Consider the following 107,083-nt stretch of genomic DNA (forward strand, 5'->3'; position numbering starts at 1 on the left):
ATGTCGTAAGAAAACAGGGGAATCCAGTTCAACTTATGTAGCCAGACTGAGGGACACTGTGTTGTTTTCTTTCTTTCTTTTTAGAATCTGTTCAGAGCAGTCTGATGTTGGAGCAGAACATGGATAAAAAACAACAAGCTGTAGTATTTTTAATTTATGTTTTCGCAAATGTCTTAATAAGCAATATGCTGCACAAAGTAGAGTGTGTTTTTAAGCCGGACGAGCTTTCTCTCTGGTGCGGGGGGGAACAGAGAAAGCGGAGGATTGAGTGTGAGGGAGGAAATGGGAGGAGGGAGGGATGACAGGGAGGGGGGTGGGGGGGTATTTAATATGGGGAAAAAGTCTATGTATATTTAAAAGAATAAACTCTGCGACTGGCGAGTGAACGACCTGTCTTTGTTGTGGTTTTTCAATCCTACATTTTACCTACACCTCCCATAATGCATCACCCTCTTCAACATCTTTCCATAGACCTTCTTTGTGCCTGATACACATGAATGTGTTCTAAACTCTACACCCCCAGTTTGCCATGCAGCCCTTCTGTTATTAAAAGTCTCAATTTCTTCAACATGACAAAGCTTCTCCCGTTCCCCAATTAATATTATACGTTTTCACAGGCTAAGTTAATGAGTTAACTAAACTTCACATGTACAATTGATGGAATAACACTTAAAAAGTTAGCATCCTTTTCAAAAGAATATTCAAGTAAAAAATACTTGGCGATTGTATTTCTACCCAAACTTGAGGCAAAGGTGAAACATATTTGATACAAATGTTTATCACTAAAAATATACCCAGGACTCTGATACCACATGGAATATAACACAGAAGAATGGAAGCAGATGCAAACAGAGATAGCTCAATTTCCATTCATGCAGATTGTTTACAAACCAGCATGAGAGGAACCTGTAACCATAAAGTGCTTCCTCCCCCGGCTTCTGCTGCACCACTGAAACTGCTCAGTGGATATGAACAGACTCTGGTTGTTCTGGGCAGTTCTGCAAAATATTACTGTCAAACTGTGAATGTCAAGGATGCCATTGCTGAAAATAGAAACCATCCTCTGTCAATATTACCCATAGTAAAGAAACAGAGGAACTTCTATATATATCTCGACAACAAAACTGCCAGTCATTACTGCTACGTACGATTCGCCATGAGTGTGCCTAATGCAAGATTTACATTTTTGTATTCTGGTCTGATCCTGAAGTTTGACAAAGAGTACACTTACAGTATGTGGTAATTGCGTAGGTTTTTTAATATCCAACAAATATAGTTTTTTTAAGAAACAGTGGTAGACAATATAATTTAAACACAAACTAGTAGAAAATACCTTCAAATACTGTTTTACACAATTTCTACCAGGCTGCTAGTCAACTGATATTTACTGCATATGTTCTTCATATATTTGCGATTTACTTTTAACTGATATATTTTGTTGCTTTTTGTTTGACATGGCAAAAAAACATGGTGCTTTGTGACTGATACACCTGCAGCTTGTCTCTAGAGCTGAGTTCTGTTTCTTTTGTGGCTGTGATATTTTAAAGCCTACAATGCTGCTTATTTGCAGCTAAATGCATTTGGTCCTAACACTGTTTTAACTTTAAGAATAACCAAGATCCAAAGAGGCCAATCTTATCAGGAGAATACAGGTTGAAAATGCATGAACCCACCCTCCTCCCTCATCCACCAACCTACACAGACACACATCATCATGTATTGCACACCAGTGCTACGTCCAAGTTGTGTTTCGGCAGTGGCTCAAAGGACTCAGATGGGTGTGACTAACAACAGTGCAAAGTTTAACCAGATGGGAGGAGGCTGAATAAAACCAGCAGTCCCTGAGTCCTGTGTTTACAGGAGAGCCTGAACAGGAAAAAAGTAGAGAAGAATCCTTTAAATCAGAGAACAGTTTTCATGCTATCTTTCTTTCCTATGTACCTCTGTAGATGTCCCCCCTTTCCTTACACTTCTTCATTAACTGTTATCCATACTACAGCATTTTTGGCAGCATTATCTGAGAGATTGATTTTATTTTCTAGATGTTTGATTTGGAAGAATGTGTAGACATAATAGTCACTAAGGTTATGTGACAATGATACTTACTGCATATCCCCAATGCTGACTATGCCCATTGAATGGTTTTAATTGACATCATTGTCTGACCCCTTGTGGCAGTAGACACTATTGCAGCTCCCCATACAGGCCTGCAGAAGGGAAGAAGGCTGCAATTGTGGCCCATTCAGTACCTGCCAATTTTCAATGAGGCGCAGTCTGTAAAACATTTTTAGACTGATCCTCCTAAGGTATACAATTATACTTTTTTTTGCAACATTGATTTGGGATTGTTCTTTTTTAAACTTTCCATCTTCTGGATCATTAACCCAGTCCTTTTAAAGTTAATAATGGCTCTGCAGTGTCTGTCTCTTCCCCTTTTCCCAGACAGTCCGGTGACTCAGGGCTTGGCTGTTTGATGCTCCTGTCAGATTCAATATTTTTGGCACACATAGATGACGCAAATGTCTGAAGAATAAGCAAGTCATCATCCCTCACTGTGTGTGACTCATTCTTGCTCAAGCAGAAATGTGCTGTTTTGGATCTTTGAGATAAAAAAAATACAAACGTCTGACTTTGACAAGACAATAAAATGGTAATTATGAAAAAAATATGTTTGCAAAACAAAAAACCTTTCTGAAAATATTCTTCTATTACGTAGCTGTTTATATTATATATCACCATTTTAGAAATGTAGATGGAATGCCAGCATTAATTTGGAAATGACTTAATTCACCTTTTCTTCATTATTGTTCTTCTTATTGTTGTTTACACAATGCAGAGACTTTAAGTACCCCTTATGTAAGTGCATGTTCATTTTAATAGTTGGTGTACACAAAACAAAATACAAGCGTATTAAAAGTGGTTCATCTTCAATGAAGTGGTTTTTAAAAAATAAAATGAATTATATTGAAATATTGTAAACATAGAATATGGAAATAAGACATCATTCATGTCATTGTTGGTAGAGCAGACTTATATCATCTATAAATAGTCTCATCGTGGCCGAGCTGATCAGTGCTCATTGGCTGCAGGTCACTGTCTTTAAAAGAAAAGAATCCCTGAGTGTGTGCAGTTCCTCCCTCCTCTCTGCTCTCCTTCTATATGACGTCTTCCAGTGTGTGAGCAGCGCCCTCGATGGCCTGACTCAGGACGGACAGGTGGTAGTGCACTTTGCCCCAGGCGCTGGACTCCACCAATGACTCAGCTTTTGCGTAGGCATCGGCAAGACCGGGGAAGGTTGGCTTTCCGGCACTACTAGAGGCCCAGATAACATGCCTGCATGACATACAGGGTTATAAAGAGTGTTATAAAATACCACAATCATAAAATGATATAGCAAAATTACAAAGAAGCAGGATATCACTGATGTTACCCCTAACATGGCGTCCGGATATGAGTGTAAGGGGAAGTCACAGAGAGGAACAAGGTCAAAATATATTTTAAAAGCTAAGAAACTGAGCTCTGGGAACCCTTGAAAATGCAGTATGTGTAAAAAATGACTCAAGGCAGGCCATTTCAGAATGCTTACAATAATGACGTCATTATATTTAGCTTATTAATTTAACAGATCTATCTAATTGTTGAGACATTTGACTCAAATCCACCAATGTAAACCTCATGGTGGTGCTAGAGGAAAAGAGAACGGCTCAAGAAAAGGCCTGTACGCAATTTCATGTCAATCCCTATTAGAGTTTGGATATTTCAGAATAGGACTGCCCTCAAGCCACGCTGCTAGCTTTATTTCCCTGGGTGACACATCATCTCACCTGAATGCATATTTATCCGGGAAGGCCAGAGGGTCCAAGAAAGCTCGGTCCAGCAGCATGAGCTGGTCATTGATCCTTCTGACCTTCAGTGGTCTGAAGCAGAGAGACAGAGAGAGGTGGCTCATTTAGCAGAGGAGATAATAATATGACGATGTGACAATTATGACGTATGTTTGTGTTCTTACGTTTCATTTGCCAGGTCTGAAGAGCGAATCACCTGGTCCAAATGAGTAGCTGCATTGCGGAAACTGGCCACTGCACGTTTAATTGGTTCTGAAACAAAACACAAATCAGCTATGAAGCCTCCGTCAAAGCTTTCACCCTTCATACTCTTCTGTGAATAAGAGAAAGAGGCGCTGACTCCTGCTGTTGGAGTGTCCCCTGTTGTTTCAAAAGGGCAACCTGAACACAGTTTTTTATATCTTCAGGTTCCTCAGAGCAGTTTAAAAACGCAAATACCAATGAGAAACATTGTCTATCTCAGGTCTTGCAGTTGAAGTAATTCAAGTGATTATTGCAGCTGCCAAACTATAAAAACATCCACATTTGACACAAACTTGTCATGGTGAGATATGAATCCCAGATGAAATTATTTTACCCATACAATATTTATTTTACGGCAATATTCCCCAGCATCACTGAAATCTGTGCTCACCCATGGAGATATGCCTGTTTTGCAGTTGCTGCTCATACAGAGTCACGGCTGTGTTCAGGTAGTCTTCCAGAGTCTCAGCGTAGTCACTGCAGTTTAATGGCAACACCAGGCTGTCAGCCAATCGGATCAGGACGTTTCCTGCTGTCCTGGCAATAGCCTGGTGACTGACGAACCCTGAGAGGGATGAGAGGATTTACACAATAAATAGTTTGGACATCCTTTGAAGTTGTCAAATTGAACAACAGAAGATGGAGACATGGCTGGGAAATGTAAGACTTTTTTGTTAAACGTATATATTTTTTTGAAACATTTACCACAGAATAAAGTATAATCTGCAGGACCATTATAGAAAAATGTGAATACATGAGATCTCATTGCTCACCGGGATCAATGAACTTTGAAGCGTAGTCAAAAGTGTCGTATGCTGTGTGATACGCAGGGTAAATCCGAGCATTTGTTTTACTCTGTACAAAGAAAAATATCAACATGATATACATTACATTACTTGAGTTCAGTCTAATTCTGACTTCTTCTAAAACATTTGAACACCAAAATTATTTATTTTCTTAAAAAAGTGCACCAAGAAAGCAATGTCCAATACATTTAAGATTGAGTTAGTAGGAAGAAGGGAAGACATCCATATTACAGTAAGACATATGCAGCAAGTCTTTCATACCCTGTCATATGTGTATGATATGTCCATGGAAGTGATTCCCAGGTAGTGGACAAAGGCAGCGTAATCACTCCCTGCTCCTGACAGGTATCCCACCCTGTTTAAGGAAGGGAGTGCATGCAAGACTTTAGCTTTCTGTGAAAACACATAGTATCATTTAATTTCAACACGTATATGATGCAAATCAACTCAAGGCACGGATAATAAACTACAGACTGTATGGAAAATATGCATTTTCAATTAACTGATTTGTTAAGGGTCTTTTCAAGGTGTGTTCACATTTATCAATCACTTTGATTCAGGATGTAAACAGTTTTCTAGCCAATCCTATTGTTTCAATTTGAACAAAAACCCATCCACCACAGATTATGGATGAAGTTTCATGTCTAACAACAATGGATAAAAAACCTTGCATGTAGACAAGTCTTCTCCCAGAATACAATGCAAAATCCGGGAAAAGTAAAGAAACTCTATAGTTCATTACTTGGGAATGAGTCCGTGGGTCGGACTTGTCCTGTTGGCATATTGAATCCAGTTGTCATACACAGATGTGGAGTCCAGCCCAGGGGCATCCACCTAGAGAGCAGACAGGCTTTCAGGTGTCACATTCCTGTCGGATTATTGACGAGGGTTTAGCCAAAGGTAAAATGCTGGAGAGAAAGCTTACCTGTTTTGAAGCTTTAAAGATGACGTTCTGTAGTGATGGCATCCCAGAAGCCCTCAGAGTGGCGTTTGCTAAGGAATGGAAGATGAGTGGTTTAGATCAGTATCACTATTAACCTACGCATCAACAACCCACAACACAATTTACAGTACATTACATTACATTTCATTTAGCTGACGCTTTTATCCAAAGCGACTTACAATTACCAATTACAGGGACATTCTCCCTGGAGTAACTGAGGACTAAGTGCCTTACTCAAGGGCACACTAGTGGTGGTGTTCCTGGCGGGATTTGAACTCACAACCTTCCGATCTTCAGCCCACCTCTAGGAGATGTTTTTTATGCATTTAACATTATGTACCACCAAATAATTCATGTCTGTCAACTGGATGGTTTCTAGAACATTCCAAAAAACATCTAAAGGCTGAAAATCAATAATCAACCAAGCAAAATCTTTCATTTCCAATAATTTCGGCTGTCCAGGTTGACCAAGTGAGATTACTCCAAGACAGGGTATCTGGTTTTGACAGGTAATGCAGCAAAAGCTTCTTACCAAAAACAGCTATATCCACATTGATGTACGCAACGGTTCTTTCACTGAGCTTGGTGAAGTATTGCTGGGAAAAAAACAAGACCAAGGTCATATTTGTTACTGTTAGTCAGTTTACAAACAAACAAACAAATCAATGTTATGACAAGTAATGTTGTAATCTACTCAGGAAATGACCAACATTTGCAACAATAAGCTAATGGTCAGTATCAGCAAAACTCCTAAATGTATTGAATTAAGCAACAGAGTGTATGATTGCTTATGAATGCATGAAGAGTGGAGGAATAATTGCATTACCCACCTCTGTGTATTCTGCAGACCCAATAAGGCCAAACTCCTCCGCTCCCCAGCTTCCAAAAATAATGGACCTGCGAGGCCTCCATTTGCCTTTAACAGAGAAAAACAGAGATGAACTCTTTATCAGGCACATTAAACAAAAATAACTAATTCAGCTTCTACTGTCCTCACCCTGCTTGACCATCTTGCCCAGCACTCTGGTTAATTCCAGCATGACGGACGTCCCGCTGCTGGGATCGATGGCACCGTGGACCCAGCTGTCCCTGTGGTTCCCATAGATCACATACCTGTCTGCGGACACAAACACACAAACAGAGCAGAGTGATTCAAGCTGAAAACAGATGGTAGTGAATGGCTGATTATTGACTTGGGTCACCAGTCTCACCTGGCTCCACACTCCCTCTGATGACCCCCATCACATTGGAGGAGTTCTTCAACTCTTCACGGTTGAAGATGTCCAGTTTCACATCACTGGAGAAGAGGGTCAAAGTCAGAAGTATGGAGCGACAAGGAAAGGAGACAAATAGATGTCCCAGTATTAAACTGTTGGTGAGTGCTTTTTGAAATGTTTGATACACTTTTTGTATTTATACTGTTTTATTCCTAATCTATTTAGCTGATTTCATGATTTGTTTTGTCTTGACTCCCTCTGGCACATGTCCTTTGGCCTCATTTTTAGTGTATTCACCTTGTTTTTTTCCTACTTTTTTAAGTTAATTTGTATTACAGTTAATACCTGTTGTTGAAAGCAGATGTCAGTTTGAACCCTGGACCGCCAAAGTTGTAGGTACAGTTGAATGATCCCTGCCATAGAGCTGGAGCTGCTTCTCCGTCCAGCTCACTGAAATAACCCGAAAAACAGATGTAATGTATTATTTTAAATTTTTCATCCATAGACTGCATACATATAAAAAGCCATTGCAAACCAGATTAGCTTGTAGGCATCCTCAAATCCGATTGGTTGAATAGGAATGGGAGGGACCCCTGTGATGTCCTCGACAGGGATTCTGTAGGTTTCATCTAAAAAATAAGTTAAAACAAGTTAAACATTAAAATGAAAAGGATTAAAATGCCCTGGTTTTATCTTTATATAAGCTGTGTGTTGCAAAGGTCCTTCCTCAGATTGCATTGAAGCCAAAGTGCACAGTAGTAAACACACAATAAAAAGACAAGTCACAGGTTACCTTTGGCAGCCAGGTAGGGAGTGAGCAGGTCTCCATAGTGGGTGTTAAAGGAGCCTCTCTCCACACCGGACGGCGGCAGGTACCAGGAGTGAGGATATGTCTCATTGAGGTCTGACATGACACCATCATTGATGTCCAAAGGGTCTGTGTACACAAGAACCCCGATCACTCCGTATGGTGCTCCATTAATGGCCTGGATGAGACACAAATGATATTTTAATTACACAAAAAACGGATTTATACTTTTATTTAAATTATTTTAACAGGCGTTTACAACTAGGCAATGTAGTACATTAAAGGTGGGGTAGGTAATTTTGGAGAAACCAGCTCGAGTGAGCTAGAATTTAAAAATACACAACCGGAAAAAATCTGCCACTTCCTTACAGAGCCCCTCCTCCAACACACACGAACGCGCACATGATAGAGATGGCAAATCCGGATCATTTTACGGACTCAGGGTCTTCTGAGTCAGTCATTGAAGAGATCCGGATCATACGAGTCATTTGAGTCATATGAGTCATATGAGTCAGCATGACCAAGACCGTAGAAATCCTATTGGTGAAACCGAAAAGTTGTTGCATTTCACGAGCATATTATTATTCCATATATTTTGAATATATATATATATATATTTGTATATATATATATATATATATATAATATCTGCATGTATATTTTCTATTTCGACATGTATATTTTATATTTTATATTTTATTTTATTTTTATTTCTATTCTTGTATATTTTGTAGTTTTGTTTTATTGTAAAATGCCTTATGCTGCTGTAACAACAACAATTTCCCAATTTGGGATCAATAAAGTACTATCTATCTATCTATCTATTAAACTGACGTTATATTAACCTCCGCTACACAGTGTATTTTGCTTTAATAAAAAATGTTGATCACAAAAAAAAGGGTTATTTTGCGATTTGGCAAATCTGAGTCTGCTGTTGACTCGTGCATGAGGACGAGTCTGCTGGATCTCTGGATCTGCTGCTATATACGGCTCCGAGTCCGCACGAGTCCGCACTGCTGTGTGTTGCACACACAGTGAGTCAGGATTTGCGAATCCGAGTCTGCTGTGGACTCGTGCATGACGGACGAGTCTGCTGGATCTCTGGATCTGCTGCTATATGGTTACGGCTCCGAGTCCGCACGAGTCTGATCCGCTGTGTGTTGCAGCGAGTCAGGATTTGCGAATCTGCGAATCCGAGTCTGCTGTGTGGACTCGTGCATGACGACGAGTCTGCTGGATCTCTGGATCTGCTGCTATACGGTTACGGCTCAGAGTCCGCACGAGTCTGATCCGCTGTGTGTTGCAGCGAGTCAGGATTTGCGAATCTGCGAATCTGCGAGTCTGCTGTTGGAGCCGTCGGCTCCTCTGAGTCCCCACGAGTCTGCAGGAAGTTTCACTGATCCGCGTCCCCTCCCCTGAGCCAAACGATCACTTCTGGCAGCTATCCTGTGACTGTATACTTGCTAAAGGGTAGGTAGATGGACTTGGGGTACATTGTAATGTGATTTTACATGTTATAAAGAGAGTAGCGAGTGACGCAATTTATAGTTTTAATTTGTACGTCACACCAAGTGTGGGACTCAAGGACTCGGGTTAATGGAGAGGGGAGACTCGTCATGACCAGCTCATTTCTAGGATCCGGGTTAATGATCCGGATGAATCAGGACTCGCCCATCTCTAGCACATGACCAATGAGGGCACGAGATAAGTTTGTGCACAGATGGAAGGCTGACAGGCAGGTAGGCCATCCAGTTATTTTAGCCGGGTCGGCTAAAATGATTGGTCGTGCTTTTTACAGTACTACGGCTTCCACAGATGAATTTTTTTTATGGATTTTTTGTCAAAGCATTTAAGATTAGTGATGGGAATTATGGCTCTTTGAAGGGAGCCGGATCTTATGGCTCCGTTCCTTTCAAAGAGCCGTTCAAAATAGCCGTTCAAAATAGCCGTTTTTTTAAAAGGGGGCGGGGTTACTAGGTTTATCTGCGAAATAATCACCAGGATAATGATTGACTGTATTGCCAGACCTAATGTCAATAATCTGCATTGTAAACATGACACAAGGTGGTGCCATATCCATGTCATTCATGTCAGTGAATGTACTACTTTGAATTTACCCTCTGTATGTGTTAAAGTGGACCTATCATGCTATATTTAAATGATATATTGTAGGGCCATACCTATATAAGGTATATTTATACGTTTCTGTTTTCAAAATACCAAACAGATCATGCATTTTAGGCCCCGGCTCCACGAGGACAAATACGGCAAAACGCATCGGAGTAACGCAAATGCAACCGCAAAAAACCTTCCGTCCCCACGCAATATACACCGGATTGTGTCAAGCTCCACGAGACGGCTCCGTTTACATCCAAACGCTGGAAAAGTTGCAGTACATATGCCGAACCTGTACGTGGCGCTGTAACTTCCTCCACAAAAGCAGCAACTTCCTCCACAAAAGCAGCGAAGAAGAATGGTTGTCATGGCTGCACTTCTGTGTATTCTCCGCGGTGGGGGCCGACAGAACCGGGCAGAGTTTTTCGCCGGTCAGCGTGTGTTAAAGTTTAAATCTTCCGGACAAAATTATAAAAGTGCCGGTCAAAGGTCTTCATTGTTATTTATTGAGCTTTAAAACAAATGAATAACGACGATATAATGATATATAATCATCAAATACACAGAGCCTGTCTCTTTTTCCTCTCTTCTCACAGCGTCAGTGTCTGTCTCATGCAGCAGCTGATCCTGTAATGAGTGACCCGACAGTAAAAATGAACATATTTATAACTAGTTTAGGTAGTTTGAGAGGTAATTAAAATAGCTAAGGGTGATGATCTGACTTGAAGTGTGTGTTTTGCTCCCGCTGCATCACAGCGGCAGGAGCTGCGTGTCTCCGTCCTGTCAGATTAGACTTCACTCGCGTTTATGTCCATATCGAGATAAAGATAAATAATCTGAATTCAAGGAGGAGCTCCTGTAGATGTTGCACAAAGAACTGTAGCATGGTCAGTAGCGACTGGAGCACGATAGCAACCCTGCGGGGGAGAGGCGGGGCTATGAAAACGAATGACCGTATAGGCGACTCCACGGCCCCGTTGGACCCCCCAGAGCGCTCCGTTCCCAGATCCATCCACCTTTGGACCCGTTGTCGTTTGCGGGGTCTGTTTCTACGTTTCCCTTACGGCGTCGTCGAGCTTAGAGGGCTATACGCATGAGAAATATGCGGATTCAACCCGTTTTCGTCCTCGTGGAGCCGGGGCCTTAGCCATGCCTCATTTCGCTCTAGTGCTGTTTGCTGTCTACGGGGCTGATTCTGTGAGCTGCAGCTGACCACGCCCCCCTGCAGGAGAGGGGAGCCGTGCTCTGATCAAGTCAAGAGGGGGAGAAAAAAAGATCTCCGTCCTCCGTGTTTTATTATATTATTATAGGCCTATAGAGTCGTTATTCATTTGTTTTAAAGCTCAATAAATAACAAAGAAGACCTTTGACCGGCACTTTTCTAATTTTGTCCGGAAGATTTAAACTTTAACGGACATCTTGATCGGCGAAAGAAACTGAAACTGAAACTCTGCCGCACGGTCCCCTCGTTCCTTGGAAGAGGCGGAGAGGTGGGTGTTTGTCATCTGCTGGTGGACTAACCGGAGAGAATTACAGTGCTTGCCTCGACGGGGAGGGATTGCATTGAATTAAAGCAGCGGGAGCAAACGCTTGCCTCGGGGCGGGAGAAAAAAAAGCCACAGCGGAGAATAAACAGAAGGGTAACCATGGTAACTATGGGTGGGAAGTCTTCTTCGCTGCTTTTGTGGCAGACTACAGCGCCACTTACAGGCCTGGCATATGTACTACAGCGTCTCCAGCACTTTCGAGCGGCAATGGCCAGCCGTGGCCCAACCCCACATTCCCCTGATAGGTGGAGAGTTGGCCCAATAGCCGTAGCGCCACTTCTGTGACGTCAAATCTGGATCAGTTTTTATCAGATCCGTTGCAGCCCCTTTTTTTAGAGATTTGGGTATGGAGGAAAATAGAGAGGGTTGTGTTTTCTGACACTTGGTGAGTTCCCTGGAACACCGGGGACACATATTCATGTATAAAAGACGTACAAAAGTGCATTTTGCATGATAGGTCCCCTTTAAAGTGGACCTATCATGCTATATTTGAATAATATATTGTAGGGCCATACCTATATAAAACATGTCTGTGAAGTTTTTTTTTCAAAATACCAAACAGATCATGCATTTTAGCCATGCCTCATTTGCTGTATTCCAGCCCTGTTTTTGCAAGGGCTGATTCTGTGGCAAATGAGCTGCAGCTGACCACGCCCCCCTGCAAAGGAGGGGGGCGAGGCACGAGCGTCATGTTACCATGCTGTTACCATGCTGTTACCATGCTGTTACCATGCCACGGCAACCTCTCATTCCCCTGATAGGTGGAGAGTTGCCCATATAGGCGGAGCTCCCTGTTTCTGACGTCAGAACAATTTCAAATCTGTATCAGTCTGTATCAGCTCCGTTGCAGCCCTGTTTTTAGAGATTTGGGTATGGAGGAAAAGAGAGAGGGTTGTGTTCTCTGACACTTGGTGAGTTCCCTGACACACCGGGGACACATATTCATGTATAAAAGATGTACAAAGGTGCATTTTGCATGATAGGTCCCCTTTAAGATATTCATTGCTATCGGGATGTTAAGAGCATTCCATGGAATATAACAAAAAGTGTATCTCGAGCCGGTTTCTCAAACTTACCTACCCTACCTTTAAAGTATCAAAATAGTAGTATAACTATTAGAGAGTGCATGAGTCTTAGTTAGTTTACAAATAAAATACAAATTGTCGGAGGACAAATGTTATATTAATATTATATGTAAAAATGAGTTTTCCCTCGCTAACATAAGAAACTAGCTGTTGAGGAGAACGTTAGTTAAAACCTGGGCGGAAAATCTTACATTGCATACTTTCATGATTTTACACAAAGAATCTGTTGATATTTCATGTTGAGTTATACAGAAATAATGTTGAATCTTGATGACATGATTTTTTAAAGCGTTTTTCAAAATCTATGTTTTAGTTGATTAGTTCTGACAGTGACATTGTTGTAATAAAGTCTGCACTTCTCCAATAAGGAAAGCTATTTTAATTAAATTGGTTGGACTGTAAATGTCCACAACCTCTACTATAATGATAAAAAGTGTCATTAAAAGATAACAAGTACTGACTATATTGATTCATATGAAGAATACAATTTCAGATGCACAGCAATTACGACTTACATTTTGGCAATTCAATTGTTAGATCCCAGGCTCCTCCTAAGTTGTAAATTGCAGTACACTTAAGATATTAAAAAGTATAAATTATAAATGTGACTCAACGCTTATAGCTTGTAACTATCACTTTTCCCAACACAGGGTTTGTCTCCCGTGGACAGATTGTCTCTGCTTATCTCATGAAAGATAATGGAAACAAACACAAACAGTATAATAGGTCACTCACTTTGTCAGCTCTTCCTGCTCCGCCATATCTGGTGATCGCGATGGTTCCTCGAAGGTCAACCGTAGTGTTCAACAGGTGGTAGTCACTGGGTTTCCCCTGGTTGGCGTACACCAGTTTACCCTGTAAACATCAGAACAATTACAAAAAAGCCAATAAAAAACACAGTGATGCAAGAATAGCCCATCTGTTAAGAGTATATAATAATATCTTATACATTTAAACGTATACATATATTAAGATGCGTATTTATTCCTGTATGCTTGTATATCTAACAAAAGCCTTTATTTTATGCTTCTCAATGTCACCTGCCTGATTATGGCTTCTTCTTACCGGGATGGTCGCAGATGAATACGTTTCTTTACTCTTAACAGATGGGCTTTTCTTGCTTTGTTAACTCACTCAACATCATACATACAGATTTAGTTACAAAGACAAATGATGTGAACGTATTCTTGTTGATAAGCCTTCTTTTGTTTTTGCTAATACATACATTACTTAAGGAGGGGAGATCATCATTTGGTGTAAAATTCCATTTACAGAGGAAATTACTTTCCTGACCGTAGGAAGGAAATATATGTGCAGCGCTTTAAACAAAAAGTACTTTACACCACGTCCTAAGGCAACATGGGGAACATATTGGGGACTGTTTGCCTCAGCCCATTAATACATTCATTTTAGGAGGTTTCTGTTTGGGCATAAAAACAATACATCTACAACTTTTTGAATCGTTTAGAGTGTTTGTAAGTGAAACTGTATGTGACATTAGAGGCCTCCATGCAGGGCCTTGGTCAGATGCTGCTGGTGCAAACAAAAGAAACGTTTATAATGAAAAAGCCGCTGGGAATAAAGCATACTGAAGGAGATTTAAGAGATCTGAAGAGAGTCTTTTACCTTCGGGTGTCCAGCAGGGGAGTACGCAGCATATGGCTGAACCACCTCAGGGTCATCTTGGTCAGGGGTATAACTCTTCTCCTTTTCTCTGGCAGCGTACAGCACAGTCTCCGACGGGCTCACTGAAATGAACAGCTCATTGTGAATGGTCTGCTAGTACAGTTAGTTCAAGTCAGCGGGGCAAAGACATCACACAAATGCATTTGTAATGTAGTTTAATGTTGACCTTTTTAGATTGGTTCCAGTTTTCTTTTAAATTTGACTGAGTATGGAATGTAGTACAAACAAAAAAAGTTTTTTTGTTTGAAAGCATGATAGGACAAATAAAAAAAGAGTAATTGAATAATTTTCAGCTGGCTTTTTCATAAATGTTCTTCCCTAGGGTAATTCTGCAGATACACTGTTTATATATTATAAAAAAAAATTTAATCTGGTTTTACGGCAGATTTAACTGCATTGAATCATATGGCACAACTGTAAAGCTGAGTGATTCACTGCATCTCATATATCAACTTGCCATTTGAAGAGTTTCTGTTTACTCAGAGTTATAGAACAGCTACCTGATAATGCATCTTGAACCCTGAATGGAGGGCTGTAGTGTGTCTGTCCCCTCTTTAGTTTAAACATATTTGACAGCCTGTTGACTCACCTACAGTGACCTTGTTTGGGTTCTTGGGGTCGGGGAAGGACAGGTAAACCATGTACTCCTCCCTCCAGGCCTGGTCCAGACCGGTTTCGGGGTCCTGCCATCTCTTTAGCATGAACTGCACCGTCTGCTCGTCTCCGGCTGTGGTGGCCATATGGGGCACTTTGGTCAGCTCCCTGTGGAAGAAGAAGGCGTGAAAGAAGATGTTTTGGATATTCAAATGCCTAAAATATGAAAGGGCTATGAGGTATTTAAAGTTTTTTTTCAGTAAACCACAAAGGGATCAAGTGATCTGTTGTTCTAGAGAAACTTTAATACACCATAGGGAAAAATGCTAAATGAATTCCATGGCTTCATACTAATGTGTATTACTCTTTTCAATGTGAATGACAACAATGGCTTCTTTTTTATTCCCTGTTCTCATCTTGTAATCAGTGGAACGAACAACATCAATAGACAATATTAAACAGTATACCATGATAATAGAACAAAAACTCACCTAAGGTTTTCTTGAATCTGGATGTTGTCCACCTCAGACAAGAACTTCTCAATGAAGCTCTCGTCCACATCCTTGGTCACATCCTTCACCCAGGACGGTGCCGAGTTGCTGCTCTTATTGATACCAAAGTGGCCAATTAGGATCCCGAAGGTCAGTACGGCAGCACTACACACAATCCCAATCAACAGCTGCTTTATCATCCTCTCTGTGGAATGAAGTCTTCAAAGGAAAAGTTCTTCTTGTCTTTGGACCTGAATCCTTTACCAGAGAAGGAGCTCTCTCCAAATGTCAGGAGTGTTGTTGCGTTGCTCAGGAAATCCAGGCTTGTGTAAGAGAAAACCCTCACACCACACTTTCAAATGATCGCTGCAACACCAGTGCAGCTCCAATAAGAAGAGACAGGCTCATTGTAAAGTTTACCCATTAATGTTTGAAGATGGGATGGACTTTATCCATGTGTTACTGTGTGTGTGTGTGTGTGTGTGTGTGTGTGTGTGTGTGTGTGTGTGTGTGTGTGTGTGTGTGTGTGTGTGTGTGTGTGTGTGTGTGTGTGTGTGTGTGTGTGTGTGTGTGTGTGTGTGTGTGTGTGTGTGTGTGTGTGTGTGTGTGTGCAGGGGATTTTATTTGCATCATTTATTTAGTTTGAAATGTTCAATCGTCACCAGTATATTATGATGGGAATTTACAGTGATATCAATATGTATGTAGGTTTCCTGGATACAAAATGTTCTCAGACAGAAGGGTTTCGCCCTGACCATTGTCAGGCAATTATTATATGGATGTTAAGGTTTGTAATTAACATGCTGCGCTTCCCCTTCTGTCTGCCCCCCCACCCAATTTAGGACTGTAATGTGGATTGCCTTCCTTCCTGTGTTTCTCTCTCCCTTACAGTAATCACTGTTTGATGGAGTTTGTCCACATGTGTTTATGAAATTACGAAAAGGATATTGGAGGATGTTGGTTTATCATCAGATGCACTTTACTGATTTCCTACCTGTTGGGTGGGATCCCAAAAGCGCTGCGCAGCTAAATGGGTGATGTATATCAGAATCAGAATACCTTTATTAGTCCCACAGAGGGGAAATTTGCATAGTTACAGCAGGAAAAATACCCACAGACAGCTTAATGTTACACATGTTACATATGTTACATGCATTAAAAAAAAGTACTAAGTTATGATATAATTAAAAATATAATTAAAAATAAATTAAAAAAGTTACATAATTTTCAAAATACACATCCTGTAACAGTTCTTAGGATTTAGCAGCCAGGTATAAATTACACAGTTATTAACGGCATATGTATATTGCACATATTGCACATAGTTGGTTGGTATTTAGCAGCAAAGGGTGATATAGTCTGTGTTGTGGTGTGTGTAGGGGGGGGGGGGGTCTACTAGGGGCTGTGCTGGTTGTATAGTCTGACAAGCAGTTATGACATCAACCTCACTAATTATTCAACATCAGAACTAGTTATATTCTGTGGTTTTCCACAGCGCGCTCTGCGACAGCCTCATGAATCTTCACCTTCTAGAAGGTTCAACATTAACACAGTATTTTGAAGATTTTACGTATTTGCAGTCCATCTGAGGCCCCTTTTAAATAAACAAAGCAAATCTATCCAAATGACAGTAGGCTCAGACTAATACTAGTTACCTATTTAGGATATGTGATCACAGCTGAGGGACAAATCCCTCTCTCCTAACATATTAAAGCTATTGAGTCTCTCCTTCTATTCCAGAATCTTAGTGCACATGACGTTGACCTGGACTGCTGACAGAGCTTTACTGACTTAAACAACTCTCGCACCCACACTGGGTCTGCCATAGACTGATACCAGACCATTTTCACAGTTCAGTCAGACAACTCACCTGTTTCTTAATATGTTTATTAGAAGCAGCATATAGTTTGAGTTTGGCGTCTAGGCTCGGGCCTCATCACTCCACCGATGTAGATAGAACATTGAGTGATGATTAGATAACTCTCCCCCGAGCCTACAGGTGGAAGCTGGGGTGAAGCTGGGGTGGTGGGGGGGCAGGCAAGCAGCAGCAACATGAAACACAACAGCAGGAACATGAACATGACTTGCAGTAGTAGCAAGTGAACACAGCAGTGGCAAACTGAACAATGACTATCATTTATTTCAAGAACTTTTATTTACAGAAACTCAACATTTCTAATCTGTGTGACACAAATATGCACGATTTTTTTAGGCTCCCCCTATTTATCTCAAAGTCGGCCTTCAGGGGAGCTCCCCCCCTCTTTAGGGGAGCCAAGCTCGCCCTGGCTTCCCCCCATTTCGAACACTGGCTATAACTCTTTATTAAATAACACGAGTTTGGTTTAAGCTTGTATATTTGTTATTTTCTTACCAGAAGGTGATTAAGTGTGGAATTTCCACCACATATATGAAGTTAGATTATGATTTAATAAGTGATTTCTGGACATTTTATAAATGCTAAAGTGAGGAATAACAAACGTTTAAATACAGGTTTGAAGCCTTGACATGTTTTAACAAAAATAAATGGATTAGTCTGAATATATCTAATTCAAGATACCCCCTTCTTAGCTTCACACTACTCCGCAAGTTGAACATGATGAAGACTTCACTTCATTTGCATTTCCATTTCCATTTTGTGATTTTTGTCTTAACATAACAAATGAAATAGTGTAACATATACAAATATATAAAAATAAATACAAACATTCAAACTATATTTCACACACAATACAACTCTGTCAGCACATACATAAAAATACTTCAAAACTTTGTCTTGTTTAATTTGTTCAGGCAAATAGCAACAAAAGTGAGTCTTGTCTTGTCAGTGCCTATAAATAATCAACTAAGATCATCTGAGCTGATAACATTGTTCATAGATCTTGTGAGTCTACGGACCTAATAGTACATTTCTTTCTTCCTGTATGCCTATGCCAAATGAACACAATCTTTGTTTTGTCGACATATGACTTCCACTTTATAGCTCAATGTGTAACTGTAAAATAAGAACTTCAAAGAATCAAATGATTTCAGTGTACCTATTCCAGGTTATTTTGGACTGATTTAGAAAACTTCTTGACACTTTAGTCAGAAAATAAAAACATTTTATTCTTTATTTTGAGAATAACATATGTTTATATTCACTTAACTTATATCATATGCCTGCATTTTAGTTGACAATGTTATTATGTAAAAGTTGATCATGCTGTTTATCTCACATTCTTTTTTTTATGTTGAACTGCACACTTATTAAAATATATTTCCTAAAATCCTAAATGTCCAATGTAATTCTCAAATGAACCACTTGTTTCTTCAACACCCATATCCTCTGACTAAAAGAGCCCTTTTTCTCTTCAAACCCTGAAGGGAAATTGTGATGATTTATTCAAAAGCTTAGAACAGGAAATAAAAGATAAGAATAAATGGAGAAGGAAACACAATAATGAATAATGTATCGTTCAGTTAATTAACTCATAAATTATATTTATAAATATATTTATTTTTTAAGAGGAACAACCAGGAATTACCCTCAGTCAAAGCAATGGCACACTCTAGTGGTTAGCTATGTTATTGCAGGCCATACCAACACGGAACTTCCCGTTCACAGTAAATGTTTCCTTCTATTTCTAACTGTAATATCTGCTCGCTCTTGTTTTGACATCCTTTTATGACCTTGTTGAAACTGCTATGTTAATCTATAAAATATGCTGGTAGTCTATTTGCTGAAAACCCGGCCGGAAGTCTATATATTCACACTTCCTGGAGGGCATGAAGCTGCAGACATGAAAACACGTCGTGAAATATAAAATATAATAAAACATCTTATATCTCATCTTCACCCCAGCTGGAGGTCACTAAATGACAGCAACTGTCTTACCTACGTTTCCTGTACTTCCCAGCATGCAACTCTTCCTTCAACACTTTCACTTTCCCTCTTGAATTATAGCCCGAGTGCTAATACTGCGTGCAAAGAAACTACACGGTGAGTTGACGATTATTAACACATTACATAATGATTCATGTGAAGCATGTAAGATAAGGGACTATATTAATGTAACGCCTCAGTTATGGTGGAGTATGACTTACTTACTTTAGGGATTCTTGAAATGAATAGACATTTGTGTGAAATCGAAACTGTTGCACTTCCATCCATCCTGTCACGTTGGTATGATCTTATGTGTTTGCGTAGCAGAAGTATGATTAACTATGTTGCTTTCATTAATGTCTTTTTTTTTAATGAGATAATCTCAAAGTGAAACCTGTGTGATGCAAAATCTCTCAATGTGTAATAAAGTCACCTTTTTGTTCACTAAGATCTGTGTCCACAGGTCTGATGTGTTATTTAAATTAGAAAATGCAAAATAAAGATACAATATCTCTGAACACATTTGTGCATTTGTGTGATATTTTGTTACAGGTGAGGGGATTTCCTGCTGTCATTGTCACCATGTTAGCAGCACCTCTCCTGTTGCTGCTGTTCCTCCCTTTTCCTCCCTCATCAGGAGCACAGCTACCAGATAAAGATCGAATTCAGGTTGACCTCAAAGCACCCCCTTTCCCCTGGGGCAGCATGAGGCTCCCTAAAACCATCTCCCCCATCCACTATGACTTGACCATCCACCCCAATCTGACCACCCTGGACTTCACTGGCGTTGTTCGTATCCAGCTGGACGTGCACGAAGACACCAACGCCATCATTCTCCACTCCAAGCATCTGCATATATCTAATGTATTGCTCTTTGCAACTGAAGGTGTGAAGCCTCTCAAGGTGTCGGAGCATCCTCGTTTCAATCAGCTCGCCCTGGAGTCAGACTCGGTGCTGGCCAAAGGGAGGAGGTATGAAGTTCAGCTGGAGTTCGCTGCCAACTTTTCTGAGAGCTACCATGGTTTCTACAAGAGCAGCTACCGCACCAGCAGTGGGGAAGTCCGGTGAGAGCAGGCTTAACGTATTTTTCTGAGTTTCTTTTGATGTTGCCGTATGTAGCATTTTAACATCACTGTATCAGTAATACATATACATGTTAATGCTTTAAAGTAAGACTATAAATGACCATAAGATTGGTCATTGATAGCCTTTATTAATACAATATTAAACTCTGCTGATGATGCTGTTTTTGGAAACACAAGGGTTGATGGGAAATGTACCTTAATTTTGAGAAACATCTCTACCAACAGTAACAGGTGTGAGACAAAAGCTATCAGTAATTTTAATGATGCCCATTGTGTATTGTAGTTTTACTGGACAAAATCAAATTTGGCAATGATATATTAATTGGTTTGGAAAATGCTAAATATAGAATCTTTAATTATCTTGTTTATATTTGTACAGCATGCCATTTTACAACCATCTATTTTCATTACTAGGGTCATGGCCTCCACGCAGTTTGAAGCCACCTTTGCTCGATTAGCCTTCCCCTGTTTTGATGAGCCCGCCTTCAAAGCCAACTTCACCATACGGATTACACGAGAGCCACGCCACATAGCCATATCCAACATGCCCATGGTACACCTGAAGGGTTGACAAATCTTTGCCTTCACATTTCTGTCAAATGTAATAATGAAACATACTACCCTGGAGAGATGTTTTATTTTTAGGGCTACCAAAAACGGTACTTATTCACCATCACCATACTGTCTGTATTTGACCTCTGCTTTGTTTTCTTTATCTCTATCACAACGCACCTGTGTTTCTTAGGTAAAAACTGATAAGCTGCCAGGCGGTTTGCTTAAGGATCACTTCGACACCACTGTAAAAATGAGCACTTACCTGGTGGCCTACATTGTGTCTGACTTCCTGTCTGTGAGCAAGACCACCCAGCATGGTGTCAAGGTGAGGAGGACTCAGAAACTGTGTATTTAGAATAGTTTGTAATTTCCTTCAAAGACACATTTCAACAGTTTATACAAGATACATTTGTTTGTTTCATATTCAGATGTTTGTAATATTTCTGTTACATTTATACTTATGAGTTTGTTCTTTTCTGTTCTGACCATCAGATTTCAGTCTACGCTGTCCCTGAGAAGATTGACCAGACAGCCTTTGCGCTGGATGCTGCTGTCAAGCTGTTGGACTTCTACGATGACTATTTTGATATTCCTTACCCATTACCCAAACAGGGTCAGTGGAAATGCATTCATTTTATTACCATGTTATTAATAGGGCTACAACTAAAGTTTATTTTCACGATCAACTAATTTGCTGATATTTTCGCGATTTAATTTTTTAGAAAAAACAAAAGAACATTTGTTTTAAAATTGTTGGATTAGCCGGTGACATGAATGTACCATATATGCAGTTGTATTGATGTGTTTGATGTTGTACTCTACAGATCTGGCTGCTATCCCTGACTTCCAGTCGGGTGCGATGGAGAACTGGGGGCTGACCACCTACAGAGAGACGGGTCTCCTCTTTGACCCTGACAAGTCCTCAGCTTCAGACAAACTGGGTATCACCAAGGTCATCGCCCATGAGCTCGCACACCAGGTAAAAAGAAAAACATTGGTGTCACAGTTAATCACGCTGTACAAAGTTGCCTTAATTATGAACATGTGATTAAAGTTGGAAGCTGCTGTCGAGCTAAGAACAAGAATTGCACAGTGGTTACAGTTCTAAACTTAGAGATGCATATGTATGTTAAATGCTGGTCTTGAACATTCTTCTTCGTTTGCAGTGGTTTGGGAACCTGGTGACGATGGAGTGGTGGAACGACCTGTGGCTCAATGAGGGTTTTGCGAAGTTCATGGAGTTTATTTCTCTCAGAGTCACCTACCCAGAGCTGCAAGTGGTGAGAGACAAGCACGTACTTTTACTTTACCTGAAACATGTAAGCAAGGGATCACAGCATAGCAGCTCTCATCCTGTAATATGCCATACAGTACAGTGTCATTTTGTTTATTCATTCTCTATTTCTGTCTTTTCAAGTGAAATTCAAAATGACTTGCATAAAAAAGAAGATGTTAAATGTACTATATATTGGCTGAATAACTCTTGTGTTATCACCTTGTTAGGTGAAACAAGCAGGCGATGAGAGCGGTTTTGATTATTTTGAAGTGGTTAAGGGTGCCTGTAAAACATTTCAACATTTTGTAAAGTCTATCCTGAACTCCTCTTACTCGCTTACCTCATCTCCTCCTTCCGTTCTCATTCCTCTCCCGCCTCTCTCCTTTTCCAGGATGACTTTTTCTTGGGGAAATGTTTTGAGGCCATGGAGGTAGACTCTCTCAGCTCCTCCCACCCAGTCTCCACTCCCGTGGAAAACCCCACGCAGATCCAGGAGATGTTCGACGACGTTTCATACGACAAGGTCAGCTTCATTCTATCAAAGGACCAACCATTTACTGATATACAGTATAATAATTGCATTTATCAGAAAGCCTTACCCAAAAAACAAAAGTAAAAAAGAAACATCAGATTGTTAATTTCCTACATGCCTGTGTTTTCATCTGATTTTAGGGGGCATGTATTCTGAATATGCTGCGAGACTTCCTGACTCCTGAGGCTTTTGAGATTGGCATCATCCGATACCTGAAGCGCTACAGCTACCAAAACACCGTCAACAGCCACCTGTGGGAGAGCCTGACCAATGTGAGCCATGCATTCGAGCCTAAAACGAGTGTTGCTGCCTGTTTTTCAGCTTGACATTTTATCATTAGCCCTCAAGTATTACAGATGTCAGTGTGACACTTGACAATGGCTGTGTTTGGGATTGAAAGCTGAATGTGTCCCCCAGTGTTGTTGTTTGTAAAAGTTGTGTTTGCTCTCCATCAGGTCTGCAACTCAGATGATCTGGACGAAGGCCGGATTAAGCACAAAGAATTCTGCTCTAAGCGTGACGTCCAGTCTGGAGCCACTGTAAGTTTCAATTATTTTAAACCATTTTGAACCAATACTCTGTCTTAGCAAACAGTCCCTAAGAATTATAATACAACAATAACATCTGCAAACAGAATTTAATTGTTTTACAATTTTACCCTGCTACACAAATTCCATATCACATACTAGCGTTATATAATTATCTCATGTAGCTGTATCACAAATCTGTCACTTATAATGATGTTAAATCATTTATTGTGGATCTAAATTTGTGTTTGTGTTTGTGCATACGCAGAAATGGTACTCTGGTGATGAGCTAGATGTCCGGGCCATCATGGACACCTGGACGCTGCAGGAGGGCTTCCCATTGGTCACTGTGGAGGTCAGAGGTCGGGAGGTCAGGCTCAGTCAGGAGCGTTACCTGAAGACAGACGACTACTCTCTCACTGAAGGGTAACAAGTCAAAATAATCCACATTATTCAAGATTATGGCAGATATCAAAAGTGTCAAATATACGTCATTTCAAAAGTCCCTTTTCCTGCATTTAAAATACATTTTAAAGCCACAGTCTCATACTCTACACTACCATCAGATTGTGACAAAGGAAAAACAATGAAATACAGCACGCTGCAAACCGTTATAGCTCGTAAAAATCCAATAATTAATTGATAGGTGTCATTTCTGATGATTATGTAATAGTGTAGCAGTAATTGAAGCATGCAACAGTGATTATTTTGACTAGCTTAACATTAAGTTACAGTAATTGTTACAAGCTATTATTTTTTGGGGTGTATCTTCCCAAGTACAGTAGTTTGATATTTAATTGTTCATTTTATTCATTATCGTGGGTTGGTGTCAGATTTCTTTGGCAGATCCCTCTGACCTACATGACCAGCACCTCCAGCACCGTGCACCGCTTCCTGCTCAAGACAAAGACCGGTGAGTGCATTGCCCAGTGTGAAGAGGCTGATTTTCAGATGAACATTCATAACATCCATTCATAAAACAGTATTACATCTACAAGTCCTCATTGCTCATCTCTACTCCTCCTCCATGCAGATGTCCTGTACCTGCCGGAAGAGGCGGACTGGGTGAAGTTCAACGTGGACATGAGCGGCTACTACATGGTGCACTACGCAGGCGAGGGGTGGAACTCCATCATCAAACTGCTGCACCACAACCACACGGCCCTGAGCAGCAACGACCGCGCCAGCCTCATCCACAACGTCTTCCAGCTGGTCAGGTCTGTTAAAGGTCACCTATTATGCAAAATCCACTTTTTCATGTCTTTTATACATCAACATGTGTCCCCTCTGTGTAAAGAGATTCTGAAAGTTTCAGGAAAAAAGATTCTCTCTTTTTGTCCTGATCCATTTATATAAAAACCTGTCTGAAAATGAGCTGATCAGATTTTGGCCACTTTATGATGTCATCATTTGGCTTGTGTAACCATTAGCCAATAACCAACCAAGGTAACCCCCCCCCCCCCACCTTATCACATGAATCTCCTCCTAGAGCACCATTAGCCGCGTTCACACCGGAGTACTTTTCCCCGTACTTTTCGCGTTTAGTTCCGTTAGTACCCCTTATGTCGCGTTCACACCAAAAAGAGTACTTAGTGCCGGGAACTTTTACCCCCATTTTTAGTGCCTGCTGAGAGATGGTACTATCCTGGGGGGAAAAAGTGCCCCAGTTCTGATTGGCTGGGCGAATTGCAAACCACGCCCCGTAAAACTCTGAAATGTTTTGTAGAGCCGCCATTTTATTATCCTCGCATTAGCATTATTAGCATTAGCATTCACCCAACGCACAAACTCAGAGAGACTAACTTATGGCAACACAAAAGAAAACATGGGAGCGGTGGAGATGAGGAGGTGTCGGCGTTCTGGCGATTTACTCGGAAGGCTTCAGTAGAAGCTGCTGGGAGTCCCAGCAGCTTCTACTGAAGCCAGTCCCCAACTCCGGGGACTTCCGGCCGGGGACTCCGGGTGGCAGTATCTATACATCCATGGGCAGTATACGCCGTGAGGTTGTTTGCGGCCTGCCAGTAAACCCAAAGCAGAAGAAGACGAAGTGACGTCAGCGGCTCATTTGCGTAATCTTCCCTCAGGGAACTTATTCCGGTGTGAACGCGATCTGTACTAAATGCCCTGGGGTAATTAGTGCCGGGGCACTAAGTGCCGGCACTAAGTACGGCAAAGTACTTGGTGTGAACGCGGCTAACCAAATGTCTCTCAGAGGGGCGTGGGGAGTGGCTCCTTATTTTCATCTAAAGTAACAGACAGAGAATCAGCACTTTTGAAACAGGGCTGAAACAGAGGGGATTATGGGATGCCACAATGCATGATCTGTTTGGTATTTCAAAACCAACGCTTCAGAGACTAGTTTTGTATATAACTGAGAACTATAATATATTGATGAAAAGAGTATAATAGGAGACCTTTAAGAGATCGGATAAATATTTTTAACATGCTGTTTATCCTGCATCACACAATTCCTAGCTCACAATTCCCATACAAATATTTTTTTGTGCTAACAGAGGTTGTCATTACTGTAACCTGAAATGTAATGTTTGCTAATATGGACCAAACTGCCGCATGGTGTTGATTTGAAGCCTTCCATGTGTGCTACAGCACGGAGAAGGTGAGGCTGGACACGGCTCTGGAGCTGTCTCTGTACCTGTCCAAGGAGACCGAGATCATGGCTGTGACTCAGGGCTTTGGAGAGCTTGTGCCTCTGTACAAACTGATGGAGAAGAGAGACATGGCTGCTCTGGAGAATCAGATGAAGGTAAGTGAAGGCAGCATTCGAGGCACAAATCAGACGATATAACATTACAAAGAGAAGAGAGTCTTAAAGTTAAAACTACTCTTAATGGAGATTCATGATGTCACACTGCTTGAAATGTTTTTGTGACATTCAAACTTGTCTATGAATGTAATAATCCCACATTTCAATGTTAACACCCACTTAGAGCAAAGTAGTAATGCGAGTGAAAGGCTAAAGATTCTAGCCATGCTGGATGTTGGCATTAGTCGGCCCTTATTGACTTTATCAAGCTTGTGTGTGAGAGAAAACAACTCTGATTGGTTGTTCAGTTCAAGCTTTTCTATGCACAAGAAGATAAACGGATGTCAGGGAAGCAACCAAACAACTACAGTAAAGAGGACACACACATAAGGATTCATTTCTCCTCAATTGAAATCATCTGATTATTCTCTGATATTTTCACAACCCATTGCCATCTGAAATGAAGCCAAGTGGTGAAAGAAAGTGAAAATGGATGGCAAACACTGCTCTGCTTGTCATCATGAATGTATTATAACAATGGCTTGTATATCCAGTCATTCCCCTTTTTGAATGACAACTACTCACTACAACCACCTTCTGGTATATACTGATATGTGCTAGTCAGCCATTCGCTGTAGTGTATTCAGATGCCATTGTTCCGCCCAGACACAGATGCCATAATGGTGACATAAGACAACAGTACGACTCTATATAGCTGCAGGAGGTCAAACATTCCACAAGGAACATATTAACTGCTAGCGCTTCTGTGTAGCAGGAGAAGTTTTCACACTGAGTCATGGTTCTTGCATAAGCTCTATAAAAGTGTTGTACAGTTAAGTGCTGCTTGTGACTGCTCGAAGTTCCTCTCAGGCATTGAACCAGAATACAACACAAGTTTGGGAGTCATACAGTTGAAAAAAATAGTTATTGTTTTGTATTATCATAGTTTACTTTCTAATAAAAAAATACCCAATGATGTTAGTGTTATAACTAACAATTATTTTCAACATTTCTTTGACTGATTGACATGTTCCTATTGCTTGTTTTGTCCAAACCAGTCAACCAAACGGAACCAAACAAAATGTAATTTACAAAGCTGGGGTTATATCTTTGATTCATAGTTGTTTTTAAAACTGCGTGTGTCTCTCAGGACTACATTGTGGATTTGTTCCGGGGGCTGATTGGCCGGCAGGAGTGGACTGACTCTGGATCAGTGTCTCAGCGAGTGCTGAGGAGCTACCTGCTGCTTTTTGGCTCCTACAGGAACTACGCTCCCTGCGTGTCAAAAGCCACTGAGCTCTTTACCAAGTGGAAGGAGTCTGACGGCACCATGAGGTCAGATATTTGTTAAGGATTCTTCTTAAAAGATGCTGCCAGAGCTGAGGCTTTAATATGAAGTATTTCACATTTAAAGTTTGTCATATAATTGTTATTGATCCTTGTCTGTTTTTAGCCTCCCTGTCGACATCACCATGGCGGTGTTTCTGATTGGAGCTCGAACACCAGAGGGGTGGGACTTCCTGTTGGAGAAGTACCGCAGTTCCCTGCAAATGTCTGTAAAGAGCCGCATGAAATCTGCAATGTCCACCAGTCCTCTGCCGGAGAAGCTCAAGTGGTGGGTACATCATATATAAATATCACACTCCTGCCAGCATTAGGTTTCTCGTTCTTCTTACCCTTATTTGTTTTTCCTCAGGATGATGGAGCACAGCCTCTCCAATGTGGTGATGAAGACTCAGGACCTCCCGGACGTGATGGTCTCCGTCAGCAGGAACCCCCGCGGCTACAAAATGGCCTGGGACTTCCTCCGGGCAAACTGGCACATCCTGATCAAGAAGTCAGTCAGCCCCTCATGCATTTTCACTCATCATTTACTTTCATGTCTTAAGTTTTGCAAATTTGTGTGGAATCCAAGTTTGTTAGTCAAAATTGTTTAGCATGTCATGTAGACATTTACACTAAACGTCAATATTGTGGTTGACAGGTGAGAATTTAATTAGAACTGTAGCTCAAAACCATAGAGCCCGAGCATACTTGTTTGTTCAATGAAATGTGTGTATTCTGAACGCTGAACTTTGTCTCTGTTTGCTCCAATATTATAGATTTGAATTGGGATCCAGCACTGTTTCATTCATGGTGACTGGGGTGACTAGCCAGTATTCTACCAGGGAGATGTTAGAGGAGGTAAGGAAGGCTGTGTCCATACTTTTGGTCGAATTGTGTGTCTATATAAAGTGTGGATTGTTGCCTCAAAAACCTTTTTTATTTTAAATGCATTTTATTATTTATTCATGTGAAAAAAAGCATACATTCATCTCCCAGATAGGCCTATGTGCTGCTCTAGGTCTTAATCTTGTATTGAGATAAATGTGGATTATTTAAAGTCAAGTCAAATATATATTCTAAGTCCACTGGCTCTGCTTTCAGGTGAGAAGCTTCTTCGGCTCTCTGGATGAGGAGTCAGGCTCAGAGATGAGATGTATCCGGCAGGCCTACGAGACCATCGAGGATAACATCCGCTGGATGGACAGAAACCTTCCTCTGCTGCAGGCCTGGCTGGACAAACGCAGACCCAAAACTCTGCATGAGGATCTGTAGCTTCAGAGGAAACAAAACAAGTCTGGAGTGGAAAATCAGTTAGCTAAAGGCAGAAACTAAATCTAAGTCAGACCCGAATCCCAAAGAGGATGCCTTTTGTATTTGAACACAAATCCAAGCAGCTTGTAATTACACTTGAATATTAACACCACTGATTGCTGGCTAGCACTCCGTAAACATAAAGATACAAAAAAGAAAAGAAAAAGGTTATCTCAATACATATAATTAATTTCCCTGATCTGATGAGGTGTCAGCACTTAAGACTTACTTTCTGCCACCTCTCCAAACTGAAGCCTAGAGCTTTGTCACTAAGGGTTGTTCAGTGTGTTTCTCAGGTTGAAAGAGATGTATGTGATTGTAGATGTTAAGCCCCCCTGTGTGTGTGTGTGTGTGTGTGTGTGTGTGTGTGTGTGTGTGTGTGTGTGTGTGTGTGTGTGTGTGTGTGTGTGTGTGTGTGTGTGTGTGTGTGTGTGTGTGTGTGTGTGTGTGTGTGTGTGTGTGTGTGTGTGTGTGTGTGTGTGTGTGTGTGTGTGTGTGTGTGTGTGTGTGTGTGTGTGTGTGTGTGTGTGTGTGTGTGTGTGTGTGTGTGTGTGTGTGTGTGTGTGTGTGTGTGTGTGTGTGTGTGTGTGTGTGTGTGTGTGTGTGTGTGTGTGTGTGTGTGTGTGTGTGTGTGTGTGTGTGTGTGTGTGTGTGTGTGCTGTTTCCTTTGTAAGGTCTGTGTTGAAGTTTTTCATTCATGCTGCGTTATCTCTGCAGAAACATCATAAATAGTGTACAGTGTTGTGCAAATAGTTAATGTTGCACAAAATAAATAAATTGCTAATTAGATATTTATTTTTCTCTCATATTTTGGTACCACACCACTTCTTACATTACACGAAAAAGAGGAAGATGCCTAAAAGAGGCGGAAAGCTTCTAACTGCTTCTTCTGAATGATTTTATAAAACGTACTTCTCCTAATTCTATTGTTAGATGCCTATTTCAAGGTTGTTAAACCTTCATTTACATACATTTTCCTGCAACTCAAGATCACACTGCTGTAAGATCCGATCTGATACAGTCGTGCGCTGTTTGCTTGAGTTTCCACTGTCGAATCAGTGTCAAACATGAATTCTGACCCCACTGTTCCTCCTTGGTAGCATTTTCAACAATATTGAAAGATGACAAAAATAAATTGCACTATAAGGAATGTGTTGTTACAGAAAGTCTGTGGTTTGTTCAACACAACAGTGAATGTGTTATTTTGTAAGGACAACATGTGTTTGTTAAATAAAATATTGGAAAAATAAAGATAATTTGACCTAATTCAATTTGTATTCCAGTTATTGTATTATTTGCATCTTTATAGTACTGGTAATCCTTGCATGTTATGCTCACAGAGATGTATTGATGCACCTTTGTACTTTTCACTCCTCTGATGAGCGAGTCAAATACTTTTTCAGCAGTAAAGATGACATTTCCTGGTTTGTGGGGTCATGTAACAATCATTGGGTTCACCTGTCTTTCTATTCACTCACACAGACAAACACACTGGCACAGCATAAACTCTAACATGACAGGGGGCTTAACAAAGTAGTGTGAGTATTTGTGAATGAAAGCACCCATTTTTATGTGCGAACATCACTTTACTTACAAAATGTACCTAGTTGCTCTGCAGATTTACTAAGTTAAAAAATAACCTCTGCTTTCATAAGATGTTATCTAGACTGGGGTTTGACGACTGGAAATCTTCAACGGAACGTTTGTTTAACAGATGGGAGTTGAGTTTCATCACAGCATACTGAGGCCTAAAACTAATTTCTGACAATCCATTTTTGTCACTGTCTCTTTTGCAAGTGTCCCAACTATGTAAAGGTGAGGGTAACCATTTGACTCAGGTCCAAAACCAATGAGTTAATTGAGACAATACACTTTCCAGGATTTCATGTTTTCACCCTTATCACTTTAACCTGGCTCAATCTCTGCCTACCGTTTCTATACAATTTTACAAAGAAGGACAAAGTGCTGTGGCAGCTGTCTGAGATAAAATATGGAAGAACAGTATCATCACTTGCCACTCAATCTCTATAGAAAAGTTGACCGCTCTTCCTCTGCTGCTCTTGATTCTGTGGCTTACCTCTCCCATGAGGCCTTGTGGAGAAAGGTAGCTGTTTCTTTAAATCTTCGAGTGTTGCCATAAATTCTTCTTTAGGACCTTTAGCACGAACTAATAAAACACACCGTTCCAACTGATAAAACACGTATACATTCATAAATGTGAGCATTTATTCATGCACATACCACTTCTGTATTACATAAACACTGACGCTGTTGATATAACAAAGACTGCTTCATTTTCTGAGGGTGTATCAGGGGCTGACAGACAAGCTGGGCTTTGCACTTAGTCCAGCACATGCTCACACGCACACACACACACACACACGCACGCACGCACGCACGCACGCATGCACGCACACACACACACACACACACACACACTGCCCCCTCATCAGCACACCCACAATAGAAACTGCTCTCTGCTCCAGTGAGTTTTCCCCACCCAGTCGTACACCTGAGGAGAGCCGTCTCTGGACAGGAGGTAAGAGGCCGAACTTTGTCTTTCTGCTTCCTGGTTTTGAAATGTCCTGTAAATTACATCAATTCCTGAAAACCGATCAAATTTTGTGAAATGACCTCAAATTAAACACATAGTAGCCGTTTATTTGTTTAGTCCGTATTAACAGACTGGGCCCCTGTTCCAATATGCCTACTGATCATGTGTTGTGAATTTTGACCTCTCCTACCGCTCATTGTGTGGCCAGTAATCTATTCAGTTTATAAACATGGTAATGTTAGACCATCTTTGAAATGTAAATAGAGTTTTTGTTCTCCTATGAGGATATTCAACATCCCTTTAGGGACATAATCCACAAAAGAGTTCAGGTGAAATGAGGAAAAAGTTCAGTTAACTCTGATCAAAATGTGTCTCCTTTTGGCAGATGATACTATAACTTTGAGATATGCTGTTAATTTCCACTTCAGAGGACATGAAATGAACGGACCACGTACCAGCAGTTACAATTTGTTAACAGTGACCTGGTTATGGTGTCGGTTACTTGTTATTCAAGCAGTGTTTCCAGTTATCTATTGACCTTGTATCAGTATACGAGGGGACTATATGCCAGTGATTGCCAAACTGATCAGTATCATTTTTTGTTTGTGGCCTTTGAAAACAATCTATATTCAAGAACAGCCCTTTTTTCAGATTGTGACAATGCATTTTCCATGTGATCTAATGAGTTTTTAAATGGTCCTGGTAGCTTAAGAGCTCAACCCTGACAAATTAAAAAATAAAAGCATGCATACTGCGGTGTTGTTCTTGAAAATCCTGAAAAAGTTAATGAAATTTAGACCGAATGCTTTACTGTACTTTGATATCGATGCTTCTGGCCCTCCTTTACCTCAATATTCCAGTTGATCACCTGACAGGTTCCCAAGCACAGTGGAACAAATGTAATCATACAATCTTTGCGAAATCATACCAATCAGTGCAGGGAGACTGGATGACCGTAAACTGTATGAGGTTACTGCAGGGCAAACTGTTTTCCAATGCTTCCAATGTACTTTTGTGGATCTATTATCTCTCTGCCTAGGCAGGCAATACAATATCATGAGGTCTTGAAAACATTCATGGGTTTTAGGTTCAAAGTTTATTTTCTGTTGATCCAGGAAGAGGAATACTAGGCAAGCAATGTAATTGTGTAAAATGTTCTCTAATTAAGCAAGTAATGAATAGCAAGTCAGTGTGCGATGTTTTTTTCCTGTGTCCCCTTCAGGTTTGTTCTGTTTCTAACTCGACTTCCACTTTGGACCATTGGTAGTTTATCCACAGAGCACCGAGGATGTCTTTGAATATTCCCATTCTAGAGTAAGGCACCGATCTCTTCATATATTTGTTTATTTGATGATTAATTCAGCCATTTTCTTCTCTCTTTGCTTCCTTACTTTGATTGATAACTATTAAAAGTTAAAATATTGCAAATGTTTTTTTTCTCTTCATTCAACCTAAAAAAAGAGAAATACCGCAGTGCTAACTCTTCTAATTACCACAAACCGATGTTTTATGTTGGTCTATGTGTTTCAGATTTAACATAATTTTTTGTTAAAAGAAAAAAGTCTTAAATGTTTATAAATCCTCACCGGCCATCCTATTAGGAACACCTTGCTAGTGCCATTTAAGACATCCCTTTGCGTTCAGAACTGCCTTCATTATTTGTGAGTTTATTGATGATAGCATCACGCAGTTGCTGCGATCTTTAATCCCCCGTTACTCCCAAACTAAATGTGCTTTCTTGGATTGAAATCCAGCTGTGTAGACCATTTGAGTAGAAAAAACCAGAGATGATAAAAGCGTTATAACATGGCGTGTTATACTGATGGAAGTAGCCTTTGAGGGTGAGTACCCTGTGATAGTTAACATGGTTAGCAACCATACTCAATTGGTTGCTTATTGAGGGGCCTTAAGTGTGACAAGAGACTTTCCCGCAGACTTTACACCACAACCAGCAGCCTGAACCAGTCATACAATCCAGGATGTATCCAAAGCATTCATGTTGTTTATTTCAAATCTGACACTTCCATCTGAATGCAGAGCAGATATTGAGATGAATCAGACAATCCTCAATTGTCCACTTTTGGAGATCCTGTGCCGATTGTAGACTCAGTTTCCTTTCCTTTGCTGAGGGAAGTGACACTTAGTGTGGTGTTCTGCTGCGGTAGACAATCTACTTTAATGTGTTGTGCACTCAGAAATGCGATTATGGACACCTTGGTTAACGCAAAGGAGTTCTTTCTTTCGTTTAAAAGCAATTAACCTTAGAGATTATAGTGCTTGAAAATCTGAGCAGTTTTTGAATTACTCAAAGCAACACCTTCAAAATCAGGTAAATCACCTATCTTCACCATTCTGTTGCTTGGTTTTATGTTCAGGGGCCTCATTTATAAAGGGATATACGCTCAAAAAATGGCGTACGCCAGTTTCTACGCAATGTTTGCGATTTATAAAATACTAACTTGACGGGAAAATGTGCTGTCCTCCACGCAAACTCTAACCCATGCGTACGCACTAAGCACACAAACGGGAGAGACGAGAAACTGCGACACCGTTGGCAGAAGGAAGAATGGAGAGAAATATGTGGAAATAATACCATAAATAAAATGTTACCTCTCATTTATCAAATATGAAGAATTCATTTTCAAACATTGATTAAAGCCAATCTTAAAATGATTAAACAAACGCCTGTTTGAGACTCCTCAGTGCACACAAAAACATAACTTGGAGAAATAAATAAATACGGATATGCTATTTAAAACCACCTCGAATATGTTGTGTTAATGTTATGAAATGTTTTCTCATAAATGATGCGGTAAGCAGGAGGACAGAATTACGTCTAAACTGACGCCGTTTTGCATTTCTATAGGTTGTAGATACGAGCATGGTTTTATATACTATCACGTTTAATCGTGTTTTATGCCGTTTGCCAAGACTTGATAAGTCGCTCGTAAAACACAGGAGGTATGGAAACTAAGAACACCGTGGTAAATTGTACAGCTAATATAACACAACACATTGTATTTCCTTTAACTGGTGGATTATGGATATATAGTTGCTGCGACAGCTGGAACACAAACCACAACACAATACAAACAAAAATAATTCAGATCCAGTCGTCATGACTCCACTCCGGAGGGATTCCCCGATCATTTCTTAGTTTCTCATCAAGGGGGGGTCTCCTGTCCCCGGTACAAACACACTGCCTGAGGAAGGTTATGTGTATTTTTTTTGTCATTAACTTTTTTCGGACCACTTATTTATTTATTTTGGTGACGATCCGACCTCCATGCTGCTACTCTGGTTCAAACTGCATCCACCAAACAATATGATTTATCTCCACCTCCCCAAAATAACCAAAATCTGACACGGTGCGAGATGTCTTTTTTAGCTGTTCTATCGTAATTTCCTGCGATCTTCTTCATGCAGTCAGTCAGAATGAATGAATGAATGGGCGTTTCTTTGACTATGTATAGGCAAATATGGGCGTTACGAGTCGATTGTGATTTATAAAGGGAAACAGGCGTAGGGAGTGCCGTACGCACTTCCCTCGCCGGTACGCAATGTTTTGTGAATCGGAAAATGGCGGAACATTTATGTACCTATTTTTGTGCTTTGTACTACGTAAGCAACCTTCCTACGTCAATCCTACGCAAGGCGTTATAAATGAGGCCCCAGGTCATGTGTAGGTGAGTTTAATTGCTGTAACGTGATAGGCTGATCAGATTTGTGCTTTAACGAGCAGCTGAACAGGTGTTCCTAATGAAGTAGCTGTGAGTATATTTTTGGTTTTTGTTGCTGTTTCCTTTTCATGTCGACCTTTATTGGCTTTTCTCTCCATCTTCCTCTGTCTTGTAACCATCTCCATCTTTCTCATCCCCCTCTCCCCTTTCTCCTCCTCTTCAAGGATCTTCCTGGGCATCCTGGGCTTCGGCCTCTCCATCATGTTCTGCACGACCTTCTGCAGGGTGTGCAGTCGCTTCAGGGAGGAGCAGATCGATCGGGAGGCGGCGAGACGGAGTAACCAGGAGCTGCGCCCTCCGATATATTTCATCCCTTTCCATGGGAGCCTGTCACAGCACGACAGCGAAGACGTCCCAGGCATGCCCCGATACAGCCAGGAGCTTTACCCCCCATACAACAACGCTGCCTTCTGTGGGCCCCCACCTTCCTATAATGAGGTGATTTTAAACAAGCCAAGTGTTTGTCTGTGGCATTTCCTGTCCCTGAAACCCCAGATTTACTGTAAAATCTGGATTTGAACTTTTTGTTTCTTTTTGTGTATTTCAGCTGGAATTGAAGCCGGATGATCTTCCCCCTGCTTACACAGATTATAGCGTTCCTGTGTATCCCCTCCCATCTCCACATCACATGGTTCAACCACAAACACCACACTAAGACGGGACCACCCTCCTGTGCCTTTGTTTATCGCTCTGGAGTCGATAATGTTTCAAAGATTATTGATGTGACCTTTTTTATTATTGTTATAATTCATGTAATGATGGTAGAGAGGGGATAACATCTGTATACTGTAAATGGCACCAGGTTTCAGAAAACAATGCCATGAGTATGCTGCAATCTCTCAAGGCCAATTCCATTTTTAATCCAATATTTTATTCTATGCCCCCACTTGTTATTCTCTCCACCATGGAAACCATGCTTTTGATCCTGTCTGTTTGTCTTGTGTTTCATTAGCAGGGTCTCAATAGCCACTTTACAGGTATGTAAGTAATAAGTGTGAGTTCAGATGTGAATGTGAAACCAATTATGCCACTATGTGGCCATTTATAAAGCACTTTGTTTTTGCTCAGGTCTCCTTTACCCTATGTATTAGTGCCTGCAGAGAATTTGGATCAAACATTTTCTCCATATATTTGGATAGGCTATTTGTTTCCTGATTGCCAGAGTCTTGTAGTTGTGTCCTCCAAAAAGTGGTATAACTCTTAAAGGTATTTGATATTCCTTCTGTGCAATCGTAAAAAATGTAATCACATTCTGCTGATAGGTGGCACAACAACACAATTAATTGAAATGGCCATAGCTCAATGTTCACAAGTCTTTGATTCTTATTGTGCACAATTTATCCTCGTAAGAAAACACATTTTTATAGATAGGGTTCAGATGATGATCATGATGATCCAGATGCTGATTCACATTTCTTTTTACAAAAAACAAGTGAAGAAGAGAGGAAAAAGGTGCTCTTAAGAGCTTTGTATCTTTTTTGTGTTTTATGTATAATGTAATATGTAAGACGGATCTGAGGAGCAGCCTTGGGACAAAAAGAGAGACACATGTATGAAAGTCCTCTATTTGTTTTCAGCGACTGAAAGATGTATTGATGTGTTCAGATAGACCTGGTAGAGCTGAGGTTTCCTGTATATTTTTAATATGATTTGGTGTTGTCTTTGTATGTTAAGAGTCATGTGCTGAAATGGGACCATGTTCTTTTCTTTCTCTGTGTTCTTTTTTTACAAATCCACAAATCCTCTGCCTCTGTATGTCTACAGTCTTTAAAAATCACGTGAGAAGTATTGTTTAAACCACCAGCTCTGAAACCAAGAGAGCTGCTTTTTTTGTGAGAATTCTAGAGACTTTGATCAGAGGCTTTAATTAAACAATGACAATACTGTAAATGAAATGTGAAAATGACTGAATCAATTGTTTAAATCTCAGGACAAAATGTGAGTTATATATATAGAAGCTGGTTTACAAACAGATCCCTGAATGACAAAGCATTGTGTCACTCCAAAGATATGTCTGTGATATCAAGAGAATATGGCTAAATCGAAATCTACCTTTATGTATACATATTTAATTTTATACCATGTGTAAATGTAAGATGTTCATTATGACTTCATGTGTGCATATTATTTTTTGTTTTTGTTTTCAATAAACACAGCACTGTAATTCAATCTGTTGTATATCATTGGACTCCTTTGTTTACTTCCATAACATAAGACCATCACAATGTAACACTCATGCTTCTATTGGCTGGCGCTCACACATTGTACATGCACGTGATCCGCTAAGGGGCGGAACATCTCTTAGCGGTTGACGAATCACAACAGATCCGTCCAGCTAATCAATCAGAGCAGACTGGGCTCTGGTTTCAGACAGAGGGTGAAAAGAGGAGCTGCAGCACAGGCAGTATGAGAAAAATAAAGAGCTTTTGGAACATTAAAGCATGGAGACATGTCACAGTAGAGACACACAATACATATGGCCCTGAAAAGGATCATATTTGGGCCCCTTTAACATTCAGGGATGACCGAGGAGATTGGGTTAGAGGCAGTGTACATCCTGGTCAGATTGCCAGTCATGAGCCATCCGGTTTGACTTGTTATTATCATTTGTCTTCAATCCACCAGAGTCCACTCTTTAACCAAAACTATGACCTCAGATAAGTTTAGGCAAGCCTGGATTTATAAGATCTTAACATCTGTGCCTTTTTTACTGTTTCTTCATTATGCCCTGACCTTAAACTACTAAAGGTTACAAGGAATGGTTGGGGTAGAGTCAAAAATACACATTTTCTTTCTTGCAAACACACATTACCTCTTAATTTCATTTCATTTAAAAGGTATGGCTACAAATGATTCTGCATCTTATTCTAGTTATTCCTTCATAATCTTTATGTTCATGTACATTTCTCTGACAGAGCCAAGTGAAAGCCAGAGTTCATAGAATGGCAGGATGTCTAGAAAGTCACTTGTGTGGTCAGGCTGACATACAGCCACACATGGTCCGACGTATCCTAGACAGCCCCTCCTGATCTGTAATCCTATATACAGTATGTCGGGGGTGGACTTGAATATCCCTTTCTCTGTTTAACGGCAACTGGATGTGGTGTCGTCTTCCAGCCTCTATAAGGGAAAATCTTCTTATACATATCTTTACTACGCAGCACTTACACTGCGCAGGGGGTATATGTGTGTGTGTGTGTGTGTGTGTGTGTGTGTGTGTGTGTGTGTGTGTGTGTGTGTGTGTGTGTGTGTGTGTGTGTGTGTGTGTGTGTGTGTGTGTGTACGCATATCTTGCTTCCTGAACTCGTTTTGGATTCAGAGTGTAATGTTCACACTTACACACATAAATTGTGTTTGTGACGAGGAAAGGCTTCTATGATTGTAGAAAAAGTGCACATTATACACTAGAGGGCAGTGCAGGTGTGGAGACTCATGCTCTGTTTACAGTCAATTCTTCTTTTCATTATGTCTAAACTGTAAAAACTGAAACGTTGACTTTAATTGAATGTATTATGTCAACAGATTTCACATAGCGGCATCATGTTAGTTTGAAGCAATAATATTAAGTTTATATAAATTATATTAGGTTAAACTAAATATTATTGCTTTCAACTAACCTAATACAGTTATGTGAAATGTGTTGACATAATACACTTAACTAAAGTGAACGGTTCAGTTGATTCAGTGTAGGTCATTCTTACATGTATTCAGCCTACAGCTAAACCACACTGTGGCTGTAAGTGTCTTGCTCAAGAGAAGCCATGTGTAGGATTCACGTCTGCTAATAATTTGTCTGAAATGCTGTTTTATGTGTTAAAAAACAAACAATATTCCAATAAGCATGCATTTATTTTACAGCAAAAATGTGTAAAGCTTCTATTGGTAAATTCTTGAATGTTAAAACTCTTGTAGTTTACTGTTATGTGTTACACATTGTATGGCTTTTTCCAGTTTTAACCAGTCTTACCCCTCTCATCCTTCCTCTCTCCCCCCCGGCCCCCTTGATGGGGGCCCCTGAGAAGCAACACAAAGCATTTCCTCCCTGCAATAGTATTTCACTTAACTGGCTCTGAACTATTGGGTGAGATGATATACTCTGTATAGCTTTAAGTGATTCGTTTGCTGATTCATTTTCAGGGAACCTGGAGTTGAAATCTTACACTAATTTAAAATCCTATTCTCCATGTGTGTGTGCATACAGTGTATTGTTTGTGTTTATGTACTTATGTTTTTGTACATATCTGTGAGTTTTTTTCGTGTATAATCTCATGTGCATTCATTTCTCTACTCTTCCTACATCTTTTTTTGTTGTTAAATTACCATTCATACATGTACGCTTAAATCAAAGGGGAAAAGTAAGAGTTCTATTCAACATATATTTGATGATTCTCTGTCCATTGGCAGGATTTGATATGGTCTTTGTGATCTGGATTACAATTTAAAACATTGTTTTGTGGGTTTTAATAATACATTAACTTTCTATGTGCATTTGTATTTATAAAACATATTCGGGCAGTTTCACATGTGGGCAGTTTCAGAAAGAAAGAAAGAAACCTACAAAGAAATCTGGCCATCATTGCTGAAATAATACACTATCAAAAGTTAATTTTGGTTGTGACTGTTTTGAGAAAAGGTAACACATTTCCTGAGTGAGTTCTGCTGAGTTTGAGTTTGAATACTGCTGCTCTGGAGGAGACATGTGGGATCCTGGAATAGATTTAGAGGAAGAAAACCCCCCGAGGGCTGCAGAAGCAGAGAGAGGCACAGATAATATGAAAAGGAATGGATGGGATGTATTTGTCTCTGTGCATGTGAGCATGTCGGCCAAAGAAACCATTGTCCGAGCGGGAACGCTGCTGAAGGTATGTGTTTGTGTACTTAAGGCCGCTCTGCTGAATGATGGCTGAGCACAGTTGCTTTTATTACCAGGATGACCCATCTCTCTCCTCTCCTTCCTCCCATTCTCTCTATTCCCCCTCCCCCACAGCTCTGGGATATTAATACACACTGGAGAGCCCCTAGCATTACAGGCTTTCCCTGTACTCCTATCTTTGTCTGGCCTTCATCACCACTGGGGCCTTGACTCTTTATTCGAAGACTCTTAACTGCCTTTGTCTGCATCTGTTTGGCAACACTGCATGTCTCAGGCAATATCATCAAAACTACAACCTTAAACACACAAGCTTTTTGAAGGCAAAATCATTGCTGTGGGATTCCTAGAGGTGTCTAAAGAATTAGATTTTTATGGTGAATTAAGGGATAAAAGTGTTTAGAATACAACAAAGCAATATAAAGCGCATTATAAAACCTGCTTTCACTCCTTCTCTTAAGTGTTATTTAACTTTTTATATCAGACCAACACCAACTACATAACCATATTGAGGTCTGAAATTCGCAATTCTTTTTTATGGAGGATTTAAAAATAAATCAATTCCGGTTTATGCTTTAAAAATGTAAACAAATGGTTGTTTACACAAGCGGCAGGGAAAGGCTTTCACTTTGTTACTATCATGATGTTATGATCTGATGTTGTTTTCCTTCATGTGAAAAGAGTGGAACCTATCCGATCACGCCATGTTTTGACATGATGATGAATATAGGGGGGGGGGGGGGCATTCAGGAATGTCAGAGGTCAATAGAAAACAGGAGTGGTGACCAGAGAGGAGGCCACGGTGGAGGTCAACAGATATCATCTTACACAGGGGCAGGGGCTTTCCTCCTGCACTATTATTGAGGTTGATGGATAACTTTAGCAAGTGAAACCAACTTTATAGTCCAGAAACGTTGCTTCAAAAATAGACCCCTGATTAAAGGATTTCCTTCCATTGCCTACAAAGGGTTTTCCTTATATAGCCCCCAGCTTACAGAATGACTACACATGTTTGGTGTCACCTATTGACATTTTGCAAATAGCGCAAACTTGAAGAACTGAGGTAATGTCTCTTCTTTGCTGAAGTAAGTTTGAGTTTTTACAATTTAGTTTGTAAATGAGGTCTGCTTGCTGGAGTGTTATTTTCTTACAATATGTAATGCTTTCTGGCATCATCTAAAAATAACTTTTCTAAAATACACTGTTTAAGATTGAGAAAATGACAAGTTTTAGCAATAAAACAACAAATATTATATTATAATATAACAATAAAAGTGAGTATCTGCATCACAGCCGAGTATCTTATGTGTTAGTATTCCTGTATCGATGTATTGTCTTCCTATTTGTGACTAAAGTGTAACTCTAACTGAAAGCCTTTTTGTGAGTGTGAGTGTTTGCTCTGATGGGATAGTGTTGGTAGCCATGGAGCCGACAGAGGAGGGGTGTTTGTTGACGAACAACATTCCAGTGTGCGCCTGATGTGTGTGTGTGATAAGCTCAGCACAGGTAAACACCATGCATCTATTTAAGGAGGATGATTCTACCCTGGACAGCTGATAGACAACATTCTTGAGCACTGGCTGTGTTGCCTGCAGTTTTCAGGAGAAACTCAGAGACTATTATTCTGCCTGCATACACAAAATAGGGCACATTATGTTAAAAAGATGCTTCTTCTTTTCCTGCAATGTTATAAAGATTCCCTGTTGTTTATTTAAAAAAAATTGTTTTCAAATTAGCTATTGTTTTATTGTTTTAATTGTTCATTGAGTGCATTTTTCACACTTACAAGTGAGCAGCCCATGTTGAGCAAAAGTTCACATCAACCAGCTACCTCCTTATTATCTTTAGGGAGACATGCGAATCCCATTTGTTCCTCTAGCTAGTCTAATACATTCCCCAGGACCTGACTTTCAACACCATTCATTGTGTTAAAAAGAAAAGATCAGATCAGACTTGTGAGAGGCATTGTTCAAATATATATAAATATTTTTGTTTTTCATTGTTGCCTTATCCATCACTTACATTCACACTTTACATTTTACAAATATATTCAATTTAATATTATTTTCCTTACGCACTTAATGTATATATAATATCCTGCTTTGTATTTAGTTTACTGTAAATTGGTATTTCAACATGTATATTTTCTACTTTTTTAATGCTATTTTATTTCTATTTGAGCTGTTTACATTTTGAATTGTTTATTTCTAGTCTTTTAATTTCTCTAATGTACAATGCCTTGTCTTTTTATGCTGCTGCAAACCATTTCCCAAATTGGGATCAATAAAGTACATCTCATCTTATCTTATTATTTGAAATGAAGGGATCCACCCTTCAAGGTTTTCCTGAGAAATAGTAAATAAATATTCAGTTACAACACTGCTTTGTAGTCAGGGTCACAGACTATTGTGATGTGGTTAACCCTCACTTGTGCATTACTTAAACCCTCAGCGTGCCCCAAAGTTCAGTAAACTATTCTTTAGCTATATGTGTTTGGAGAAGCAGCAGAGATAACCCTTTGGCTGTATGACCTGACAAACCTGCTTAACTGACTCCACCCAGCAGCAGCAAATTGTTACGTGACACAAGTTCACACAGGTTGGAAAAACTCTTGAAATGCTAGTTTTTAGACATTGTGTTCACTGATAAGAAAAACGTGTGATGAGGATGTTAGAATGATAACCTCTCAAAGTGACTAAATAACTGCATTGTGTGTTTTGATTGATTGGGTTAACCTGATGAGATTACAATTAACATTTGAAGGTAGATAAAGAGCAAAGCAAGTCATTTTAATGAAGGATATTCCAAAGAAGACACGATGCCCTCTTGATAGTTTACACCGGAGCAAATTAATATAACAAAAGTGAACAAGATCAGTGTTTTGCATTACTGCTCAGCAGCAGTTTGGCCAGCATGTTGTAAATCTGCACGGGACTGCAACATTCAGAATGTAAATTAAAAAGGCTGGGACATTTAGAATATGTGGCATCTGACTGTGTGTATCAGTGATACAGACTGACTGTTATTCTGTAAGTGAAGCCTGCCCTAACTAGACTGGGCACACACATTAACACTTAGAAAAACTGACTTCTGTCCCTTGCTTTGGTTAAATGTCTTTAGGGACTAACATACATGGACATAAGCTAATAATGAATTCTAATGATTCAATTACAGGATTAAGTTAATTCTTTGAGTTTTCATCAAGCAAAGAATATTTCCAATTGTCTTAAATGTTTTGATCATTTTCTCTCAGGACCAAAACAATTAATTGCAGCATGGTGGTTTAACATGTCCTGATAAAAGCAAAATTAAAACTCAGAATAAATGCATAAAAACACGTTACTGTTTGTGCTGCATTGCTATGCAGCCCAGTCAAACAGAGGCCACAATGTCCCAGTTGTCCAACACTTACATTAATATGATGACTGATTTCCTATTAGCATGATAACAATAGCATGTGAAAATATATTGTTAGCATTGACTTCACAAAGTAGTGCAAGGCTGATGAAAGTATGAACCGTGGCCTAAGAGACCCAACCTATAAACCCCAAACATGTTAGTGAGAACAAAACTCATTAGACCACATTTTGTTTCTTTGCCCATTTTGTCTCTCCTTTTCAATTCTGCCAAAGACTATAAATCTTGCCATCAACAACTGTGATAAAAAGATGGATCCCAAAAACTGTGAAGTCCCTCAAACTACCACAGTAAGGCCCCATCCACACGGAAACGAAAATGAAAACGAACCGATGTCGATATCAAAAAAGTCTTCCGTCCACACGGAATCGGCTCAAGAAACGTGTCCGTCCACACGAGACCGTTCGACCCGCTGGAAACGCTGTAATACATATGCCGGGCCTGTAAGTGGCGCTGTACTTCCGCCACAAAATACACCAAAAGCAGCGAATAAGACCCCTGAGCATGGTTGCCATGGTTGCCTGGTTGCCCTTCTGTTTATTCTCCGCGGTGGATTTAGCAACATGTAGTTCATGTAGTTCTCCATTTCCACTTGTTGCTGATGGTTGTGGTAGAGGAGCTGTAGATTTTGCACTAACATCTGTAGCATGGTCAGTAGCGTCTGGAGCACGAAAGCAACCCTGTGATCCGCCATTGTTGTTGTTGTTGGCGAAACACATCAGCAATGACGCAGTTGACGCGGGGGTGAGCAGCAGAGGTGGGGAGAGGCGGGGCTATGGCTTCATCGTTATCAGGAAATGATCGTATAGGGCGTACATACGGAGCCGTTTGGCCCCCCAGAGCGTTTCATCTGCAAATCTACACACCTTGGGAGCCGTTATCGTTATCGTTATCGTTATCGTAATCCGCGTTTCTGTGTCGGCCTCGTGTGGACGAACCGTCTATGCGGATACAACCCGTTTCGTCTCCGTGTGGACGGGGTCTAAGACTTCCATGAATCACAACTGACATCTTTGAGCAACACTTACTGTATTAATTCAACTATATTTGAAGAGTTGCTGTATGGTGGGGTATTGACAGTAACTACAGTAGGTCACACTGATACAGTTCCTGCAGCAGCTGTATGCTCAACTAAAGTGTTCGGGAGCTACAGTGACTATAATGGAAAGATCAGCAGCTCAACATGGAAGTGTTGGTGACATGTACAGTAGAAGCACTCAATGTGGATATGTAATCCATCTGCACACATACAGTAAATCACGTTGCAGGCCTTCAAGCGAGACTGCCACATACATTATCGTCAACTCAATTTGTGTACAAAAGCATCCGATTTACAATAAAACCTGCCAAAAAACACACCTTTCACTCAACTCAACAAGCAAAGTGAAGTTCAGAAGCATGTTATTGTCATTTGTGTTTCCTATAAAGGATTTGGGCAACACATGACACAACAAAGCATAGTTATTCTTCTATCTGATTATGCATATGGCTTACCCAAGAGTTGGACACAATGTGTGCTCACAACTCATGCAGTGCAGGCTGGCGGGGGGGGCGTTGATACATGTACAGGCTTTCTTTCTCCTTTTCCCCTGGGGGAGACACATACAATGAAAACTATTCTCTAGCTTCATGATTTTAATGAATTCAGGAAAGTTGAAGCATGGAAGAGTGGCAGTTTTGTGGGTGTTTTCTTTTTCATTTGGTTTGGTTTCTCTTACAAATGCAATTGCAATTGGCTGCTGGCTGGGTTTATGGTTTGTATGTTACAAAACTGACTCTAAAAGTAGAGAAAGGAGGGTACAACAGAAATGTTGGAGCATGTGGGGCTGTTGCCATGTGCTCGAGTAAGAAACTGATCAAGAGAAGGGGGTGTGGCACTCAGCAAGCTGCACGGACCACTCTCTTTCTCCCTCTGTCTCTGCGCTGATGGAGTGGTTGCATAACATCCAGCCAGCGTAGCTCCACTCTGATTCAATCATCTCTGAGCAGCCGTGCACGTGCGTGTGTTTTAGGTGGGGGGGTGTGTCTCTACACGCCCCCGATCTTTCATCCCAGTTCTCCCATAGGTTACATGCAAAGGTACCAGATAGACGGGGGCTCTATAAAGACCCGCTTTGTTCCTTGGCTCTCTCTGCTCCTGTTTTTATTTCTCCGGTCTTTCTTGTTTCCATCACCACTCATCGCCAAAATGCCCAGCAAGAGGAAGAAGAATAAGCGTCGCATGAGGCGGACAGTAAGTGATGCTAGACGGCCTTTCTTTCCACTTCAATGTTGTTCTCATCACGACCAATTACATTTTGTTTATTTAGAACTTATATCAGTTAGTGTGGCCCTTCTTTACGTGAAAACATATTTGACGCGCGCACGTGCACTGCTGCGGCAATCACTGTACTTTTGTTCAGTTTGTGATTGGAGTGATGGGTGAAATGATGTGCGTCTTTACCCTAAAATGCAAAACCTGATTTTAAAAAGTGACGAAAAAAAGCACGTGTCCACTACCAATGCAAAACCTTTTAAATTAGCCTTTTGATTTGAAACAAATCGAAATCTCAATTTAAAAGTGACAAAAATGGACACGATGTTTTTCTTTTTTACTTTGTTTGTTTTTTTTCTTTCTTGAGTGACTCCAATTAGGCATAGTGCGTTCAATTCCGCCTAGATCGAAAACCTTTCCACAAATGCACTCAAATTAATACTTTCAAAACGTAATTGATTTTAGTTGGATTAATTACATCTGGCATTTGTGCAAGAGACAAAGAAAATGGTTCATGTGGATTCCCGAGCGCCACGTGCGGTATCAGCGTGCTCTATGGACACAATTTATAAAGTGCTGGGATTTATATTTCCCATCTTTACACCTCTATGGTCATCAAAGCTGTATAAGCCCACATTATTACAAGTATACAAAAATATATTTGTTCTATCTGCCAGCAAAGCATAAAGTAGCCCCCCCCCCCCCCCCCCCCCCCCCCCCATAATGCACAAACAGGTACACACTGTTCAGTACATGCAGCACTCACGGTCTTATCAAACGGCTATGCATAATGTATGAATCATCATCATCATCATCATCATCATAATACATTATTACGAAGCAGTTGGCCAATAGCATGCTTATTTAAAAATCAGACTTCTAACCCCCTCCCCACTCTTTCGTAACTGCCAGACATTTTACTTCTGAACATTCAGTGCCCAAAGAGGAGTGGGTGTGGCGAAGGGGTGTGTGGGAGTGATGTATAACTAGCGATGTATAACTAGCAAGAAAGTAACAGATGCTTGCAATTCTCAGAGGGCAAAGGTTACTCAGTCACTGAACACGGTCATCTTTTTCCCAATCACAATGATTAATTGTTTTAACCTGTGCTCTTTAACCTAATTTACAACTTTAAAATCATAACTTGCTTCACCACTAAAGGGTTGTAGGTATGGAGTTTCTCAGCGCCTCCCCCTCAAACTCTCTTGCTGACTCTAGGCCCCACACAACTGTATTTGGTAGTGTGTTGACTGGAGGAATGTCTTGCATTTGTTTTGCCAGCGCCTGCACAAACTCTAGTTCTCCGAGTGACACTAGGATAACAACGGGCCCCTAAAGCCCCTTACAGCTGGATGTTATCAGCAATTCCCTCTTGAAAGCTAAAAAGTGCTGCTTGAAGATGTAAAGCTACATTTGTCTCACACATTCCTAAGCATTTTCAATCACACGTGGCAAGGCCTTATTGTTGATGTAGTAGTGAAGATTTTGCCAGCTATTTGTTGGAGGTAAGGGAGGGGTTGTTTTGATGGTGCATAGCTTGACGGGTATAGACTATGAACTGACTGGAAGTCTATAACAAAAGCATTTTCAGGGAGTGATTGTAACCTGATTATAACCTTATTATGAAGTGATTAGGCCCACTGTCTGGCGTGCGGGGCACACATCAGTGCTGCTGACTCTCACTGTTTCTGTTCCCGCTTCACCAGACCTGTCAGAATGGCTTTGATTCAACTAATGAACTCCCATTATCCAAGTAGCTTTGATGGTCCCTCTCCCTGAAACCCAGCCCCTCCCTCTAGTGGTTGGGCCCCTAAAATCTTCTTTAAACCCTGGGGGGGTTTTGTTCCAAGCTGAAAAAACATGTTGGATGGCATGCCTGGTATTCCTGCAGACCAAAATGTGCTGAAATGCTCTGCAAAACGACAACAACAGTATCTAAACGCAACAAGATCCTCAAATAATTCCATCCCATTTGCCTCAATTCACCTTCTTTTTTTTTTAAGAAAATGTAAGAATTTAAACTTGAGTTGTTTGAGATAGATATTGCTTTACCTCGAAGTACTTTATTTATATTAACTACCTTGTAAAATGCCACTTGAATGCATGAAAATGATATGGTGGTTTCCACTGTATTGAAAAGACAACCATCACAATTACAGCAGGCCCAGAGGAGAATCCTTGAAGAGCAGCATGCGGCCAACCCACCAGCCAAAGGGACTCCTGGGATTGCAGTTGGTGCGCCCCCTACAGCCGTCCCAAAGAAGGCGGCTAAAGCACCAGTTAGAGAACTGGCTAGAGCTCCAGTGAAGATCCCAGAGGTTGTTCCAATTGCAGTCCCTATTGTGGAAGCCCCCATAGTAGAACCAGTTGTGAAAGAGCCCGAGCCTGTTGCAGTGGTGAAGCCCGAGCCCGTTGCAGTGGTGGAGCCTGAACCAGAGCCTGTTGCAGTGGTGGAGCCAGAACCAGAGCCCGTTGCAGTTGTGGAGCCTGAGGCCGTTGTGGAGCCTGAGCCAGAGCCCATTGAAGTAGCTGAGCCTGAGGCCGTGCCAGAACCAGAGCCTGTGGTGGAAGAAGCTCCAGCAGAAGTTGAGGTTGAAGCCCTGGTCGTTGAAGAAGCTCCAGTTGTTGAGACCCCAGCAGAGGAGCCTGCTGAAGTTGAGGCTGCGATAGAGCAAGAGGCTGAACCTATCATTCCTGAAACAGAACCAATAACAGAGGTAAGAACTGCTTTGGTTCATACACATGAAGACACTTGACTGTATCATTTGATAAGGGGTGTACCAGTGGATTTGTATAGTGGTTAATCCTCCATAGTTGACAAATGAGTACCTGAGGCACTTGTAATATGGTAATGGCTTAAGTAGAGATGTGGCGACTCTTCAAAGGCCTTATAATACATCCTGTACATTTTAATGGCAGCCTTGGTTATCTTTTGATAGGCTTTCTGTGTAGTGCCATACTTTTTGGCTATCAACAAAAACCGCCAGCAAGCTGTAACCATAGTAACTTCTGACACTTGTTGTGATGAAATCCATGTGCTTCTCTAGACATTTACTTTGTCCAACCAATGTATAAATGGCTACAAACTCTGAATGTTGCATGGTCTTCAAGTTATTTCCACACATTGTGGATCTTAAAGTCTGCTATTTTGGTTTTGTGGAAGAAATCTAAACGGTGTATATGCTGTGGCTCGGCTCTTATAGGAGAAGGGGGGGGTGGGGCTGGTGGGGGGTTAGAGGCAAAGGGAACAACGTGTTCCATTTAGCAAAGAGGTGGGAAGTATGGGAGGGATTGTAGGCTACATCACTGGAGAGTGGGCAGAGCCATTTCAGCAGTCATTATACATTATCTCCTACATTAAAACATGCCTGTGTCATGAAGCACATGGCTTTGATTAAAATGAAACTGCTTTTTTAATAGGCTGGTAGGACTTTAATGGAGAGTTTGTTCTCTAAAATATTGGATTATTTAATTTTGCTGCGAGAAGTGTTTGAAATGTTAATTTGCTGGAATGAACGAGATGGCTTTTTTTTTTAATATAGGCGATCAAGAGAGTTGGTTGAGTTTTAAAGTAAAAGTTGGTAGAAGAACTGAAGCTTGCTTTCTACTGTATTACAATAATTGCTGTTTGGCTAGCTTGCACAGTTGTAGCCTATAACTAAACATGTTTCCCAACATTTTTTTTACCCTCCAACTCTTTACATTAATGTTTGCATTGCAATTTCAACACATTATCTTTGTTTCTTCACATGGCTAACATGTGCACATTTTGGGAACATAATGTTCTGTTTCAGCCAGTACACTGCAGGCAATGCGTCGTGGCACATACAGGCGGCATACTGCACATGCATGTGTCTAACTACACACAGTTGCGCATGTAGGCACACACGCACAGCATTTGTGCACTTTGCTCTCTGTAACTGAGCCATGTCCACATATGGAGCACATGCATGTGTTTGCATGAACGACACTGCCCAGTTAGGAGACAGGAGGTGTAAATCAGTGACGTGGCCTTTTGCTAGAAATTAGTACGTTTACATAGGGTGCAGTGTTTACTTTGCTATAGAATGTCACTCAAGCTTGCGTGTTATGCCCTACCCTCTGAGCTATGCAGGACCAATGGATGTTTCTTGCTCGCCGTCATTGTATAGTTGTTTGGTCCACCCCCTCCTTTGTTCCTACATCCCTCCTTCTCTCCCTCCCACAACATCATCCATCACTCCTTAGCTCCCCTCTTGCCTTGCTGCTTCTCTGCTCCTTCACTGCCTGCAGATGTGCCAGATACAATTTAGATGCTCACATATACGTACAGGCTCTATTGCACTTTGGCAAACTTGACATTTATTCAGTGCTGGCTTTAAATGCAACTCATACAGTAGTCCTTTATATGGTGTTGGGTGTATCGTGTTTTTATGAACTTTAATCAATAATCTTGACACGAGTGGTTACTCTGACACTGTCCGACTAGAGTTGGTCTCCACTTGGGTCAATAGACAGTAGAATCAGAGCAGGCAAAAATGGGGCTTGTATTCAGCTGGCTTTGGGACAAGAGAGAGGAGTCTCCTCCGCTTCTGGTTGTCACCACGGAGACTCAGGTGAGTTTAAACCCCCCCACCCAATATAAAGTCCTGCTTAGTGTTACATGTTATACAATTGTTTGTGTCCTGAGGCAGCGGGTGCGGCTCGTGTTGAGACTGAACATTGTGTACCCGTTTGCTCCCTCGGTGCTCCTGCAGACCTCGACCCCTCCCCCTTCAGTCCCTCACTCATTTCCCTCCCTTGTATATTCATTCTCCCTCATCACTCTTCTTCCCTCCCACCACTTGCTCCTCTGTCTCTCCTTTCACCCTACTCTGGCCTCCCCCTTTCACTTCTGTCTTCGGCCAACCCCTATGGGGCCTATGGGTATTTAATAGCTTATCTTCTTAGCACATGTGCTTGTTCCGCCATGTGTCTCCCTCTTATCATTGGGTTTTTGTCGGGAGGGGGGGGGGGGGGCGAGCGATATTATGTACCTGTTGAGGTTTGTGTAGTTTTGCAAGACGGCTGTCAACTTTATTTATTTTTATAAGATTTATGTAACAAACGTCTATGATGGTGATTTGGGGTACATTTGCTCATAACATCCAATGAAGAGCATGCTTTAAAACGATGAGCATATTTATAAAGGTTGGTGACATGATGTTTGAGGTGTTCTCAGACTTGGTTGGAAAAATATCACCTTGTGGCCACGCACATGGGCCGCTGCCCCATCCCCCCCACCTTCCCACCTAGTGTCCACCCTCTTTCCTTACACAGCACACATTGGGCCTTGCCCACATTTCCTGGCAACTTTTTAGGAGTGTTTTTGGGGGCTCAATAGGTCTTTGTTTAATGCAAAAATCCAAACGCCTCCCTGTTTTGGTTTTAAATTGTGCTTGCTTTATGTTGAGCTTTGTAAAATAGTTTCCCTAAACTCTTGATTCCTGAAAAGGCCAAACGGTTTTCTTATTGCATTTAGCTCATTACATTCCAGATAAAGTTTACCATCTGGATAAAAATGGTCAGTTTCTAGATAAGCTTTGTTGTTGGCTGGAATTGCTTTTCAGTAGGACTGGTGAGGCAGGATCTGCGTTCAGACCAGTTTGTACAAAGTGTTCTGGTGCTTGGACAGCCTGGAGGGGGTGTGTATTCTATACTGTGTGCACGCCTGTTTTCCTGTTAAGCAATAGAAGGCCTATAGTCCACCCCCCTCCCTCCTGCCCTTCCCTCCTCCTTTCTCTCCCCTATACCGTGCCTCAGAGGCTTTAGCTGGAGTATATATTTACCCTAAACCATACATGCATTTCTGCCCACTTGGCTTTTGTTCAGTAGGTTGTGTAAATCTTGGCAAACAGGATTCATCACCTTTCAGTAGCAAAGAGAGGTGGAGATGGTCAACTAACTCACCGTAACCACAAGCATTTTAAGTCTCCTGTGACTTTTCACTCCGTTTGCACTGTAGCATAAACTTTAGATGAATTTGAATGATTGGTCTTATTTTGCCTAGCACCAGACTTGCCCCACATTGTAGAGTGGCTGATACAAGACTTTGTAAATAATTTACTGTTGACTACGAAGTTTTACATTATTTATGTGCTGCTCACTATAGCTCTCCCTATTGGCTGCACATTGGGGGCCGCCAGTGACCATTTATGGCGCATTTCCACCATGGCGCGGAGCGCGGTTTAAGCGTGCCGTGTCGTGCCGGGCCCGTTTTTGGTTGCGTTTCCACTATGCCTAGTTCTGGCCCGGGGCTACTTTTTCACCTTTTTTCTGGCCCGACAAAATCGTGGTTCTATCGGGGCCAACAAACAGGGCTGAGTCGGGCTGAGTTTGCTAAACTAGAGAGAATCGCTGGCAAGGGGGCTACAACTACAACAAAATGAACATATTTTACCGTGATTGAATTGTAATACACGTTTCAAAATGATGCCGAAGTAACAACATACTGATACCGGTTAGTAAAAACCATGAATTAATGCTTTGACAAGTCTGCAGACAGACGGCAGGCGAAAAACCTTTTAAAATGCGTGTTTTCTAAATGGAGATCGGCTAAGCTAACGCAGTATATGCTCCGACCGTCCACACTCACAACAACGGCCTATACAGACATAAATAAACCAGCGACTGTACTCGCCATGACACAGGCAGTCTGTGGTAGGGCTGCTCGATTATGGCAAAAATCATAATCTCGATTATTTTGGTCAATAATTGATATCACGATTATTAAAAACGATTATCCATTTAAAATTTGAACAGTTGATTACCCTGAACTTTAAGTATAATTCAACTGAAAAACCAAAAAAAATAATAGTTTTATTTCGTTTTCGTAATCGTTGCAAGCCGTAATTGCGATTAAAATACGATTAATTGAGCAGCCCTAGTCTGTGGTTTGTACTTTAACTTTTGTCTAGTTTCTGAACAGATATGAGGAGCTGTGAGCTTGAGTGCTAACAGCTAACGGCTGATGTTGTTTTTCTGGGTTACTCATTGAAGATGACGTCACGGCTCCGCCTACACTGGGTTACCATAGATACTACTAATTTATAAAACCTATGTTTAGTGTTCCTCTCCTGACATAAAGCCAACACGCAGCATTCTTTAAAAAAGAAAGTGTGCATTGTATCTTATAGTAAACTTTTACCTTTTTGTAAACTGTGAACCTTCTAAGAATGTCACTGGGTTTACTGTTAATCCTCGAGGCGAATACAGCTACAGTTTGGCTTACAGTTTTGTGAATCCTTTTGCTTGAGGCACATTTTTAGAACTCATATGCCTCTAAGTGTGACGTTAACTGTTGTGGGGGAAAAAGGAGTAATGGAAGCAGTTTAACAGGCAAATGTATTTAATTACCTCTTAATTCTGGTTGATGTGCTTTTATTTTGTATTTATACTTCTGCCCCTCAACATGTTTTCATTGGATACAAATGAATATCTTTATGATGGTGTAGCTGACTTGTAAGTAAACGTTCTCCTTTTTCTTTCGTAGGATGTAGCAGCCCCTGTTGAGACCGAGGTAAGAACTAATTTGCATTTGATACACATGACCCCCCCCACCCCCCCTCTTGCAAAATATTGGTATTAGCCGGAGGCAGATTTCACAAGTGTGAACGAGTATGTTGATCATAGCTTAACATGACTAATTTCAAGTAAGACCTGCTTTAGTTTTTGATGAGTTGGTGTTTTTTACGACATCTGAAAATGCCACATTGGGTCATGTTATAAGGTAAAACTAATAGGTCAATCAGGTTAGGCATGCAGACCCTATACAAAGCATAATGCCGTTCAGAAAGGGCACCTGCCTGAATCCAAGTTTTTCTTTTGTTATCCAAAAAACATACATAACACCACAGTAACTCAGTTTGCATGCTACGTTCAATGGGAGTGTCAAATATTTCTAACTTCACAACTTACAAAAGGCCCCCACACTTGCCTTGTACTTTTTTTTTTTTGGTGGTAGAAAACTTTAAGAAACACAGGCTTATGTTCAGAAAGAAAGGATTACACTTTTATTTCATCAACACCTCACACTACTTTTGATGCCCAATACTGACCAAAGAGGAAAACTTAAAGTTGTAGGTAATGGGCATTTATTGTGCTGCAATTGGTGGGCAGGTTGCTTAAACGGTTTTATTTTAGTTTGTAGTGAAGATAATTGTCAAATATTTTCTATCAATTATGTTTAGCAGATAACCAGCCCTTGTCTTAAAGTGTTTTTATTTCTTATTCTCCAGATTCTGACAGAGGAGGCTACAACTGTAACCACAGCAACTGAACTGGTAAGCACTTTGACAGAAAGTCTTGTCACTATAGTTACATCATTACCAACTATGTAGTCTTGTTCATGCATATAGGTAATCATTCCATCACATATCATTGCCCCGATAGATAGTCAGTGACTCTTACGAACTAAGTGTTACCATTCGTTCATCTGTGTGCATGTTGCATGGTGTTTCATAATGTATGCCGTGTTGACTTTGCATGTCCAGACACTTGATGTCTGCGAGACAGTGACTGAAGTGATGGCAGAGGCCTTGGCAGAGGAAGAAGCAGTCGCCATTACTGAAGCTGCTGAAGAGCCATTGGTAGAAGATCTTGTCAGTGAGCCGGTTGCTGCTGAACCCGCTGTAGAGGAGGCCGTTGCGGAAACCGTGGTGGAGGTTGTCGCAGAAGCAGTGGTTGAAGAGGTTGCCACAGAGGTACCAGAACAGGAGGATGAAGCTGAAATCGAAGTGTTGGCTGAAGAATCACCTGAAGTCTCCGCTGAGTCTGTTGCTATCACAGAGGTGCCAGTTCGATTAAAAAAACGATATTTTTTCCCTTTTCTTGAACTTTTTCTTATTTCCCTTCCAAGAACAAAAAACAATGTCCTTTGACTTTTATATAGTTTGTATTTTGTGATTGTATGTTGCATGTGGTTTGAACAGTTGTGCTTCTTGTGGAAGTTCCCATCCAATCATTTTCATTATTTCACTAGATGCTTTCCTTTCATAAATACTAAACCTTGATTAAGAAGAACTTCATCTAACTTTGTTTGCTGGCATGTTCCTTTTACTTTCATAATGCAACTTAACAACAAAGACTGATTTGCTGTGTCCTGTTATCTTTCAGGATGTTGCTGCCCCATCTGAGGAAATCCCAGTGGTGAGTGTTCTCTCTTTGGACCTAATCAATGTGTTTTCTTTTGGCAATATTTCCAAAAGTAGCAATTTTACTTGGGGCCCCACATGCTTATGGTGTTCTGGATATTGACATGGCAGTATATGTTGTCTCACCAGGAGCCAGAAATCGTCCCTGAGGCTCCAGTAGAAGAGGCTGAAGCCCCTGTAACTGAAGTCAAGGAGGTAAACCCTGAACTTGTAAACAATTGGGAACTGCATGTCATGTGATCATTTAGGATTTGCTGCATTCTACCTTTAAATCACCCTGAAATACAAATTTGGTTTATGTCAGTATTAGGACATTTCTATTGATGCCAATGCACTCTGCTTTCAAGCCATTTAAAACAAACCTAGTTCATAGCCACTTGCCGTTTTCTCCTGGGATGTGTGCTTATTAGTTCTCATTTACATTCTTTAACCTTGCCTGTGGAATATCTTTAAATGTTCTCACCTTGTTCCCTTATGTTTCTCCAGGTCCTTGCTGAGTGCCTGGTCGATGACTTTGTTGTCACAGAATCTGTCGCTGCCGTGGAGGTCGCCATCGCTGAGTCTGCTGCTGTCCATGCGGTGAGAGCATCTAAAATGTTGTTCTTTGACATTGAAATTAGTTCTGGATAAAGCCCCCACTAAAAATAGACCGTCTTCCCAGCAATGCAAACCTGCTGTTAAAAGTGTTTTTTGCATAATACATGTGCTACTTGTATGCTCTGCTTTAACGGGCATCTCCGTTTGCTTTATTTAGGAAGTTGTGGAAGTTATCGACACCCCCTCAGAAGCAGAACTAACACCTGCTGAGCCTGCTGCAGCCCCCGCAGAGGAGATGATCATTGTGAGTTAATATAAAGCTTGGAAATTGTACAAACTTGTATGACTATAATGTAAAACACCACCATTATTGCTAATATTATAAAAAGAATGTCGCACTGTTTGGTTTTTATTAACCGGCCCCACCCTTGTCTTTCCAGGAAGCCGTTCCTGAGCAGACTTGTGTGGATGTGCTGTCAGAACTCAAAACTGAAATTTGCGACATACCATGCCAGATGCAGTCTGTGCAGATCAGCTCAATGGTAAGAAGCAAAGCATGACAAATGTCTACAGTAATTATCAAATATATAATATTGGAGATTCACTGTGCACTCGACTGATCTAATGTCTTATTTTCTGTTCAGGAGATGTTAGTGGAGCCAACGTTGAACGGACACATTGTTCCAGAGCTCTCCATCGAGGGCTAGATCCACATTACACAGCTTGGAAGACCTTTTCTGTCTTTGTAAGTATCTAACACATTGAACATCTCACTTGAATAACTGTTTCAAGCAGCAGCAGCAAACTGACTCCTATCCTTTGTCTTTTACAGATTCCCCATTGGCCATTCGGAGTACTCAAAGCTTTACAGCTGACGTGTTAATTTTTTTTTAGGGGTTTACTCCACGCATTTGAAGGGACATCCACACTTTGAAGTGCCTTTCCGGCCCTGGTTTTTATCAAAACACCAAACCAGATGTCACTGAGCCAAAACCAGCTGCATTCAAGGCAGCACAACAGACTTGTCATAAATGTGCAGAAATGGAAACAAACATATTGTGACTCCTTATCTGTAGTATTCCCCAACAACCCTGAATTTGCATTAGCAGTGGAAGCAGGAGTGCTTGAGAGATGACGATTCCTAAATCGATATAACTGGCAGTGCCTGATATCTGGGCATGTTCCTCTCTCCAGCACGTCTGCGTCTATACAGCATAACCAATGCATGTGAAACCTGTAACGATGATGAATGTGGCTATAGTTGTACTGGGGCCTGTTCATGTGGAATGGAAAACTTCACATTTTCGAGAGGTCTTTTTTTACCATCAAACTTTCCCCAGCCTTAATTTCTGTCCTCCAGTTCTCTCTGCCGAAACTAAGTGCCGAATCTATCCTAGAGCGGGAGTTTTTGGTTGCATGGCCACTGGAAAAAGACAGTTTGGGGGGCAGGGGTGAGCTGAGAGGCCATGCCCTTCCCCTTTTCCTTCACTTTTTTAAATCCATTTTGTATAGACCCTATGATGTGCTACAGTTTTGTTCAAAGTCTGTGCTCTGGAAAGGAAACGTATTGTGATCTGGTGATTTGATTGATGTGATGATGTTGGTCCACGTTTGAAATAAAGCTGTAACTCATTGTGAAGCAGGAGTACTTGTTGTTCTTTCTATACACTATCACTCACACAACATATCAGGAGAAATAGTTTGCATTTAATTGCGTTAGGGACATGACTAGTAAATGTGAAATACAGTATATTCTCTCAATTTTCTATCAATTCTGTACTGGCAATATCAGATTTTTAGAAATGCAACATGTAAAGAATAGTGTGGCTATGTTTTTTTTCTTTGGAGATAAAAATGGTAATTTTTAATCGGTAACAATTTACTTGATACAAGTCTTTGCTTAATATTGTAGGGACTCGTTTAATTTCTCGACTTCCCCCTCCGGTAGTCGGCTACTTTAGAAAGTCTGTTTTAAATATCCTTCGTCATAGAATTTCAAATTGCCTTGTGATGTGGCCATTTGAATTATTCTTAATGAGAAACGCAGCTTTATAAACTCAACTAACATTAAAGGTCCCCTATTATACTGTTTTTCATCAATATATTATAGGTCTCAGTTATATACAAAACATGTCTCTGAAGTGTTTGGCTCCAAATACCAAACGGATCATTGTAGCGTCCCATAAACCTCTCTGTTTCAGCCCCGTTTCAAAAGTGCTGATTCTCTGTCTTTTACTTTAGATGAAAATAAACGTTTCAAGAACCAGTAAAAAGCTAAAGTAAATCCAGGAGCGAATTCGCAGACAGTAAAACTGACCGTGGAAAACACGATCATGCAAATAAGAAAAAACAGGAATCTATGGTGACTAAACGGAAACCTGTAGATAACGAGAAGCCAACGATTAACCCTTTAACTGCCAGCGCCACCATTTGGTAGAGTACATTTTGTGTCTTGATATCTTGTTGAAAAAAATAAAGTGTAACTCCATCTGATTCAGCCAGCTCTACCCTTTGGTTGACATGTTATGCACAAAACAACCTCTAGATTTGTCACTGTGGTTCGAACAGAATGCCCTTCAGCTAGCTTCCACTGAGAAAGTTGGCATGCTAAAAAATCACTGCTGAAGAAATCACTCTTTTTGGTCAACTTTTGTAAGGTAACCATATCCTTTTTGACATATTTTAGTGTCAGAGCACTTACTGAACATATTTAGATAACTTGATGCACAAAAAAAGTTTTAATAATGGTGTAATTATCTTTTTGAAAATATGCTCAACCAACCGGTCGAATTGGCTTTTTATGGTAAACTAGCAATATTACTTTTTCAGAGTTTCAGAGATGTTTTCCAATAAAATATGGTAAATAAATGGCTAGATTCATGGTAATATTACTACATCTAGTACTGCCTTATGAGTCTCAGAGTGAAAGAGTGATAATTTATATAGCCCCTTTCATGCATGGCATTCAGCCCAAAGTTGCACACAGATGAGCAAGTTAGGCCAACACAGGATATAGACATTTGCTGTTAGGCCAGTGGTTTCTTGTTAGGCCAATTCAGCATATACAGTAAGATGAGCAAGTCTTTTTTTTATTATGAAAAAGACTTAACTTAACTTTTTTCCAAAAAAAATGGTTTACAATTATAATTTATTATCTTTTATGAATATATCTGGTTGTATATATTGCTCATTTTCCATAAAAGAAACAAATGTATTTCAGTTTGTGTTTTATTTGAGTTTGATGCATACAAATACTGTACTGTATATGATGATTGTTGAAAATGCACTTTTACCATAAAAGGCCAGCTCGACCAGTTGGTAGAGGCTCATAAAAACAAAACTGTGTGGTCAGTCAAAAAAATTAAAATTGTTTGTGGTTATTTGATAAAAAAATGCAAACAAATCATTTTTCTTTTTATCTTGGTCTGGCAGTTAAAGGGTTAAAGAATCCAAAGGGCCACAAATGAAAGTCCAGAAGCAAGAGGAAAGTTCCCAAGAGGCTTTGCAGTCTGTAGGAGGGAGAATAAAGTAATCCTCTTCCAGGGAGAAAGCACAGTCTGATCTCAGAAAGCTCCCGTCTTGTGAAGACCTCATGGAGTGGGTGAAGGAGGTCCTCTGCACGACATCCCCATCGACCCAATGGGCTGACCTGGACCTCGATTGTCTTCTGGACACGGTGAAGAAAGAAAACGTCCAAAAAGCCACGGAGGAAAAGAGGATTGAGATCCCTCGGATGGAGAACATGGTGGCAAACAAGAAGAAAAGGGACTCGTACGTATGCTTCGGATCAAGACCAAGACTGGTTTCCTGAGCAGACCAATTAACAAAGTTAGCCTTCTTCAGGAGGCAGAGGACTTTTTCCAAGTCTAAACGGACTATTTTTGTCTTTATTTTAATTTGTTTGTCTCCTGCCCCCTGCACACACACAAACCACACTAAGCATTTTTACTGATACTGATTAGTGAGTAAAGATCACTTTTCCAAAAAAACTGCAATATATGAACTCTGAACAAAAATAATTCAAGAAAGAGATCTGGACGTATATTGTGTGTATTGTCATTTATTATAGTGTAATTATAATTTTGTGAAATGATAATTAGGGGCCGGTATTGTAGGTGCCATAATGCTACTTAGCCCAAGTTCATTATTTGTATTATTATTATTTGTTTACGTCACTTTTATTTGTTTGTTGAGCACTTCCGGTAATTGTCACATGGGTGTGGTTTGTCTATAGAGAGGCGAAGTCCCTCCCCTTCCGGTTGAGCTCCATGGGACCTTATTTCGGAAAAGTTATGCATTAGCCGCGTTCACACCGGAGTACTTTTCACCGTACTTTTCGCGTTTAGTTCCGTTAGTACCCCTTATGTCGCGTTCACACCAAAAAGAGCACTTAATCCCGGGAACTTTTACCCCCATTTTTAGTGCCTGCTGAGAGATGGTACTTTCCTGGGGGAAAAAAGTGCCCGAGTTCTGATTGGCTGGGCGAATTGCAAACCACGCCCCGAACAACTCTGAAATGTTTTGTAGAGCCGCCATTTTATTATCCTGGCATTAGCATTATTAGCATTAGCATTCGCCCAGTGCACAAACGGAGAGAGACTAACTTATGGCAACACAAAATAAAACATGGGAGCGGTGGAGATGAGGAGGTGTCGGCGTTCTGGCGATTTACTCGGAAGGCTTCAGTAGACGCTGCTGGGAGTCCCATGCAGCTTCTACTGAAGCCAGTCCCCAACTCCGGGGACTTCCGGCCGGGGACTCCGGGTGGCAGTATACGCCGTGAAGTTGTTTGCGGCCTGCCAGTAAACCCAAAGCAGAAGAAGACGAAGTGACGTCAGCGGCTCATTTGCGTAATCTTCCCTCAGGGAAAAGTACTCTGGTGTGAACGCGATCTGTACTAAATGCCCTGGGGTAATAAGTGCCAGGGCACTGAGTGCCGGCACTAAATACGGCAAAGTACTTGGTGTGAACGCGCCTATTGAAGTCAATGGAGAGAGAAAGATTATCTTTCGATCCCGTTTGAATTGTGCCACGAATTACACATATGATGTTTGTCAATTTAAAAGATAATTTTACAAGTCAAAAAAAAAAAAATGTGTCGTAAAACTGTGAAGTAACACTTTTTTTTGTGTGAACCGCTCAATGACCTACATCTCCCGTCTCGCACCACACACCAAGACGGCCGTCACGTTGGCACATTTCACTTCTTTCTTTCAGAATGAGGCGAAAAGTATTAAAAGAGGTGAAAATCACTACAAGTCTGGGCATGTTGAGAGCTGTACATACACAAAAGGGGAGTTAGTCGGTTCGTAAGAGCCAGCATGCAGGACCGGGATTCTGGGATTTGTAGTCTTTCTAGTTGCGTATTTTTCATAGTCTTATATTTCAACAGTTTTACGACAAACTGTGACTTTTTTGACATGGAAATTATTATTTAAGATTGACAAACATCATATGTGTAATTCGTGGCACAATTCAAACGGGATCGAAAGATAATCTTTCTCTCTCCATTGACTTCAATGCATAATTTTTCCGAAATAAGGTCCCATGGGTCGGAAGTAGATGGGCGGGACTTCGCCTCTCTATATAAGTCACCTGTTTCATGTTGAGTGTGGATGACAGAGGGTGAGCTTGTGCTGTCATTTTTTCTGTTGACCGTTTTGTTCATAGCTATGTTATGATTTTGTTTATTAAATATCCTAAAACTATCTTGCTTCAGTATGGACTTTCTCTTTGAAAATGCGTCACAGTTTATAGCCAAGTTTAGTCTCTCTGCGACTCAAACGTAACTGGGGATTGAGCCGCCACAACAGGTATACGATCCTAAGTTACAAAAAGATGAGGTTATCATGAGGTTGTTAACATCGCAATTTATCAGTGGATGTTTGCTGGAACTACTTGTAAACAGCGTGTTTCCTGACAGACACACAGGGTAATTTATTTAGTTTAAAAAAAATTATCCGCTGATTTATAGACGTCTCTTTCCCAATGTTAGTCAATGGGAAAAAGTCTTTCTGGGCCCAGTGACGTCACGGACTGATACGGAAATTGTAGTACCGCCGTTAGGACACAACGAATATTTTCCTCAGAGTCCGGCGCACTTCCTGGGGGCTTGGGTAGTGACCGGTCTCAAGTCAGCACCGATGCAGACTCGCTGTTTGAGGGCTTGATAACCCACTCCCCCTCCACACTCGTTGGTTTGGAACAGCACTTAATGTGGCGGACCCTCCGCGCGAACGCGCAAACGGAGGGGTAGTGTGTAGGGGTAGGGTGTAGGGCGTGGTTTGGGATTGGGCCTTAGACTTACAAAACTCACAACCCATTAAAAAAAATTATAATTTTGAAGTTTATGCACTATTGATAAACTTGGTTACACCTCACATTGATAGCATCCATTTAGCAGGCCCAGTTTCAAAGTTAAGATCAAGCATATAGTAACATGAGGATTAGTGAGGATTCTGAAGTGCAATGGTCAGTACCTTTAGCACACTGATGGCTAGGTTTCTACCAGTATATGCAGCATATAAATCGGCTATTTCTTATTAGTGATGGGAATTACGGCTCTTTGAAGGGAGCCGGATCTTATGGCTCCGTTCCTTTCCGAGAGCTGTTCAAAAAATAAGTTTTTTTGTAGGGGGGCGGGGTTAATAGGTTTATCTGCAAAATAATCACCAGGATAATGATTGACTGTATTGCCAGAAATCCACTTTTACTCACAGAAAATGTATAACTTGCTACATCTCTCAGCCAGCCAAACTACTACTCAAGCAGCATGCATTATGCCATCATATATGGCATTCAGGAAAGCAAGTTCCCATGTCATGGCCATTTCTACTGATCATAATTCCATTGTTGAGGTATACTAAAATAGATTTATATTGTGCAATTTTCCAAACTCACATTGGTTTCATACAGCATCTCTGTATAGTATGTGTATTCACTCTCTGTCCTAAACGGCTTGTTGGAGCTCCTGCTCCCCCTTCCCTGTGAGCCCAGTGGCCGTCTGCGAGACAGCGAGACACAGCTAAATCCAGCCCGAAACCAGCCCGAGCACACACACACACCCGCAGCCTGGCTGGGAGTTTGTGTGTGTGCTCAGGCTGAGTTCCGCGGTGTCTCGCTGTCTCGCCGACCCCACACCAGTAAGCCAGCTCACACTGTCCGCTCCTCGCAGCAGCGAGCCTCGCAACGTCCCACCGAGTGTGTGTGTGTGTGAGGAAATCCGCAGATTGGTCCATTTGGACGGACTTAACGTTACGCTACGTTACGTCACTATACCCAAATACGTCACTATACCCAAGAAGAAAACAATGGAAAAAGAGAAATCTCCAACGAAGCGTTCTGGGGCCGCATAGACAGGTCTTTTCTGTGTTAGAGTTTTACTCGCTACAGGGTGTACTTTGAGGGTTTGTGACTCTGCAGACCATTTACATGCAGAAAAAGCTACATAACACACAAGGGGACGGGTAATAACCAGAAAAACATGACATGTGACCTTTAAAGGCGAGTGGATTTATATGAATTGATGATTAACTGACAAAAAGGGCAAAACAAACCTATACAGAAAACGTATAGCAACTAGAATAAATCACTAAAGTCTCTTTTTATTCCTTCACTTTTTGATCTCCTTTTTACATTATTTATGTGCTGCTCACTGTTACTGCCACTATAGCTCTCCCTATTGGCTGCACAGTGGGGGCTGCCAGTGGCCATTTAGGTTACTGCCAACTGTTTTCTGTAAATCTGTTGGGTTGCCCCTGCAAAGTAAAATGACTTGGCATGTGGCATATGTATCTAGAAAATATTTAATTGAGTAATGCTAATAAAATCGATTACATTTTAATGCAAGAATTTTAAAACGTGGTGCAGACTACAGAGCATTGCTGCTTTTTTCTGATGAAGATCCAATGTCTTGCTCCAAGACCAAATCAGAGCAGATGCTTGAATTGTCCTTTTTTAAGTTTGAAGACTTACATTTTATGAATCTGGGCTGGGTTACAAAAAGGGGTTGGCAAATGGGCTTACTAGCTCACCATTATGTAATTTATAAAACACAAGATGTTTAGTGTTCCTCTCCTGACATAAAGCCAACACACAGCATTCTTTAAAAATAGAAAGTGTGCATTGTATCTTATTTCAGTAAACGTTTACCTTTTTGTAAACTGTGAACCTTCTAAGAATGTCACTGGGTTTACTGTTAATCCTCGAGGCGAATACAGCTACAGTTTGGCTTACAAACAGTTTTGTGAATCCTTTTGCTTGAGGCACATTTTTAGAACTCATATGCCTCTAAGTGTGACGTTAACTGTTGTGGGGGAAAAAGGAGTAATGGAAGCAGTTTAACAGGCAAATGTATTTAATTACCTCTTAATTCTGCTTGATGTGCTTTTATTTTGTATTTATACTTCTGCCCCTCAACATGTTTTCATTGGATACAAATGAATATCTTTATGATGGTGTAGCTGACTTGTAAGTAAACATTCTCCTTTTTCTTTCGTAAGTTGTACCCCCAGCTGAGGCTCCAGTAGCAGCCCCTGTTGAGACCGAGGTAAGAACAAATTTGCATTTGATACACACAACCCCTTTGACCCCCCCCCCCACCCAGCGCATGATTTTGGTATTAGCCGGAGACAGAATTCACAAGTGTGAACGAGTATGTTGATCTTAGCTCAACATGACTAATTTCAAGTAAGACCTGCTTTAGTTTTTGATGAGTTGGTGTTTTTTACGACATCTGAAAATGCCACATTGGGTCATGTTATAAGGTAAAACTAATAGGTCAATCAGGTTAGGCATGCAGACCCTATACAAAGCATAATGCCATTCAGAAAGGGCACCTGCCTGAATCCAAGTTTTTCTTTTGTTATCCAAAAAACATACATAACACCACAGTAACTCAGTTTGCATGCTACGTTCAATGGGAGTGTCAAATATTACAAAAGGTTACAAAAGGTTCCCACACTTGCCTCAGGTAACATTCTCTTGTACTTTTTTTTTTTTTGGTGGTAGAAAACTTTAAGAAACACAGGCTTATGTTTAGAAAGAAAGGATTACACTTTTATTTCATTCTCAACACCTCACACTACTTTTGATGCCCAATACTGACCAAAGAGGAAAACTTAAAGTTGTAGGTAATGGGCATTTATTGTGCTGCAATTGGTGGGCAGGTTGCTTAAACGGTTTTATTTTAGTTTGTAGTGAAGATAATTGTCAAATATTTTCTATCAATTATGTTTAGCAGATAACCAGCCCTTGTCTTAAAGTGTTTTTATTTCTTATTCTCCAGATTCTGACAGAGGAGGCTACAACTGTAACCACAGCAACTGAACTGGTAAGCACTTAGACAGAAAGTCTTGTCACTATAGTTATATCATTACCAACTATGTAGTCTTGTTCATGCATATAGGTAATCATTCCATCACATATCATTGCCCCGATAGATAGTCAGTGACTCTTACGAACTAAGTGTTACCATTCGTTCATCTGTGTGCATGTTGCATGGTGTTTCATAATGTATGCCGTGTTGACTTTGCATGTCCAGACACTTGATGTCTGCGAGACAGTGACTGAAGTGAAGGCAGAGGCCTTGTGGAGAGTCCTAGCCACACGTGACTCGACGCCACTGTGGCCAAGGACATCACCCGCCCGGCTGCGGCGGCCACTCCATGGATCAGATTGTTCATCTGACCTATGCAGCGGTCCGGATAATCACTCCCGTCCTGCTCTGTGCACAGAGCCTGAACATTTTGTCCAAATACTCCAGGGTGTCTCGGTCCCGCGGCAGCGGGGGCAGAGGTTTCTTCCACTCCGCCCAACCAGCTGTCTGCGGCATCGAGGGGGGGCACGCCGGGACACGCTGTGTCCGAGTGGCCCTGCACCCTAATGATGCCCGTCGTGGCTACTACTGGGGCCTTCGTCCTCAGTGGACGCCGCCACGTCGCCTCCACACACTGCCAGATATCTGGCAACGGGGGCGAGACGAAGGCCGGCTGCGCCGGAAGCACCGGGCCATAAAACCCCTGCCGAAGGCGGCTTACAGGCCTTGGTGGCAGCGGTGGGGGGAGCGGTAAGCCTACACGCTCCGCCGCCAGGGTCATCACCGCTGGGAAGTCCAGCCGCGCAGACCTGTGTGCTGGACCCTCCTGGCCACCGGAACCGAAGGTGTCGGTTAACGAGGCGTCCTCGTCATCCTCCCCCTCCGCGAAGGCGACCACCCGCAATCAGGCCAGGGCATGTCGGACAGTTTCGGTGCTCCAGGAGTGGTTCCATTTCTAAATTCCTATCACTTTCTCTCATACGTCTTTCAGCTCAGTATCACTTCCGCTCGCTGAAGAGAAAGGGATGACGGTCAGGAGGCGAGGCCTCCTTTTATGCGGTGAGATGCGCGCGCATTCAGGTAGGCCCGCCCCGGGGCCGGCTACGTCTATAGAAGTCTCAGGTTGCATTCGAATAGTCCATTTAGCTTAGGAACCTTCCTAACGGAGTGAAATGACCCGGAAGTCCCTCAGTGGCAGCCATGATAAGTGCCGTTCGAATTCTCTAAATTAAAAGGAAAGGAGGTTTCAAACTTCCTTTATAACCTCCTTTAGCCTAGGAACCACTGGACCTCCCTAACCGAAAGGAGAGGAGAAAATGCTGCCCCACAATGCCTTGCGGCCGCAGCATTTGCCGTCACACAACAGTCGGCCGTTCACGGAAACAACCGATTATGAACGAGAAATGATATCATGAAAGTTACGGTGCTTATTAAGCATTTTAAAACGTATGTGGTAAGTTGCCAAAGTGCTTTGTTTTGAACGTTCATCAGTATTATAATCAAAAAGAGAAATATGAACGTTAGTTTTTACTGAAATGATGAAATAAAGTCAACATTTCACAGTCTTTACTGAGCTGTGTGGGGTTTGTTCAACTTTAAAAGATGTTTGAATGGTGATATACACAGTGATAGATGTTAAGGACTAACGTTTATAATAAATACATTTGTATTGATTTGAAGATCTTTTCATACAATCATATGTATTGGGATCATTTGTATTAATGTGGACCGGAGGGAGAGGGTGACGAGCATAAGTTTCACTTTCCTTTTTTATTTCAATTCCAACTTTGGTCATGAAGAATATGTTTCTCTGTTGTCCCCGTTCATAAAGAATAACAGCATCAGAGCACGGTGCAGAGTCTCTAGATGAGTTTACAGTAGTCCCTCGTTCTTATTAAACATCCATGTTGTAGTCCGCTGTATAGAAAACTGTAGTTTCCATAGTTTCCCCACAGCAGCAGGCGCACATTTATGACCTCTGCTGGCGCATCATAAACACGTCGGATAGTGAAAGTGCAGTCGGATTCTCTAAAGTGCCGCAGTCTCTTCTCCTAAATCCTTTTGAATTCTCCTATCCACTATCCCTTAACCCCATGACGTTTCACTCCGAGGTCAAGGAATAGACGATAGGGTTAGAACTTAGGAGCTGTTTTTTTGGAGTATTCGAACGCAACCCCGGTAGGTGAATGCTTGCATGATAAGGTAGTACCCATAGAGTCCAGTAGAGAGCGGAGCCTGTGAGAGATATAACCAATGCATGTGAAACCTGTAACAATGATGAATGTGGCTATAGTTGTACTGGGGCCTGTTCATGTGGAATGGAAAACTTCCCATTTTCGAGAGGTCTTTTTTTACCATCAAACTTTCCCCAGCCTTCATTTCTGTCCTCCAGTTCTCTCTGCCGAAACTAAGGCCCAATCCCAAACCGCCCCCTACACCCTACCCCTACACACTACCCCTCCGTTTGTGCGTTCGCACGGAGGGTCCGCCACATTAACTGCTGTTCCAAACCAATGAGTGTGGAGCGGTGTGGAGGGGGAGTGGGCTATCAAGACATCAAACAGCGAGTCTGCATCGGTGCCGACTGGAGACCGGTCTCTACCTGACCGGTCTCAACGCTGTGTGTCCGTCAGGAAACACGCTGTTTACAAGTAGTTCCAGCAAACATCCGCTGATAAATTGCGATGTTAACAACCTCATGATAACCTCATATTTTTTTTACTTAGGATCGTATACCTGTGTTTGGTCAAGAAAAAGGTAAATGTGTGCATTTTATTGTAAAGTTGTGTATATTTACAGACTGTTGCAAAAATTAAGAAGCTTATAAACATCAGGTTTAAAACTAAAAGAGCTTTACAAAAAAGTAACACAATTAAAGATGTTTGGGGTTTTATTTTAGTTATTAATTTTAATTTTTTGTCTAAGAGATGCTGATTTGAAACCGTTGTTACATACAGTTACGGCATTTCCTGTTTCTGCCGGAGAGAGGGGAGTTTGTCCCAAAGCTTGCCGTGTATTTACTCCCTCCATCTGACAGGAGGGAGTCTCGTTGAGCTGAGAGTGTCACTCCACGCAGTTCAATCTGTCACGGAGGGGGAGTGTGTAGGGGTAGGGTGTAGGGCGTGGTTTGGGATTGGGCCTAAGTGCCGACGCTATAGCGGGAGTTTTTGGTTGCATGGCCACTGGAAAAAGACAGTTTGGGGGGCAGGGGTGAGCTGAGAGGCCATGCCCGAAATGTCCTCTTTTCTTTCACTTTTTTTATCAATTTTGTATAGACCCTATGATGTGCTACAGTTTTGTTCAAAGTCTGTGCTCTGGAAAGGAAACGTAATGTGATCTGGTGATTTGATTGATGGGATGATGTTGGTCCACGTTTGAAATAAAGCTCATTGTGAAGCAGGAGTACTTGTTGTTCTTTATATACACTATCACTCACACCCAACAGATCAGGAGACATGGTTTGCATTTAATTGCGTAAGGGACATGACTAGTAAATGCGAAATACAGTATATTCTCTCAATTTTCTATCAATTCTGTACTGACAATATCAGATTTTTAGAAATGCAACCTGTAAAGAATAGTGTGGCTATGTTTTTTCTTTGGAGATACAAATGGTAATTTTTAATTGGTAATTGTTTAAGGGTTCAAATGATTACTGGCTTAAGGTTTAGCTTTGTTCCAACGTATATGGGGACCATCCGTATCAATTGGGCTTCTGACATGCTGTTAACAATTTGGGCGATACAAGTCTTTGCTTAAAGGGGACCTATCATGCAAAATGCACCTTTGTACGTCTTTTATACATGAATATGTGTCCCCGGTGTGTCAGGGAACTCACCAAGTGTCAGAAAACACAACCCTCTCTCTTTTCCTCCATACCCAAATCTCTAAAAAAGGGGCTGCAACGGATCTGATAAAAACTGATCCAGATTTGAACACTGTCCTGACGTCAGGACGGTGGCGCTACGGCTATTGGGCCAACTCCACCAATCAGGAGGAGACAGCCACGGCCATTGCCGTTCGAAAGCGCTGGAGACGCTGTAGTACATATGCCAGGCCTGTAGGTGGTGCTGTTCTCACAGAATCAGCCCTTGCCAAAACAGAGCTAAAAAAGTGCAAATTGAGCAAAATGAGGCATGGCTAAAATGCATGATGTTTGGTATTTTGAAAAAAAAAAAGTATAAATATGCCTTATATAGGTATGGTCCTACACTATATTATTAAAATATAGCATGATAGGTCCACTTTAATATTGTAGGGACTCATTTAATTTCTCGACTTGCCCCTCCGGTAGTCGGCTACTTTAGTCTGTTTTAAATATCCTTCGTCATAGAATTTCAAATTGCCTTGTGATGTGACCATTTGAATTCTTCTTAATGAGAAACACAGCTTTATAAACTCAACTAACATTAAAGGTCCCCTATTATACTGTTTTTCATCAATATATTATAGTTCAAAAGTGCTGATTCTCTGTCTTTTACTTAAGATGAAAACAAGGAGCCACTCCCCACGCCCCTCTGCGAGATATTTGGTTACAAAAACCCAAATTGTGCTCTAGGAGGAGATTCAGGTGATAAGGTGGGTGGGGGCTACCTTTGTTGGTTTTTGGCTAATGGTTACACAAGCCAAAAAATCGTTATGACAAAGTGGCCAAAATCTGATCAGCTCATTTTCAGACAGGTTTTTAAATGGATCAGGACTAAAAGAGAGAGAATCTCTTTACACAGAGGGGACACATGTTTATGTATAAAAGACATAAAGTGGATTTAGCATAATACGTGACCTTTAAGTAATAAACCCTTTGAATTTCCTTAAAAGGGTTATGGATATAAAGACTTTGACTTACAAAACTCACAACCCATTAAAAAAATGCAAATGTTGAAGTTTATGCACCATTGATAAACTTGGTTACACCTCACATTGATGGCATCCATTTAGCAGGCCCAGTTTCAAAGTTAATTATAAGGATCAAGCATATAGTAACATGAGGATTAGTGAGGATTCTGAAGTGCAATGGTCAGTACCTTTAGCACACTGATGGCCAAGTTTCTACCAGTGTATGCGGCATATAAGTCGGCTATTTCTTACAATGTTTAATACATTCTCATCTGTCTGATTTATGTGATGTGTAGCAAGCAAGAAACTTCAAAACAAACTATGAAACCAAATAATTTGCCTCAAATCAAAAGGTTTTTATTTGTTTTTGCATTGAAATCTACATTCATATTAGTATGATGTAATTTGGTACAGTTAACACTGCAGATGTGTGGTTTGCAATCCTCCCTCTTTGTGCTGTGATACTTTCAAAGAACTGAATTCAAGCATCAGCTTATTCATTTTTTTCTAACTTAGGTTTACTGGCCCCTCATGTTGGAAGTTCAAAATGTGAAACAAGCAAGAGTAAAGAAAAAAAAAAAAGGTAACAACAAAAAACTGAACAGACAAATGATAAACATATACAGTTTAACAACAGAGAGGATATATATATATATATATTTCATAAAAGCACATTCGTATTAATAGATGCTTTGGAATGGAAACAGCAACAAAGAGGCTCACTGATCAACCACCGACTGTCCCACTTTCAGCACATTCCACTTATATATTATCTGAACAATTTCACTTGTGCCATCAATATGCATGAATACATGTCCTTATAACCCCAACCTTCCCAAAAAATATAATAAATACGAAAAACAGGTGATTTGATTGGTCCATGAGGTAAAATGTAAAATAAAGAAAATAGAAAAAGGGGGGAAAAAAAGCAAGAAAAAGTTGGAAATACTTGTTTGAAGTGTGAGAGGCTGGAAGAAATTAAATTAAGAAAGAAAAGATTGTGATTGCAGACAAAAAAGCATGATGTCCAATAAGGTTTCATTATCTTTTGCCAGAAAGAAACACTCGCACACACTGACTTGCACACATACTCACTCAACCATTCACACAGTAAAGCATGAAGCTCCATAATAAATCAGCTCCCCAGGATGGAATCTTAATAAAGCCACTTGATGGATGATATTATTTTCATATTTACATTGAATTGATGATTAACTGACAAAAAGGGCAAAACAAACCTACACAGAAAACTTATAGCAACCAGAATAAATCACTAAAGTCTCTTTTTATTCCTTCACTTTTTGATCTCCTCCTATGCACTGAAAAAGAAATGTCCAATGAACTGAGCGCTGAAGATGGTGGTGGTGGGGGGGGCATACAGAGGGGTTAATAATGACAGTGATGCTGGAAAAGGCATGAAGTCACACAACTGTATCAGGCAGGTACACTCTTCTCTGAATCTGCTACAAGAAAAAGAGCACTTCAATAAAAGAGCCCCCGTCCAATCGGACTACCCTGGTTTGAAATCAAACACACCGACCCCCTGTTGATGAGGGGTTTGGTGTGTGAGAGCATGCAGTTAGCTACACAGTATAGCCTGAGTGGGTAGGAATTAAAAGAGCACTTCAAAAAACAACAGACTGCCCGCTTAGGTTTATATGGGGCTCCAAAACAAGTTCAGCTCCTGTCAGAAATTTGGGATGCAGATTTTAACATCAATCTGAGGAGTGTGTGTAGCAGTCACTGTAATGGTAGAAGCAGCACTAGTAGTGTTCAGCAGACAAAGTACTTCTGGAGAATAAATTGCTCAACATCAAACCCAACTAACTGTTGAGCCCAAAAGGTAGCACTTCTAGTTTTAATATTATCATTAGATGTATTTTTGTTTTAAAATCCTCCGGATATTTTTAATCCTGCTTCTTCATCCGAGGCAGGATATATTTTCTTTGTCCGTTGGATGCTGTGTTTGGTTGTTACCAAGATTCATCAGCAACATTCAATGTTTTTTGAGGCAACAAAGCTTAAAAACACTGTCGGCCGGCATGCTGAAAAATGTACAGCCATGTTCATTTTTTTATTTTTTACCAGTCAGTGAAATGACCGGTTGTTTGCTAAAGTGCCAGGCACTAATGACAAACCTGCCAGCTACAGATGATTAGACCAGCATTTTTATAAGTGTGGGGGGTCATTAAATCTTTGTATCTAAACCTATGACAGGATAACCAGCTGGGTATTTTTTTTAAGTATTTGTATTATCTGATATCTTTTTTAGATTTTGTCTTCTTCATGTGATTGTCACTCGTTCTTCCCCTCCAGATGTGTGCAGCACCACTCAGGCAGTCGTACAGGTAGGCAGTGAGTTTAAGTACTATCACAATGTTTATTTACTGGCTCTTTATGAACCAGTGAGGACATTTCTTTTCTACAGCCGGACATGAGGCCAACGGTCTTTTTCCTTGACTGTAGAAACAGAAGAAAGTAAGGAAGGAAGAAGGGAGTGAAGGGAATGGTAGAGAGGACACCTCTCAGAGGCTCCGGCCCCCTAAGGCCCAATGTGGGCTCAGTCCTGTCCAATGTGGCCCAGTCCAACCCGTCTGGTTAGGCAAAATCCAGCCAGTCTGATCTGGTCTAGCTGGAAACCAGACCAGGGTTTTAGAAGAGTGACTTGAATCCCTGGTTCTCAAACTCTGACCAGGCGTCGTTCAATTCCATGAAGATCATCTTAGCGTAATGTTCGTAAGGCTTGTCTGTCGCCTGCAGAGAGAGAGAATACATTCGCCAATCAATAAAGAACAGTTAAAGCTGGGCTAGGCACTTTAATATTATTTTTTTAATTAACTTTTGGCATACGGTAAGGCGTGGTGTGAGAGAAAACAACACTTCTGTAACTCCTCTTGTCTGTTTTCTGGTTTTAATACATTCAGCACATGAAGGGAGACTTTAGCCAATTTCAGAGAAAGAGCAGGAGAGAACATTTGTATACACTCTTGTACAAATGCAGTTGAGTGCATGTCAACGGAGGAATATCGTGCAGGAAAAGATGCAAATCCAGAATTGGCAACAACTGAATACATTGCAAAGCATCCCAAAAAGGAAGACTGACTTACTTCAAATTTCCGGGACTTAAGAGAGGATATTTGAGCCTTCTGCTGCCAGTAGCCAAAGGCTCGAGGCAGCTCTCTATAACTCACTCTGCAACTTTTTTTATTTTCTCATCTATGAATTTAAACACTTTGCTGACATTGTAGACAGCCAGAGCCAATCACAGTATCTCATCTCAAGGGGCTAATTGCATATTCTTTTAAGCTAACTCTAACTAGCTGAATAACTATGAATTATAATTATACTGTTTATTTTTATTTTTATGGACTGCTCTAGTTTTATGTTTTGTTATTATTTATAGAAAGCAGAACGTAGTGCGCATTCTCGAGTTTAAATGACGCTGCCGGCGTGACACAGCAGGAAGTCTATAGGGGAAGTCGGAAAAAGTGTTTGACCGCACACATCCGCACGCCCGTTATTTAAATGCCAAATGTTGCAAGTAGGTAGTGGGCCGCCTACTGATCAATTGAACTTTTGTATAAAGCACTTGAATGGAACGATGCAAGGTATTTTGATTTCTTCAATTTACGTGAGTCAATACTCTAATTCGCCTCGTAGACTAAGTGGCCTTTGAACATTCTATTATACATAATCGGCCACTACACCCACAGATGTTGGAAAGGGGTCAAGACGGAGATAGGAGTGGTGCAGGATGAGGATGTATTTTCATATTTTTACAACTTTTTGGTATTTTTCTAAAAACTGCCTACCCTGGGGTATCACGTGAATTACAACATAATGAAAAGTTATTGTGAAATGTTTGCCCAATGATAAAAAACAGTATCCATCCAATGTTGCCTTGTCAGTGTCTGGAAGGGGGTTCGTTTTTAACACCAATAAATGCATAAGCAGCATTTCTTTACTGTACCTTATCTGGATGGACAATCAGCACAGCCTTCCTGTAGAACTTCTTCACCTGGTCAGGGGTCACCAGGTCAGCCATGCCCACCGGCTTCCAGCGGGTCTCCCCCTCCCACAGCACCGTGTGAAGAGTGGACAGCAGCGCCCGGATGTTCCGCTCCTTCCCCTCGATCCAGTCCAAGATCTGCAGCACGACAACAAAAACAAACCGTTACCACTTTACCAGGAAAACACAAACATTTTACAATTTGGTTGGAATAATATGTGTTTTCAGGGGTTTGTATGTCTTTCACATGTGTGTTTAAATTGTCACCTGTAATTTGAGTGGATCGATGTCTTTAGTGAGCTCCTGCCTCCTCATTTCAGCGATTGTCCTTGGTCCCTTCCTATCAGGCCTAGAGGCAAAACCCTGAGTGGACAGCAGGTCTTCAAAATCGTCCTCCTTTACCTTGGGCTTGGCGCCTGCGTTAAAACACAGAACATAGGTTTTACATTTTTTTTGAGAACTACTATTTTATTTCTATTTGAGATGTTTACATTTTGGATTGTTTATTTATAGTCTTTTAATTTCTCTTATGTACAATGCTGTGTCTTTTTATGCTGCTGCAACGAAAACATAACCCAAATTGGGATCAATAAAGTACTTCTTATCTTATCTTCTTATCTCTTGAATTCACTTCCTTTTTCAGTAGATAGTGAATTCCAGTGCTCACAACTAATCACATTTGTTTATTTCAGTTTGCTGAGAAAAACAATATTTGCGTGATAATAAAAAACTCAATCATTAAAATGATCAATAGCCTTTCTTACCAAATCCAAGCCCACGAACTCCTCTGTCCTCCCTCCCACCAATGACACTGGAGAAGTTGAGGTTGTAGTTGGGTTTGGTGGACTGTGGTCCTGCGGGCTGAGAGGCAGAGGGGGCTTTGGGGGCAGAACCAGGTCCAGATCCAGCCATCCAGGATTTGCTCTGGGCTGTGGGGGGTCTGCCAGCCTGCCAGGGCTGGGCTTGAGATTTAGCAGAGGGGGGAGGAGCCTTTGAGTTAAATGAAGGCCCCGGAATATTACTGCTGGATGAACCTGCAAGTAACACAGAAGGATGATAGTAAATGATTTAAAAAGGTAAACAAGGTCATGTTTTTCTCGTATTCCATTGTTAGCAATACTGAGCGGTATCATCATTACAGGCGATTAGATATCTGACCGAGTCTCTCACCTGGTAAACTGGTGCCAAGGTTTCCTAGGTCAGCAAAAGGATCAAAGGTCTGGGACTTGGCCTTCGACATGGGTATCCCACCAGAAGCTACAGACACAACAACATGGGAGGTATTATTTATTAGTTTATTTTACCTGCCCCTTGTTCAAAAAATCAAATTAAATGTAAATCAATGGTATGTCAGTCACAGCTGTTTTCAAATACTAACAGTTACATTACCAAAAACACAATCAAATGTCAACACAACAATCTTGTGTACCTTCAGCAACAACGGTTGTCTGACATCTTCATACTTTCACATTTGTATTTCTTTATACATTTTCTTAAACCTAAAGATGTTCTTACAGCCATTTAAATAGTTTGGTAATGAATTCCACAATTTAACACCAGCTACAGAGATACACATCTGCTTTAAACTGATGCTCATCCACTGAAGTTAAAACCATTTTTTAAAAATGTTTTCTGGCAGTATTCTTTTTTTTGCTTTATGCATAAGTAAAGAAGTCTGTGGATCAATTAAATCTTTAAATTTGAACAGCCTCGTCTCAATAAACATTGTATTTGTGTGTTCTAAGGGGGGGGTGCATTATGAAAATTCTCGCTGCTTTTTTCTATAGTGTCAATAAAGGTTTTCAATTACAAATAATTGTTTTGTTTTTAAATGTTCCATATGGTCTACACAGAATACACCAAACTCAAAGTGCTCAGTTAATGTTGAGTCCCTTCAAAAGGCTCCTCCACACACCTGTGTTGGTGTAGCTGGGTTTGCTAGCGGTGGCGCTCATGTTAGCGGTGGAGCCCGCCGCCCAGCTGTCCCACCCACCCAGCAGGTCTGGTTGACTGGCCGATGATGTCATCTTAGGGACATCCTTCACTAGCTTATCTGTAAATAAAAAGATCAAAAGTATCACCAATTGAGTTTCTGTTGCATGTTTCTATTTCCTGTTGCCAAATGAGGAACAATGAGACGGCAACATTAGATTTTGTGGAAACTAGGGAAATTGTTTGTCCAGGAAAACTAAGAAAAAAAACATAGGTTTGTTGCTGGAGAGTTTTCATTTAAAAAGTAATGTCATTTATATTTAGGAAAGAGAAGCATATGTTCATTTGCAAATAATAATCGAAACTAGTTTGTTTTTTCCCTTTAAGTATTTGGAGCTATGCAGCTCCGTCCACAGAATAGTGCTAGAGAGCTTTTGCTTTGAAACAGAAACATTAAGGGTTGAGTAGAAAATAAATATTTACTTAATTCCATGTCTGTGACATCATCTGAAAATAAATCAATTCAATTGAAGTAATGTTGTTGGTATGATGTCAATACAATATTAAAAATCCTTTTCATTGTCATACAGAAAAAAGGCGGACCTTTTATCTCTACAAGAGACGCAGCCTGCACACAAGCCGCTCATATAGGCATATTAGCCTGTGTGCAGGGTGTGTGTAAATCATCTCTCCTCGAAGCAGACATAACGCTAAGTGATGTCCCAGTAGTACTCACTGAGGTTGAAGAGGCTTGTGTTAGAAGCAGGAGTGGGGTTACTGTGAGCTGAACCATCAGAGCCCAACAGGTCTCCAAACAGGTCCGGCCCAGAGGAGCCCACAGTGGGGCCCACCCCAGAGCCAGAGCCCATCCCAAATGGATCAAACAGGTCGCCCATTGCTGCAGCGAGGTAGGAGGAAATAATGATGGATTAAAGACGGCTGTGAAGTTTTTTTAAACAATGCAGCAAGCAAATATAAAGCCTCCTGTTGGGAAAATACTGAATGTACTCCTTCAATATCCGAGTAGCACATGATATCAAAGGCCCAACTGTAGCTGTGTACGTAACCGGATGTATGATTACATAGAAGAAGCTCATGAGACACTGTGTTGAATAGGGATGGGTATCGTTAAGGTTTTAACGGTACTACTACTTTGATCGATACCGCTTATCGATCCGGTCTTTTAACGGTACTTTTATCGGTTAAACTAACTAACTAATAAGGTAAACTAACTAAACAAATTATGAACAAAACTAACATTGCTTTTTATTTAAATTAAATACATAATATTTCACATCAAAAGAAACAACAATGTTTTAACAAATCATATTAAATAATGTGATGACAGAACTGTAAACAGAATAGCTGAAACTTTAACAAAATAAATAACTTGGTTACCTCTAATCATTAACCCATGTTTGTATAATTGAGTTAACTCTGTGTGTTGCTGCTATAGCATACATAACATACCTGACGTGGAAACATTACAGTGGATGGGGTTATAGAGCTACTAGAAAGACAGTCGAAAACGGTGCATTTCTCCGTCTGAATGTGGTGCACTTTTGAAAGATGTTTAGACAAATTGCTCGTGTTACCGCCCTTACATGCTGAACTCTTATTGCACTTTAGGTAACGAGCATTGTCCACATCGAGACGGGTAAAGTTTAACCACACCTCGGAGCGCGTTCTCTCCGCCATCTCCTCCGCGTGTGTGTGTTGCTGCATGTAGCAGCTGCGTGTGTGTAAACTGCCCCGCCCCCTCGCAAGCAGACGGGGGAGAGAGATCTCTCGTCTGGATTGGAAAGATCGAAAATACTAAAAATAATCATAGACGCATTTTGTAGTCTTTTTGCATATTAGAAACGGAGTTGGCGACACTAAAACGGCAATATAATGTTTGTGTAGCATAATACATATGAGATATATTTTTTAAATGTCTCCAGTAGCGATAAAAAGACCGATAACGTCGCAGCTTAACGGTACCACGGTCTTTAATAAATCAGCCCCGGGGCCCGTTTAATACCGGGGCTCGGTACCCATCCCTAGTGTTGAACATACGATAGCTATGTTCCAACGATTAAACATGATGATTCAGCCCCTAGGGAGATAGGCATATGACTGTCATGTTTATTGCTTACGTGGGCCTTAGCTAATCTAAACTAAATATTGAATACTGCTTTGAACCGGTATTCTGCATCTTGTGACTATGAAACACCCTCTCTTGTATATAAGCATGTGAAGGACACTGTTCTGGGAACTAGTTGTATCATATGCTCTGTATGTGATGACTACTTCCATTCTAGCAGGGATAATAAATACATGTATCCTGATATTGAAGCTCAAGCCGGTGACGAGTATTTTTCTAACACCTCCACCCTTACATTTAGAGTCTGATGTGTTCCCACTGGCTGGCTCGCTGAAGAACAAGTCTTCCTGCACTGCTGCTGTCTGACCAGCAGGGGGCGCAAACAGGTCGTTGAGGAGGTCACTGTTACTGGATGCTGCTTTCATTCCCCCCTGGACTCCTGGAGGAGGAGCAGAGGAGGAGGTGGAGGAGGTGGAGGACATGGAGGGGCCAGAGTTCAAACCCAAGAGGTCAGCTGTGTCATCAATGGTAGATTCTTGGGCTGCAGGAGGGGAACTCTGGGGGGAGGAAAGGACACAAAGACAGAAATGAATGAGATGTTTGTAGAAATTACGCATTTGGGCTGTACTTCATAGCAGTCACACTGTACCTGGAAGTCAGCATCAAACAGAGGTTCACTGGGGTCCCGTGACAGAGGCTCCCCCCCAGGGGCAGAGTAAGAGTAGGACTCTCCTTCTGACTGATCACTCAGGTCCTCCTCCTCATTCATGTACCCCCCTCCTTGAATGTCTGAGGCATCCTGATGGCCACCCACATCTACAAATACAAGAAGAGGGTCAAATATTAGGTGGGACAGTTATTGAGAGGTTAAGAGGTCAGGGAATGTTTTATGTTTTGAATCCAGTATGAGAAAATGAGAAAATTAATTATCCTTATTCAGAATAGATGATAATAGTTACAGTACCAGGGCAAAAGGGGAAAATGTAGGTCATTTTGCCAATGTTCACAAGATAAAATATATATGCAATTATGACGAGAACAAAAGTACATTACCTTCCCAATCCAGTGTCTGGAAGAAGTTGTTGGCATTGCTATCGGTGCTGGCAGGAGATTCTACTTCTGTTGGGTTTATGCCTTCTGGAGTCTGAGCCGGCTGTGGCGACTCGGAGTCATAAAAAGCAGAAGAGCCGGGCTGACGAGGCAGCTCAGGCTTACCTGTGAGGATTACAATGTAATGGTTAGGTTACATGTGAATTACAAAAAGAACATACTTTGGAGAAAAACAGAAAGATGTCTGATATCAAAGTGAACTGAGAAACCGATGGATAAAAGAAATGTAAAAAGAAAACTAACAATCCTAATCCAAAAGCCCTTTTCTTGTAAAGCAATGCCACTTACCAAATTTGCTGAGGATCTCCTGCTGCTCATCTCGAGAGGAAAACAGGATTTTGGGGTTCAGGCCCTTGGTCTGAAAGCCCTCCCAGGGAGGGGTCTTGGCGCTGGGTCTGTCTCTGGGTTCCACCTCGACGTCCAAATTGACCTGGAACAAGTCTGGGTACTTTTCCTGGATATCACAGGCATCCAGGTCATACCTGCCAGGTGAAAAGGTCGTTTGGAAACAGGAAGTTATTAGAAAAAGAACATGTCAAGAGGTAAATAAAAAATGAAAGAGTTGATATCATTGTTCAAGAAACAAGACATGTGAAGCTTGAACTACAAGGATCTTGTTTAGTAAAAAAGTACTGCATCTCTCAAACTGTTGTACATACTTGTTAAATTTGACAGTGGTTGCGTTTCTGGGGACAAAGCCTGTGTGGAACTGGATCTGAAACATCTTCATGGATGCCAACTGAAACACAAACATTAGAGAGTTTAAACTTAGTTTTTTGTGAAGAATGTGCAGTGATGCATTTTAAAAAGGCAAAATGATTTTTCTAAAAACCAAAGTATAATCCCTCTTCACCATTACATATGACCCTCTATAAATGTGTGGCTGCATTGACCCTGGGTTAGGAAAGTTTATAGGCGTCAACATACTGTATATAATGTGGCAGGGTGCCAGAACCTAAGTACGCATCCAGGTGGAAGCTAGGCAAATGCTGGACACAGTGCTGACAAATACACATTTAGCAAGAGGAAATGGCAAGTGGACCAAAGTTGTTACTAAATGACCTGCTGGTGAGCACCCTGTTCATCCTCCCAGGGAGGAAGGGGCAACTTTGAAAGTTGTGTTTACAAAGTGCAACTTACAAATCATAGTCAATGTGCATTTACGCTTGTCGTTGTGCATGTACCTTGGCCTGTAGACGTCCTCCTAGCGTAGATCTAGCATGGTAGATCACCACCAGTACGTCTCCTTGGACTGTCACATTGAGGGGAATCTCCGCTTTCCCATCCTCCATCCTGAAATCCCTGGAAAGAGCAAAAATATCACAGATGTCATAAATAATGGAAATGATTTACTCCTCTTAGAAAGTATTATTCTGTTGGTGAATGGACTTACTTCATCTTGTCGTACTCCTGCGATGTGGTGAGGACTCTCTCGTCTCCAACATAGACTTCGCAGAAGGGCCTGCAGCCGTTTCGCTGCTTGTTGAACAGCGGCATTGGTGTCATGACGATGGAGTGAATGGTTATGGGCTTGCTGTGAGGGACAATGGGCTCCTCTGCCATCATGTCACACATATACTCAATATACCTGCAACGATCAAAGGCAAAATCAGGATCCTTGTGCTTTAAGCTTAAAAAGGAATAATTTGGGTTCTGATGGGGATCTCTGCCATGACTCTACCTCTTGTGTGAGGGTGCTATGCCGGGGGGGCAGCGCTTCATCGAGAACATGTAGACGGCCGCCTCAGCTGTGGTGAAAAGGCGACAGAAACACAGGAAGGAGCAGACTGCCACTGCTGATGCTGCCCTGCCGTCCTACAGAAACAAAGACGGAGATGACATTTAAATGTATTCAAGCTGCCCTTACCATGTATTTACATCTGAGCATGCATGTTGGACATCTTAACTCATCTCAACTTACCAGGCAGTGTACTATACAGATGTTCCTCTGGTCTTGTTTGAGCCATAGATGCATGTTCTTACACACACTGTAGAGACTGCGCAGGTTGGGGGCACGGCGCACCTGCCAGTTACACTCTGAAACCTACACACACAGATAAAGACACACACCTGAATACAACAGGGATATTGTAAAGCTGCACAAAACGTAAACAAGGGCAAATACTGCTAATAAAAACCTCTATATTAGAGTGCCAAAAAGACGACACCACTGCTGACACTGTGACTGTTAAGAGTGAACAAGTAAGCATTAGGGGTGGGGGAAATAATCGATACAGCATAGTATTGCGATACTTTGCCTGGCGATATTGTATCAATACACGGACGCCAAGTATCGATATTTTATTATATAAACTATTCATATTGCAAATCAAAATGAAAGTTTTTGGTAACAATTGCTTTTTCAATCCACTAGCTGGTGCTGAGCCTTTTCTTGTGTGGTCATGGCCATGGGTGAAGAGAGTGGGATTGGCAGGAAGTTAGTCAAAACAAATCGTATCGCAATATATCGTATCGCAATACTTAGTATATCGTAGAATCGCAATACTATCGTATCTTGGCTTAAGTATCGCGATAGTATCGTATCGTGGGGAGCCTGGTGATTCCCACCCCTAGTAAGCATCTATTGGCATGCATACACAAACGTACCCTGTTGTGGAACCGAGAAGGCCGGTATGATCGCTTGGAGAGGTTGTAGACAGCATAGTGGCCAGCATGACGGGAATCCAGGAACAGACGGACGTCCTCGATGTTGTTCTTTATCGCCGACTCTACCCCCTCTGCTGGGAAGGACATGACTACAAAGAGAAATATGTGTAACCAATAAATCAAAGGTTTATCCCCTTCATCAAAATGTTAAAGAGAAGCTAAGATATTACCTGACATGGCTTTTATATCTGAATGAAATAACCTCTAAAATCATGTCCATCATGTAATATAGAATAATGTCTAGATGACATAACAGGGGATTAAAGAAGGTACAAGTATGTTTTATAGAGGGTCAAATGCATACCTGCTATTCTGGAGGTGATGTAGGAAATATCAAGGTCCCCTTTGGCATAGCTGTAAGAGAAATTACAAGTGCACTAATGAAAAGAGTGTGTGTACAACATGGTCGGGAGGAAACATATCTACAAGAAATAAAGTGGACTAATATCTACCACACTGCAGAAATAAAACCACTAATAAACAGCTTGGTACACAAACTGTCTCAGAAACAAGGAAGTGTTGTCTTAAAATACACTTCTATACAATTGATAAATAACAAAAGCCACAATGTTGCAGGGTGGAGATGGTCCTATGTGAGGCCTTAAAGAGCATCTCTGCAAGGCCTACCACACCATCAATTAATTAAATCAGTTTGAATAAAGGCTGACAAAATGATGCAAACTGGATTAAAAAGAACCCAGTTTATCTGTCCTTTATGTAGATTATACGCACCTGGCAGTTGCATGTGAATATGCTGAAGAGGACCAACACTGCCGATAGCTTGTTTTAGTATTATTGGTAGTTCATTGACGAATAAATTAGGCTACAGTTGGTTTTACAGCAAATTAAATCATATTGTACGACAAAAGCAAAAACAAAATGCAACATGATTCCCACCAAATATTAAAATTGAGCATAAGCAAAATAAATTAATCTATATGAGCTGATGACACTCAATGATATGGTATCAGGACAGACAAGAGACGCTGGTTAGGACACAGCTATAGCTGAAACATTGTGATTTAGTAAGCAGTGAGTTATATTAAAACATCTAAACTACCATACTCTCGTTCTTTCAAACAACCATTCATATACGCAAAGATTTAAACATCTTTCGAGTACATAGATCAACTAAAGACAAAACAAAAAACGATCCACATTTTCAGTCGACTTAAGCACTCAACAGCCATGTGTGGCGAGTGCATGAAAAGGTAGCAATTGATCAGAGACATAAAAGCAGGTAGCTTAAAAGTAATAAATACATGTTTAAAATAGTGTGCATTTATGGATACACATTTCATCTGACAGTCATTTCAAAATGGTTAAGATATAAAGCTCAAAGTCATCAATAAACCGTAGCAACAGTTTTTGAAGTAATAGATTATTGATGAAATGGGAAGTAATGGTTCAAAAGTAAGCTAGAGTTAGCCAAGTTAGCCAAAGTAACTGATTAATGGTTTGAATAGATAGCTCAAGCTAATGGAAAAAAATTGAAAATTGTTAACTAAAATTAAAGATAAATGGTGCCCATAGTTGACTAATGTAATAGTTTATTTGAAATAAATGGAGGAGTCAGGGAATGTTACTTAAAGTGGACCTATCATGCTATATTTGAATAATATAGTGTAGGACCATACCTATATAAGGCATATTTATACTTTTTTTTTTTCAAAATACCAAACAGATCATGCATTTTAGCCATGCCTCATTTTGCTCAATTTGACATTTTTTTGCTCTGTTTGTGTAAGGGCTGATTCTGTGAGAACAGCACCATCTACTGGCCTGGTATATGTACTTCAGCGTCTCCAGCGCTTTCGAACGGCAATGGCCGTGGCTGTCTCCTCCTGATTGGTGGAGTTGGCCCAATAGCCGTAGTGCCACTGTCCTGACGTCAGGACAGTGTTCAAATCTGGATCAGTTTTTATCAGATCCGTTGCAGCCCCTTTTTTAGAGATTTGGGTATGGAGGAAAATAGAGAGGGTTGTGTTTTCTGACACTTGGTGAGTTCCCTGGAACACCGGGGACACATATTCATGTATAAAAGACGTACAAAAGTGCATTTTGCATGATAGGTCCCCTTTAAATGTAGCTAAAAGGGCTAGGCTATGATTAGTATACCAAGGGCTGCTTATTTTAGGCCATGATGCCTCCCTGGCTACAGCACCAGCTCTTTGATTGACTGGCCCATTCTTTTCCTGTACCATGCACAGGGAATATGGTTCGCTTGTTTTCTCATTCGCTGATATCATTTTCTAATCATATGATCATACCATTCACTCCAAATGATTCTCACCTGTGCATTCACATCAGGCGTTGCATTCATTCAATTATCTATTATTGAATGTGTTATGTTAGGATCAGCAAGCTGTGATGGCGGACACGGCACAGCAAAAAGGCTTAGTAAGGGTTTATTCTTTCCTCTAAATCAAACACACACTACGGGAGCACACAGAGCAACGCATGAGTTGACGCACGTCACCGACCCATATTTACCTTGGGTTGCTAGGTGATGGACACATAGTGGGACCATGAGGGATTGGGACAGAGAAAAGAAACAACAAAAAAATAATCAAAACGACCAAACAAATGGAACAAACCGATGGTGGAATAACCAAATGAAACATCAAACTTTGATGGATATGGATAGAGAGGCTATTAAAGGAACACTTTGCTTATTCTCAATCTCACCCTTGTGAGCAGCATCAACAGTCATTGTCAATATTTGCTGCATTACTCCCACTTTTAAACTGACTTATGCCAGAGGTTACTGAAAGAACTACAAAGAGAGATGAGATATGTAAGGTTGGTTTCTTTCTGGTACTTTCTCAACTGCAAAAAGTTCCTTTTAAAAATGGAAATGTGGGGGTAGGGTAGGTATGAACGCTTCCATAAACAATTTGCAGGTGTTCAATTATCTACATTTACTTTAGGTTGATGTAGCTAGGATGAGACATGATAACTGATAATGGACAAACAGTATCGTTTAGAAAACTGTTGGAGCAAGCCAATAAAAACGAGTGTATCCTTAAAGTACACTAAATATACTGTAAATGATCAGCAGATGTTTTCACATCGTCTTATGCATAAATGATAAACAAAGAAAACCTAATGGTGGAGCTGTAACCACTTAATAAGTAATAAGTATACTCATGTGTAAGTAGAGTAGCCAGTGTTAAATGTGAAAGATTATTCAGTCAACTCCACAGGTTAACAAACATAATGTCAATCATGAGTTCAGCAACACGTTATCGCCCAAAAAGTATAAAGCCTGTTTTGTAAAGATTTGGTTAAAAGCGTACAACTCAAAATGAAATATGAATAAATAAAACATTGATTTTTAGATAAGGGTATACAGGTGGGTGCACCTTACCTTGCTACTGACTGGATGACCTTAGAGGAGGTGTCCTTGATGTTGGTCAGGAAGCGCTCGGTTCCTCCCTTTAAGATGTCAAAGAGGCCGCTGCCCGCCTGGTCAGGATCGTATATGCCTAAAGGCAGCATGGGGGGGGGAAAGAGAGAATTCTGAATACAATAGATTTGCAGATGTGTCAAAGCACTGACAGTGGGTTCATCGAGGTCGCAGTTCAACCAACAATGACAAAAACATTGTGTATAATTGGAAGTTTAAAATCTTTAAATTGTTATCACCGAATGGACTTAAATATTTTAGCAAAGCCAAGCTACAATAAATAACGTAAAATACATATTCTATAAATGTATATGTGGGTACAATGTATCAATTCTCACACTCATGATACACGTCTTTTTTTAGAAGAGGGTCAAAAGGATTGTTTGTTTTACTGCAAATGCATTGTTTGTAAATGCATTGGATGAAATTGGTTGCCGTCAGCTTGGGTGAAGCTGTGGGATGTTGATGTACAACAACAACAGGCAAATGACTCAGATTGAGTCATTTATAGCTCAGGTCTGACAGTATGAAGTACAGGAGGACTGAAGCCGCTCCTCAGGAGGAAGAGCAACATGTTGACAGATGGGTGACTCTGCGTGCAGAAATCCTCTTAATAGCAGCCTGCACAGGTTTGGAAACACCCATTATGCTCATTTATAGAAAATATACAGATAAATAACAGAAATATCACGTTCTGGTGAAGTACTTTTGTTTGATGATCCTGATTTCAAATAGCCATAAAATAAGAGTGTTCCATTCCTAGAGCGTGCATACTTTCAGCTTCTTTCTTCGGACATACTGTAAGATGTGAAATCGCAGTCATAAGGCAAAATGATTCTATAAATAAATTAAGCAAAGGAGGAGGATATTGTTATTGTTGGCTGGTCATAGGGGAACTACGACATTACTTATAACCATGTATAACTCTTAGCGATATAGGTTTGTTATCTGTGTTTGTAAGAATAGTGTACCTGGCTAATTATAAACAAGAGGTTTAGTTAATTTACCTGAGAGGCAGCTCTATGAATGATTATTTGAATTGAAAAAGTTGTTATTTTGCCAGATTGTTAAAGTGCATCATATCATATGTTTGGATAAGTTGTCCTTCAGCAAATCAATGAGTTTTTACATTGTGCTTTTTAGAAACATGACCCTAACACTATTGCTTTGTTTTCAGATCGTTTTTCGCCCTCATTACTTCAACTGTTAAAACTTTAAACAAACATAACCCTGAGTACAGTATATTATAGTCATCAAAACAAACCCTCACCTGCATTGTTGTGGACGTTCTGGATCTGCATGGGCGGCTGGGCTCCGTTGTTTCCAAAGCCTCCGTTCTGCTCCAGCAGCTGCAGACATTCATAGCCGTCAAACACCGGACGCCAACAATAGTACGCACTCATCATTGTCACAAGTTAGTCAAACAAAATGAGGTGCAAAAAACTGGCAACCTACAATTTTGCCTAAGATGTTCCAAACTGATGCAAAAACATGTCATCCTTAAAAATGGATACAACACCAAATGCCAAAATACATTTGAGCAAAGGTAAAAATAGTCCTCGATAGAAAAACAGAGTCAGGTGACCTCAAATAGAGGAACAGAAAAAGAGACTCAATAGAGTGTAAAGCAACAGGTCTTTTCTCTAAATAAAACAAATCCCGGTTTCAAAAGAATCCCAAAAAGTAACACAATCATAAACACATAGTTTGTATCAGACGTGCAAAGTGAAATATTTTTTGGATGAGAACTGGAGGGTCTAAGACTGCGTTGAGACAGTCAGTCAGCCTCTGCGTCTCTCTTCCCCTCAGGGGTGTCTCTGTCTTTCCCTCTCACTATTTCACTTCCATCTGTGCTGCTTCCTTCAAAAGTGTTCTGCTCTCCTTCCTCTCTGCTCCATCTCAGTCTGCCTCTTTTTATGTGTGTGCCGAGAAGCAGCAGAGAGAGGAAGAGGAGGAAGAGAAGGTGGAGGATTATAATCTCCTTATCTCCAACAGGGAAACCCCCTTTAAACCCTGATCAGATCAGCAAACACAAGATCTGCCTTCACTCTGCCACATTCACCAGACATATTAGGATTCAGTTTGGTATGAAATTGGTTGCAATACAAAATAATTTAAGATTAACAATTTGTTTTGAGCAATGGCACAATATTAGAATAAGAAGGAAAAAGCTAGTGTCTGCAGTACTGAAAGACAGGAACATTTGTTTTTTTATTTATACTTATCATAGGATACATTCACTGGCTCAGCTGTAGAATTGGTCAAGTGCACATTAGGAGGTTGTAGGAATAAAGAGGAATTCCTGTAAACCTTATGACATTTGACATTGAAATGAGCTTTTCATACACTTAAATCGCAGTGGATGCAGATTTGGTGATAAGTACCAGGATTTGTGTTAAGAAGCGTTAGAGGCTTCTTAGTTTCTGATGCCCAGCGACTATGCAAAGTAAAATGTTTTGCTGTTCCCAAGCCTTGGTTCAAATTTGAAATCTGATGATAATGAATCAGCTAGTTTGGGTGATAGATAAAATAAAATACAAAAACAGATTTCTGCCTTAACAGTTAAGCTTCCAACTTGAAATGTGCTTTACTACTAAAGTGTTGGAATCACTGCATGTTTTTATTTCAGTTTGACCCATTTTCCACCTCTCTGTCTCTTTGGGCCATGCCAGCTGGGAAGAGAGGAGCCTGGGAAAGAGAATACAGACTCCTTTGAGCCTGCCTCTGTGTGTGTTGTGTGTTGTGTGTTGTGTGTTGTGCGGTGTGTGTGTGTGTGTGTGTGGGTTGCATGTGAGACTGAGTAAGTGTAACCACAACACCAACTTGAACGCTGACAATTGTGCGTTGGGTTGGCCCATCAATAGCCTCTTCTCAGGCTGGCGGACAAAGAGGATATGCCCCCATTTCTCTGCCAATAAACTTGTTTATCGCCTACTGAAAACTGAAGCAGAAGCCACTGTAGACAGTTTGAGACAAGGAAAACAAATGCATTTTAGGCATCATTGGAAACTGCCTGGATACTTGAAATGATTTGTAAATGTTAGACCTAAAGACCATAACATCAAAGAAGGGGTTTGAAAAGTACCACCAACAATGACAGAGTATAAACTAGAGATAGCCTGTCTACGAGAGAAAGAGTTTTGCTGTTGCATCACTTATGGAGCCTGGTGCTGCAGTATTATTTTGTATTATTAAAACTGCACAGAACACAACCATGCGCACCCCTACCTCTGTAATGGGGGACTTGGGGTTGACGTTTCGTGCTGCAGCTATCTCCTGGAGCTGGTTGACCAGCTCTGTGATGGACAGGCGCTCCTCTGGGTTCACCTTCAACATGGAACCTGAAGGAGGAGAGGGGGAGAAGGGGAGAGGGGGAGAGTGAAACATAAATTACAGTTAAATATCTGAAGAGATCCAACAATGACGATGACAAAAAGATGCAGAGGCATAAAGAAAGCAAGGCCCTGAACAGTTATATCCTTTACATCTTTGATGAAAACATGTAATACTGACATCCAATCGATATAACAGATTTAATAATTGTGTAAATAATCCAGATACTGTTAAATGGTCACAGACTTCACTTGTTTTTTTGTGTAAAGAAATAAATTCAACAAAATGTAATTTGACTGATAGACTTATTTTTTTATTTATTAAAAAATACTGTTATTATTTTAGGCTTAATGATTGTGTAATGAAAGTCTGATATTGTAACAGCCCAAATGACCATTTTAATTGTATGATTAATTAAAAAAACATGTATCATATGCACAGCAATCAGCATGAATAATCAAAATGATAAAAAATGTACTATTTAAATATAGAGGTTATATGTTGTGCATTTGTTTGTGCCACTATTTGCAGGTTTACATTTCCCAGCAGGTGGCGCTGTTTAACTTGATTAGATTAGCTAATGATACTGCCATTATTTTACATGTCATGGCATATCTCTTTATGCCGAGTCAAATGAACGTTATGTTTAAAAGGTGCAATTCTAAACACATTTCTTTGGTAAAAGGTGACAGTCATTTTGACATGCGGTAACTTTGATTTGAAGGCAAAAAGTGTGGAGGGAAATAGCTAGATGGAAGAATAACGGACAGGCAGAAACTAGCAAACACAAAGAAGTACATACGTATGAGGTTGTGATACACAGTGTACTTGACGTCGTTCTGAGGGATGGAGTATTTCCCGTTGACGATTTGCAGCTTGGCCCCCTCCTCGAACGGGTGCTGCTTAAAACACAACAGGTAGAGGATGCACCCTAGGGCCTGTAGAGGAGAGTGGGAATGAGAGAACAATAAACTCTCAAGCCAACGTTTTTATTGCACAGAAAAAACAAAATCATAAAACTGTCACGAGAAAGTCATTTACACAATTCAATGTCAGAAGACTAATTCACTTTAGTAGGAAGGATGTCTGTTGACCCTACATAAAAAGATTCAACAGGCTCTGTAGAACTCTTTCTGTTGTGTGACTAAAATATCAAGGTTTTTTTTTTTTTTTACACTTTCACGTAATAACTACCAATTAGAAAATGTGATGTTCTAATCTTAGCTCATCTTGCCTTCACGCACAATCTCTCCTCTAAAGCTCTGCTGTAGCAAGAGTAACATATTAACTACAAATGGTCTTGGATTAGCTGTGACATTGGGGGAAAGAAAAGGGAAAAAGCTCTGACCCAGATGTCCTGCTTGTCATTGATGGGGAAGTTGGAGTAGAGATCGATCATCTCTGGCGTTCGGTACGCTGGAGTGGTGTTCCTTGTGATCTACAAACAAATAGAAAAATAAAATAAAATAAACAAACAAACACGTTTTCCACAACCATGGGTCTTGTAATAGATCCAAGTATCAGGCTTGTTTGGTGAATCTTTAAATGACGTTCATGTATGCAACTTTTTTAGAGAACCTTGGGACTTAATTCTTCTTCTTCTTTTTTTTAAATTAAAATGACAGTTATTTGTTCCCACACGCTGGGCATGCTTTTGAGAAAGACATTATTTGAACTCAAATAAACACATGCCCGCCTCAGATATTCCATCCTAAAATGGAGCCTGAAAACTGGTGCCAGATTGACGTGCAGCTTATTACATTTAGGAACCAGGATCCCTGGGGTCCTGCACACTGAGGTCATCTGTGTCAAAGCTCCTGTGTGTCGTGTGATTACGGTATAAATATAATCATGGTTGATCTGTGCTTCCTGGACCTCTAGCTGTTAATTAAATCAAACGTTTCTGGTTTTAGTTCGACACCATGACGTCAGTATTGTCACTGATCCTTTTTTGCACTATTTGTATTGGTTTTATCTGTGTTATGTCCTTTGCATGTTGCATTGTTGGAGGAGCCTGGGAATTCAGCTTTTCATTGCCATATCTACACTGTAGCTACTGTGCATATGACAATAAAGCCTTGAATCTTGAAACGTCTGTATGTGTTTTTCCCCATTCAATTAAAGAAATAATTGAATGGCTGATAGCTCCCACAGGATTGTTGACATCCTCGTGGATTCATCTTCTTATTATAGACACATGCATTTCCAAACATTTGGTCTACCTATGCTGTCAAATGTATTATCTCTTCGATTTACACACGGCATCTATTGCACGTCTGTCCGTGCTGGGAGAGGGATCCCTCCTCTGTTGCTCTCCCTGAGGTTTCTCCCATTTTCCCCTTTAAACTGTGGGTTTTCTCTGGAAGTTTTTCCTTGTACGATGTGAGGGTCTAAGGACAGAGGGTGTCGTATTGTCATACTGATATTCTGTACAAACTGTGAAGTCCACTGAGACAAATGTAACATTTGAGATATTGGGCTATATAAATAAACATTGATTGATTGATTGAAATAACTCTTTTAGGGACATTTAGAGTATTTATTATGCAGTCTAAGAAAACTGGCAGTTCCTTTTGTCTTAAAAAAATGACAAATTAAAACTAGTGCCTCAAATAGAATGCTTATGTAGTGTGAGACTTCATTCTGGAAACATGCATTACAAAACACCTTTTATTTTATTTTAAATCGATTACATTTTCTTTTTTTATTAAAAACAAATATACTAGAAGTATCAGAGTTTGAGCAAATTGATATAGCAACAAATCTTGACCTTTGTGACAACAACTTCTGCTACGTCTTGCGATATGTTTAAAGAGATATGAAATGACCTATTATGTGAGAGGATGTACTGTATGTAAAAACTGTATTATATAGATTATTGAGAGAGTGTGTGTGCTTGTGTGTGTACCTCGTCCTCCACCATGGACCTCTTCTGGGCCGACCAGCTGTAGTCGGGGTAATGAGACACTGTGGTGGCGCTGCCAAAGTCACACAGCTTGATGGTGCCCTGGTTACTAATCAAGAGGTTCTCAATCTGCAACAAATCAAGTCAGCAGAGGGTTGGAATGTCCATTAGTACACATGTAATAAACAATTAGTAATGTGGAAGCCACTTATTTATAGTACAAGTATTTGTTGTGCTTTAGATTACAGTGGGATATGGTTCAATCTCAGTCATATGACAAAATGTATTGTTCCATTCATTTCACTCAATCCTGTTGCTGCTGCATGTTATGGAGACGTCATCATTCACTCAGTACAAACCTTGAGGTCTCTGTGTGTGATGGGAGGCTTCTGTTTGTGCATGTGCTGCACGGCGCGGCACGACTGGTAGAAGATCTTCAGCACAGTGTCACATGACATGGGAGCCCTCTGCTCCACCCGCTTTATAAAGTCCACCAGCTGACCTGAGGGGGGGGGGGGGGAGATATAACACAGATACATGAATGAAGAGCCATACAGTAAGACTCCTCACTCCACAGATGCCTCTTTATCTCTGTGGATTTTAAATGTTTTAAATCATTTGGAAAATATGACACAGATAAAAGTATTGAATTATGTTATAAAATATTATCAAATAATGAAGAAATGCACCAAATGCAATGATTAATCACTCAAAAGTGTTCAAACAAATGTGTCATAAATGAAGAGCCAGGGTAAACACAAAGGAAGTACAAGTATAATATATTCCTATTGGACAACACCATGCAGTTAGTTCCATTCTGCTACATAATAAAAACAGTTAAAAAATAAGTGTTTGTGTTCCAGTGGAGGATGAGTTAAGAAGGCTCACAGCCTGAGGGAAAGAGCTGCTCTGTAGTCTGGACGTACTTCAGCAGATCTTCTGTATCTCGTGCCAGATGGCAGCAGGGGGACAGGCTGAGGCTGGGGTTAGCATTGTCCTTTAATCTCCCTCGGACTCTTAACAGGCCCCTCTGCTCACAGAGTAGAGCAGGAAGTTGAAATATCGCTGACAGGAAATTGTTTCATCACGACTGCCTTTTCGGTTAGAGCGACTTCTGACTAATCAGTAGAGATGCACTGGTTGCAAATTTCCTGGCTGGTTACAATTTCAGTTTTTACCTTCCGATTCCAAATGTATTTCCTTTAGCTAACTTATCTTTCATGAAAAATGTATTCTCAGTTGTATTTTTTCTTGAAATAGCTGAACGATCGGGATATCTCATTTGGTTTGATGAATGAATAAGTACTGTTGCAGTTGTAAAGAAGTAAACAAAGATAGAAGTAGAAAACAAAGTAGAAAGCAGTGAGATAATGTGTGCAGTTACCTTTACACAGCTCAGTGAGGATCAAGAACTCCGCCTGTCCGGTGTCCGACTCCTCCTTACTGATGGAGGCAGCGGAGCAGAACTGAACCATGTTGGGATGACCCGACAGCTTTTTCTACAGAGCCAGCAGGTCAAGGAGCGTACAGTTTAAACATTACTTTGGATTCTCAAATACAAAATACTGAACATCTTCTGAAGATGGGAGCAGCGTTCAGTTCACCTGTGGCTTGTTGAATCTAACAAACACTTTGGAGGGTGTTTTTTATATGATATAAGTGACTTAGTGAGATGAATCATTATTGTGATCACTAACTTAATTATTCCAAGTCTGCCACCCACTGATAGAGAGCCAAGCACAGACAGTAAAACAGTTCTGTAGCTTGCTGTTAACACAGTGACAGCAGGAAGAGATTACGGTTGGGTGATAGGAAGAATTTATTGTTGGCTTCAGACTCTTATTCTGCCTCATCAGCATGAGGCATTAAACATTATGCAAATAGTCAGGATCTGAATACACAATGTGGGAATGGTAAGAGGAACCCAATCCACAATGTGCTATACATCTTGAAACCACACCGCAGTATAAGTGATGTCCGAGCATTTTTAGCTGCTCGACAAAACAGTTACAGTTCCAATCTGTTAGTTATGTCATTTAAAAAAAGAAAACCTCTACGAAATAAAACTTCTCCTGAAACATTACAATACAGTGGATGCTTCAGTGATTTGACATTTAGATGCAGAAACATATCTTTAAATGATTTTGACAACCACTGAAAACCACATTTGTAAATAAAAGCCTTCAAATGTATTTAGTTTCTGTCCTGCTCGTCACACCACCTAACACAAGAAACAGACTGGAGTGCTTCAAGAAACATTCACAAAAGTAACTTAACGGTCTTCTTTGTCAAACCACAATGCTATTATGAAACTAAACACTGTAAATATGTATTAGTGCGAGCATTGAGCATTCTGACAATGTGTGGTGTTGCCTGTAAACTACAAATAATCCAATAATGACAGTTTACTACGCTGGACAAACATTCCACAATCTTGTAAATGAATGGGTTAGAGTTGCCTTTGTCACGTACTCAGAACACTGATCAGAAGAAAAGAACAAGTATTTTTATCATGGTGTGGAAATGATTAAGGATACCATGAAGCAGACTTCCTGTATGATTTCCTTGTTCTTCTCTTCCTCATTGGACAGCAGCCTCTGTAACAAAAGCACACAAACAGAGAACAGTGGGTTGTTGTTATTCTGCGACCAAGTGAGACATCATCTTTCAAAGAGAGACGGCAAACATGACTGTCCCTACATATACAATCAATAAACCGCCTATACAGTATTTGCTTTGAACATGAGAGAAGACTGGTGTTTGCCAAGTCAAACAGGATAACCGATCGACTGCTCCTGCTGATTATGTGGAGTGTGGAGTTCAATGGACACTTACACAATTCAGTCTGGGTTTAGACCCAGTAGAAAGAAACCTAAAAAGGAAGTTAGCAAGCAAGCAGAACCTGAACATGGCCATAATGTATCACATTGCTTTCCTCAATCATGTAGTTATCATTTTGTTGTCCTGCATTACAAATGTTGACAGGCAATTGCTGAACGTAAACACAAAACTAACAGCATCTTGACCTTTCAGCAGCATTACACAGAAGAGAGTATACGCAGTTGATAAATGCACGAGTACACAATCAACATGGACAGAATATTAAAACATGAAGCAGATGGTCCCAACAAAATCCAAACTGTTCCATAATTCATTCATTCTTTCTTTCTTTTGTTCGTTCTTCTTTCATTCTCTCTTTTTCTAAGGACAGGACCCTAAGTGGACTTAGTTAAGGGTATGTCTATTGAGCAATATTATCAACAACATACATAGAGAAGTAGTGTCTTAATGTATATTCGTACTGTTTTACTGTAAAGGGTAATGTCCAGTTGGATGTTTAAGTCCAGTCATAAAGGTAACACAGAACATACACATAAGCAGTCTTAGCACTGATTGATATTTACTACAAGTAGGTACAATTCACTGCATACAATGTATTTGAGAATAAGAATGTTTATGTGGACAGAGTCCAATGTATCATTATTTGCCATGCCATGCCATTGCCATGCCTCGTACAAGTGAATGAATGAATGAAAGAAAGAACACGCACAAAGGGAGAGTGGCTCCACATGTATCAAGCAGCAGGTAGAATGTCCTCAGTGAGTCCACCTGTGTCTTACCTTGAGGGCATAGTCTTTCCCACTGCTCATGTCCTGGGCTTCATACACAAAGGCAAATCCACCTGAGAAAAAACAGAGAGCACCCAGGTTGTTATTTTGTTTACATTTATGTGAATAGCACATGCACTCTTGAGCTCCGAAATTATGCATAATCGTCAATTGTTCAGCGCAGGAAGAGCTGTAATACATTTTTGCAGTTTTTGTAATTTGCTCTGATTGTTGTACGTGCAATCGGCTTAATTGATGACCGGCTGTTTGGTTCAAAAGTAGTACTATTCATTGAAACAAAGGCTTCACACTTGGTATATTTGTATACATGTCACTGCTCTGTCACTTAGGGCAGTTATTAAAAAGCAAAAATAAACAAATAAAGGAACATTTCCCAGCGCTGATTTTTTAAACCATGCTTTACATGCACTCTTAAACGTTAATGCCTGCAGGCTGCCAAGTGTAACCACAGTCTTATCTGCTGGCCACTGAGCAGCAACATTGGAGAAAAGGGGGATTAGGTGCCTTGCTCAAGAACAACACAATCTCACTCCTCAAAGTGTTGGGCCACTGCTAATCTCTTGCTGAATATACGCCCATTAACTGAGGGTGTAGCTGAAAAACCTGAACTGGTGACAATGTGGGCAACGCTGCAGTAATAATAAAATATATGGGAGATAAGAGACAGAGTTTTTAATAGAACAGCAGCACATTGCTCCAATTACAACATAATTGATGAACAATCAGTTCCTCTGAAAGCCAAGTTAATTAAAATGGGCCCTGCCAGTGTAGTTTCAATTTATTTTTCGTGATAACTCAAAATGTTATATTCATTTAAAAGCCACTGTGGCAAGTGGACAAGAACCTTTCATTTCCTAACTTTTTCCATCAAGTGGGTCCATCTTTGTATGTCCATGTATTAAGCAGTCCAAACAAAGAAGAAGAAAAGAAGAAGCAGATATACTTTATTAATCCCTCACAGGGAAATGTCTTTCCCCACTCTGTTGTGTTTACACACATTACACACACAGGGGAGGATATACATGCACAAACACAGAGGATATACATGCACACACACACAACCACATGCAGATAGGAGAGGTGGCAGAGCAGAGAGGCTGCCAGGTACCCGGCGCCAAGGGAGCAGTTTCGAGGTTAGGTGCCTTGCTCAAGGCCAAGGGCACCTCGGCAGTGGCCTTGGAGGTGAACTGGCACCTCTCCAGCTACCAGCTCACTCCATCTTTTTTTTTGGTCCGATCGGGACGTGAACCGGCGACCCTTCGGTTCCAAGACCAAGTCCCTACAGACTGAGCCACTGCCGCCAGGGGTAGGTTACCATAGTGATGAGTAAATCAACAACCAGCCTTGCTTTGCTCCGAAAAATCTTGAATGATCACACTCAGGATCCTAATCTTTAAACCTTTTTTGCTCAGGAGAAGTAGTCCTAATTGTTTTAACCTCACCAGGGATTCAGACCAACCACCCTATGGTCACTGACACTTGTGACATGAAAGGAAAACATGAAAGCAAAACACTGGAGTTATTGCATTTTTGAGTCCATGCCCTACGCTTAAAACACACACTTTACCTTTGTACACACAGCAACAATTGGCTATCAAAAAACACAATTTACTGTCCATTACAGCAACATGAATGTGCCATGCTTTGCAGTGAGGATTCACAGACGCCCCTTTTGGGGATCACATGGCTTCCTCTGTCTTTCTCTGCCAAAAGGGCTGAAATCTGAAATGCTCCATTTTCTTTGCTCTAATTACGAATGAGGGTAAAAATCCTACTCCATCATACCAGAATTGATTAAATCTTGCTATGACAATACCTTTGTGGTTTGGGAAAATTATTAGAGGAATAGATAGTAAGGAATGAAACACAGTATTTCCACTCTGGTTCTTAACAAAGAGACGTGTCTACAGTTTCACCTGCTCAGATGAGGGCATGAAGGCCAAATGGAAGGCTAAGGGCCACTGCTCCCAAACAAACTGTTCATTCAGGTGGATATATTCATTGAGAGAATTCAAAAGAATGAGCTCAAACAAGATGACAACCACCACTTGTGTGATGACTTTTTGCAACAAGCAACACATCAATTGACAGACAAACTAGTGTTGGCCCTAAGAAAATAGGATGAGCTTGTTATAGCCATCCATTGTATTCTCTCACCAAAGATCTGGTTGAGGAAACACAACAGAGACACCTTTCAAAGAGCAGAAAGGGAGTTTGAAAAGGGCAGAGGGCAGATGTGAATCGTCTAACCTCTGTTCAACTGTCATGGCTGATCACAACACCTTGAATATACTTTTGATCAAATAATGCTGAAACAGGCAACCATTTTAAGTCATTATTTTATCAAGCAAAAATGGAAAGCATTAATTGTGGCTTCTTAATTGTAAGTTGAGTTTTGGGATCGGCAATTCACACAAGATACTGACAATTTAAAGACTTTTAAAAATCAACTTGTTGATTGTTTTTGCAGCCCAGTTAGTTTTATTTTTCTCCAGATATACCTTTATGTTTTTATTAGCATATGCATAACTATATATTAAAGAAAACATTGTTTTCTACATACAGTATATCTATTTAAAATGCTGTAGGGACTGAATACCTATGAGTGAGTCAGAGGGTTGCACAAAGAGGACATGGAAGTGGGTACTTTGTCTGCCGGAGAAACACTGGTTTCCTTACACTTAGGGTCCTGAAGCAATCGGTCAGAATTAGTCAGCAAGTTAAAGTGAACAGAGCTTGTACTTTTTCAAATGACACAACAAAGAGACTTGCCGTTATTTTCTATGGAAACCTTGTTGTTGCCGTTCTTCCACCGACTACATGATGCGACTAGTCAACAGTTAGTATAAGGGAATCATTTAGACTTTTTAAGAGTTGTTAAAGGCACATTTAAATTAGAGAGGGCTAATTTTGGTTATGTTTTTTTGGCAGGCTTGTGTTGAATTACATAATAATGAATAAACTTAACAACATGGATTGCTTCAACTCTGACCTAATGGTTTGACCATGCTGAAAACTGTTGACACTGGACAATGACTTACTTATTTATGGAACTAACTCATCTCACTGCATGTTAAACAGATTTTCTGTGAAATGCATTCCTGGTTAGATCATTTACAGTTTGCATTTACATTTGATTAAACAAGTTTGTTTTTACATAGTACACCCAACATAAAGGTCTACATTCCACAATGACAGTCGGCTCTACCTCTATGCAAGGAACTCAAGATGCATGATAGTGTAGTAAGAATGTCGTGCAACTTCACAATGAGAGCAAGAATCCCTGTTCCCTGCCAGAAGGGAAGGAGCCTGATCTCTGGGTTACACGTGCCTTGTAACCAGAGTTGTTGCAGACAAACAAATACAGGTTGATTCTAAAGATTCAAACTCAGACACCTAATTTAGTGGGAATGCTGATACAGCATTCCCACTATCTGTTATGCTACGCACAAAATTATGTATTATTCCGCCGGGTTATTTTGCACCTCTTCTTCTCCCACATTCCACATCGCAGAAACTCCGTTCAAACATCAAAACGTTCAGCTCGGTCGGGAATCGATGGCTATTACTTTTCTCATTCATAACTTTCATAATTTCAGAGATACATCCCATAATTCATCACATTTTTAACATGAAAGTCAATGGAAAACTCTTCAGACTTCAACAATCTTCATGCAACTTCAACTGCTAACTGTTCCTTCATACTTTCACTCAGAAACCTCATTCCAACTTTAAAATGTTACACATCTTTCTGACATTATTCGTGTAACACAACTTTTAAATCTGATTCGTACTTTTAGAGATATTAAACATTGTTCAGACCTTGGTAAAGAGGCCTTCTTCAGATTTTAGAGTGCGTGATGTCACAGCTAGAGTGGAGGACAGATTTAATTTTGCCTTCATATTTTCTTTTCAACCTGCCATAATTCCCAAACCCTACATTCCTGAGACATCATTTTTCATGAGAAACGTAGGAAAACATCTCGTAGCTTGAAAAATTAAAAAAAATTAAGCAAAATAATTAAACAAAATGCCTCTTGAGGGCATGAAGTGACAAAAACTGTCAACATGTCTCCATTAAACCCCATTGTAAGTTCAGCCTCATCTTTCCCCACCACAGCAGCCGCACACCTTTAGTTAATCTGCCAAAAAGGCCACATTATTAACCCGAAAGTACACAAAAAGTACTCTTCAGATGCTCAAGTTCCTTGACATGCTTCACGCGTTGAAATTTCACTGATATCTGTTACGATTCTTCAACAAAACGTTCACATGCAAGAGGTTTATCTCTCATTCAGAACAATGGAAATGGAAACTTTTGATCTCTGGACACGTCGTTAGCTCAAATATAAACACCTGTGTCATGGAACACGATGATGTCATAACTCCAACTGACATGCTCAGAGCAGCAGATTTCAGATAATGGTTAATGGTCCTGCCCTCAACAGCTCTACGTCAATTATGGGGTGTCATCATATGCCGTTTCCATGGAAACACATCCCTCGCCATAAAACACGATGTCACTGTAACTCAAATGGACACGGTCTGATCGTCCCCCAAACTTCGCTTGTATATCATCGGTCCATGCCTCAACAGCTTTACGCCAAATCTGACATCTCACCATAGGCTGTTGCCATGGAAACGCATCCCTCGCCATAAAACACGATGTCGCTGTAGCTCCAATGGACACGGTCCGGTCGTCCCACAATCTTCACCTGTATATCACCTCTCCATGCCTCAACAGCTCTACGTCAAATCTGAAATCTCACCATATGCCGTTTCCATGGAAACGCATCACTCGCCATAAAACACGATGTTGTCGTAACGCCTATGAAAAGGGTCAAAACAGCACCAGACTACAGATAATGGTTAACGGTCCAGCCCTCAACATCTCTACGTCAATTATGGGGTGTCATCATATGCCGTTTCCATGGAAACACATCCCTCGCCATAAAAGACGATGTCGCTATAACTCCTATGAAAATGTTCAAAAATGCTCAAACTTCACATGTGTGCTAACAGTCCAGCCGTGACAGTTTTGAGATTTCTTCAAATGTCGTTGCCATGGCAACACAATGCTCATCATGAAACACGGTTCTCATAACTTCAGTGAAAATGCTCCAAACGGCCCAAAACTTCACAGGTTTGGTAACGATGCAGCCATCAACGCATCTAAGCGTATTATTGGATGTCATCAAATGCCATTGGCATGGCGACAGATCATTCACCATCAAGTTAGTTCAAAAGTTTACAGTTCAAATATTCTGCTGCTTTTCCAAGCCTTTTTACTTTCTTTTCTTCTCTCATCACACATTCAAGCCCCCAGTGTTCATGTATCATTTCAATCTAAATTCTTCACTTTCTTCTTACACATTACATTTCAGCATAGCAGTTTAGCGTCAGCTTTTCAGCATAAAGCATTCCCACTAGCAATTTCTTCAGGAATTGCATTCTCTAGTTGTGATCTAATGTCGCAGTAATAGTGGACCCATATCATTTTGCAGAATAGGATGATGGGACACAGTTAAAGAACACATTTGATCAAAAAGTACATGCACTCAGCCATTATCTCCCTTAGAGGAATCCAGCAGAGCTCTGCAGAAGTGTTTTCACTGTTTCAAAAAGTAAGAGATTTGGTAATAACATTGCCATCATTTCTATGTTTACTTCATATCTTTCTACTATACTATGTTCTTTCTTGTGGGTTAAAATGTATTTTAACCAAGGAAGATGATACGGTTTGGGCTCTGTAGCAATCTGTGGGTTGGGAGTTGGTGGACAAGTAAAATGCAGCTATGCTGTTGCTGCAGAAATTATCATGATTTGAAGCCCAGCGGAGATAAATGCTACGTTTACGCACCATGCAACCTGAAACTTCAGGTTTTCTATGTATCACAATCTTGAAATGTAGTAATGCTTTTAGAACGATCGAAGCCACATTATCAACTGGTGTTTACATGGTGACTCATAGCTCTGCAGGTGCAAACGCTATTGTCATTGACTACCAGTAGAAATATGTCACTGCTAGCCTGTTAGCTCGTTCAGCTACTTAGCATGCCTAGCAGCGACCGACGTTATCAACATTTCTCGTTGTCTCACACCGTCTCACCTTCAGCGATCACCCTCTTGATCCTCAGCTTCATGTCACCGAGCTCAACGACCTGTCCCACGAAGTCATTCTGGTCCCGGCCTGCCAGTCCGGACGCTCCGGGCCCGGCTAGGAAATCCAGTGCTGACTGGAACAGGGACATTTTATCCAGCGCCCTGCTTCAGACTCACAGAGGCCGGCTCAAGGGGGGGAAATCCGCTGTGTAGATCCCGGCAGACTCAGCAGAAAACTCCACGGCTGTTTGTTCTGTTATTAAGGCTTATAATCAGGTGATATTATTCTTTCACTGGAAGCGAACATCCTCTTCCTGCTGCTAGGCTGAAGAGGCCGCCACCGTCGCCAGCGCTGACTTCCGTGAAGGGTGATGACGTCAGGACACGATTAAATCATGTGATGAACCCATGGATGTACTCATGGATGTACCATAGAGAAAAACGTCCAATACAAAAAGTCTGAAAGACATTTTGGGGAGTCTCAAATTTTAACAATTCATAAAAATGTTTTAGCAGAATGTTTTGTTGTGTTAGGTGTTGCAGGTGGGTATGGTATCACCTGTGCAGGTCTGCATTGTTAGACAATAACTTAATTTATTGTTTTGTATTGGCTATTGTTTTTATTATTTGTTTTTATTATGGTGTCAAACTTACAATATTCCTCTAAACACAGAACAAAAGTTTTAATTTCAAGTCTTATCCACAGACTCAAATCAAATCAAATCAAGTTTTATATAGCACATTTTAAAAACGATTTTTGGTCGAGCCAAAGTGCTGTAGCCTACATGCAAATGGATACAATCACTTTACTGCGATAGCAAACAGAAGACAATAAATTACAACAGCAAATATAAAAATCAAACACAGGGAAATGTCAGGAGTCGTAGGCTAATCCGCTCTAACTAGAAGGCCAGGGAGAAGAAGTGAGTCTTTAGTGTATATTTAAAAAACCCTAGGGTCTGGGCCGACCTCACATGGAGGGGCAGAGTGTTCCAGAGCCTAGGGCCAGCTGCTGCGAAGGCTCGGTGTCGGTGACCTCGGGTTTTGAGCCTGGTCTTGGGCACTATCAGCAGCAGCTGGTCAGCCGACCTTAAAGCTCTGGCTGGGGTGTAGCGATGGAGGAGTTCAGCTATAAACCGGGCGGAGCCAGCCCATTTAGTGCTTTAAAAACAAATAAAAGGAGTTTAAAATCAATTCGGAACCTAATTGGAAGCCAGTGCAATGAGGCCAGAATTGGGGTGATGTGGTCACGCATTTTATGGCCAGTGAGAAGACGCGCAGCTGCGTTCTGGACTAGCTGCAGGCGTCTAATTGACGCCTGGTCCATACCCACACACATGTTTGTTGTGTACCGTGTACGCCATCTACTGGACATCATCTGTCAACTGTATAGGGTTTTGGATTAGGGTCCTAAACACTTTCAAGTAGTGCATCAGTGCAAACAAGTTTAATTCAATGGATTACCATGTTAGAATTTGTATCATGAAGCATTGGAGCTTTCTTGATCCAATGTGTTTTATAAAACTCCCTTCCATTTAATGCTAATCTTGTAAAAAATATCAACGTAAAAAAGCATACATGTAGTTTTAATACAGGAGTGAATAACTTCCTTGCATGCCATTATAATGTTTTTGTAATGCCATTATCTTGAGATCATTAAGTTATCACACAACTTGTTTTCTGTTAGAAACTAAAAGGCAGATTTCTCCTGGTAATTTCTCACAAGTACCTTTCCTTGATCTGACATTTTCAGTTTAAATCGGTGGTAACAGTTAGGGTATACTATATATGCTCTCATGGAACTTTTGATCTTTCAATTAAGTTAATTATTTGTCATGATCGTATAATAACTATATACAAGGCCTTCTCGGCTTATTTAGATCATGTCCCCACTGAAAAAGATAAACCAGTTGAAAGAGAGTTGTTGGTACCACTTTACAATAAGACTACCCTTATAAAGGATTCATAAATGGTTTATAATTAGGTTGTAAACACTTTATTAATCATTAAGAATCATTTATAAACCAGTTCTAACATAGAACATACATCAACACAGGCTCACTATTTGGCAAGATGACTAAGCCTTATGTTGGCTACCTAGCTTACTTCGTCTTCTTCATCAGCCAACATCCTTGGTATCTGTTGTTCACTGAGTTGATTCCCCCCTTCCATCTTGATGTTTCTTGGCATCTCTTTATGACCATTTATTTATGAGTTACTAACATTTGTAACTGCCAAAAGGGAGCCTTGTAAAGTGTAAAACACATTCCCATTTATTAATGAGTTACAACCATTATAATTGGTACAAATTGTTATTGTAAAGTGTTAAACAAATCACCATTTATTAATGAGTTACTACCATTTATAATTAGTTATATTAAGCCTTAAAGTTATGCATAAATTAGGGCGTGGCGACATTGAGTGACAGGTCTGTCCAGTGACTGCTGCTGTTAGCTTTCTGCTCTGCTAGCAGCTCCGTGATGCTACAGGGGCTCTGCCTGTTCAGCTCATCCGGGGAACATTACTTGAACTCTGCCGTGTTTGTTGTGCTGGTGCCTTGTGGACTATTCTTCATGCTTATATCGTACTATTGTGACTCGCTCCGCGTTTAAAACAGACACGGCAAGTGAAATTTGAGTACTTCATTTATGTGTTGCTTATGTTTTTAGTCAGCTAACGTTAATTAATGTTAAAGGGCCCATGTCATGCTTTTCCGGTTATTACCCGTCCCCTTGTGTGTTATGAAGGTTTTTATGCATGTAAACGGTGTGCAGAGTCACAAACCCTCAAAGTACACCCTGTAGCGAGTAAAACTCTAACACAGAAAATACCTCCCCAAAACGCCTCGTTGGAGATACGTCATTGTCCATTTGATTCTTCCATTTCGTTCCGGGTACGGCATGATGTCAAGCCGTACCCGGAACGAAATGGACCAATCCGTGGAGCCGTTACGTTACGTCTGCGGAGCCGTTACGTTAAGCCCCCGCTGATTGGTCCAAATTGACCAATCCACGGACTTCCTCACACACACACATCTGCGTGCAGGGAGTAGGCAGCTCAGCTGATTTCTCCTCCCTGTGCAGGCTGATAACAGACAGTTGGGATCGCGGCAAAATTCTCTCTGCAGACCCATTCTCACAGCGTTTATCAAACTTTTTCTTACTCAATATCAAGCCACACTTATTGTTTTTACTTCGGCTGTGACTTTGTGTGTGCTCAGGATGAGTATGGCTGTGTTTGGCTGTGTATCGCTAACAAGGAAACAACACCTCCACGGAGCTCAGCGCGATTCACAACGTCCCGACCAATCAGAGCACACTGTGCTCACAGGGAGGGTGGGGGCTAGCTATTGGAGCTACAACGAGCCGTTAAAGGCAGAGAGTGAAATTCAGTGAATACACGTAGTTTACAGAGATGCTGTATGAGAAACCAATGTGAGTTTGGAAAATTGCACAATATAAATATATTCTAGTAGACCTCAACAAGAAGTAGTAGACCTCAACATAAAAGAAAAGCTTTTATGTTTAAATATGTGTATCAGTCATACTAAACATTATTTTGAGTCCTGATTTTCTTCATGTGTGAATAAAATGTTTTGCTTGGTTCTGTTGCATCTTACTTCATGTGAAAAATGTGTATTAGGTCAGCGTGAATGTTATAACTCATTCATAAATGGACATGTGTATTAAACTTAAAAACAACGCACCCTTTCAGTAGTTATCAATGTTAGTGACTCATCAATAGATGGTAATGTGTTTCACACTTTACAATAAGGCTCCCTTTTACCAATTATAAATGGTAGTAACTCATTAATACATGGGAATGTGTTTTACACTTTACAATAAGGCTCCCTTTTGGCAGTTATAAATGTTAGTAACTCATTCATAAATGGTCATAAGCAATGCCAAGAAACATCAAGATGGAAGGGGGATAATCAACTCAGTGAACAACAGATACCAAGAATGCTGGCTGATGAAGAAGATTAAGTAAGCTAAGTCAATATAAGGCTTAGCAGTACAGATAAATGTGGGCTCACTATTTGGCAAGCAACCGGTCACAGTTGCCCTGTTTATCTCATGTCTTATAAAAGCTTATTATTGATTTATAAAGTGTTCACAACCTAATTAATTAATTACAAACTATTCGTAAACCCTTTATAAGGGTAGTCTTATTGTAAAGTGGTACCGAGTTGCTATAATACACTCTAGGTTGGTCTCAAATCCAAAGAATACAAAGTGTTCAATTGACATACGTAGTTGTACTGCTGTAATATACTAAATCATGCTGCATGACTTTAATGCAGGAAAGACATGTGTCAGTTACACTTTTACATCACAGAACAAGAGAAGTCATTGGGAAATGAACAAATTCACTGATAGCATGTTACAACATTTTAAATTTGGCTGGACCTTTTGAAATATGGCCTAATGTGGAGATGGAGCCAAAAAGATAAAACAGAAACTTATTTTGGAGTTCAGCCAGGGTCTACTTAGGTCAATTTCATCTCAGAATCATTCAAATACAAAAAGGTTTGGATCAGTGAGACTGGGTCATAGAGGATACAGTCATTATAAACTAGATGTTATCTAAAAGCCCTAGTCACATACATTTACAATCAATTTATTTAATGAAAAGATAACATCCAAAGCAATGTTTGCTTTTTGAAAACTATGATGTCTATGCACCGTTGAGCTCTTTGAATCAAACACAGCCACTTTTAAATACAACCATCACCTCAATTTACAGAGATTAAAAAGTAAAAAAGCTGCGGTAGGGTTGTTTAAATATACATCATAAACCTTTTTTGGTAAGTCCCAAAAGAAAAAAATACTAGTGGCTGAGCCAGCGTTTGTGGCAAGCAGGGAACCCATCAGCAATATTTCCTTCAGTTTTTTAACAATAATTTAAGTGCCTCAGCCATGTCAGATTCACCTCTTTTTTATGTTTTTTTGTTATTAAAGTTTTTATTTATGAACATACATGGTACATAGCTCATATGGTATAGCATACAGAAAGAGTAAGGTCAGGCTACAACACATGTTAGTTAAAGGTGGGGTAGGTAATTTTGGAGAAACCAGTTCGAGTGCGCTAGAATTTGAAAATACTCAACCGGAAAAAATCTGTCACTTCCTTACAGAGCCCCTCCTCCAACACACACAAACGCGCACATGACCAATGAGGGCACGAGATAAGTTTGTGCACAGATGGAAGGCTGACAAGGCAGGTAGGCCATCCAGTTATTTTAGCCGGGCCGGCTAAAATTATTGGTCGTGCTTTTTTGTGGTATCATCATATCTTACACCCTTTATGTTTAGACTAATGCTTTTATCAAGGTCCAACCAGCCTCTTTGAGAAAGGCATCGTCAAAACATGTGTGGTTAAGCTGCTGACATACTATGAAATAATTTGACAGAGCTGACACTGTGATTTCACAGAATGTAGCTGTATGACCCTCATGCTTGGAATTTAGGGTAGACATCGGGTGGGAGATACAAGACCTCCATATTGGCAATTTGGACTCTAGGTCCTTGGAAACTTTTAAGGACACAGATACCACATTACAAAATGTAATCACACAAGTTACAGCATTCAGGTTAGCATAGTCATTATCTTCCCTGTGAGCCATCACAAAGTCAGCACTGCACTAAGTGCTTAGACTAAAGACAAAGCTTTGTTCACAGCGAATAAATGCCCATCCAATGCAATTCATTTTGGAGGGAATCTGATGTATTGGCAACCTTCTCTTTAAGTTGTTCTCTGTGAAACCCCACACTTTTGCAGGTGGTTTTGAGGACATCTTTAATGTTGATTTCAATGTGAACTTGATGACTGTTAAAAGTTCAAGGGCAATGTGATTGGCAATGGGCTCTGGTTTAAAAGAACATCTCTAGGCCTACATCCAAGTTGAGATGGTGCCATCAAATAGTTAGGACGGTGGTTCTTTGTGCTCACTGATTGGGCACACCTCTTAAACGTTCATACCTCCTGCTCTCTGATTGGCTTATGAAGACCCAATGCCAGCTTGCCATTGATCAAACAACACGCCAGTCGAACGGCTTTGGTACGCCTCCTGCATAGACCGATCAGTCGGCTGATGTGGAACCAGAGTCCTGAGAACCAATCAAAGACCTTGGTTTCGACAGGCAAGTTTCCCGCGTGCACAACAGACAAGTCTATTCAACTTGAATGCGCGTTCACGTGTGGGATATGTTCAAGACTTCTACTGGATAAAGCGTCCGTCTTAGATGTATACACATACAATAAAGTTAAGCAAATTAGAAGAAAAATAACAATTGCCCCTGAAATGTAGGCACACATAATTGTAATAATTCACAATACCTACATTTCCCCCCTAAATCTTTTCACATTTTGATTGATACTGTGGAAATGTGAAGCCGTACAGTTCAACAACTTATCAGTATACTTTGGTTGGATACACATTTTTACACATTAAATATCTGGATACATAAAAGTATAGTTAACTTTCAAGTGACACTTTATCTGTAATATCTGTAATTTATTTTCATATGCTGGGTATCTTATAGGCTTCTTGAAATAGTCGACATGTGGAAATATAAATAAAAAATAA

At 40.7% G+C, this 107,083-nt stretch overlaps 5 protein-coding genes across 8 annotated transcripts; 3 read left to right on the plus strand and 2 right to left on the minus strand.

Annotated features, from left to right (window-relative positions):
- Nucleotides 1-2,779: 2,779 nt before the first annotated feature.
- On the minus strand, nucleotides 2,780-15,799 carry naaladl1 (N-acetylated alpha-linked acidic dipeptidase like 1). Its single transcript, XM_034117555.1, has 19 exons — nucleotides 15,381-15,799; nucleotides 14,885-15,057; nucleotides 14,236-14,357; nucleotides 13,345-13,464; nucleotides 7,848-8,040; nucleotides 7,590-7,683; nucleotides 7,400-7,504; nucleotides 7,049-7,134; nucleotides 6,835-6,954; nucleotides 6,668-6,753; nucleotides 6,370-6,433; nucleotides 5,820-5,887; nucleotides 5,637-5,728; nucleotides 5,156-5,249; nucleotides 4,862-4,943; nucleotides 4,480-4,653; nucleotides 4,010-4,097; nucleotides 3,825-3,917; nucleotides 2,780-3,333 (listed from the first exon to the last, which is right to left on the minus strand). Exons 1-19 carry the CDS (start codon nucleotides 15,578-15,580, stop codon nucleotides 3,156-3,158), a joined length of 2,232 nt encoding a protein of 743 aa, XP_033973446.1. The 5' UTR covers nucleotides 15,581-15,799; the 3' UTR covers nucleotides 2,780-3,155.
- A 3,349-nt stretch (nucleotides 15,800-19,148) lies between these two features.
- erap1b (endoplasmic reticulum aminopeptidase 1b) lies at nucleotides 19,149-28,773 on the plus strand. Its single transcript, XM_034117944.1, has 19 exons — nucleotides 19,149-19,359; nucleotides 19,795-20,306; nucleotides 20,742-20,880; nucleotides 21,073-21,207; nucleotides 21,375-21,495; nucleotides 21,707-21,861; nucleotides 22,049-22,162; nucleotides 22,550-22,681; nucleotides 22,831-22,962; nucleotides 23,146-23,229; nucleotides 23,486-23,643; nucleotides 24,051-24,130; nucleotides 24,251-24,434; nucleotides 25,825-25,981; nucleotides 27,132-27,316; nucleotides 27,435-27,596; nucleotides 27,678-27,818; nucleotides 28,084-28,165; nucleotides 28,409-28,773. The coding sequence occupies exons 2-19, from the start codon at nucleotides 19,825-19,827 to the stop codon at nucleotides 28,577-28,579; spliced, it is 2,814 nt and encodes a 937-aa protein (XP_033973835.1). The 5' UTR covers nucleotides 19,149-19,359; nucleotides 19,795-19,824; the 3' UTR covers nucleotides 28,580-28,773.
- Nucleotides 28,774-31,088: 2,315 nt separating this feature from the next.
- Nucleotides 31,089-37,081, plus strand: si:dkey-283b1.6. Of its 2 annotated transcripts, XM_034117945.1 has the most exons (4): nucleotides 31,089-31,157; nucleotides 32,395-32,486; nucleotides 35,077-35,350; nucleotides 35,460-37,081. In XM_034117945.1, exons 2-4 carry the CDS (start codon nucleotides 32,461-32,463, stop codon nucleotides 35,565-35,567), a joined length of 408 nt encoding a protein of 135 aa, XP_033973836.1. In that variant the 5' UTR covers nucleotides 31,089-31,157; nucleotides 32,395-32,460; the 3' UTR covers nucleotides 35,568-37,081. The 2 variants fall into 2 exon arrangements, with proteins under 2 accessions (XP_033973836.1, XP_033973837.1); XM_034117946.1 differs by lacking the exon at nucleotides 31,089-31,157 and having other exon boundaries at nucleotides 32,327-32,486.
- Nucleotides 37,082-45,293: 8,212 nt separating this feature from the next.
- Nucleotides 45,294-56,799, plus strand: LOC117472755 (calphotin-like). Of its 2 annotated transcripts, XM_034118133.1 has the most exons (12): nucleotides 45,294-45,432; nucleotides 47,613-48,170; nucleotides 52,964-52,990; nucleotides 53,709-53,753; nucleotides 53,964-54,260; nucleotides 54,586-54,618; nucleotides 54,753-54,818; nucleotides 55,110-55,202; nucleotides 55,378-55,464; nucleotides 55,601-55,702; nucleotides 55,805-55,905; nucleotides 55,993-56,799. In XM_034118133.1, the coding sequence occupies exons 1-11, from the start codon at nucleotides 45,388-45,390 to the stop codon at nucleotides 55,865-55,867; spliced, it is 1,416 nt and encodes a 471-aa protein (XP_033974024.1). In that variant the 5' UTR covers nucleotides 45,294-45,387; the 3' UTR covers nucleotides 55,868-55,905; nucleotides 55,993-56,799. The 2 variants fall into 2 exon arrangements, with proteins under 2 accessions (XP_033974024.1, XP_033974025.1); XM_034118134.1 differs by lacking the exon at nucleotides 53,964-54,260.
- A 12,830-nt stretch (nucleotides 56,800-69,629) lies between these two features.
- gak (cyclin G associated kinase) lies at nucleotides 69,630-100,843 on the minus strand. Of its 2 annotated transcripts, XM_034117801.1 has the most exons (30): nucleotides 100,502-100,843; nucleotides 94,384-94,445; nucleotides 93,301-93,360; nucleotides 92,148-92,262; nucleotides 91,123-91,265; nucleotides 90,767-90,892; nucleotides 89,207-89,296; nucleotides 88,661-88,796; nucleotides 87,754-87,866; nucleotides 85,796-85,874; nucleotides 84,487-84,604; nucleotides 83,610-83,618; nucleotides 81,421-81,470; nucleotides 81,057-81,205; nucleotides 80,371-80,493; nucleotides 80,131-80,264; nucleotides 79,843-80,037; nucleotides 79,634-79,751; nucleotides 79,109-79,188; nucleotides 78,738-78,931; nucleotides 78,393-78,554; nucleotides 77,989-78,155; nucleotides 77,635-77,896; nucleotides 75,990-76,151; nucleotides 75,237-75,374; nucleotides 74,492-74,578; nucleotides 74,086-74,355; nucleotides 73,589-73,737; nucleotides 73,283-73,459; nucleotides 69,630-72,066 (listed from the first exon to the last, which is right to left on the minus strand). In XM_034117801.1, the coding sequence occupies exons 1-30, from the start codon at nucleotides 100,641-100,643 to the stop codon at nucleotides 71,965-71,967; spliced, it is 3,912 nt and encodes a 1,303-aa protein (XP_033973692.1). In that variant the 5' UTR covers nucleotides 100,644-100,843; the 3' UTR covers nucleotides 69,630-71,964. The 2 variants fall into 2 exon arrangements, with proteins under 2 accessions (XP_033973692.1, XP_033973693.1); XM_034117802.1 differs by lacking the exon at nucleotides 83,610-83,618.
- Nucleotides 100,844-107,083: the final 6,240 nt, after the last annotated feature.

Source organism: Trematomus bernacchii, unplaced genomic scaffold (assembly GCF_902827165.1).
Source record: "Trematomus bernacchii unplaced genomic scaffold, fTreBer1.1, whole genome shotgun sequence".
In the NCBI taxonomy this organism is placed as follows: Eukaryota; Metazoa; Chordata; class Actinopteri; order Perciformes; family Nototheniidae; genus Trematomus; species Trematomus bernacchii.

Excerpts from the sequence above, each read along its gene's own strand:
- si:dkey-283b1.6 (XM_034117945.1), top strand. The coding sequence starts at position 32,461 with ATGTCTTTGAATATTCCCATTCTAGA. Across the intron at positions 32,487-35,076 it reads TTGAATATTCCCATTCTAGA|GATCTTCCTGGGCATCCTGG; the intron begins GTAAGGCACCGA and ends CTCCTCTTCAAG. Across the intron at positions 35,351-35,459 it reads CCCCACCTTCCTATAATGAG|CTGGAATTGAAGCCGGATGA; the intron begins GTGATTTTAAAC and ends TGTGTATTTCAG.
- gak (XM_034117801.1), bottom strand. The coding sequence starts at position 100,643 with ATGTCCCTGTTCCAGTCAGCACTGGATTTCCTAGCCGGGCCCGGAGCG. Across the intron at positions 87,867-88,660 it reads TGTGTATCACAACCTCATAC|GTTCCATGTTGAAGGTGAAC; the intron begins GTATGTACTTCT and ends CTCCTCCTTCAG. Across the intron at positions 75,375-75,989 it reads CACAAGCCTCTTCAACCTCA|ATAAGCTAGTGAAGGATGTC; the intron begins GTGAGTACTACT and ends TTTTATTTACAG.
- LOC117472755 (XM_034118133.1), top strand. The coding sequence starts at position 45,388 with ATGCCCAGCAAGAGGAAGAAGAATAAGCGTCGCATGAGGCGGACA. Across the intron at positions 53,754-53,963 it reads TAACCACAGCAACTGAACTG|ACACTTGATGTCTGCGAGAC; the intron begins GTAAGCACTTTG and ends TTGCATGTCCAG. Across the intron at positions 54,261-54,585 it reads AGTCTGTTGCTATCACAGAG|GATGTTGCTGCCCCATCTGA; the intron begins GTGCCAGTTCGA and ends GTTATCTTTCAG.
- erap1b (XM_034117944.1), top strand. The coding sequence starts at position 19,825 with ATGTTAGCAGCACCTCTCCTGTTGCTGCTGTTCCTCCCTTTTCCTCCC. Across the intron at positions 22,163-22,549 it reads CCTACCCAGAGCTGCAAGTG|GATGACTTTTTCTTGGGGAA; the intron begins GTGAGAGACAAG and ends CTCCTTTTCCAG. Across the intron at positions 25,982-27,131 it reads CTCTGGAGAATCAGATGAAG|GACTACATTGTGGATTTGTT; the intron begins GTAAGTGAAGGC and ends TGTGTCTCTCAG.
- naaladl1 (XM_034117555.1), bottom strand. The coding sequence starts at position 15,580 with ATGATAAAGCAGCTGTTGATTGGGATTGTGTGTAGTGCTGCCGTACTG. Across the intron at positions 5,888-6,369 it reads TGTGGATATAGCTGTTTTTG|CAAACGCCACTCTGAGGGCT; the intron begins GTAAGAAGCTTT and ends TCCATTCCTTAG. Across the intron at positions 4,944-5,155 it reads TATCATACACATATGACAGG|AGTAAAACAAATGCTCGGAT; the intron begins GTATGAAAGACT and ends TTCTTTGTACAG.